The sequence below is a fragment of the Hemiscyllium ocellatum genome, chromosome 9, assembly GCF_020745735.1.
Source record: "Hemiscyllium ocellatum isolate sHemOce1 chromosome 9, sHemOce1.pat.X.cur, whole genome shotgun sequence".
In the NCBI taxonomy this organism is placed as follows: domain Eukaryota; kingdom Metazoa; phylum Chordata; class Chondrichthyes; order Orectolobiformes; family Hemiscylliidae; genus Hemiscyllium; species Hemiscyllium ocellatum.
Window position 1 is genome coordinate 91,543,067 of NC_083409.1, and position 144,179 is coordinate 91,687,245.

The following is a 144,179-nucleotide window of genomic DNA, read 5'->3' on the forward strand; positions in this document are numbered from 1 at the left end:
GTTAAATTCATTACTAAATGAGCAAAAAGCAGTTTCTTAATTAGGTCTTAGACTTGTCATACATGCTCTTACAAGAGCTACTACATACTACTGTAACATCCAAATACACTATACAGGTGCAAGTCTTAGCTGTGACTTGATTTCTAAGCCTCTGGAATGTAGTTGGGGCATTCTTTGATCCAAATGACAACAGTTGAAATTGATATGACACATTTAGTGTAACTAAAGCAGATATTTCTTTAGTCTTTGATATTAATGACACTTGCCAATACCCCTTCATTAGATGGATTTTAGAAAGGAATGAAGTAGTAAGGATATGGAATGCTTTGCCTGCAACGATAGTAGATTGGCCAACTTTAAGTATATTTAAGTCGTCATTGGACAAGCATATGGATGTACGTGGAATAGTGTAGGTTAGATGGGTTTCAGATTAATATGACAGGTCGGCGCAACATCGAAGGCCAAAGGGCCTGTACTGCGCAGTAATGTTCTATGTTCTATGTTCTACTGCTAACCCTGTCAATGTAGTGTTCCAACTGTGAAATTGGTACTAATCTGTCTGTGTGAAGGCATTCACTTTTCTAATACTTATCCAAAGTATAGTTGATCTATCTGGTTAAGGAACCAACAGTAATAGTGAATTCCAGTTGCTTTGACTATGGTTTCCTAGCATATACTAAATCTTTGTCTCAACTTGGGCTTGTTCTGGGCTCATTCTGACCTAATAAGGAAATTGTTTTATCAGTTCTGACTGTCCCACATCCACATTATGTCCAGCTAATCCAGAATATGTAGGCATATCTCTATGGATTGCCTTATACTTTCTCAGTAGTCTTTCAAGATCCTCACATTAACTCAGTGTCTGATTGCCCCAATACTTCTGTGTCAGCGAGTTGAGGAGGTTCGCTTCACGAAATCTCTAACTTTCTTTACTTCATTCTTATTATGTCTATCATCTTCTACTATTCCTCCCAGCTGACACACTGAGTCATGGAATCATAGAATTGTACAGCATGGGAACTGACCTTTGGTCCAACTTGTCCGTGCTGGCCAGAGATCCTATTCTGACCTAGTCCCATTTGCCAGCATTTGGCCCACAACCCTCTAAACCCTTCCTAGTCATATACATATCCAGATGCCTTTTAAACGCTGTAATTGTATCCGCTTCCAATACTTCCCCTGGCAGCTCATTCCATACATTCACTACCCTCTGTGTGAAAAAGTAACCCCTCAGGTTCTTTTTAAATCTTTTGCCATTCACCTTAAACCTATGCCCTCTAGTTTTGGGCTCCCCTACCCTGGCTGTTCACCCTATCCATGCCCTTCATAATTTCATAAACCTCCCCAAGGGCACCCCTCAGCTCCCAATGCTCCAGGGAAAAAAGCTCAAGCCTATCCAGTCTCTTCCTTTAACTAAAACACTCCAATCCAGCAACATCCTTGTAAATCTTTTCTGAACCCTTTCATATTTAATAACATCCTTCTTACAGAAAGGCCATCAGAACTGTCTTCTAAAAGTGGCTTCACTAATATCCTGAACAGCTGCAACACGGCATCCTAACTCCTATATTCAATTCTCTGACCAATGAAGGTAAGTGTGCCAAATGCCTTCTTCACACCCCCATGCCCACCTGTGACTCCACTTTCAAGGAACTATGCACCTGCATCCCTAGGTCTCTTTGTGATACTTGTTCCTCCTTATCCTCTTCCCCACGATAATATCTTTTCAACATGTATAAGTTACATACTCAATTATTTTTGTACAATTGGGAATATATATTAGATAAGTCACATTACTAACTCTCCTAATTACCTCTATGGACCATTGAAATTTGCTTTCTGAGGTTCATCTTGCAAAGACAACAATACCAATACTTCATCGTCTGCTTGCAACATTCTAGTTGCCGAATGTTTGTTTCCCCATTCTTTCATTTTTAATTGTAAAATATTTGAATATTCTAGTACTACCATATATACTTTTGTGTGTATTTCTAGAAACATGGACACATCATCCAACATTCCCAATTCATCTTTCTGCTTTAAAAACTTCTCCTTAATCAATTTTAATGGAATGTAATCTCATGACCGTAAACCAACTTAAATTGGCTAAATCCTGCAGATCCATTTGGCGAATCTCACATTGCAGATAACAAGAAACCTAACCCTTTATCCCAACCCTGTGGGTAACTCATCTCTTCACTCTCCAAACTCTGACCACCATCTGTAAATGTCAAGTCATGAGAGTGATGCAATACTGAAAACACTTGACTGAATGAGTGAAATTCTGATACTCAAAATATTCAATACCATCCGAGACAAAGCAGCTCATTTGATCATCATACTATTCACTTTAAACATCCACTCCCTTTGCCATTGGTGCACTATGTACCATTAGAAAGATGCAATTCCTTTCCAAATCTATGATCTCTCCTAATTAGAAGGTGAAGGGCAGCAGACATAAACAAGTATGACTACCTACCATGAAAAGCTTTCCTCAGCTTTTTGGTATTTTCTAAGTTAGTCACTTGGTAGTGTAGAACTTGTAGTACTGATGAAAAGGGGGCATGCTGTTAAAGGTTTGTGTCTTGGACTCATACGTATAGATCCAAGAATTCCACATTTCAAGAGGAGCAGCAATTTTTACTGAATGAGAAAAAATGGTGTTGGTTGCTTGGCAGGTTGACTCTGATTGGTTGAGGCATTGCCATTGAAAAATGCAGAAAAAACTATTGTCCCCAAACTTTTGTATAATTTAATAAAGGCACAACATCTGGATTTGTTTTCCCTGCAGAGGGTAAATCCCTGCATTTGAATAATTTAGCCTTTGACAAAAGTTAATGAATGACACAAGCTTGACTAATAATCTAATATTTGTTGTTAACGATGTCTAAGTACACCTGAGATTGTCGACAAAAGTGCTGTTCAATAATGAAATCACATCAAAACATTCAGTGTAATGTTTTGGGTGTTCCAAGCACAGGCTGGTGAATTTCCAAATCTGACATCACACCAGCATTGAAATTTATACACCACATTACTCATCCATGTAGTAGGCAGAATGCCTGTTAGTGGAAAATGCCACCACACATAATATTGCGACAGATTACAGAGTCAAGTCGCTATTTTCATCTGTTGTTCAAATGCTTGTTGCCTTACCCTTTGAGGTTGACTGGACAATTTACAGGTCTGAATATGGCAACCATAGTCACCTTTCTGAGAATGTGCAACAATGATTTGAACATCCCATAAGATAACTTTGATGCACCCAACTTTGATGTGAAGCTTATATGGTGAACAAATAGCTCAGGTTTTTATCCTTATAAAACTCAGAACTTAATGTCTAACATTAGAGGCAATTCCACAATTGAACAGCACTTGCACAACATGGTTGAGTATGCTAATAATTATGCATCAACAAATTTAGGTTAATTAGACAGACTTGCAAAGTGGCTTATGTGCATTTACAAGAAGACACATATATTCACATTCAGGGTTTTTTTTTGCAAGGAAAGGAAAAATTTCCAAGTATTGTGAGTATTTAAAATATAAGCAAAAACACGAAGGACAATAGTTCCCTGGTGCATTCTGCATGGCAATAGCTCAACCAGTCAGCATTGGCTTGCTGACAACTGAGTATCTTTATCTTATGCCATATAAATTATTGCTTCATTTAAAATTTGGTATTCTTAGAACTGCCGTGATGAGTGCAAGCAGTACCCATTTTCTTAAAACCACCACCAGCAATAAATTTCTTTTGATTATTCTCCTTCCCATTAACCATGCCAGGAGAAATCTCCCAGAATTCTTATTTGGCTGCAGGATGTGTTTCTTTGACTACAGAATGCTCCTGCCTGTATTCGTAATGGCCCTTGTGGAAGTAGAAGTGAACATCCTTCTGGAACTGTTGTATTTCCATGTGGTGTAGGTACACATGCAGGGCTGTTAGGGAGAAGTTTACAGGATTTTAGCCCAACAAAAGTGAAGGAATGATAAGTCAAAGCCAAGATGGTTCTTTACTTGGAGAGTAACTTGTACGAGATGGTGTTCACATGCATCTGCAACACTTGATCTTCGAAGTGGTAAATGTCCCAGGTTTGGAAGGTGTTATTGAAAGAGCCTTGGTAAGTTGCTGTAGAGCATCTTGTAGATGGTATGGACTATTATCGGTGCATTGGTCATGGTAGAGGGACTGAATGTTGAAGATGTTTGATGGAGTGCCAATCAAGTGGGTGTTTTATCCTGGATGGTATTGAGTGTCACGAATGTTTTGGAGATATATTCACCCAGTCATGAGGTGAGTGACCTGTTGCATAATTCCCAGCCTCGTGCTTGTTATTTTCACTACAGTATTTAAATGGCTGCTCCAGTTCAGTTTCCGGTCAATGTTCATCTCCAGTGTTGATATTGTGGGATTCAATAATGCTAATATCATTGAATGTCAATGGTCAGTAGTTTGATTCTGTCTTGTTAGTGATCATCATTGACTGGCATATCTGTGGCATGAATGTTATTTGACACCTACAAATCCAAATCAGTGTGTGGTCGAGTCTTTTGGACACAGAGTGCATCAATGACTGAGAATCACAAATGGTGTTGAATATCATGCAAGCATCAGAGAACATCACCACTTCTGCTCTTATGATAGAGAGAAGATCATTGATGAAGTAGCTGAAGTTTGTTGGGCCTTGGACCCTACCCTAAGAAATGTATGTAGCAATGTCCTGGAGTTGAAATAATTGACTTCCAACAACCGAAACCATGTTCCTTTGTGATAGACTTCGCTCTGACCAGCAAAGAGCTTCCCTCCAATTACCATTGACTCTAGTTCTGCTAGGGCTCTTCTATAGTATTCAATAATTTATAGGGAAGCCTGTACCATCTTCCTATTGGCAGTATAAAATAGATTCAATCAGTAACGATTCTATCTAGCTATCCTTGACTCCATATCTCTTTCATCTTGGAAATAAATGGACCATTTAAAGCACAAATGTTTATGGCCTAGTAACAAAAACATATTTCTGGAATTTTACAAGATTAGGAGTCGATTCTAAATTGCAAATTCTAAAACCACTGACATTTTCTTATAAAGGTGCATTCTTGTGCATTCTCAGTAAAATAATCTGAGGCTTCCTTTGATCTCTAATCATCAAACTGCCCATCTTTACTGTCAGGTAAACATCAAGGCAGGTGTTATGATCCCTTCATTTGGCCTCTAATTATAGCAACTTTCCCAAAACATAATCTTAGGAGCCTCATAACTGTAACTACATTAGCTAGATTTTTAGAATACTAAGACAGCAATCATATCACATTTCAACTTTGTCTTTTCCACACTCGATTCACACAATCATTCATCATAATACATATACCTCACCAATAATTCCAGTTGCCCTCATCGGCATCCTTTCAATAGCAGTAATGTAATTTTGTTGCACTGTTTTCAGTCCAGTAGAAGAACTGCATACAGTATTCTGAATGTAATCACACTAATGGTTATTGAAAGTTAACAAGAGTTAAAATCCTGAGCAAATTATGAACAACAGCTTGCTGATGGTATAATGAATTAATCTTTACAATCTATTATTAAAATAATTATTGTCAATGATTACAATTATTGTCATGTTTTCCAGCAGAGCATTTCGATAATTTTACATTTAATGATAAGACATGCGTCTTCCTCTTCTTAGGCCATCCTCCCGATCAAGGATGATTTACTACAGAGAGTCCATTGTGTTACCTACAGACTTAGTTACAGGATCAAGATAGAGGGTAGAATCTCTCCAGCCACTAAACAGAATGGGTATTGGTGAGCCAGTGGCAAAATATGGTGAGATTGGCAAAAACAAAATTCTTGATATCAAGACAAAGAAATCCAATTCTCTCACTGTATGGGGATCTTGCTAATGGGTGGCAAAAGGCATCCTTGCATGCATTAGCTTACCATTATTACTTAATGTCAGCTATGATTTGGAGATGCTGGTGCTGGACTGGGGTGTACAAAGTTAAAAATCACACAACACCAGGTTATAGTCCAACAGGTTTAATTGGAAGCACACTAGCTTTTGGAGCGTCACTCCTTCATCAGGTGGTAGTGGAGGGCTCAATCCTAACCCACAGACTTTATGCCAAAAATTTAGTGTGATGTAACTGAAATTATACTTTGAAAAATTGATTGTCTGTTTAGCCTTTCATCTGTTAGATTACCATGACAGTTTCACTTCTTTCATGTGTAAATCACAAACCTTTTTTTTAAAAAACTGCATTCTCAGGTTAGCTGTTAACAATGGTGATAGCTAGACAATATGTTGAAGATGTTAGCCCCCAGTGTTCTCTGTCTATGCTATGATGTTCAGATTGATTCTAATCTAAAAAGTGAGATAACGGAGTTTTACATAAATTCATGCAGTTTTTGAGCAAAGTACAATGTAACCCTGCAAGTACAAGTTCACACCAAAAATATGTGTGCATGTGGGTCTCTGTCTGTGTGCGTGTCTGTGTGTATGTGTGTCCATGTATATGTGTGTATAGGAGTGCTTGTGTGTGTGTGTAAGAGTATCTGTGTGTGTGTATTGTGCAGTGGTGGTCACCTGTAATGTGACATGAACCCAAGGTCCCAGTTGAGGCCCTCCCTGTGGGTACCGAACGTAGCTATCCATAGGGATCCATAGGCTCTCAGGACAACTCCATACAACCCTGTCACGGTAGGCGCTGCAAGACATGTCAGAATGTGGACATAGATACCACCATTACGTGTGGGAACACCTCCCACCTTGTATATGGCAGGTACTCATGTGACTTAGCCAACATTGTCTATCTTATACGTTGCAGGCATGGTACATTGGGGAAACCAAGTAAAGGCTACGACAACGGATGAATGGGTACCGCACAATAATCAACAGACAGGAGAGTTCCCTCCCAGTTGGGGAACACTTCAGTGGTCCAGGACATTTGACCTCGGACCTTCGGGTGACCATCCTCCAAGGCAGACTTCAGGACAAGCAGCAGAGGAAAGTGGCCGAGCAGGGGCTGATAGCTAAGTTTGGTACCCATAGGGAGGGCCTCAACCGGGACCTTGGGTTCATGTCACATTCCAGGTGACCACCATTGCACTATACACACACACAGATACTCTCACACACACACACTCTCACACACACACAGGCACTCCTATACACACATACACACGGACACACATATATACAGACACACACACAGACACCCACACACGCCCTTACAGACACACACGCTCTCACACTCATACATGCACCCCCTCACAGACTTAAGACACTCTGCACTCACTACACACACACATAATTGTACTTTGCTCAAAAACTGAATGAATTCATGTAAAACTCCGTTATCTCACTTTTTAGATTAGAATCAATCTAAACATCATGGCATACACAGAGAACACACGGGACTAACACCTTCAACATATTGTCTAGCTATCACCATCGTTAACAGCTAACCCGAGAATGCAACTTTTTAAAAAAAGGTTTTGTGATTTACACATGAAAGAAGTGGAATTATCACAGTATTCTAACAGATGAAAGGCTTAACTGGCAATCAATTTTTCAATGTATAATTTCAGTTACATCACACTGTAAATTTTTGCTATAAATTCTGTATGTTAGGATTGAGCCCTCCACTACCAACTGATGAAGGAGCGACACTCCGAAAGCTAGTGTGCTTCCAATTAAACCTGTTGGACTATAACCTGGTGTTGTGTGATTTTTAACTTAATGTCAGCTAGTTTATAAGCCATTTCCTACTCTCCCACCCATTGGATAGGAACTAGTCAGTGACAATTCTCTGCATGATAGAGTAGGTACCTAGAAACACCAGCTTGTTGCTTGTTCCTTCAGACAACTACCTTGGACAACTAACATCTCAGAGCATCCCCTATGGGCAGCAACTGAACACATCTTCTGTCCACAAACCTTGGCATTACACATGTAAAAGCCTCACCGTCCTCTAATGGCACATCTGCAATTATAGTTCAGTTCTGCCCTTCACTGCTGGACCATGGAGCAGACCAGCAACTTACATTGTAACATTGCAGTCAGGGACAGGAAGCCATCAAATGGATTGAATCAAGCTGGACCTCACAGTTCTTCACTTGCTATCTTAGCACTCACTCACTTTATGTTGACTTGGACACACACAGCATTTCTGCTTTACCTTGCTTTGTCCAGCTTTTTGGCACTTTGCTCATCCAGAGCCAGCAGTCTGACAGTTTTTCTGTCTTGTCTTGCTGTTTAGTGCAAACACAAAACCAGAAAGCTTTTTGTGGTTGTCAGCAGTGACCAGTTGAGGAGGTGGACACCTTGCAATGCGACACTAATGCCATACGAACTCGCAGCAGCAGAATGTGTGCCAGCAGTCTACATGACAAACACAATGCATTTGCATCAATCAGAAGACATGTCTCAACAGCTAAGAAAAGTGGTTTTCAGTCAGACTAAGGGAGACAGTCTCTTTGATGAGATACAGTTAACACTGTGGTCAAGTGCAACCAATCCGAGGAATCACGATAAGTCAGTTATAGTACCAGAAGTACGGTTATCAGTCAGTGGTCTTATCAATCATCATTTGGGGCTGTCCATCTGAGTTATCCAGGGATGTAGGCCACAATCAGATCTAGGAGTCTGCTCAATTAAAGTCAAGATGAGTTATTGGGGGCCACAGGTGTGGTTGGGATGCCTATTTTAAGGACTGGAGGCAACATGACGTGATGTAAAGGGAAAAATCATTGTGATTATAGGGTAGGAGATTATAGCACAGGGAGCAACATCAATGGTCACCACCACTCTCGCTTCAAAGGGGTAAAATGCAGCATGGTGATTGGAATCATTAAGCTTGAAGTCAGGACTCAGGGGTAATGCTGTCAGATGATGTCTTAATTTAAAAAGGTGTGTGGGAATGTGTGGAAGCTCAGTACTGATGGCTAAACATGGACTGGCAAAGAAGGGAGGAGCTTGGAGGTTCGATTTCTAGGCTGTGCCTACAGCTTACTGCACCAAGAGCAAGCTGCATTGCTGTCCACACTTGTGAGGTCATGAATGCACAAGGGAAATGGAAAATGACTGGTATGACATCCAGAGTGTTCAGTTTGTTTTTTTGCTCAAGCAAATGGACTGTACTTGTGAGCAAGGTGAGGCCCTTCAAGGATCAATCACATTAATCAGGCACTTACAACAGTGCGGCTTGAAAGCATCTGTATTCATAGCACCCTGCTTGTGAAAGGTATGGATTGACCAATTATGTGAGGTACAAATCATAGTCACAAGCAATCTTGACTATATGACTACAAATTGACCATAGACATTTCTGTGAAGCAAAGTAACCATAGGCAACTAAAAAGTGGCAAATGAAGGTCACCATTTACAAAGACTATCTGAGGTTTCATAGGCTGCAGAGGGCACAGAATTAATTCCTCTCACTTTGAACTTTAAATATTCACCAATATGTGTTTCCATGTAGTGCTGTTTTTCTTTGGTAATGTGCTGGGGGAGACAAGTGATCATGCAGCACTTACAATCTGCTACTGTAATCTGTAATCTGCAAATCTTGGTTTGCACTGTATTCATTGGAATGAGATCCCTCTGTCAAAGCTTTGTGTAGACTCATTCTATGGCCCTAATGGTCGAAGTCCTCCATGCCCGACAGAGAAGTATTCTAAACTATCAAGGGCTGGATGTCTTACAAGGATGGTTACTGGGATACAAAGATTACTCTCTCCAACCGTAATTGATTAAAATCTGGTACAGATATGATATTGCTCCTTCCATTTGGTTCTGGCTGTCACTCCGTTCTTCCTGAGCACCTCTCTATTCTTGGCCAGCAGGGCAGTGGGCCCTTTCATGAATGGACCATAAGCAGCAGCGAATACACAAAAGAATACACAAAAGAATAATTGCAGGTTGGCCTGTGCTTTCCCCACCCATCAGCTACCTCTATGTCTCAGATACTTTTGTTGGACATCAGGCTTCACCAATCCATAAAACTGGGCTACACTTTCAAATTCAGCAATGTCTTGTGCTTGTGGCTAGTAACTCCTGGATCTCCTGGCCATTCTCCGCAAAACCAGTCTTGGTGTTTCCTGCTTGATTGACTGAGCATCACTGTGCAGGTGATGATTATAGCAGCCTTGAAACAACCCAGATGCTATGCACACACTTTGTCTCTGGGTCACTGCTAGTTGTCAGGTTGGCAATGCGGTGCTGCCTACTCATTTTCTTATAATTCTTTCACAAGTTGTGAGTGTTGAAAACATTAAAATTTAAACAGATGTTTGATGACAAATGAGTCAAAGGTTGGGAAGTTTTGGTGGAGGGCAGAATTAGAAAATATGTGCAGCCTGACTTCAATCCGAGGTTTGAGCACGGCCTGTCTTTCTGCTCCTGGTGAGAGAGTTGGGGTTTGGGTTTGAGCGGACAAGGAGTGAGGGTCAAAGGGGATTAATGGTGGGAGTGCCTTCAAAGTTTACAGGGGATCTCTAAAGGACTGTCCATTCCTCTATTCCCTGACACCTTAAAGTTGTCAGGCTACACACTAGTGTGGGCTCCCGACACTGACAAAATAGCAGTAAAGGTGGTATGACATGTATAAGCACTCGACAAGTATGAAGGTGACCTGGTATTCCAGTATTTCCCCCACTATAAGATGGGAGACAGGATGGAATATTTGGGAAAACAGTGGGCAGGCTACAAGCTGCATTTTAAGACAACCTCCCACCTTCAAATGTGCTGGTGAGGGCTGTAAAATCGAGCTCATTAGGTTAAAGTACAACCAGATCAGCCATGTTTTTATTGAATGGCAGAGAAAGCTGGAGTGGAGTATAGGCATGATGGGCTGAATGGCCTCCTTCTGCAATGTAATAATTCAGAGTTAACTCACTCCTACTGGTTTTTCTTATGCTGTAGTGTTCTTACAGAAATTTGACCTCCGACACATTGCCAGGATTGCAAAGGCACTGTCCTGGTAAATTGGCATTGGCACTGTCAAACACAATTCTCAGAATAATTGTCATTTCACCGGTGTGCCCTTAAGTCCATAAGGTATAGGAGCCCATGGAGTATTTTCCACTGTTCGATCATGACTGATGTGTTTCTTAACTCCATTCTCCTGCACTCAATAACTTGGACTCCAAACCTTCTGCGGCAATGAGTTCCACAGATTCACCATCCTTGGCTGAAAAGAAATCCTTCTCACCTCAACAATAGAGTCATAGAGTCATAGAGATATACAGCATGGAAACAGACCCTTCGATCCAACCCATCCATGCCGACCAGATATCCCAACCCAATCTCGTCCCACCTGCCAGCACCCAGCCCATATCCCTCCAAACCATTCCTATTCATATACACATCCAAATGCCTCTTAAATGTTGCAATTGTACTAGCCTCCACCACATCCTCTGGCAGCTCGCTCCATACACGTACTACCCTCTGCGTGAAAAAGTTGCCCCTTAGGTCTCTTTTGTATCTTTCCCCTCTCACCCTAAACCTATGCCCTCTAGTTCTGGACTCCCCGATCGCAAGGAAAACTTTGTCTATTTATCCTATCCATGCCCCTCATAATTTTGTAAACTTCTGTAACGTCACCCCCCAGCCTCTGAACGCTCCAGGAAAACAGCACCAGCCTGTTCAACCTCTCCCTGTAGTTCAGATCCTCCAACCCTGGCAACATCCTTGTAAATCTTTTCTGAACCCTTTCAAATTTCACATCATCTTTCCAATAGGAAGGAGACCAGAATTGCATGCAATATTCCAACCAATGTCCTGTACAGCTGTTACATGACCTCCCAACTCCTGTACTCAATTCTCTGACCAATAAAGGAAAGCATACCAAACACCTTCTTCACCATCCTATCTACCTGTGACTCCACTTTCAAGAAGCTATGAACCTGAACTCCAAGGTCTATTTATTCAGCAACACTCCCTAGGACCTTACCATTAAGTGTATAACTCCTGCTAAGATTTGCTTTCCCACAATGCAGCACCTCGCATTTATGGGAATTAAACTCCATCTGCCACTTCTCAGCTCATTGGTCCATCTGGTCAAGATCCTGTTTGTAATCTGAGGTAACCCTCTTCGCTGTCCACTACACCTCCAATTTTGGTGTCATCTGCAAACTTACTAACTGTACCTCATATGCTCGCATCCAAATCATTTATGTAAATGATAAAAAGTAGAGGGCCCAGCACCGATCCTTGTGGCACTCTACTGGTCACAGGCCTCCAGTCTGAAAAACAACCCTTCACCACCACCCTCTGTCATCTACCTTTCAGCCAGTTCTGTATCCAAATGGCTAGTTCTCCCTGTATTCCATGAGATCTAATCTTGCTAATCAGTCTCCCATGGGGGACCTTGTCGAACGCCTTACTGAAGTCCATATAGATCACATCTACTGCTCTGCCCTCATCAATCTTCTTTGTTACTTCTTCAAAAAACTCAATCAAGTTTGTGAGACATGATTTCCCATGCACAAAGCCATGTTGACTATCCCAAATCAGTCCTTGCCTTTCCAAATACATGTACATCCTGTCCCTCAGGATTCCCTCCAACAAATAGGGCAGCATGGTGGCACAGTGGTTAGCACTGCTGCCTCACAGCGCCAGGGACCTGGGTTCAATTCCCGCCTCAGGCGACTGACTGTGTGGAGTTTGCACGTTCTCCCCGTGTCTGCGTGGGTTTCCTCCGGGTGCTCCGGTTTCCTCCCACAGTCCAAAGATGTGTGGGCCAGGTCAATTGGCCATGCTAAATTGCCCCTGGTGTTAGGTAAGGGGTATATGTAGGGGTATGGGTGGGTTGCGCTTCGGCGGGTCGGTGTGGACTTGTTGGGCCGAAGGGCCTGTTTCCACACTGTAAGTAATCTAAAAAAAACTTGCCCACCACCGAGGTCAGGTTCACCGGTCTATAGTTCCCTAGCCCTAAAGTGCTCCCCCACTGACACTTCAGTCACCTGCCCTGCCTTATTTCCCAAGAGTAGGTCTAGTTTTGCACCTTCTCTCATAGGCACATCCACATACTGAATCAGAAAATTGCTTTGTACACACTTAGGAAATTCCTCTCCATCTAAACCTTTAACATTATGGCAGTCCCAATCTATGCTTGGAAAGTTAAAATCCCCTACCATAACTACCCTATTATTCTTACAGACAGCTCAGATCCTTGCAAGTTTGTTTCTCAATTTCCCTCTGACTATTGGGGGTCTATCATACAATCCCAATAAGGTGATCATCCCTTTCTTATTTCTCAGTTCCACCCAAATAACTTCCCTGGATGTATTTCCAGGAATATCTTCCCTCAGCACATCTAAAGGGTCATCTCTCCACTCGGAGGCTGTGCTAGTTGAGTCCAAGTCTCTCCTGCTAGTGGAAATACCTTCCCCACTTCCATTCTATTCAGGCCTCAGTATTCTGTATAAAACAGAACCCCTTCATCCTTCTAAATTCCATTGAGTACAGGCCCAGAGTCCTCACAAACTCCTCATATGGCAAGTTCTTCAATGGTGACATTCTTGTAAACCTCCTCTGGATGCCCATTAACGCCAACACTTCCTTCTTTAGATTCAAGGCCCAAAACTGCTCACAATTTTCCAAATGAGGTCTGATATATCTTATACAGTTTCAGCTGTACATCTCTGCTATTGTATTCTAGCCCTCTTGAAATGATCACAGACATTGCATTTGCCTTTCTAACTGAACCTGCATGTTAACCTTGTGGAATCTTTGCTTTTGTTTGTCATCCCAGAATGCCACCTTGCAGGCTCTTCTACCAGTGCAAACTAAAGCTGGGCCTCCCAGGCTCAGAATTGCTCAGTGACTTCCTCCAAAGTCTTTCAGTGTCTCCTTCACTGAATAACAGCACCTTTCCACCAACCATGGTATAGTTACTGCTTAACTGTGGGGTAGCATTGCTGGGTCAGTGATTAAGTGATTGTTGAATCACAACAATGGTTAGTTGACATTTACAGGGAACATTGCACAGTTTAATATATAAATGTGGTTTAGAATACTTATTTTGTATTGGCTTTTACTTTTGCTTTGTAACTACGTGTAAGCTGTGATGGTCAGTAATGCAGGAAGAGTGAAGTTTAACACCAGGAGAAATCATTGAAGTCTTTCTCTCTATTCTCCCATTCTCTTTCCAAGGGTTAGACATAGATTTCCATTAAATTGGTCCAGGTTCACTGCAGTGGTTTGCCATTGTCCTCTTTAGGATGGTTGAGCAAAAGACTCTCCCACTTACTACCTGCCACTGGATATCTTGAAACGATGTACTGACTGACAATCAACCTGATCAATCCTGTTATAAACATGCCTTCCATGGTCTAAGGTGTAAACATCTGTTAAATTAAATTGAAATGTTAAACTTGAGAAGGAAGGGTTTTTGCAAACATCTGAATTCAGCTTATCATGTAAAGCTAGAAATTATGGGATGTATACATCAAAAACATCTTTGCTGTTGCATGTAAAAAGGCCAGTGCAGCTACAATTCTGGCCTTAATTTAACTGCATATAAGTCCTCTTATCTAGGAATGACTAAAAGAAATGCAGATGTCATAGATCACGTATTACTGGGCCTCTTGCTGAGATATTTGTATCTTTGATAGTCGCAGGTGAGGTGTCGGAAGACTGGAGGTTGGCTAACGTGGTACCACTATTTAAGAAAGGTGGTAAGGATAAGCCAGGAACTATAGAACAGTGAACCTGACGTCAGTGGTGGGCAAGTTGTTGGAGGGAATCCTGAGGGACAGGATTGTACATGTATTTGGAAAGGCAAGGATTGATTAGCAATAGTCAACATGGCTTTGCGCAGGGGAAATCATGTCTTACAAACTTGACTGAGTTTTTTGAAAAAGTAACAAAAAGGATTGATGTGGGCAGAGCGGTAGATGTGACCTAATTAGACTTCAGTAAGGTGTTCGACAAGGTTCCCCATGGGAGACTGATTAGCAAGGTTAGATCTCACAGAATACAGGGAGATTTAGATACATAACTGGCTCAAAGGTAGAAGACAGGGGGTGGTGGTGGGGGGTTGTTTTTCAGACTGGAGGCCTGTGACCAGTGGAGTGCCACAAGGATCGGTGCTGGATCCTCTACTTTTTGACATTTACGTAAATGATTTGGATGCAAGCATAAGAGGTACAGGTAGTAAGTTTGCAGATGACACCAGAATTGGAGGTGGACAGCAAAGAGGATTACCTCAGATTACAACAGGATCTTGACCAGATGGGCCAACGGGCTGAGAACTGGCAGATGGTGTTTAATTCAGATAAATGCGAGGTGCTAGATTTTGGGAAAGCAAATCTTAGCAGGACTTATACACTTAATGGTAAGGTCCTAGGGAGTGTTGCTGAACAAAGAGACCTTGGAGTGCAGGTTCATAGCTCCTTGAAAGTGGAGTTGTACTTAGATAGGATAGTGAAGAAGGCATTTGGTATGCTTTCCTTTATTGGTCAGAGTATTGAGTACAGGAGTTGAGAGATCATGTTGCGGTTGTACAGAACATTGGTTCAGCCACTGTTGGAATATTGCATGCAATTCTGGTCTCTCTCCCCAGGGTTGTATGATTTGAGCTATAGGGAGAGGCTGAACAGGCTGGGACTGTTTTCTCTGGAGTGTCGGAGGCTGAGGGGTGACCTTATAGAGGTTTACAAAATTATGAGGGGCATGGATAGGATAAATAGACAAAGTCATTTCCCTGGAGGCAGAGAGTCCAGAACTAGAAGACATATGTTTAGGGTGAGAGGGAAAAGATATAAAAGAGACCTAAGGGGCAACTTTTTCACACAAAGGGTGGTATGTGTATGGAATGAGCTACCAGAGGAAGTGGTGGAGGCTGGCACAATTGCAACATTTAAAGAGGCATTTGGATGTGTATATGAATAGGGAGGATTTGGAGGGATATGAGCCAGGTGTTGGGAGTTGGGGCTAGATTGGGTTGGGATATCTGGTCAGCATGGATGGGTTGGACCGAAGGGTTTGTTTCCATGCTGTATATCTCTATGACTCTATAAGAAAAAAAATCCACAAATTCTTGGATATTCTTTCACTCCTATGATGGATTGGGATTTCTAAATCATTAGTGACGAATGGTACCTGAGCTCGTATCTCCCAGGGTTTTCATAATAATGGTACATGCTTATCTTCTTCACCCACTAATTGGGCCAGATCAAGGCAGCAGAACATAGCAGTTTCATTCACAAATAGCTGGCTAGCGCTAAGTCCAGCAGAAAAAAAATTACAATTGGATCTCCAGTAAAGAATAAAGTTATCTCCAAATTTAAACCGGACACAAACATTCACATAGGTTTCATTCCTGCTGCAGAAATTTAATGCATTGTTAGCTAAGGCTCCCAGTACTAAAATGTGCCAGTATTGTGCATAAAGACAGTTACTGCCATTTACCTAGAACATTACATTTATTGTAATGTTGATCACTCAACCTTGAAGCCTTGATCCTTGAATTTTGTCTTATCTAAACCCAATATTGTTGGATTTACAGTTTGAAGGTAGTTGCAGCATTAAGTGTTTAGGAGGACAACTGGTTGAGATTTCATCCCCATTGTTTGAACCCATGCAACCCTCAGTTGACACTGACACTCAATGATCCTGGCAGAATTACAAGCTCCTCTTGCCCAAAAAAGTCAAAGAGATTCCACATTGCTACTTATCTATTGTTAATGGGATAAAACATGCCATCATCAAAGAGCTTGGATTTGATCCAGATGACCAGTATGTATCAATGCATATGCCAAATGATATCCACTTATGAGAGTTGCGCAGTGATGGACAATCACAGGTTAATTGAGGAGGAAAGAAAAAATTGATTTAGAGCAACTAAATTCTAATAAGAGTATCATTTCTGTCAGAATGGGCTTAATAGATCAGATAACTTTTTTCTCCTTGCACAATTTCTCAATCACATGATCTTCTAATGTCATTTTCAAACAGTAACTAGGTGGTTACTGACTAGCACTAGCTGTCCTGAAAATGAGATAGTTGGCTGCATCATTGAAATGTCACAGTCCATGTGCTGGTGTTCTCTGCAAGTGTGAGTAGGTAAAACATTTTTAAAAGCCTGTGATATTTTTAGTTTTGTAACTAGGTACAGATAGTTCAAATGTAAGGAAACAATACAAATCATCAGTCAAGTGACAGAGTTAAAATAACACATAATGAGGAAAAAGATTGGCATCAAGATGGAATGCTTTGCAGGAGGGTGTAGTTGAGGCAAAAGCATTGTTTCAAATCCAATTTCAAAAGATATAAAGGTATAAGATTCCAGGGCGTGATATGTGACAGTGGAAATGATTTAGACTTGCTGTGACAATGACCGAGCACAGATATGATATGCTACTGGATCTCACCATGCACTGCAATTAATTTAGACATTTTTAACTTTTTGTTAGGGAAAACTCAGTGATCTTGAGTTTCACTGATGAAGTTGTGACAATATGGGAATAATTATCTAAGAAGTGCAAAATATTGGACGAAAGTAGGAAATAAAATTAAACGGGTTTTGAGAAGATTTGTAGCTTAGATTGTACGACCCTTCCTGCTCAGTGAGCAATGTTACATCCATAAAATTAAACTTTAGGAATCTTGGATTTTGTTTGAATTATTGTTGCTGGATTGGAAGAAGAATGTCTTTTGTTTTTAGTTTGGTGTTATAATGAAAAGAAAACATGATTTACTTGTATTCACTGCACTTAAGAAACATTTATTTGGCAAATAACCAACACACTTGGGAAAGGTACAGTGTAGATGATATCTTTCAAATATGATAATAGAGCCAACAAATGCTTTTGAACAGAAATAAGTTCCAGTATTTTCCCTTGGTCACTTTTCACAAGACTTTTGAATACCACATTTTAAGAACTCGCACACAATAATGTTTTGCACACACTTACTGAACCAGTGCTCATTTTTAAAACACTTCTCAAAGAAATAGTTAACAGAACACTTTAAACACATTTTAAACACTATACACATCTGTGCATACCTTAGTTAAATGTTCTTCCCTTTTACATACAAATCACTCAAATATAATCTTACTGGGCAAATAAACAAACCTTCAATAAGATATCACAGTTTGTACCAATCAGTAATTATTTACAATTACAAAAGTGATGTCACCTGTTAAATAATTCACTAATAAATATTGAATGAAGGTATTGGTTGCAATGAAAATAAAGTTTAATTTTACCAGAGGTACTGTATAAAAAATACATGCAGGTGTTTGGATTTTCTTCCACAGTCCAATGTGGTACAGTCACTCTTTAGTAGCAGGAACACTACATCTATATCTATCCATCATATTACAACATAATTTGGCCAGAATGTGATGTAAAGGTTCTTAGTTGAATCAGTGGAATCATTCAAGCTAATAGTTCTTTGAAATTAAATGATTCCTTCAGAGGTTCCTGGCTTTTGTGTACCTAGGTATAAGCTGTATTCAAAAACACGAGTATAAACAAATAAAAACTACGTAGTCTTTTTTTTCTATCATATGGATGTAGGAATAAATGCCCAAACAATTTTGTTATTAACTTGAAAGGAAAGTACAAGGTTATATTTGGTACACCAATGCAGTTGGAAGGGGTCAGAGATAGAGGAGGAGGAAGAGAGGGCACTGTAGAAATGGCAGCAGAATTGTATTGGACACTTTCCTTTTTAACAATGTAGAAACAGCTTGGTACAAAGTCTGTAACTCATGATTAAAGGCATATTTTATATTTTAATAGTTTTGAAATACAGCCTTGTAAGCTTACAAAAAATGCTGTCTATATTACTTAAAAAACTTTCTTTAAAGGCATGATATCAATATGCTAAGGCTACAATAGGTATAAAAATCTAAGATATAAATAGTGATCAGTAATCAATTACCGTTCATTTTACATTCTGTGAGAAAATTTCTACTATTTGTAATGTACGTGGTGCACATTTGTACGTATTTCAATATAGTTTGCATGTAATTTCTATAAAAGCTACATGATTTTTTTCATCTATGTGATCCCCTTGAAGGAAGCTTTGTAACTAACTAAATCTTTGACTGATAGTTGACCAAGTAATCATTGCAACCCCAGATGATGCTTCACAAATAAAATTACATATAACCCCTCATCATTGTTGGATATATAAGCACTATTTAGAGCTCTAATTGAGAACAAAATTCTAAATTGGTCAGTATAGAAAGCAGCAGTACAGCCAAAGCTTTTAGAAAATAAATAAATAAATTGCTCAAAGCAGAGTGACGTGTTCAAAATGGGAGCAAATGCATTCACAGTTTATTGATATAGCAAATACATATTTCACAAGGCTCAGGCTTTGCCTGTGTGCTTTTGATTAGTATGCAAAAATATCCTATTCATGCAGCCATGTTTAAATATCATTAACTCTTCAATTAATAAACAACTGAATGGCACATTTAAAACGTTTCAATCTATTATCAGTATGTACTGGTATTCAGCATCTGTTTACAATGGATTGTCCTTCAGCAGCCTTCCACAACAAGGATTCATTCTTTGTAAGCTCTGGTGGGTGATGTTCCCTTGTAGAAGATATTTCTTGTGCTTTCTGGGCTGTTTCCTCTTTCTGGTATTAAAATGATGTTGGCTTTCCGCCTGAGGGTTGAATCTCGACTAGACGAAATCGAGAGCGTCTCAGAAGCAGCTTCACTTCCATCCACTGGTGTAACTCGTATGGTGGTAATTCCATGGTGATGATGTTCACTACTGTCTGGATTGGTTTTCTTTCTTTCAGCTGTAGCATAGCTATCTTTTACTGATTCACTGCTTTCAGAGTCCCTGTTAAGATCATTCAATTCAAATGCTTGGCGAATGCTTCCCTTCTCATGGGACTTCCATTTCCATGATCCACTGCCTTCACTGCCCGATGGTACTTGAACAAGAGGTCTGTTGTTTTCTGGATGAGCTTCCACTCTGACAATATTACTAGGCTCGTGGTCTGTTAGAGCTTTATACCTTATGGAACCTGTGCAGGATACTGTACTCCCATCGGTACTTTTTGGGCTGCTCTGTAGCATACCTTGCTGTTTGGACATAGCAATTACCTGCATGATTCTTGGTTGGGTGCTTACCCTACCAACACCACTTTTCTCAGCTACTTTAAGCCACTTTGATCTCGCTGAGCTTGCTTTTGGAGAAGTACTTATGTTCTCTTGGGTTTCTTCAGGTATATGGACCAGCTGTGATGATCCTGGGCGCGACTGCATGGAAACTCTTGCTCCTCCACCAATGTTACTGGTATTATTGGACACAGGAATAGTACTAGGTTGAATTTTTAGATACTGGTTGAGTTGTGCCTGTTGGTCTCCATTTATGCCTACTCCCACAGGTTCTGAACTGGATCTCATCTCCATGGACTTTGGAGGTGAGTGACCAGTTTCTGTCTCTATTACTTGTAGCGACAGTTTCCGACTTTCATTCTTCGATTTCCATTGCGACAAGAGCTGTTTAGAACGGGCAGAGTCCATAGAAGCATGAATCGTTGCATTCCTTCTGGCTGCTTCATCCATCGACGAGGTGTTGACACGTGGCAAGGTGTTGCTGAAGGTCACCATGTTCTCCTTTGCCATTGGACTGCGGGGAGTAATGATTTCAACGTCTGCACTTGTTCTTTTTAAGTTTGTAAGGGAGCCGGATTCTCTATGGTTTCGGTTCAGAATACTTTCAGAATGGTGGGATGAAATGCCATCTATGCTACTGCCAGTTTTTCCTTGAAGTTGCCTACTGCTTTCCTGGCTGAGGTCTGTCAGTGACCTCAAAGGTTCTCTGTGATGGGTCTGGTGGGTTATGCCATCATCACTCGGCTGGAAATTACTCACAGCATAAAGACCCTATATGTGAAACACAAAATAACAAGAAATCAAAACACTTGTCAAGAATTATGTATTCTATGGAATTATACAGGACCAAAAGACACCATTTGGACCACTTGCTTCTGATTTTATTTCAAAAGTGCCTAGTTGGCCTGTGACATCCTGAGGTTCTGAAAAGCGCTATATAAATGCAACTTCCTCATTTCTTTCTGGTCAACTCAGCCCACTCATTTATTCTTTTCCCAAAACCCTGTAAATCTGCACTTTATAAGGATATAAGCAATTCTCTTTTGAAAGTTTGAATTGAGCCTGCTTCCCCTATGCTATTTGGGTTCTGGATCACAACAACTTGCTACATAATTGTTTTAATCTTAAAAACACTTTTAACATAAAAAACTTACTGGCAGGTTTCTTCTTAATTGCATTTTTTTCTATTTAAATATAATGTGCTTTTATTTCTCATGTTTTTATTCAAGAAAGAAAATCACCATTTGAGTTTTGAGATTAATGTCCCTGTCAGTGCATCAGACGTCTCTCTGGGACCAGCTGAGTTGGAGGTATAATAGTGATTCTGCCTTTGTTCAGAAAATCACTTGTTGCAAAGAAAATTTGATTAGTCCTTCTGTTTACAGGAATTGGTAAGCTATGTATTGCTCATCCCACCTTCAGTGAAATTGGAACGTGTACTTAAACCTGTATCTGGATTTGCATCTTAAGCATTTCATAGACTGTAGTTCATGTGCTAAGTAGATTTTCTTCATTTCTGATCAAGTAATATTTCAGGACATCAGAAAATTATAGACAGAAATATTTGGAATTTGAAGTGCCTGGGGGACATACCACACACTGCATTTTAATATTCCCAGATTTTAAAGCATTTATATTATAAGGCATTTTGAAAGTGTAAAAGAAAGCTAACAATTATTTGGCACCTTTTGGCAGATCAGATTGTCATTTTGGAAGAGTTCATGTTAAATCTACATTAAGTGCACCCAATCTGAGGATTTCATATAATTTTTGGGTGAAAAAGGATCCTAATGGACATAGGTCATCTCTAGCTCTTGACAACCTTTGTAATTCTGCCAAAGTGAGGACTGCAGATGCTGGAGATTTAGAGTCGAGGGTGTGGTGCTGGAAAAGCACAGCAGGTCAGGCAGCATCTGAAGAACAGGAAAATTGACGTTTCAGGCAAAAGCCCTTCCTTTGGAATTATGCCAAACTAACCAATTTAATTTGTACAGTTTACTAGCATGCAATAAATGACATTTTGCTGTGTAAATGCCCCTTCTCAGCAATAGTGATTTATCCTCTATGGTGGATAATTAGATAGGATCATAGACTGAGCACAGAAATGAAGAATGATGACAGCACTCTACCACAACCAGAAGTCACCAACTATGGAACATAGTGATCAGTAGTGAGATTGTTACATAAGTAACACTTGTGAAAAAGAACCCATTTGACCCAGGGGGAAGAAAATTCAGAAGGCACATGACTTTATCATGTTAAGAACATCATCACTTCAAGACACTGTAACCAGTCAGCTGAAAGACAAGCCGTAGTCAGCAGTACCCATGATGCAGCAGTACCCATGATGCAGCAGCAAGGCAGAAGCAGCACTCCAGAAGAAAACCTTTACCTCAGGACTGATAAAAGGCAAAGGTGAAACAGTAAAGACAACAAAGTAAGTAAAACCAATCATATTGGGAGGTGACAGAGTCTTTATAGAAGAAGGACGTTTGGCAGCAATTCAAAGCTCCATGTGTAAACTGAGAAGTTGCTATTAGCTTTTTGGGAGAAAGAAACTTCAAAATAATGGAGCAAAGGAACAAGTTTAGATGGACGGAAAGTGAAAAAGAGTGCAGACCCTTCAAAATGAGTATCACGACCATCCTAAATTGTACTAATGAGATACAGTTGTGGTAGTCAGAGCAACGGCCAAAACATTAGTTCATACTGAGAATGCAATATTGGAAAGATCAGAGTATATTTGAGGCAATAAAAGGACAATTCACAAGATTCTGAACAGCAACACTAATGATCATAAAGAATTTTAAGATCGTGGAATGGGTTGGGGTGAGGAGTAGGTAGCAAATGTAAATTTAGTTATATTTCTGATATATTTAAATTTTAACTAAGGGAAGAAAGCTTGGGGGACAGTATTACTTAAGTAAGTTCTGAAAGAGTTAATATTGAAATTGCATTAAGTTCCACCCATCCTTGCATAGTGATTGGATGGAGAAGAAGCAATGGAGAATGAAGTCTTGGTGGAGATAAATACATATCTCTGGCTCCTGATAGACTTTATAATTATGCTCAGCTATGCAATGTAGATTACACCTTTGGTTGTCATACAATTAATTACACCTTGTTATATTTACCAAGGCCCATTTCATTAAGACTTAATACCACTATTAATTAGGTAGGCCCTCAGACTCAGCACAGAATGGGGATTGGATGTGGATGCCCCTTTTGGGGTTATGGCTGTACTTGGGGGTCCATTGAGAAGGAGAATGCAGTGTCTCCCGCCTTGAGAAAAGCTATTAGAGACCAATGGGCACTGCAGGGGCTGGAGTCTTGGACAACCTTATTTTGATTTACTAAGTTTTCATTCACATTTGTAAGTTTTCATTAACTGTTAGTCCGTATTTTTGTTACAGCACCCCATCAGATAAGAGTTTAACCTTATTTTAGGTTTATTTTGAAAAAGAGCAGAATGGGAGATAGGGGTTCTTGTGGTACGGTGGCAGTGTCTCTTCCTCGAAGCTAGGTGACACAGTTTCAAGCCCCACCTGCTCCAGAGGCATGTAACAACATTTCTGAACTAATTATGGAGTCATAGCATAATAATTGAGAAATATCTAGAATAGGGAGCAGGAACTCTTGTGGTGCAATGGTAATGCCCCTATCTCTGCGCTGGAAGACCAATGTTGACCAAAACAATTTTGAATCAGAATGTCCAGATTCATGTTCTACCTACCCCAGGCCTATTCCATAACATACCTGAAAAGGTTGATTAAAAGTATTTAGAATGGAGGATCTTGTGGTACCGATGTGCTGTCCCTACCTCCAGAAGGGTTCAAGTTCCATGTTCAAATCCTGCTTGTCCTAGAGCTGAGTTATAATATGTCTGAACAAGTTGATTTAAAAAGAGAATGATCCAGATCAGCACTCTACCCTAACAACAAATTGCCAGTCTTTGGTACCAAAACGTTTAGCAACTTTCACAACCTTCAGGATGTTCTAAATGATATTGGGTGGCACGGTGGCACAGTGGTTAGCACTGTTGTCTCACAGCACCAGAGACCGGGGTTCAATTCCCACATTCTCTCCGTGTCTGTGTGGATTTGCTCCAGTTTCCTCCCACAGTCTAAAACTGTGCAGGTTAGGTGAATTGGTCATGCTAAATTGCCCCTAGTGTTAGGTGAAGGGGTAAATGTAGGGGAATGGGTGTGGTGGGTTGCTCTTTGGAGGGTTGGTGTGGACTTGTTGGGTCGAAGGGCCTGTTTCCACACGCTAAGTAATCTAATCAAGACTCAAACGTGATTATGATTGGCTCATCTGCTTTCATCAAGGCATAAATATTGGGAAGGTCATCAGCAAGAACTCTATTTCACTCCTTTGAAAAAGTGCCTTGGCATTTTATAGACCACCTAGGAAAACAGGATAAGAACTTTAGCTTCTCGTATCTCATATGAAAAGCAGCCCCTTTAACAAATCAACAAATCAACACTGCACCTAGATTGTCAACCTAGATTGTTAGGTGCAAGCCGAAAATGTGTTGCTGGAAAAGCGCAGCAGGTCAGGCAGCATCCAAGGAACAGGAAATTCGACGTTTCGGGCATAAGCCCTTCTTCATGCCCGAAACGTCAAATCTCCTCTTCCTTGGATGCTGCCTGACCTGCTGCGCTTTTCCAGCAACACATTTTCAGCTCTGATCTCCAGGATCTGCAGTCCTCACTTTCTCCTGTCATGTGCAAGCTCCTTGAATAGGATCTTCAGATTCTGACAGTGAGCATGGTACCCAGCAAGCCACACATGGACAGGTAGATGCAGAACTAAAATGTATTTCGACTTCTTTTGGTACCTCCTGACATTCCATTATTTTTAATTTCAATCTCTTATGGGCCAGAAAGTATGACAGTTTTACTGCAGCGTTTCTAACAGCTTCACTGAACATAAAGGGCAGATCTCTGTCTTCAAAGATAAGTGCACTCGAGCTAGACCAACAAGCATAATAATGGTTAAGTTATCCCGGGATAGGATACTGTAGTACAAAGCAGAATATCAGAACGCAGTGTCAAATTCCTTGCTAAAGTATTAATGAGTCACTTTAACAAATTACATTTGATTTAATACATTGTCTGTGTGCCAGTTGGTTAGAACAAAAGCTTAACAAATAAAATGGTGAACGCAATTGTTTGAGTTAAGGAAGATGCCACAATATTGACATTGTTTTATGAGTTCAGTTGGACGTCTAAACATGTTAATTTTTGATGCATTTAAAAGAGGATGTTACCAGGACTTAAGGAGAGGCTGAGATTTTTCTCACTGGAGTGTAGGAGGTTGAGAGGTGACTTTGTATATGTTCATAAAATCATGAGGGGCACAAATAAGGGAAAATAGCAAAGGTCTTTTCGCGAGGATAGGGGAGTTCAAAACTAGGTGGCATATTTTTAAGGTGAGAGGGGAAAGATTTAAAAGGGACCTGAGTGGCAACTTTTTCACGCAGAGTGTGGTTCATATAGAGTCACATGTACAGCATGGAAACAGACCCTTCGGTCCAACCTGTCCATGCCGACCAGATATCTCAACCCAATCTCGTCCCACCTGCCAGCACTCAGACCATATCCCTCCAAACCCTCTCTAGTCATATACCCATCTAAATGCCTCTTAAATGTTGCAATTGTACCAGTCTCCACCACTTCCACTGGCAGTTCATTCCATACACGTACTACCCTCTGCATGAAAAAGTTGCCCCTTAGGTCTCTTTCCCCCTCACTCTAAACTTGTCCCCTCTAGTTCTGGACTCCCCGACCCCAGGGAAAAGACTTTGCCTATTTACCCTATCCATGCCCCTCATAATTTTGTAAACCTCTATAAGATCACCCCTCAGCCTCTGACGTTCCAGGGAAAACAATCCCAGCCTGCTCAGCCTCTCCCTATAGCTCAAATCTTCCAACCCTGGCAACATTCTTGCAAATCTTTCCTGAACCCTTTCAAGTTTCACAACATCTTTCCAATAGGAAGGAGACCAGAATTGCATGCAATATTCCAACAGTGGCCTAACCAATGTACACCTGCAACATGATCTACTGACTCCTGTACTCAATACTCTGGCCAATAAAGGAAAGCATGCCAAATGCCTGCTTCACTATCCGATCTACCTGCGACTCCACTTTCAAGAAGCTATGAACCTGTACTCTCAGGGCTCTTTGTTCAGCAACACTCTCTAGGACCAAGTCCTGCTAAGACTTGCTTTCCCAAAATGCAGCACCTCGCATTCATCTGAATTAAATTCCATCTGCCACTTCTCAGCCCATTGACCCATCTGGTCCAGATCCTGTTGTAATCTGAGGAAACCCTCTTCGCTGTCCACTACACCTCCAATTTTGGTGTCATCTGCAAACTTACTAACTGTACCTCTTATGCTCGCATCCAATCATTTATGTAAATGACAAAAAGTGGAGGACCCAGCACCGATCCTTGTGGCACTCCACTGGTCACAGGCCTCCAGTCTGAAAAACAACCCTCCACCACCACCCTCTGTCATCTACCTTTGAGCCAGTTCTGTATCCAAAAGGCTAGTTTTCCCTATATTCCATGAGATCTAACCTTGCTAATCAGTCTCCCATGGAGAACCTTGTCGAACGCCATGGTAGATGCAGGTAATATTACAACATTGAAAAGACATTTGGATAAATGCATGAATAGGAAAAGATTAGATGGGTATGGGCCAAACAGAGGCAAGTGGAACTAATTTAGTTCGGGAAACTTGACATGGATAATTTGGCCCAAAGGGTCTATTTCTGTGCTGGGTGACACTATTACTCTATAAGATATCACCTTAAATGCAGTTCAGTTAACATCAGCTGACAATAACCGGATTCAATTCTTGCATTTAGAGGAACATTTATTACAACTTTGGCCTCCCAGTTTCGCATAAATGAGTGTATCCGAAATTTGGCCACATATTACTCATAATTTTTCATTCCTTTAAATGGATGACTGGGATTTTGAATCAATTAGTATAAAAAACATTGGGCAATTGCCTCAGGTCCCTAATCCTGAAGATTAGTGCCTGTTTTATGATGCTTCTCCATCATCTAACAGAGATCCATCAACAATCCATCACTGATAAAGGTTTGAATCTTGAGCCTTTGGATGATACAGCTGAATGGATCAATGTATCCAAACGGATTTTCTGTACAGATGTCATCTAATTTACTACCACAACATTACCAGAAAATTACAGACCACCAGACTAACAGCATAAACAGTGAAAATAAGGTACTTGTTCAAAGTAATGAATACACAACATCTAAAATTACATTTTTGTAATGAATTCGAAGATATGAAACTTACCAAATAGATAGCAATTCCTCCTCCAATCATAAATCCACAGTACACATCAATCGGATGATTCTTGTACTGGATGATGCGTGTTAAACCAGAGATCACAGCACAAATGATAAAAGTGAAGACTAACAATGGCTTCAGGAGTTTGGAGGAGTCCGTCAGGGTTGCATTGAAATACATCTAAATGACATAAAATAAATGTGTGTTGAAATGAATGAAGCATATTATCTTATACCACTGATTCCCATTCAAACCTTTGTAAAAATCATTGAATTTTATTTCACCGAATGCTGAATTAATGAGCCAAATACTGGTTGTAGAATGTGTAGCAAATTCAGGCAATTGCATTGGTGCTATGTTTCCAACTTCAGCTATCCAATGCCCTGCCCTTTCCCCATATCATAGAGGGCTTTTGTCCGAAACATTGATTTTCCTGCTTCTCGGATGCTGCCTGATCTGCTGTGCTTTTCCAGCACAACTCTAATCTAGGCTCTGATCTTCCAGCATCTGCAGTCCTCCATAAGCCTTTCTCCATATCATGCCCATTCTTTTCAAATGTGTATGTAATCAGATTGTAAATGACTTATGGTCTCTTTCTCAATTGCTGATTTGTGGTAAAACAATCACTGTTTGTAAATGCTCCTCGATGCATGAAAATTTCTTCCAATATCCTCTGTATTCCTCTAATGATGGTGCTTAGCCATGTCTATTTATTATCAGTTGACCAACCATGATAAGCCTATCTTTCACTATTCATTCTTTCAAAACCATTGATAACTTTGAAAAGATCAGTGTTTAAGCTTCTCAATTCCACTTTAAAATATGAAATTTCCATCTTAACAAGAATAATTGCATTCCTGATATCAAGTTTGTGAATCTGCCCTGTGTCCTTTCTGTTGCTCTATATTCAGTTGATCATCTAGATTCCAGAATGCATGCTATTCCAATAATCAGGAATCCTTACTCTACCTTACTTATGGCATATTATAAACCAGCATGTTAACAATTTAGTGACATATATGTACTCCTTGACCTCTCTGTTCCTCCATTATTACCATTTAGAGTCTAATTCCTTGGTCCATTTTATATTTCTCTAATTTAATTTGCAGTCACTCTGCTAACCTGGTTTCTCTCAATTTTCTACATTGTCATTGGCATTTCCCTTAGTTTTCGATCCTTGGCAAACTTTGATTTTATTCATTTGGTGCTCACATTAGAATAATCTAAGTAAGTAGAAAAGTAGTCCCAGTGCATTTTCCATAGGTTTACATCTTGTCCATTTGAAAATTCCTTTGATCTTCCCAGCTATGTGGCTACATACCTTTTAGTCTCATATGCTTGCATTTCTTTCAACAATTGCATAATATTTGTCGCCAGTAATCTGGCACATTCCCATTTTCAAACACTTGTTTGGAAAATTCTGGTTAGTGCCTTTGTTAATCTCTTCCTTAGCCTTCTGGAGTAGATAGTATCTCAATGTGTGATTTCTCCAATTGCAATTAAATTGTAATTGACCATTTAATACTGTGTTTTTTACTTGACTAAATGTTTGAGTGCTATTCCTGCTACCCAAGTTTCATCTCCCTCTGCAAATACTGATATTAAACATTTTAAAATACCTAGTCATTGTGAAGTACAAATTGACCTGCAATATATTTACACAACGTTACAGCAATTCTGTTATACAAATATCCCTTAGTTCAATATGTTCCACCAGAAAAGTTTTTAGCATTTATGTAAAACTAGTTAAAAATCCTGCTCATCGGTTTATCTGAAGTTCCTCTCAATTCTAATCGAAGTGTCTGCATGTTTTCTGGACTCAAATTTACTGGTCAAACAATGCAGAGCAATAATTTGTTCTTATTCAGTAAACTGCGATGCAACTTGGAATTGAATAAATGATTATACAATACAATTGGCAAAATATATTAGGATGATAAGATTGCTGTTATGCTTAAATGATGTAGTTTTGTTGAATTTTTCTAATTATCTTTCGGTATAAAGTATAGTTTAAAGGTCACTCCCACAGATAACACAAAAGGGAGCCCAGTAACAACAAGATCTGAATGAGGATATACATACAATTTAAAAATTGCAGGGCAAGTTAAGAAGGCTATATAAGGCATGTACAATGTATAAATTGTAGCAGATCAGAAAAAAATACCCTAAATCATTAGAAATCCCAGTTTTTCTCAAGATGGAGCACTGAACGTCACCTTTTGGAACAACATCAAGGCTGCTGTGAGGGTGCAGAAGAGATTTATAAGAATGGTGCGAGGCATTCTGTTCCAATGATAGGTTGGAGAAGTTGGACACATTTTACTGAAGGTAAAACAAGGACAGCAGATGCTGGAAACCAGAGTCTAGATCAGAGTGGTGCTGGAAAAGCACAGTCGGTCAGGCAGCATCCGAGGAGCAGGAATATCGTCATACTGGGTTGACTGATCTTCTTAATGTTCCATGATTCTACAAAAAATTACAAAAGTGCTGCCTTTGGGGAGGATCAGTACTGTACGAACTATACGAAAGATGTCACCAAGTTCTCTCATTTTGCCAGAGAGCAGTGAGCCCTAGGATACACTGCTGGCTGCAGTGGTAGCCACCGTTCCCTATTGACCCTGTTTTATTTCTATCTTTCCTAGGAGGATACATGGCTGTGACCATGGGGGAATGACAAGTAGTTAATCTTGAGTGTTTGGTACAATAGACCAGCTGGTCCTTTCCTGCCCATCAATTTCATATGTTCATATTAAATTCTTTCTAATTTTCACACTGATCATTTCACCCACTAATGAGGGTTGCAGCTAATTAACATAACAGAGCAAGCTCTTACTCACAGTTAATAATTAATTGACAGATTTGACTCTGTACTAGTTATGACACAGTAGATCACACAAGGTAGTCCTGATTACTTACAGAAACATACACAGCTGCGAAGGCTGCAAGTGTAGCATGCTGGGATGGAAAGGATTTTCTGCAAAGAGGAAAACAAGAATTTAATTATGCTGTTGATGTTTTACTCATTTATTAAGGCTTTACTGTAGTGCAGAATAATTAAAATCCAAGCGATGGGTATAATCAACCAGAGTTATACCTCCCACAGAGCCCCATTCTGTAGCTACTGTGAATTTTACTAATTTGCCCGAGCACTTTATCTGCTATAAACAGTACTAAGACTGGACAATTAACCATTAAGCATGTTATATAATAAAACTGGACAATTTAATGTTCAATCTGCAGGGAGCAACACTTGCGAAAATGACTAGGTTTATTTTTTACAGCATTTTTCTTTGCATTAAATTTATACATTTATAATGGGTGTTATATGCTACATTTTATGTAAAGTACAATGTGGAATGTTCTCACTGTAGACACAAGCTACACCTCAAAGACACCATTTATGGTCCTTAAAATTCTATGTAATAAATTATTAATTCAAAGAAATCCTGCTACCAAGGAAAATGAATTATCCAAAACATATTTTACAGATGGTAATCATCATCTACATTTATATGATACTAAGTTAACTGTTTGGGAAATTGAAAAATGCTTTAATCTACAAAAAGTATTGTTAAGAATTTTAACAGGTAGACAGTTTTAAGGCAACATGTGAAATATTTTTAGGTAGTGAATAAGATAGTGAATACATTTATACCAGGAAATATGATATAGCAATTTAATAATAAGACATTTGCAGTCATTTCTCTCCTATTGAATTTTTCAGTCTCCTCCATCTTACAGAGATGTGAATGAGCAAACATTGTATCTTGCTGTCATCTTAAATAATATCTTATTCAATGACCTATTGGCTTTCTATGTGCCTGTCAAATTATTTGCATCAGGCATCACATAGTCATTTTCATGTTATTGAACTCTCTGTCTCTTCTCATTAAACATGAAATTTTGAATAACGACCAATATTTTTCATGTGTAATATTCTAAAAGGTTAGTGTTAAAATTTATCACTGCATTAAATTGCAGGGAATGATCACATGACAGCTCTAAATGTGAGCAAACAAATGATTTAGAAAGCATCTGTAAGCAGGTTTTAAACAGTGATCTCGATATAGTCTTCTTAAAAACACCTTTAATGACTCAAACAAAACTCTTTGGGTAATCAGTCATGAATATGTCAAGAAAGAACATTTTTCTATTTATCAAATTGAATGTACTTCCTGAATGTACTTCCACTGCGTCAATTTAGTCATGTTACAGAACACAAAAATTTGTACTTCCAATGTTAATGAAACAACATCAGCTGATTGATAGGACTTTCATGGGTGCTTAGGCTATTGCTCATCTTTCTACAGGCTTAGAAAAGCAAAGACTTCAGATGCTGAAGCACTGAAACATTTAGTGTCGTCTTTAGAACTTAGAAGTTCCTCAGTATTCTTATTTTCCGAATGGCTCCCCCACTCTTACCCCAACCCATCCAAATTGTTCCTGTGCATTACACTGGTGTCTTCCCAATAATGGGGATAATTGCCTTGGTACGTCCTGTACACAAAAAGCTGGAAAGAAACAGGACAAACACACCTCAGCCAATTACTGACCCATCAGTCTACTCTCATCACCAAAAAGCAGCATTTAGTCGACAATAATATGCTCACTGATGCTAGTTTGGGTTCCTGCAGAGCCACTCAGCTCCTGACCTCATTACAGTACTGGTTCAAACAAGGACAAAGCAGCTGAATTCCAGAGGTGAGGCGAGAGTGACAACCCTTGACATCGAAGCCACATTTGACCAAGTGTGGGGTCAAGGAGCCTGAGCAAACCTTGAAGTTTTGGGGCTACCTCTCTAGTGGTTGCAGTCATACCTGACACATAGGATGCTGGAGGTCAGCTCAGCTCCAGGACATCACTGCAGGAGTTCCTCAGTGTAGTGTCCTAGGCCCAACCATCAATGACCTTCCCTCCGTCATAAGGTTAGAAGTGAGTTTGTTCGCTGATGATTGCACAATATTCAGCACTATTCATGATTCACATGAAGCAGTCTATTTTCAAATGCAGCAAGGCCTGGACAAAATAATGATGGGCTGGCACATGGGAAATATGCCACACAAAGTCAAGGCAATGATCATCTCTAACAAGACAAAATCTAATCATCACCTCTTGACATTCAATGGCATTACTATTTCTGAATTCCTCACTGTGAACATCCTAAGGGTTATCATTGAAGATGAATTGGACTAGCCGTACAAATACTGTGGCTATGAGAGCAGGTCAGAGGCTAAGAATCCTGCAGCAAGTAGCTCAGCTCCTGATTCGCCAAGGATTGACCACCATATACAAGGTGCAAGTCAGATGTGTGATGGAATATTCCCCAGTTGCCTGAACAAAACTCAAGATGGTTGACATCATCTGGGTAAAGTAGCAAGCTTGATTGGCAACACATCTATAATTATTCACCCCCTCCACCACTGATACTCAGTGGCAGCAGTATATATAGTCAACAAGCTGCAAAAATTCACCAAAGCTCCTTAGGTAAAACCTTCCAAACCCATGACCATTTCCATCAAGAAAACAAAGGTACCAGGTGGCATGGGCTTACCATTACCTGCAAGTTCCCCTCCAAGCAACTCACAGAACTGACTTGGAAATATATCAGCACTGTTTCAGTCAAAATCATGGAACTCATTCCCTAACAACATTGTGAATCAACCTACAGCAAGTGGACTGAGCAATTCAGGAAGGCATCTCACCTTTGCCAGAGCAATTGGGGATGGGAAATAAATGCTGGCACAGCATGATCCCATAAATCATTTTTAAAAACCTTAAGTAAAGAAATAAGTATATTCTTGTGAACCAAGGGTGACCAATATTAAGAAATGAACCTTTTTTTTCCACTCTTGGAATCAGGGATATTCTTTCACACTGCACAATGGTCATTATGATTCCTTCTTCAATTGTTAAAATAGTGCTCTTATGCATAACTGAGCACCAAACTCAATTGTGCTATTACATTGACTTAGTTATCTTTAAATAGCCTAGACTAAAATAATTTGTAGGGCTCTAAGTGAAACAATGCCTAGGCAGCTAATGCCTTCAGGTGATTGGGGTAGCTTCAGTTCCACATAAGCCCCAAATTTATCCCTACAGAAGAAATGAACTGCTTGGTTGGCATACTACTTAGATTTTAGTTACCAAATGTTTTTCAAACTGAAAATTATTAATGAGTATCATTCAATGGCAAATTAGTCCACTTAGGACTTTGAAACATAGTGGATCAATAGAATATATGTGACTGCAGTTAGACCGTAGTGTGGGGGTAACTTTTTTAAAAAAAAGATTTAGAGTCTCCTCAGTAAAACAAAATATAACCAGATTTAGAATCTCCTCTGTTTCGAGGACTGACTCTATGAAAAAGAAAAGAAAAAGAATTAAAAAGTAGAATATATGTGATTTGGACTTTTCTGCGTTTTCACGAATTGCAAACCTCAGATGCTATAGGAAACATCTAAGTTGATTAAATAGTGCTTGGACCCCATAGTTGAAATAAAATATTTATTAGAGTACAATGGTTTTAAAATGGTGAAAGTGCTCTAATTTTGCAGGAATTGCACTGAATTGGCAGCAGGTAAATCCCATATCCAGCCTCAACTGAAAATAGATTCGATTCCCTACAGTGTGGAAACAGGCTCTTTGGTCCAACAAGTCCACACTGACCCTCCGAAGAGCAACCGTCCCAGATCCATTCCCGTATGTTTACCCCTGAGTAATGCACCTAACACTATGGGCAATTTAGCATGGTCAGTTCACCTAACCTGCACATCTTTAGACTGTGGGAGGAAACCAGAGCACTCGGAGGAAACCCACACAGACATGGGGAGAATGTGCAAACTCCACACAGACAGTTACCCTTGACCTCAGAATATCCCAAGTATTTGACAGCCAATGAATTATATTTGAAGTGCAGACATTATTGTGCAATAGGGAAACCCAGCAGCCAATTTCTGCCCAGCAAAAGCTGATAAACAACAATAAAGTAAAAGAGGAAATGATCTAGTTAGTGATGTTGGCTAAGACATAAACGCTGTTCAGAACATGAGAGCTCCACTGCTCTATTTCAAATAGTCTATAGAATTTTTTATATCCACTTATGAGAGCAAAATGGAGTCTCAGTTCAACATTTTTTCTGATTGTACGCTTATTCAATATCATACTGAAGTGGCAGCAGAAATTCCTGATGAAGGGCTTATGCCCGAAACGTCGAATTTCCTGTTCCTTGGATGCTGCCTAACCTGCTGTGCTTTAACCAGCAACACATTTTCAGCAGAAATTAAATAGTCAAGTTTTTGGAATGAGACTAAATTCCATAGCCTTTTGGCAATTACTGTCCCATCGGTCAACTCTCAATCATCAGAAAAGTATGGACGGTGTCATCAACAGTGCTATCATGTACGGCTGGCTCAGCAATAATCTGCTCACTGATGACCAGTTTGGATTCCGCCAGCTCCTGCCTTCATTACAATTTTGATTATAATATGGCCAAAAACGTTGAATTCCAGAAGTGAAGTGAGAGTGACTGCCCTTGACATCAAGGCTGCATTCTATTGAATGCAGCAAGAAGGAGCCCCAGAAAAACTGGAATCAATGGATATCAAGGGAAACTGTCTGCAGGTCAGAGTCATACTTTGCACAAAGCAAAATGGTTGTAGTTGTTAGAGTTCAGACATCTTAAATATACTTAAAGTTGTCATTGGACAAACATATGGGTGTACATGGAAAAGAGTAGGTTAGATGGGCTTCAGATTGTATGACAGGTCGGCGCAACATCGAGGGCCGAAGGGCCTGTACTGCGCTGTAATGTTCTATGTTCTATCATCTCAGCTCCAAGAATCTGCAGGAGGTCCTCAGAGTAACGTCCTAGGTCCAACTGTCCTCAGTTGCTTCAGCAATGACCTTTCCTCAAACAGAAGGTCAGAAGTGGGAATGTTCCCCAATGTTCAGCACAACTTACGACTCCTCAGATACTGAAGTAGTTCAAGTTCAAATGCAACAAGATCTGGACAACATCCAGATTTGAGCTGACAACTGTCAAGTGACATTCGTGCCACACAAATGCCAGGCAATGACCATCATCAATAAAAGATAAATCTAAACACCACTCCTTGTCATTCAATGGTGTTCCCATCACTGAATCCCCACAATCAACATCCAAGGGGTTACCATTTACCAGAAACTCAACTGGACTCTCCATATAAACACAATAGCTACAAGGAGAGGAATACTGCAGCAAGTAACTCACCTCCTGACTCCCCAAAACCTCAAGTTAGGACTATGATGGACTACTTCCCACTTGCATGGGTGAGTGCAGCTCCAACAAAACTCAAGACAGCATTCAAGATAAAGCAGCCTGCTTGACTGGCATGACATCCACAAGATGCACTGCAGAAATTCACCAAAGATCTTTAGACAGAATCTTCCAAGCCCATGACCACTTCCATCTAGAAATTCAAAGGTAGCAAATACATAGGAACACCACTATCTGTGAGTTCCCTTCCAAACCACTCACCACTCTGACTTGGAAATATATCACCATTCCTTCACTATCCTTGGGTCAAAGTTCTGGAATTGCTTCCCTATGCCCGACCTATACCATGCGTACTGCAGCAGTTCAAGAAGGCAGCTCACCATCATCTTCTCAAGGGTAACTAGGATGGTAAATAAATGCAGACTACCCAACAATGCCATATCAAACGACTGAAATAAAGTAGGTGCCATATCAACAGTTATTGCGGAAAGTGAAAGCTCATAGTCTAGAGGGCAACGTATTGGCCCGCATAGAAGATTGGCTAGTTAATAGAAAATAGTAGGTCTCAATCATCCATTTTGTGGTTGGCAAGATGGAATGAGAAATGTGCTACAGCGATCAGTGCTGCAGCCTCAATATTTATATAAGTGACTTGGATGAAGGGACCAAAGGTACATTTGCAAATGACATAAAAATAAGTAGGAAAGTAAATTGTGAAGAGAAAATTAGGAGGCTACAAAGGGATACAAGTAACAACCAAAAAAAGTGAGGAAGCTGTAAATCAGTAATAAAAACAGGGATTGCTGGAGAGGCACAGTGAATCTGGTGTATCTGTGGGGGGAGGGCTGATTTCAGTGAAAGGGATATCGGTAATTGTTGAGTGGATAAGGATTCGGCAAGGAGAGGAAAAAGGTAAAATCATCCATTTTGTCAGGACGAATAAAAAATAAGCCTGTTATCTAAATGGTGAGAGATTGAAGATTGCTGAGCTGCAGAGGGATCTGGATGCCTGAGTGCACGAATCACAAAAGGCACAGCAAGGGAACTAGAATACAAACATGGGGAGGTGTGGTAAAGGTTCATATGTTATAATTTGTAACTTGAGGTCTGATATTAATAGAACCACACATAGCTTTAAGTTTGTTTTTTATTTCTATATTGTGTGTATTAAGAAGGGGAGACATAAGATAGAATTTTCCCAGGCTTTTGATGACATGCAAGTCAGTTGGGAAAATATGTTGAGAATAGAAAAATGAGATTGCAAACATCGAGAAAAAAGTCAGACATTCCCCCTAAGATTTTAACAGTTAAGTAAGAATCTCACTATCGAGTGTCAGAAGCCTATTTACATGCATTAATATTTCATCATTTACCTCATCTCATATTGAATATAGGAGTTGGGATGTCATATTGTGGCTGTACAGGACATTGGTTGGGCTGCTTTCAATTCTGGTCTCCCTGCTATAGGAAAGATATTATTAAACTTGAAATCATTCAGAAAAGATTTGCAAGGATGTTGCTGGGGTTGGAAGATTTCAGCTATAGGGAGAGGTTGAATAGGCTAGGGCTATTTCCTCTGGAGCATTGGAGGATATGGGATGACCTTATAGAGGTTTATAAAATCATGAGGGACATAGATAGGGTGACTAGCCAAGGTTTTTTCCCCTGGGTAGGGGAGTCCAAAACTAGAGGGCATAGGTTAAAAGTGAGAAGGGAAAGACTTAAAAGGGACCTAAGGGACAACATTTTCACGCAGGGAGTGGTATGTGTATGGAATGAGCTGCTAGAAAAAGTAGTGGAGGCTGGTACGATTACAACATTTATTTGGCATCTGGATGAGTATTATGAATAGGAAGGTTTAGACAGATACAGCCCAAATGCTGGCAAATGGAACTAGATTAGGTTAGCGTATTTGGTTAGCATGGATAAGTTGGACTGAAGTTTCTGTGCTGTATAATTCTATGACTCAGATGTGGGAATCCTAAAATTTACTGAGATTGGTCAAGGCAGTATACTATCATGTTTCCCCATATCATTAGGCTCTCAATGGCCTGTATACCTTTTCCAGATTCCAACTGACATAAATTCATCTTTGCTCAAACTCTCTCTTGTCCTCATTCGTGCCGATCCATTGACTCCTTACAATGATGTATCGAGTTCAGAATATTCATACCCTTTTTTTACAAATCTATTTGCCTCACTCTGTCTCCTTAATTCCCACTATTCCCTAGCTCATAGCCTCGGATTCTTAAACCCCTGGCCATCTGTTCTCCTAGTACTTGTTAGTCGGATGCAATTCTCCAGAATCATTTCTGTATCTTGCAAGCCCTTATAAAGATCTATTTTTTTCAATTCTGGATTCAGTCACCTTTTTTTGAACCGCTGCTCAGTTCCTTTCTTTCTTATAAGAAATGCCTCAGAGTATAGTTTGTTACAGTAAAATCAGAAATGCAATTGGATATTATAATTTTGAAATATACTAAATATTTCAGAACAATCTAAACACAACAGAACCTATTTGCAACTTCACTGCTGGGAAATCTGTAATCAAATCATAGTCGATTATTTTTTTCCCATTGACTTCATTTTCTGACTCACGCACCTGAAATTTCAATTGCTGTTGCAGATGAGAAAGGGTGTGGGCACAATTTGAAAATTTATCCAGAAGGGGGCACTGGATACCACCATCTCTGTTTCAAGTGATGTGTCAGACTGCACACAAAGGCACTTACAGCAGAGATAGTAACTATGGCAAGCCAACCAGTACACAAGACAATTCTATATTTCCTGAACATTTCTCTTATCAAAAAAAAATGTACTCTCCTTTTGGTAATTGCGAGTCATGTAATACATGGCAACAAGGGAAATCATTCATGTGCAAATCAGTGTATTAACTATAGTCTTTTCCACTTCCGTCAGTCTCTGCACATGCACTGCATTTAGTTTTTCAATTGTACATGTTTCCTAATAGTACATATGCATGCTGTCTTTGGCTGTTGTTCTGACATCGGCTCGTTCGAAGGTGATGTTCCTTTCCAAGGGTGAATCATTTCTGTGGAGAGTGCTGTTAATTGTTAACTGTTGTTTCTGATCCATTTCCTGGGGAACAGCAGACTTCTGGTATTAATGGTCATTCTGTACTATGTGTAGATGATGAGATTACCTCTTGCTGATCTGCTGCCTGTAGCGAAAAAACAGCTCCTCTCATTCTATGTGCATGTCTGTATTTGCTACAGTAAATCTGGGTCATTCATCGCAATGACTGAGCTCTAAGTGTAATGTCTTTCACTTTGCTCTGAATGCAAACACAACTTGTTATCCTTTCTGCTAAAAGTATCTCCAAGTACTGGCCCAGTGATATCACGCTGCAAGGAGACTTCACCATTGGTATTGTAGTACCTCCCCAGTGACACTGGCATCACCCATTGTTTTGTTCTAGTTAAAGCTTTTGTTCTGTTATCACTGCACGTTCTTGACAGTGAGCTTGTGTAGAGTTCCCACTTCGTTGACAAATTAGGCAAGGGGCTTGCTAAGTGGTTCACAAGCTGAACAATTCATTGCATTGTTTTCACATCTGCTGGTCACTGCATCTCTGCTACAGCTCCTGCTTTGTCATGATCTGGGCAACATCCTTTTGATCTCGGTATTTGACTTCAAGCATCTTCAATTGTTTTTTATCCTTCTTCAATTTCAGGGTCATCCAACGAGCTCTTTCTAGCAGTTGTACTAGATTCTGATTATAGTCTCTGATACCTTCTTCCATTGAGTGTCCATATCCCTAGACTAGCAGAACATCAACAATTGCCTCTACTCCAGGATTATCACTGACTGCCTCTTGCTGTTTGCATTGATATTCTTCCAGTGCAGTAGAAACGCTCTAAAATGTCTATAAACTTATTGTGTTCAGCTCATTTGATGTATAAGTGGAAAATATAGTCAGTGAGGGGATAGATTTGAGTTGTTATTAAGTTGGTATAGGGATGATGAAAGTTTATGAGAGTTAGGTAGAGTGGCATTGGTTAACATAGAGGAAATAAGGAACTATAATAGGGTGAGAAGATGCACAGGGTGACATGAGACTATGAGGGGCCATGAAGATGGGCATAGGGCATAGCTTGGCTTTGGAGTATGATGGAATGGTTTGGCATGCATGGGCTGGTGTTGAGAGAATTGAGGTGTGATGGCTGGAAGGATGCATGATTCACTATTTCCAATTTTGGATACATTGCTGGATGCCTGAGGCAAGCCTTCCACCAGCCCGTTTCAGCATGCAGCCGATTCCTCAGCCCCAAAACCAAATGCAGTCTGTCCTCCCATCCACAATACCCCTCCACTTAATATCCAACACCTGGGCCGCAGGCTTAAAGATCAGATTTGGGAAATTGGGAATTCTCCCATTTCTACACACTCAACCCTGGAGTGAAAATCCAGGCCAGGGAGATAATACAATAGGACCATTAGAAATAAGAATAGGAGTTGGCTGTTCGGTCCTTCGTGCCTACTCTGCCATTCAATGAGATCATGCTGATCTGATCCTTCTCACATCCACTTCCCTGCATTGTCTCCATGTTCCTTTATTCCCCCATTAATTAAAAAACCTATTTATCTCAGCCCTAAATATACATATATACTCTGTTGCCACAGCTCTGTGGTAAGATGTTACAAAGACTCACAATCCTTACAGAGAAGAAATTCATCCTCATCTCAGTCTTAAATTGGTATTGCTTTATTCTGAGACTAGTCCCTCTGGGCCTAGACTCTCCTATGAGGGTGAAACATCGTAGTATTTACCCTATCATGCCCCTTAAGAATTCTATATGTTTCAATGAGATCACCTTTCATTATTCTAAACTCCAATGAGTAGAATCCCAATCAGTTTAGCCTTTGCTCATAAGACAATTCCTCCGTATCAGGGATCATCCTAGTGAATGTTCTTTGAACTGCCTCCAATGGAATCTGGTTGATTAGATTAGATTAGACTTACAGTGTGGAAACAGGCCCTTCGGCCCAACAAGTCCACACCGACCCGCCGAAGCGAAACCCACCCATACCCCTACATAACACTACGGGCAATTTAGCATGGCCAATTCACCTGACCCGCACATCTTTGGACTGTGGGAGGAAACCGGAGCACCCGGAGGAAACCCACGCAGACACGGGGAGAACGTGCAAACTCCACACAGTCTGTCGCCTGAGGCAGGAATTGAACCCAGGTCCCTGGCGCTGTGAGGCAGCAGTTGGACTCTCTGGTTGCTTGTTTTAAGCATGGAGGTTGCTTTTAGTCCCATTTTACCCCTGTTTTGGCCAGCATTTGACTGTTAAACTCTGTTGGTGTGTTGGCTTTCGGAAGTGGTGATACAGGAAGGAACCAGGCATTTTAGTTCAAACTTGAAGAGCATTAGGGACAGGTAGTGTTGAGGATTTGGGGAGGCTGCAGAAGGACTTTGACAGGGTAGTAGAGTGGGCAAAGAACTGGCAAATGGAATACAATGTGGATAAGTGTGAGGTTATGCACTTTGGTAGGAACAAGAGAGGAATAGACTATTTTCTAAATGGGGAAGGCTGGAAGATTCCCTTCGTCTTTAGATTAACAGTCTAGCAATAATGTCACTAAGCCGTCACCTCACATTTGCATATTGTAATGAGTGTTGGACCTCGTATCTATGTGCTGCCTCTAGAGGAAGTTCATATGAATGGCACCGTTAATGAAGGGCTTGTTGTATGAGGAGCGGTTGAGGTCTCTGGGTCTGTACTTCATGGAGTTTAGAAGAATGAGGGGCTTCTCATGAAACTTATAGAATACTGAAAGGCCTGGATAGAGTGGGTGTGGACAAGATGTAATGAAATGACTAGGACCCGAGAGCACAGTCTCTCAGTGTGAAGTGATAACCTTTTAGAATTGAGGTGACGAGGAATTTCTTCAGCCAGAGAGTAACGAATCTGGGGAAATCTTTGACCGCAGAAGGCCATAGAGGCATCTAAGACAAAAAGGTTGGTTTTCGATTAGTAAGGGAAAAGAAAAATATGGGGAAATGGCAAGAAAATGGGGTTGAGAAGCATGTCAGCCATGATCAAATGATAGAGCAGACTCAATACAATGAATGGCTTAATTCTGCTCTTATGTCTTATGGTCCTATAGCATGATGTAAGGTAACTCCATTTTAACAGGGAGGTAATGGCTGACACGTGTCACTTGTTGCAGGACATCTGGATTCTGGACCAAGGCATTCAGTTTACTGTGTTTAGCAGGAAGGGTCATTGTGGCTTTAAAGTTTTAAACCTGTCTTTTCTCAAGCTGCAACAATTTACATGAGTAACATCTAACTTTGAAATTTACTATAATAACAATCTGCTTTATTGTACAGAATTTAAATTTTACTCATACTAAATATATATTGCCACAGCTGCTCTTTTTTGTTTTGCACTTGTCAGGCAAGCATAACAAATTTCAAATAATCACAGATTATTTTGCAAGACAACTCTGATGACTGAGACACTGACATGGTGAAAGCAGCATGGAACTTCAGGTCCCTCTAACCTCCTGTGACAAGAAAGGTAGGGGGTTTGACTGTCAGTTTAATTCTTTGCCCACTCAGGATTATTTAGTGAAGGTTGTCCAATCATTAGATGTGATTCAATGTTGAGCGTTGTTGCGAGTTTTGCAGATGTGTCTGGTTGGGTACAGTCAATAGCTTGCTTGTTGTGAATAGCTGCATCAAGCAGCAAGTCCCTTCAATGTCCAATTAGTGCCAGGCAATGACAATCCCCAACAAGAAAGACCTATCAACTAACTATCTGTTCTTGACATTAATGGCATTAATATCGCTGACATCCCCACTATCAACATCTGTGGTAACAGGTAATTGGTAATGGGTTGAAGGCATATTGAGAGAAGGCAGGAAATTGGGGATGGTGAGCATATCAGCCATGGTTCAGTATGGCTGAGCAGATTCGATGACCAGACATCTAAATACTGTATGCTACAAGGTCTGTCCAAAGTTGGAAATTCTGTGGCGAGTAACTCACCTCCCAACTCCCTAAAACTTGTCACCATCTACAAAGCACAAGTTGCAAGTGTGATGGAATGTTCTCCACTTGCTTGGAAAAATGCAGGTCCTTCAATGCTCAAGACATTTAACCTCATTCAGGGCAAAGCAATCTGCTTCATCGACAATCCATCCGCCAACTTAAACATTCCCTCCTTACACTGCTAATGCACAATGGCAGTATTGTGTACCAACTACAAGGTGTGATACATTAAGTCATATACCTCAGTAGTGCCTTCCTAACCCACAGTCTCTGCCAGTGTGAATGGCAAGGGCAGACGATGCAGGGGAGCATCTTCCAAGATTTTGCCCATTCACTTAACCCATCTATGTCTCTTTGCAGACTCATCACTTGCCATTCTTTCTATTTTTGTTCATTGAACTAAGATACATATTAGTTTGCAGCATGTTATAAGAATGAAAATTGTGAAATTTCTTAGATTCATAGAGTCATAGAGATGTACAGCATGGAAACAGACGCCCCAGTCCAACCCGTCCATGCCGACCAGATATCCCAACCCAATCTAGTCCCACCTGCCAGCACCTGGCCCATATCTCTCCAAACCCTTCCTATTCATATACACATCCAAATGCCTGTTAAATGTTGCAATTGCACCAGCCTCCACCACATCCTCTAGCAGCTCATTACCACCCTCTGTGTGAAAAAGTTGCTCCTTAGGTCTCTTTTATATCTTTCCCCTCTCACCCTAAACCTATGCCCTCTAGTTCTGGACTCCCCGACCCCAGGGAAAAGACTTTGTCTATTTATCCTATCCATGCCCCTCGTAATTTTGTACACATCTATAAGGTCTCTCCTCAGCCTCCGACGCTCCAGGGAAAACAGCCCCAGCCTGTTCAGCCTCTCCCTGTAGCTCAAATCCTCCAACCATGGCAACATACCTGTAAATCTTTTCTGAACCCTTTCAAGTTTCACAACATCGTTCCCATAGGAAGGAGACCAGAATTGCACGCAATATTCGAACAATGGCCTAACCAATGTCCTGTACAGCTGCAACATGACCTCCCAACTCTTGTACTCAATTCTCTGACCAATAAAGGAAAGCATACCAGATACCTTCTTCATTATCCTATCTACCTGCGACTCCACTTTCAAGGAGCTATGAACCTACACTCCAAGGTCTCTTTGTTCAGCAACACTCCATAGAACCTTACCATTAAGTGTATAAGTCCTGCTAAGATTTGCTTTCACAAAATGCAGCACCTTGCATTTATCTGAATTAAACTCCATCTGCCACTTCTTAGCCCATTGGCCCATCTGGTCAAGATCCTGTTGTAATCTAAGGTAACCCTCTTCGCTATCCACTACACCTCCAATTTTGGTGTCATCTGCAAACTTACTAACTGTACCTCTTATGCTCGCATCCAAATCATTTATGTAAATGATAAAAAGTGGAGGGCCCAGCACCGATCCTTGTGGCACTCCACTGGTCACAGGCCTCCAGTCTGAAAAACAACCCTTCACCACCACCCTCTGTTGTCTACCTTTCAGCCAGTTCTGTATCCAAATGGCTAGTTCTCCCTGTATTCCATGAGATCTAACCTTGCTAATCAGTCTCCCATCGGGAACCTTGTCAAACACCTTGCTGAAGTCCACAGAGATCGGATCTACTGCTCTACCCTCAATCTTCTTTGTTACTTCTTCAAAAAACTCAATCAAGTTTGTGAGACATGATTTCCCATGCACAAAGCCATGTTGACTATCCCGAATCAGTCCTTGCCTTTCCAAATACATGTACATCCTGTCCCTCAGAATTCCCACCAACAACTTGCCCACCACTGAGGTCAATCTTACTGGTCTATAGTTCCCTGGCTTGTCTTTACCGCCCTTCTTAAACAGTGCCACACTTCCAATATACTGCCGAAAAATGGAAGCACTATAAAAGTTATGCCTTTGTTCAAAGTGGAAGAAAAGGATATATCTGACAATGGCAGGCCTGTCAGGTTTATGTCTGCAATGGGGAAACATTTGGTGACAGCAATTTAACACAAAAATTAATTGACAAGTGGAAAACTTTAGGTTAACAAATGAAAATCAATATGCATTAAAAGCAAATTATGTTTGTGTGTTCTTGGATGAAGGTTGAAAGGCTTGATGCAGGTAGCTGATGCTGTGGAATAGACTGTCAAATGGCATTTTATGTAACACTGCAAAACAGACTTTGGCAAAATAAAAACACATGGGACTGAAGAGACAGTGTCAGTTTGGACACAGAATTGGTTATGGGATGGAAAGCAGAGGGTAAGTTATGTTCCTCAAGGGCTGGTATTACGATCACTTTTCTTTTTGGTAATTGTTAACTGCCATGCTTCACTGCTCCGTGCACTAAGTGCTGGAGAGGCCACAAAGCCGCCATCTCTGGGTCATCAAGAAGGATTGCTGCATCAAGCACCAGATTTACTCAAGTGCCATGTAATGAACATCTCATTGAACCAGGAGCTGTGCCACAAAAGTCCTGCCCTTTTTGGACAATCAGAAGCAGCACAATCCCATGGCACACAGCCATGACCAGCTATACTGATGAGCAGGTTTTGTTTAGTGGGGCAGAGGGAAAGGGGTGTGTTTGTTTGTTTGTCTATTTGTTTAGGGAATTGTGGTGGTCATGGGAGAGGAATCTCAGGGGGGTTGGAGCAAGCGCAGGACGTGGTTTTCAGTACCAGCTACCCGGCCCCCTGTAGCCACACATTCAACACCAACATTCCAACCCACAAAGCAGGTTTCCCCGTGAGGCAAATAACCTTCCAAGAAGGCAAGTAAATTGAGTTGATGGCAGTCAGAGGTCCAATTAAGGCTTTAGTTGACCAGTTAAGGTCAATTAAATAGTGGTGGGTTGAGAAGGTCATCCACGGGATCTTATGTCCCTACCTCAGGGCCTGTTGAATCTGATCCAAGTCTCATCTGTGTTGTAGCATACATGAGCAGGTTGATTTTAAAAAATGAGAAGGTCACCATCGACTTTCTCACCCCGAACCTCATTGCTGAGATGACAGGACGGCTGTGGGAATTTGTCTGGAGCCGTGCCACCCAATTATTCGGCGATCCCATTATCTTTCTTGCCACAGAGAATGAAAAATTGTCTTCTATTGTTTTATAATGTTGGCATTATGAACAGAATAGCTTACCATTCATTGCTATCTGAAATGGGTAAATAGGATTTTCTGAAGAGTGAAATAAAATTCAAACTTTTCTTGTGTTTTGGAAACTTGGCTTTGAAGTGACGTTCTATTTGAAAAGTGTAAAATCGCCCAGAAAGCTAAGAACTGGATGGATACGGGTATTGTGTGTAAATATTTAATTGGCTACATGGCTTTTCTTTTTAAACTGGTAGTGGTTACTAGTTAAAAGCAAAAAAAATATTACATGGGTATATAGTTAAAGTCATAAAATAGAAAATAAGATTGACAATGCTGGATACGCCCAGCAGATTATGCAGTTGTCGTGATGAATGCTTAAGTTGATATTTTGGATGTGGACCCATTCATCTAACGTATTTTTATTTCCCGGCAAGAGATAGAGACAGTTAGAGAGGGAAGGATAGAACACATTAAGGAAGATAGGGATGGAAATTTGAAAAAACATTAATCCAATTCTATAAATCAGAGACAGAGCAGAGACAAACACGAATGGTCAACTCGGTAATGAAGAGTCCATCCCTGAAACATTAATATATTTGGTTTCTCCGCAAATCCCCCTGATTTGTTGTATTTCCAGCATTTGTGTTTTTGTTTCAGATTTCCAGAATGTCTAGTGTTTTGCTATTTTTTTAGCCACATACAGAGTATGGTGTCCAATATTTTAATTATAATTTTAAAAAGACTGGAGATAACAACAAGAATTCCAATTTGGTCAACAAAGGGTATTCTAGATTTTTTAATTAAAATAGATCTCAGTTCAGTTTCATTTCCAATTAGGTTTGGCTTGGTTAGATAATGTTTTCCTTATTATGGGATTAAAATAAACCAAGGGATTAATTACTGTCTCACCTTAACACCATGAAAGAGTAGCATCATGAAAAATTCTCTCCAATTTCTGAGATTGTGGGATCTGTCAATTAGCAAAAATATTGTGCGGGACAGTGCCAGACCAGAGGCATGGACTCTGCACACCAGTAGGTTTTTTTTTTAGATTACTTGCCACTTGCCACTTTGGAGCTCAAGCCTTAGATTAGATTACTTACAGTGTGGAAACAGGCCCTTCGGCCCAACAAGTCCACACCGACCCGCCGAAGCGCAACCCACCCATACCCCTACATATACCCCTTACCTAACACTAGGGGCAATTTAGCATGGCCAATTGACCTGACCCGCACATCTTTGGACTGTGGGAGGAAACCGGAGCACCCGGAGGAAACCCACGCAGACACGGGGAGAACGTGCAAACTCCACACAGTCAGTCGCCTGAGGCGGGAATTGAACCCAGGTCCCTGGCGCTGTGAGGCAGCAGTGCTAACCACTGTGCCACCGTGCCACCTGTGGGCAACATTACATTGGGTCAGTGGAGAGATTCAGCTGTCAGATGGCTGAAAGTGGGCCAGGTTGTTGGTTTTTCTCATTCGAAACTAGAGCCATTGAAATATGGCACACCAGTTAAGATCACCAGTAACAGGAGATGGAACGAGGGACTTATTGGATGAGCTTACTTACATTAATTGCATCAATTGTCCACGGTATTTATGCCTACTCAGTATAAGATGACACCAGCTGATTGACAGATTTTTATTCTATCATTTTTACGCATGTTACAGCATTGCTGTCTCACAGTGTCAGGGACCCAGGTTTGGTTTTAACCTTGGATGATTGTCTGTATGGAGTTTGCACGTTGTCCCTGTGTCCAAGTAGGTTTCTTTTGGGTACTCTGGTTCCTTCCACAGTTTAAAAATTTGCAGATTTGATGGATTGGTCATGTTAAATTGCTCACAGTGTCCATGGATTTGCAAGATAGGTGCATTGGCCATTGGAATTGCCAGGTTATGGAGGTGGTTCTGGATGTGATGCTCTTTCGAGGTGTGGGTTTAATGGCCTCTATCTGCACTCTAGAGATTCTATAGCAGAAATGGATTTCATTCTGACATCCTTATATTCAAAGATAAAATCAGAATATATGCAGATACATCTATCAGTGATAGTGATAGAGAAGGGATACCAGCATTGAGCAGTGGACTTAGCCTTCATGAACTGGCAGACCAAACCCTGCCATTGACTTGATCAGCACAAGCTGCCACAGTGATTTATAGTAAAGCAGATGCCTTGCTTTAAATCCTGAGGAGGAATTTAAAGAGTCAAAGCTCCCCGAATGCAGTGAGCAGAGTTGCATAAAGAAAAGAGTCTCTCCAGTAAGGTAATGCAGCTAGAATTTAATCTCATTCATACCTGGCAGAAATAATACAATTTATATTTGATTACATATTAAGAATGCTAACTGCATTCTGACAATTGCAGATTAAGATTTATAAACAAAAGAATGTTGCTATAATAATATAATAATTTACTTCAACTGTGCATATTATTCAACTCCTTGACTTCAGATTTTATAACAGCAGACAAGCAATATGGCATTGTTTACTTTCAATTTTGAAAATTATTATTTAAACTACATGTTTGCAGTGAAGTTTCTAACAACCTGAAGGACAATAAAATTGTCACTGTCCCTTTGGTTCTGATGTTGTTGCAAGTGGTAAAAGGAAATTTGCTGGGAATCTTTGAAAAAGCTGTACATAATTTTAATCGCCTATCTATGGACAAAATTCAAGTTGTGTTCAAATCAATTTTAACTTTATGTTTTTTTTAGATGCAATGACAAGAGATGCTCTCAGACTACCAGATATTTATGTCATGTGAGTAACTTAGGGCACATCTCAATAAGTCCACACATACTCCTTGCTACAACCTAGTCAATGCACTGGTTTTCAGCAAAACATACAGTTATCATTTGCAAGAGGGATCTGAAATGAAATTGATTTGTTCTCATAAAATGAGAGGAGGAAATGAATGAAAACAAGTCAGGAATACTAGAGTTTACAGCTTTTTTCAAAGTCCATTCATCCTACTTATTTCAAAACAATTTGAAATAAGGTGCCTATCTATTGGTGACTGAGTGCTCACAGTATAGAATTGATCCTGATTTGAATTTAAATATTCAAGTTATGTTGGAAGGGAAGCACTTTATGTGAAAAATGTTGATCTGAGATGAAGGTTGAAATCAGTTCTTAAGGTGAAGAGACGTCTGCAATTAATTCATCCATGCTTTCTGTCTTTGCTAAGCACAAGGTGAAAAATGCCCTGTTCTAGTCTGCCATTATCGAAAATGTTGCAGTGAAGTAATGGATTTATCAAACACACTCCCAAATTGAGCAAAGAATAAACAAGCATCTCTTTGTTATATACATAAAGTGAAATGTAAAGTCTAACCTGCCAGCGTTAATGAGAGCAGGATCCGATCCTGTGCAGATATCCTCCACAACATATGGATTTTCTTCACAGGAGGTATTTAACGACGTATAATTGGGCTTACACACTGTAAGAAAATATGGGGCATGGTACCCTGTTGACAGCTGAATAATGTCAGTGATGAGAGCGGTGGCACAAAGGCCAAACACATGAACTCCTAAAACACTCAAGAGAAATCAAAAATAATTAGCATAACAAATTTTATCTCCAGCTGCTAGTTCAGAATCATCTGGTACAAGTCTGTTAATCCCAAATAGTCACAAATTAATGCCAAAAATACCAAAGCTGCTAGAGAATACGAGTACCATTAAAGGAACATAATTAACTCAATCAGTATACCAGAGAGAATTTGAGAGTTTTGGACACATTGATGAACTGCGTTAAGTAGAACATACAGTTTTCATTAATATATTTCCACAGAATACTAATACTTCCAGCAAACAGTTCCATATGATTCTTATTAAAGGTAACAATTGAAATTGCAGTGCAATGTATAAACACAGCCTTCAAACTGAAATCATATTACTTGTAAATTTATTGTGATCTATATATTTTAAATAGCATGCAGCTAACCTTTTCATTTAACACTGGTTCAAACGCAGTCAAGGGGGTAGGAATTCACCTTGGGTCGTGGTGCAAAATGGGGGATATCAAAGCAGCTGCTTCTTCCAAGCAATCCTTGATATTTAATTTCTTTGAGTGCAGTGGAACTCTACATGAGGAGCTGTGTGTAATGGTCAGCCGATCTAATGCTGTCCATCTTACACCACCGTCCAAGATGAATTTCTAGTCCTAAGGCACAGAAGCATGCATCTGTAAGCTAAGCAGTTCGATACAATTAAGCAGATTTCCCACTTAAACACTAAAGTGGGAAGGAGACTTAATTTCTACACCACAAATGCATTTTAAAATACTATTTTTTAAATGCAAAAAGCAAAATTAAAATTGTATTTTCAAATTAAGATTGAACAAATAAAGTCAATTCTGTCAGTATTAATAGAATAACTAATAATTAGTGAAGTATCGATTGTATATACTCATGATATTTATGCACTTTTCAATTTGAAATGTTGTAATACACCATGAGACTTGAGTGGTGTTTTAACTGAACACGGGTAAGCCAAAAAAAATTGCTAAAACATTATGTGTGGTATTTAAGTAAGCATTCGGTAAACATTGTGATGACTGTAAATTATCATAACGTCTCATGTGAACGATGTACTGTGACACATTACTTTTGTCACAGGAATGTAAATTTAAACATGTTGCTTTTACATTCAGTAGAATTTCTAAATGTGACTAAACTTGTACTTTCAAGAAGAACTTTTTAACATCCACATTGAGCTCAAAACCCTCGACCTTATTTTGAAAGGCAATATTTCCAAACATCAAATGATAATTAATAATAGAATTAAATATTTTCTGTATTTCATCAGTTGTCAAATCTTGCTGCATTTGTTGATGAAATAATGCTTCCTGAAGTCTCATTCAGAGTTTCCAAAACAGTTTGGGAAGTAACTCATAGGTGTGACACAGAAAAATGTACATTTATATCATCACTAAGGTGGAGTATCATAGAATAGAATCCCTACAATGTGGAAACAGGCCATTTGGCTCACAGCAATCCTCCATAGAGTAACCCACCCAGACCCATTCCCCTCTATATTTCCCCTGACTAATTCCCCTACACATCCCTGAACACTATGGGTGAGTCAGCATGGTCAATTCAACTAACCTGCACATCTTTACACTGTGGGAGGAAACCGGAGCAAACCCACACAGTCACAGGGAGAATGTGTAAACTCCACACAGTCAGTCACCCGAGGCTGGAATCAAACCTGGGTCCTTGGCACTGAGGCAACAGTGCTAAACACTGAGCCACTGTGCCTGCCGTAATACATAGCTATTTTAAAATTAATTCAATTTACAATTTTTAATGCATTGATTCCACTTGCTGGCTGGTGATAGATTTCCTGATGTAACCTTTAACAGCATCAAAATATGAGAATATCCAAGATTTAAATGGAAAACCAATGTACCAGTTGTCTTGTAATTTGTAATAATTTTCATAACAGTTCATTGGAATGCAATAACAGCAATGCAAATGTACACAATTAATGCTATTCTTTTGGAAAAGATACTTCTTTTCAGTACAAAAAGGTGTTTACAATGTTAAAAAAAAAACAGATGGATCAAGAAGAGATGCCAGTGGAGCCTAATACCAGTTTTGGCATGTCTTTTGTACAGTGTGGGCTTTGTGCAATCAAGCCAATTTCAGCTGGTGTTGGACTGAAGAACATGCAAAAAGTTAATTCCTTTTTATTTCAGTGTGATAGAGATGACCAGGGGTGCACTCACCAGTTCCACAAAGCCAACTGTTGCTTTGGTTTCACTCCTACAACCCTCAGTCATTTGGGGCCACCAAACCTAGGCCTAGGGCGCTACCTTCCTTCAGATAGTGGATTATTCCCAAGACACTTGAATCTGAGCCACAGCCTTCTGGCCCAGGCTACATAAGGTGCATTTCAAATAATAGAGGAGGTTTCTAGGACAGACAGCAGATACATTCGTCCAGAGAATCACTCGAAACTGATCCACTGGAAACCACCTCACAGTCGCTACAGCCTTTGAAATGTAACTAGGAATCAAAACTTATTTAAATTGTTTTATCAATGAAGCACAAATTCATAAGCTTCATTCCTCATTGGCACCAAATCATGTTAGTTTGAAAATTTGGTTCATCTAATAGTCAGCCAAAGCCAAATATGTACAGCTCATACAGTGAACAAAATGGACACATTTCCTGAGTTATATCAGCTGATAACCATTTTAAAATCTAAAAACACTGTAATCTCAGCAAAAACATAAAAGGAAATTCATAAGTAACTACATTTGATAGTTTGAGTTTCTAACATTTTTCTATTCAGTGACATATAAACCGAAATGTCTTAAAGAGTATTTGGACCCACCAATAAATCTGACAGCTCGTCTGAGGAATGAGTTGAAGTTACAACCACCAGCATTGATGTTGGCCTCTGATCCTATTCCATTTTTTCTCTTAGTCAGACAGCAGTAAAGAATGCCTTCACCTATCATAATCTGAAATTACAAAAAGTATGGTTATGCATAAGGATAGCATATCAGAACTGAAAATTGAGGTGTCATTAGAACTATTCATATGAGTTCGCAAACCAATGTGTTGTCATCTTGTTACAAATGAGATTAAAATTATTCAGCAACACTTCCTCCTTTTCTCACATTAAGAAATTGGTGCAATTTCATTGATGGTAGGTACTCTCTGAAACATCAGCAAATAGCCATTAATCACGTATGAGCCAGGATATTCAATATTGGCAGATTATTCAATCTCAAGATTCAATTGCTTTCTTCCATCCTTCCCTGGAGTTCAAATACAAATCAAAGATAATTGGAAATTGGTTAATGGTAAGAATCTTTTACGATTTTTTTCAAGCTTACCCAAACTGTAACCTCCTTGGAATCTTCTTTAGCTGCATTAATTAGCAACCCATTCAGAGATAGTGGGCCGAATCTGCCCATATTTTGGCTAAGTTCCACATTCATTGGGTTTTGTGGAAGGCTTCTCTATGTGAGGCCTCAGGCATTTTCTTATGCAATGGTCCTTAACTTACATCATTAACTATCTACCACGTTCCATTATGCTTCTTATTCTGGTCGCCTCATTATCAAAAGAATGTGGATACTTTGGAGAAGGTGCAGAGAAGGTTCACCAGAATCTTGCCTGGTATGGAGGGTGCTAACTATGAACAGAGAATGAATAGATTAGGATTATTTTTACTAGAAATACAGAGGTTGAGGGGGGACCTGATTGAGGTCTACAAAATCATGAGAGATATAGACAGGGTAGATAGCAAGAAGTTTCTTCCCCCAGAGTGGGGGAATCAATTACTAGAGGTCACAAGTTCAAAGTGAGAGCGGAAAAGTTTAAGGGGAAGTTCTTTATGCAAAGGGTGGTGGGGGCCTGGAAAGTGTTGCCAGCGGAGGTGGTCAAAGCGGGCATGAATGGGCAGGCAGCAGAGGGATATAGACCCTTAGAAAATAGGTGACAGGTTTGTATAGTGGATCTGGATCGGTGCAGGCTTGGAGGGCCGAAGGGCTTGCTCCTGTGCTGTAATTTTCATTATGCTTTGGATCCATTGCTAGCCTAATCCAACCACCCACCATCAGAAGTATCCATCACTGGCACTGGCACCATCTTGAAAAGGCTGCTCTGCACCGTTCATGAAATTTTTCCTTGACATGGAAGGTGAGGGGTAATTAGCATACTACTTTTCAGACAGGGACCGGGAGGTCATGGTATGATGTAGTGGTGCAGAGGAGAACATTCCTCTTCTTCCAAGATCACAGTGGAGCTCACCCTGCTGCCTTAGTTTGAGTTGTCATCCAGGTCAGTGTGCTCTCAACCATCTGGTGGAACACATAACAGTGCCAGGGTAAGTGCCTCCACTGTCTTTCTGCTACCAAACATTCACTGTATCTCTGCTGTTGCACCCATATCCCACCATCTCATGTGCAGCTACGCTCATTATTCATAGAATTCCTACAGTGGTCCATCAAGTCCATACTGCTCCTCCAAACAGCATCCTACCAAGATCCAACCAGACTACCCGATCCCTGTAACTCTATATCTACCATGGTTAATCCACCTAGCCTGTACACCCCTGGACATTACGGGCAATTTAGCATGGCCAATCCATTTAAACTGCACAGCTTTGGATTGTGGGAAGACACCCATGCAGACACAGGGAGAACTTGCAAACTCCACACAGTCACCCGAGGATGGAATCAAACCCGGGTTCCTGGCGCTGTGAGGCAGCAGTGCTAACCACTGAGCCACCATACCACTCCTAGCCTGCTAATCTACCTGGTCTGTACATGCCTGGACACTATGTGAAATTTAGCATGGCCAATCTATTTAACATGCACAGCTTTGGATTTCCCCCAACTACCCCAATTTTATGCTAGTCTTGCTTCTAAGAAGGCAAGTACTTCTGCCTCCCCCATGGTGATATGGTGAGGGCCCTTATGTGTACATTAATTGCCTACTTAAAGGCATTAACCGCTCAATTAATTGACAGTGTGGGCTAAATTGGGATGGAGATAGGAAGGTGGCAAGATCCTCACGTACCTCGCTGCCACCTGATTAACTGTCCCCATGATTAAACTCGTTAAGGTGTACATACAAGATTCCTCACCAGATAGGAGCCTAAGATAAAGTTGTTATTCTCTGGGCCCTGGATTTCAAAGCAACCCACACAAATGTAAAGAAAAACATGCTCATTCTGGCAGCTCCAAAGCATCGAATGTTGGTCATTATCTAGCAGCACAACTTGGCAATCTTACTCAGTAAGGACATAATGCTGTTGAATATGTTCAATCGGGAGAAGTTGACATTGGCACACAAGGTAGTAACTTTTCCAAATTGGGAAGAAGAGACATTCTTGTGGAAGGATCAGAGAGATTACAGCGAAATCTATGCTGTTCACATCTTGGAAGTGCTTGAAATTGTTTGCTATCGAAGTTGAAAGTTGTTTCATCACTGATCAATTTAAGAAAAAAGTAAATTTGAAACAGTGCTGTGCAGAACAAAACTAAAGTAAATTCCTATTGAAATTATGAGAATGATTTCAGCATCTTTGGGAGTTAAGACAAACGGATCATGCAACTAACTTGATTTTTCCATCCACTTCATGTGAAATCTTCGCACTGTGTATAATAACTTAAATTTGCCCCATACTGAGGTAATTGTAGTGTGACAATCATAAGAAATCATGCAGAGCCTGATTTGAATTTAAATAGCAAGACTCAATTCTAATAATGTTCTGATGAATGGCGCTGTAAGCAATGCCAATAAGGAAATGTAACAGATGAAACACATAGAACAAGGAGATTCAGATAACTGAAGAACAATCAAAATGCTTGAGCATCCTGAATAAAAAAGAATGACTGACTACCTTTCCATAATGCATTATGGCTTACAAAGAATGAACCTACCTGCCACATAGTTTCAAGACTAACCAGAACAATGGCAATTTATATAACTTCACTCAAATTAAATAAGATCTTTTAAGCTTCAAATTGAAATTATCTGAAAGCTATTATTTGTACTGTACATGAGGGAACTTTATAGCAATTAAGTGTAAACCTGTAGTTTTAATATAGTTCTGATTTTCATATCACGACTTTCAAAATGCATGCTATCTCCTGTGGCATCCTCAGGAAAAAGATAAGTCCAAATAACTTACAGCTTTTGGGGCATGCTATCTCCTGTAGCATCCTCAGGGATAAAATAAAACATAAGTCTAAATAGTTTATAGTCATTGGGCTGGTTGGTTCAACTTTAAGTCAGTTATAAATGGTCAAGAACTGGTGCAAATTTCGACTGGTGGGTTGTAATTAAAAGGAAGCCACAAGGATCTTGCACTCCTTGGAGAGCTGACAAGTGCCCCAAGTCACCAGTTTTATGGTAAGCTGACTGAATTAAGTGGGCCTCCCACCAACTTGCCAATGCCTGGCTACAAGATCAGACAATGAGTGACTTTGAAGGAAGGCCCTCCCATGAGAGCAATACCTCACAATTCCTGACATGATGGGCCTCCACTTGCCAAGTTAATAGAGGTGCTGACTGGATAAATTGATATTAGGGCAGGCCGGCCATCGCCGGGAAGAAGGCAAGGTTAACCAGGGAAGTTAAGTATAATTTAAAATTGAAGGAAGAAAGCATACAACATGTAAAGATTATTGGCCAACTAGAGAATTGAGAAACAAACAAAAGGTGATCAAGAAACAAGAGAGAGGGCAAAAGTAAACTGAGGTTAAACTGGCAAATAATGTAAAAATAGACAATAAGCGCTTCTTCAACATATACTATAAAAAGATAAAAATCACACTACACCAGGTTATAGTCCAACAGGTTTAATTGGAAGCACACTAGCTTTCGGAGCGACGCTCCTTCATCAGGTGATTGCGTCGCTCCGAAAGCTAGTATGTTTCCAATTAAACCTGTTGGACTATAACCTGGTGTTGTGTGATTTTTAACTTTGTACACCCCAGTCCAACACCAGCATTTCCAAAATATAAAAAGATAGAGAGAGGCCAAAATGAGCATTGGCCCCTTTGAGAATAAGGCTAGAAAAATAATAACTGGGAACCAGGAAATAGCATTGGAGTTGCATAAATGCCCTGTCTTCACAGTAGAGGGCATTAATAGAATTTCAAAAATAAGGAACAAGAGGCAAAAGGTGGGAAGGAAAAAAATGCAAAAACTATCATTGGAGAAAGGTGCCAAGCAAACTAATGAGGCTGAAGGCTGATAGTTGTCTGGACTTCATATGTTGCATTCTAGGATACTCAAGGAAGTAGCTACAGAGATAATGGTTAGACTGATAAGAATTTTCCAAGAATCCTTATATTCTGAAAATGTTAAAGAAGATTGGAAAACAGATAATGTAACATTTTTTTAAAAGGGAGAGAGATAGAAAAAACAAATAATTAAGGGTCAGTTAGCTTAATATTGTCATTGGGAAAAATGTTAGAATCTTTTATAAAATGCAATGGCAGAGCATTTAGAAACACACGTTATAATCGAGTAGAATCAGCACAGCTTCATGAAGAGCAAATCATGGCTGGCAAGTTTATTAGAATTATTGGAGGAGGACCAAGCAGGATAAATAAAGAGTAGATGTAATATATTTAGCTTTCCAAAAAACATTAAGACTACTTAAAAAGACAAGAGTCCAGGATATTGAGAGTACTACATGAGCAGGAATTGAAGATTTTCTAATTAATAGAAGACATGGGATAAAGGAAGCATTTTCAGGTTGACACCCGGAGTACCACAGTGATCAGTGCTGGGACAACAATTATTTACAATGTATATTAATGACTTGGTTAAGGAAAGTGATTATAATATTGGCAAGTTTGTGGATGACATAAAAGTAAGTGAGAAGGTAAGTGGTGAGGATGACACTAATAGTCTACAGAGTGATACAGATAGGTTGCAACAGTGAGCAAAAACTTAGCAGATGGAATATCATGTGATATTTGTGAGATTATGCACTTGCTTGAAGAATAGAGAATCTGTGTATTACTTAAATGCAGGATGCATAGCACAGAGATTTGCAAGTCTTCATGGATAAATCACAAAAAGCTAACAAACAGTTCCAGTGGGTAACAGGGGAGGGAAATGGCATATTATCCTTTATTTCAAAATGAATGGAGTTTTAAGAACAGGAAGATCTTGCTAAAACTAAACAAGATGCCAATGAGAACTCACCGAGAATACAGTGCACAATTTTGGTCCCTTTAGCCAAGGAAAGATATACTGGCACTGAAGGCAGCCCAGAGAAGCTTCACTAGGTTGATCCTGGGTAAGAAGATTTTCTTATTTGGAAAGTGTTTAAATACTTCGGCCTGTAATTATTCGAATTTGGAAGAATCAGAGGTGACCTTATTGAAACATAACAATATTCTTAGGCAGCTTGACAAATGTGGAGATGTTTTTGCCCCTTAAAGGAAAGTTTAGGACCAGAGGGCATAATCTCAGATTGAGGATTTGTTAAATTGAATGCAGATTAGGAGGAATTTCTCCTCTCAGAGAGTAGATTCTAGCCTTCTTCAAATAAATGCTAACTTTGAATTTGCCTTCCTAACTGTCAAGTAAGCCTGCATGTTAACCTTAAAAGAATGCTGAACTAGGACTCCTAAGTCCCTTTTTTGCTTCAGATTCTTCATTCAGAAAATAGTTTATGCCTCTGTTCTTCCTACCAAAGTGCAAAATCTAATACTTCCCCACATTGTATTCCTTGTTTTTTTTAAAACTCATTTGTGGAATGTGGGTATCATGGGCTGGCCAGCAATTACTGTCCATGAAAAGAGTTTGTAGCAATTGGTATAAATGCCTCATTCAGAAGACAATTGAGAGTTAACCACATTGCTATGGATCTGGAGGCACATGTAGGCCAGACCAGGTGAGGGTGGCAGATTTCCTTCCCTGAAGAACATTAGTGAACCAAATGTGTTTTTCCAACAATATTTTCATGATCATCAATTGATTCTTAATTCCAGTTTCTTGTTTTCCTGCCATGGTGGGATTTGAACTCAGGTCCTCAGAACATTAGCTGAGTTGCTGTATTATTAGTCTAGTGATAATACTATGACAGTGTCACCTCCCCTGTCACATCTACCACATCCTTGCCAACACTCTTGGCATGTCTAAGTCTTTTTACAGCTTCCCACCCTCCTCACCACTACCTGTCCCTTCACCTATCTTCATGTCATCTGCAAACTTAGCAACAGTACTCTCAGTTCCTTCGTATATATCGTTAATATATAATGTGAATACTTGTGGTCCCTGCAGAACATCACTAAACACCTGCTGCCATCCTGAAAAAGCCCCCCTTATATCTAACCTCTGCCTTCTGCCAGTCAGCCAATCCTCTATCCATGCCAGTACCTTGCTCCTAACACCAGGGGCTCTTATCTTAGTTAGCAGCTTCCTGTGTGGCACCTTGGCAAAGACCTTCTTGAAATCCAAGTAGATCACCATGCCTCCTGGCTTTCCTTTATCTAACGTGCTCAATACCTCCTCAAAGAATTCTAACAGATTGTCAGGCATAACCTTCCCTTGATGAAGTCTTGCAGAATCAGCACTTTTTTACCATGCACTTTCAAGTACTCTGTAATTTCATCCTTACTAATGGGCTCTAAAATCTTATCAATAGCCAAGTTCAAGCTAACCGACCGACAGTTTCCTGTCTTCTGCCTCCCTCCCCTCTTATACAGGGATGAGGCATGAGCTATTTTTCAGTCCCTAGGGCCCTCCCTGACTCCAGTTATTCCTGAAAGATCACAACCAATGCCTCCACAACCTCCTCAGCTATCTCCTTCAGAAAGGGGGGGTATAGTCCATCTTGGACAGGTGATCTTTCTGCCTTCAGACCTTTCAGCTTCCCCAGCACCTTCTCTTTGGGATGACCACTATGCTTACCTCTGTTCCCTGACTCTCTTGAAGAGAGTATGCTATCAGTGTCTTCCACTATGAAGACTGCTGCAAAGTACCTATTCAGTTCCTCCACCATTTCTTTGGTCCCTATTAATACTTTTGAAACCTCATTATCCAGTAGTCCAATGTCCACTCTTGCTGTTCTCTTATCCTTTCATATATCTTAAAAAAGCTCTTGTTATCTTAGAATCATCAAGTCATACAGCACGGAAATGGACCCTTCGGTCCAACTAGTCCATGCCGACCGTAATCCCAAACTAATGTCGTCCCACCTGCCTGCACTTGGCCCATATCCCTTCAAACATTTCTTATTCATGTACTTATCCAAATGTCTTTTAAACATTTATAACTGTACCAGCATCCACTACTTCCTCTGGAAGTTCATTCCACGGACGAACCATTTTCTTTTTAAAATCCTTCTCCTCTCAATATGCCCCCTGGTCTTGAAATCCCCCAACACTAGGGAAAAGACACATGTCATTCACCTTATCTATACTCCTCATTATTTTATAAACCTCTATAAGGTCATCTCTCAACCTTCTACACTCCAATGAAAGAAGTCCCAGCCGATCCAGCCTTGTCTTATAACTTAACCCTTCATTTTTGGCAACATCCTGGTAAATCTCTTCTGAACCCTCTCGGCTTAATAATATCTTTCCTAGAACGGAAGCCCAGAACTGGACACAGTACTCCTGAAGAGGCCTCACTAACGTCCTGTAAAACCTCAACATTATCTTTAAATTACTAGCTAGCTTATTCTCATATTTCATCTTCTCCCACCAAATTGCTTTTCAGTTGTCCTCTGCTGAGTTTAAATGCTTCCCAATTCTCTAGCTTCTCATTAACCTTAATCACATTGTATGCTGTTTATTTTGTTTTTATGCTGTCCTTAATTTCTTTATAAGTCATGAATGCTTCATCCTGTGTTTCTTCTTCCTTAGGATGAATTTCTGCTGTGCCTCCTGAATTACCCCAGAAACACCTGCCATTGCTGCTCCACCATCTGCCCTTCCAATCAACTCTGGCCAGCTCCTCCCTCAGGTCTTTGCAGTTACCTTTACTCAATTGTAATTTTCCCGGTCTGCCTGCATTTAGAGACCCCCATGATTACTGTAGTAATGCCTTTCTTACATACCTTTTCTAGCTCCTGATTTATTTTCTTCTCCACATTCTGACTAGTGCTAGGATGCCTGTATCTAGCTCGCATCAGGGTTTTTTCACTTTTGCTGTTCTTAAAGTCTACCAACACAGATTTTACACCTTCCGGACCTACATTGCTTCTTCCTATTGATTTAATTTTATTTCTTCCAATAAGGAAACTCCATGCCCTCTTCTCATGTCCTTTCAATAGCACATATATCTTTGGATATAGAGTTCTCAGCCCTGATACCTCTGCAGCCATGTCTCTGTGATGCCCATACCATCATACCCGCCAGTTTCAATCTGCGCTCCGAGCTCATTTAACTTGTTTCAGTTGTTCTTGTATCTGCTGTGCCTGAAGTTAGATTATTGACCCTTTCCATACTCTCTGTCCTATTACCTGTTCAAGAAATTTTAATAACCTCTGCTGAGCCATCCCCACCTTTAACTAGTTTAAAATTCTTGTGACCTCAATTTACCTCGATTGAGGCTACAACATAGTTTGTCTACTATATTTTGAATGATTTGTGTATTCAGAACTAAAGCCTTCACGTTTGTTCTATTATCAACTTTACTTTCCTCCTTTTATGGTTCCTTGGATCAATGTGACATTAACACACTATGTCCTTTCCTTCTATTTTCAGGTGACAATCAACCCAGTCGCTAACCTGCAATCTTGCCGTCTCCTTTATCTTTGATTTTGTAATTTTCCATACAACTGAATCCCTCTACCCTCTGTACCCCATACATGCTATTTAGTTTAAAGTCCAATCCACAGCCCCAGTAACTGGAACATCACCCTCCTTCCACAGACTGCTGCCAATGTCCCATGTATTTAAACCCATTTCTCCCATACAAATCTTTGAGCCATGCATTTACCTCATTAATCTTGTTGACCTTGTGCCAATTAGCTCATGGCTCAAGTGGCAATCCATAGATGATTACCTTTTTTGGTTCTGCTTTCTAATTTAGCCCCCAGTTGCTCATATTCCCTCAGCAGAACCTCTCTCCTCTTTCTATCTATATCATTGGCACCTACATGGACAACTGGATCTCTCCTCTCCCTCTCTAAGTTCCTCTGCAGCCCAGATCCTGAACCCAGACACCAGGCAGGAAAAAAAACCTTTGGGTTTCTCGATCCTGTCCACAGAGAACAGTATCTGTTTCCCTGACTATACTCTCCCCAATTACAACCATATCTCCCTTTACTCCTCTCTCTTCACTGGCTCCCTGTACCATAATGCGATGGTCAGTCGGGTTCACTAGCTCTACAGCCCCCACTCATACAGTCATAGAGATGTACAGTATGGAAACAGAGTCTTCAATCCAACTCGCCCATGCCGACCAGATATCCCAACCTAATCTAGTCCCACTTGCCAGCACCTGGCCCATATCCCTCCAAATCTTTCCTATTCACATACCCATCCAAACGGCTTTTAAATGTTGCAATTGTACCAGCCTCTGGCAGCTCATTCCATCACGTACCACCCTCTGTGTGAAAAGGTTGCCCCTTAGGTCTCTTTTATATCTTTCCCCTCTCACTCTAAAACTATGCCCTCTAGTTCTGGACTCCCCCACCCCAAGGAAAAGACTTTGTCTACTTATAAACCCCTATAAGGTCACCCCTCAGCCTCCGACACTCCAGGGAAAACAGCCCCAAACTGTTCAGCCTCTCCCTATAGCTCAAATCCTCCAACCCAGGCAACATCCTTGTAAATCTTTTCTGAACCCTTTCAGGTTTCACAACCTCCTTCTGATAGGAAGGAGACCAGAATTGCATGCGACATTACAAAAGTGTCCTAACTAATATCCTGTTTAGCTGCAACATGACCTGTACTCAATACTCTGACCAATAAAGACTCATCCATACACAGAACAATAAACTCAAACCTGTTAGACAAGCTCAAGGGCTGAGTCTCCTTCAGCACTACCTCCTAGCTCCCCTTATATCTGCTTCACTCATAGTCACACCCTCCTGTCCCTGACCACTGACCAAATTTGAGGTAGTTAACCTAAGGGGTGTGACTGTTTTCTGAAACACACTGTCCAGGTAACTCCCCCTCCCTGATGTGTCACAGTGTTCAAACTCAGGCTCCAGATCATCAATTCTGAATGGAGTTCTTTAAGCAACCAACAACCAACACTGAGTTTCTCGAGCATTTTTTAAAATGAGGTGCAAGTCAAATTTAAGGAGTGTTTATGATTATGTTGGAACGGTGACATGATGCAGATGCTAAAATATATCATATTGTTTAGCAGAAACAATTGTAGTCTGCATACATACCAGAGCTGCCTCTACAATTATTTTACTGCCAATAACACTAAGGAGAAATTAGCAAAAACATGTCCAAAAAAACCAAATATTTCAAAGATTCTCATCTCAGATTTTTTAAAAAATGAGCCACTATAATAAGGCACAATGATATTGAGTGCCCTTTGATTGATTATGAATTTTGCCTTCTGTTCCTTTTGCTGAACATATTTGCTGCCATTTTAAGTTCCTTCAATTGCTAGCTCAATGGGCTTTTAATTTTATTCAGTGTTTTTACATACCTTCCTGTGGTGTGACCTGTGCAATCTCTGGCTAACCCCCAAATATGCAACTGTTGGAAGGGATCGTTCCAAGTCTTGCTGCAGTACAGTTGCTAAATTATTTCAATTATTTCTAACTTATCAGTAATTCTGACAATTTTTAAAATAGAATCTCTACAGTGGAAACAGGCCCTTCGGCTCAACAAGTCCAAACTGACCCTTTGAAGAGTATCCCACTCAGACCCATTGCCCGACATTTAACTCCTGGCAAATGCACCCAACCTGCACATTGCTGAACACTGAACAGTTTAGCATGGCCAACTTACCTGCACATATTTGGATTGTGGGAGGAAACCCATGCAGACACGGGGAGAATGTGCAAACTCCATGCAGACACTCGCTCAAGGCTAGAATCAAACCCAGGCTTCTGGCACTGTGAGGCAGCATTGCTAACCACTGTGCCACCATGCCAGCAATAAGCAAATTCAAAAATTTCATTAGAAACTATCAATTTGTATCATGCTACCTAAACACCTTAATTACTTACAAAAGTAGTTGTCAAAACTATTTGAACTCTAACTGTAACTGGTTTTATTAGATGCATGGTAGCACATTAATAAAAACAACCAGTGTAATGATCTGGAAATACAAATTCAAATTCCACAATGGCAGCACGAGAATTTAAGTTCAATTAACTCATTAAAATCTAGGTATAAAAAGCTGGTATCATTTATAGTGACCACAAGTCTTCTGCAAACTCCACAGGATTCAATTAATGGCCTTTCGGGAAAGAAATCATCCATCTTTATGGAGTATGAGTCACATTTAAGTCAGGCACAAGAAATGTGGTTGACTCTTAACTGCCCACTGTAATGACTTAGAAAGCCATGCATCTGTCTTCAAGAAAATGCTCACCGTCATCTTCTTAAGGGCAATTTGAGATAGCCAGTAAAGTTGGCCTTATTAGTAAAGCTCATATCCTTTAAACTAAGAAAAACATAAAATTCTGACATACAATGACCAGTTGGTATACAATGTATTTTTATAAATGCTTCATCAATAGCAAGCTATGTTAAATCCCAACCCTACCTTTTCATTCGAAAATAAATTAGCATGGTTAATAAAATCAGCATCGTGGTATATTTAAATGGCTATTGTTCATTTTTATATAGTAATGAAACTACTATATTAAACTAGCCATAACAGCCTAATGTAGCAAATGTATCTGCTGTGATTTTGTTGTGGAGTTTAATGCTACACCTTCAGGCTGTAGATTTAATTTCTCCACAATACAGTTTGATTTAGTCCGTGACTGTGTAAACAACTCTGGCTTCCAGAGAATTAAATAGCTTGAAGTACTCAGTTGTGAATCTGATTTGGTGCCTGTGAAGAATTTTGGCTTCACTTTTCACAATTTAATATTAATAATAGAATCTCTGTTTTTCTGTTTATAGAACATAGAACATAGAACACAGAACAGTACAGGCCCTTCAGACCACAATGTTGTGCCGAGCCTTTATCTTAGTCTAAGATCAACCGAACCTACACACCCCTCAATTTACTGTCAGCCATGTGCTTGTCCAGCAGTTGCTTAAATATCCTGAAAGTATCTGACTCTACTATCACCCCTTGCAGTGCATTCCATGTATCCACCACTCTCTGTATAAAGAACCCACCTCTGACATTTCCCTTATACCTTCCTCCAATCACCTGAAAATTATGACCTCTCGTGACAGCCACTTCTGCCATGGGGAAATGTCTCAGGCTATCCATGCCTCTCATTACCTTGTACACCTCTATCAAGTCCCCTCTCTTCCTTCTTCTTTCCAATGTGAAAACCCCAAGCTCACTCAACCGCTCTTTATAAGACATGCCCTCCAATCGAGGCAGTATCCTCGTAAATCTCCTCTGTATCCTCTCTAAAGCATCTACATCCTTCCTATAATAAGGTGACCAGAACTGGACAAAATATTCCAAGTGTGGTCTAACTAAGGTTTTATACAGCTGCAGCAAAACCTCATGGCTCTTAAATTCAATCCCCTGTTAATGAAAGCCAAAGCACCATACAACTTCTTAACAATCCTATCAACTTGGGTGGCACCTTGGAGGAATCTATGTATATGAATCCAAGATCCTGCTGTTCCTTGACACTGCCAAGAATCCTGTCTTTAACCCTGTATTCAGCATTCAAATTCGACCTTCCAAAATGAATCACTTCACATTTATCCATAGTTGAACTCCATCTGCAACCTCAGTCCAACTCTGCATCCTGTCAATGTCAAGTTGGAGCCTGCAACAGCCCTCGACACTGTCTACAACACCACCAACCTTTGTGTCATTGGCAATCTTACTAACCCACCCTTCTACTTCTTCATCCAACTCATTTATAAAAACTACAAAGAACAGAGCCATAAATACAGAACCCTGCAGGACACCACTGGTCACCGACCTCCAGGCAGAATTACTTTCCATCCACTACCACTTGCTGCCTTCTTTTGGCCAGCCAATTCTGTATCCAGACAGTCAAGTTTCCCTGTATCCCATGCTTCTAATTTTCTGAATGATCCTACCATGTGGAACCTTATCAAATGCCTTACTGAAATTCATACACACCATATCCACTGCTTGACTTTCATCAACTTATCTTGTCATGTCCTCAAAGAACTCAATAAGGCTTGTGAGACATGACCTGTCCCTGACAAAGCCATGCTGACTACCTTTATTCAAACTTTGTTTTTCCAAATAGTCATAAATCCTAGAATCCTTTCTAGTACCTTGCTTACCACAGATGTAAGACTGACTGTTTATGGTAAGTCAGTGTGTAAATGCAGATGTTTCATGAGGTGATTGTTTTGAGAACAGTTATAGACTAATTTCTTTGTTGTAGTTCTGTTCACCGAGCTGGGAGTTTTTCTTGCAAACGTTTCGTCCCCTTTCTAGGTGACATCTTCAGTGCTTGGGAGCCTCCTGTGAAATGCTTCTATGCTGATTCCTCCGGCATTTATACTGGTTTGAATCTGCCGCTTCCGGTTGTCAGTAGCTGTCTGCTGCAGTGGCTGGTATATAGGGTCTATGTCGATGTGTTTGTTGATCGAATTCGTGGATGAGTGCCATTCCTCCAGGAATTCCCTGGCTGTTCTCTGTTTAGCCTGTCCTATAATGGTGGTGTTGTCCCAATCGAATTCATGTTGTTTGTCATCTGAGAGTATGGCTACTAGGGATAGCTGGTCATGTCGTTTCGTGGCCAGTTGGTGTTCATGGATGCGGGTTAGCTGTCTTCCTGTTTGTCCTATGTAGTGTTTTGTGCAGTCCTTGCGTGGGATTTTGTATAAATGCCGGAGGAATCAGCACAGAAGTGCTTCACAGGAGGCTCCCAAGCACTGAAGATGTCACCTAGAAAGGGGACAAAACGTTTGCAAGGAAAACTCTCAGCTCGGCGAACAGAACTACAACAACGAGCACCCGAGCTACAAATCTTCTCACAAACTTTGAACTAATTTCTTTCTTTGAAGATGCTTCTTTTGATTGATTTTTCTCAATTTACTCAGGTTTAAGGTGCTGGGTTATAAAGTGAAATGCACATACCACTCACTGGATACTATATGAAGCACCGTGACACTGATTCTCATATGCCTGGGAAGGGGGAATATTCATCATGGGGAGTCCCCATTCTGAGCTCATAATCCTTGGCATTGTTGGATATGTAGGAGCCAAGCATGGTCCCTCCCCTTGTAACCTTTATTAGAAGTCTCTGATAGGAACATGCTGTAAATGAGATATTCCTCTGGATCCCTTTACAGAACATAAAAAATAGATCAGTACAGGCTCTTCAGGCCTCGATGCTGTGATGACCTTTTATCCTACTCTAAGATCAAACAAACCTACATACTCTTCATTTTACTATTATCCATGTGCTTATCCAAGTGTTGTTTAAATGTCCCTAATGTATCTGACTCTACTACCACTGCTGGTAGTGCATTCCACGCACCTACCACTTTCCCCTAAAACTTCCTCCAGTCATCTTAAAACTGTGATAGCCTGAGACAAAGTCTCTGGCTATCCATTCTATCTCTGCCTCTCAGCTTCTTGTACACCTCTGTCAAGTCACAGGAAGCTGTCAGGAAGCAAATAGTAGTAATAAATGGGTCCCTTTCGGAATGGCAGGAGGTGACCAGTGGGGTGCCACAAGGTGCGGTGCTGGGACCGCAGCTGTTTACGATATACATTAATGATATAAATTAAGTTATTAAAAGTAATATTAGCAAATTTACTGATGACACAAAACTGGGTGGCAGGGTGAAATGTGAGGAGGATGTTATAAGAATACAGGGTGACTTGGACAGGCCAGGTGAGTGGACGGATGCATGGCAGATGCAGTTTAATGTGGATAAATGTGTAGTTATCCACTTTGGTGGCAAAAACAGGAAGGCAGATTACTATCCAAATGGAGTCAAGTTAGGTAAAGGGGAAATGTGAACAGTTCTGTAAAGGGGAAGTAAAAGTAAAGGGGAAGTACAAGAAGATCTAGGTGTTCTTGTACATCAGTTAATGAAAGCAAGCATGCAGGTACAGCAGGTAGTGAAGAAAGCTCATGGCATGCTGGCCTTCTTAACAAGAGGAATTCAGTATAGAAGAAAGAGGCCCTTCTGCAGCTGGACAGGGCCCTGGTGAGTCCGCATCCGGAGTATTGTGTGCAGTTTTGGTCTCCAAATTTGAGGATGGACATTCTGGCTATTGAGGGAACATAGGTTCACGAGGTCAATTTCTGGAATGACAGGACTATCATATGTTGAAAGCTTGGAGCGACTGGGCTTGAATACTCTTGTGTTTAGAAGGATGAGAGGGGATCTGATTGAGACGTATAAGATTATTAAAGAATTGGACACTGGAGGCAGGAAACATGTTTACGCTGATGGGTGAGTCCAGAACCAAAGGACACAGTTTAAAAATAAGGGGTAGCCCATTTAGAACAGAGTTGAAGAGAAACTTCTTCACCCAGAGAGGGGTGGGTGTATGGAATGCTCTGCCCTAGAATGCAGTGGAGGCTAAGTCTCTGGATACTTTCAAGAAAGAGATGGATTGAGCTCTTAAAGGTAGTGGAATCAAGCATTATGGGGATAAGGCAGGAACAGGATACTGATTGTGGATGATCAGCCATGATCATAATGAATAGTGGTGCTGGCTCAAAGGGCCAAATGGCCTATTCCTGACCTATTGTTTATTATCTCTCAGCCTTCTTCGCTCAAATGAGAAAAGCCCTAACTCCCTCAAGCTTTCTTCATAAGCCCTGCCCTCCAGTCCAGGCAGCATCCTGATAAATATCCTCTGCACCCTCTCTAAAGCTTCCACATCTTTCCTATAATGAGGCAACCAGAACTGAACACAATATTCCAAATGTGGTATAACCAGGCTTTATAGACCTGCAGCATAATCTTGCAGCTTTTAAACTCAATTCCCCTGCTAACGAAAGCCAAGTCCTGCCGAAGTATGGGAGTAATGACACAACCTTGCTTGACCTAGTCTAGATGTTGAATGTACCAGATTCAGGTCTCCTAGTCAAAATGATCACGGTCATATCATCTTGAAACAAGTACAGGATTGCTGTGCAAGTGTGATGGTGGAGTCCTGGCTGAGTTCCTGAGGAACTCTGAGGATGTAACTATATTATTGTGTGTGGATTTTTGAGAAGAACATGGGTTGTGTGGACAACAAAATGTTAGTCTTTAACTTCTATGGCTAGGATTCAAAAAGTCTCTCTGGTCGCAATTGGGCATGTGTGAAATTGATTTTACTTATTCTTAATCCAGTTGTAATGGTCTTGGTCAAAACTACATACTTTGATGCCATCACTCTCTATCACTAGAAAATCTGGTGTCTGATTTGTAAAATGGAAAATTATCACATTATTTCAATGTAAGATGTTCTCTTGTGACTAGAATTGAGGGCCAGAGTGTCAGGACAGTGTATAAATTGAGCTTCATCCTTCAGGTGCTAGAGCTGATATAAGATATTGTAACAATGTTCAAGATGGAGGTTGATCATGCTATGTTAACTGTCGTGGTATTTTCCTTTTATCTATGGCAGGGAAATGCATTCTCCTCCTTTGCCTGCTTCCAATGTCTGATGAAATCCCTCCAGAGACATGGTACGGCCATAAACCTTTCAAAGGAACAGTGGTGCCAGAAGGTTGTTGAGAACAATGCAAAGATCTACACAGACATAAGTTCAGATTCAGCAAGTTATGAGGATTTGTTGATTGTGCTCCAAAGATCTGGAGATTCAGGAAACTTTGTCACAATCCTGCACTTGCTTCAAGATGGTATGATCATGATCATCTCAACTGGGAGATCCGAATCTGGCATATTCAAAATCTAGACTATGTCAAGCAAGGTTGTGTCATTACTCCCATACTATTTATATTCTACTCAAAAGTATCTACTTATCTCAAAGATAAACTGCAAATATTAAATACTGTCTAGATGAAAACCTTTTTTAACATTTCATTTGCCTCTGTGTCAAAATGAAATGGACTACTATAGACATGTATGATTCACAGTTTGCAGAGAATTGCTGGGTTGTTGCCTATTCTACCCTAGAACTGCTGGCTTCTTTCAATCTTTTCAGTTCTGCATAGAAGAGATTCAACATGTCCTCGAATGTTGCCAAAACACGACTCATATCAATCCACATCTGGCCAGCAGGATATTCAACCCAACATATATGTTGTCAGCCAGACTCTGAAATATGTTGAGCACTTTCCATAGCTTGGAAGCCTGTCAAATGGCCACCATTGAAGATATAATCCAGAACTGGATTGCTACACTGGTTCAACCTTCTACAAACTATGGAAGTGAGTGTTTGAAAACAATGTCAACAATAGCAAGTCAACAAAAGCCCCAGTGGAAAGATTAAATGTTGTCACCACACTCCTCTACTGCCATGAGACCTGGACTGTGTATTAGCAACACATAACAACATAAAGGAAATGATGTCAGCAATACTCCTGCCACAACCTCCAATTTAATTGGATGGCAATGCAAAAGTCCTTCTTGAAGCCAGGTGTATTAGCATTCATTAAAATCCTGCGCACTCAACTTTGACGGACTGGGCATTGTGTCCAGTTAACCTAAAACACTTCTGTCAATCAATCCTGTTCTCTCAACTCTCAAATGGCCTATGTTTCAGGGTGGACAAGGAAAGCATTTCAAAGAAATTCTGATGCTCTCCTTGAACTGTAATGGTTGTCCCAATGACAAAATATATGGACTATTGATCTTTGAATTCCATTACCCAATTTATTGCCTGAGACCTCGTGGGCGGCACGGTGGCACAGTGGTTAGCACTGCTGCCTCACAGCACCTGAGACCCGGGTTCAATTCCCGACTCAGGTGACTGACTGTGTGGAGTTTGCACGTTCTCCCCGTGTCTGCGTGGGTTTCCTCCGGGTGCTCCGGTTTCCTCCCACAGTCCAAAGATGTGCGGGTCAGGTGAATTGGCCATGCTAAATTGCCCGTAGTGTTAGGTAAGGGATAAATGTAGGGGTATGGGTGGGTTTCGCTTCGGCGGGTCGGTGTGGACTTGTTGGGCCGAAGGGCCTGTTTCCACACTAAGTCTAATCTAATCTAGTCTAATCTAAAACCTTCATGGATTGAAATGGCTTTAAAACAAGGCTGACATATAAATGACCACAGGGATCAACTAATCCACCCAGGTTGGCTATATTTCATGAAACTGACATGGATTTGACCCAACAGCAATGAAACTGATCAGCAAGACCCTGTGGGAGGCCTGGAAAGGTCCTCAGCTCTTATTTGATTGACACTATTATGACAACCTTCACATATTGGAGATGATACATTGCCTGTAATCTCGAAGCTTGAAAAAAAAATGTAAACTTCACCAAATAGAATATACAACCAGCACATACCTCAAATAAAACCAAGAATTGTGGCGAATTCTGGACATCTGAAACAACAACAGAAATTGTTGGAGAAACTCAGCAGGTCTGGCAGCATCTATGGGGAGAAATCAGAGTTAACGTTTTGAGTCTGGTGACTCTTCAAGGTACTAAAGATACAGAACAGAACACAGACTAAGATGTTCTAAAGAAGGGTCACAGAACGCAAAATGTTAACTCTGATTTCTCTCCATAGATGCTGGCAGACCTGCTGAGTTTTACCAGCAATTTCTGTTTTTGTTTCAAAGTTCCTCTCTCTCTAAAACAATCTAGCCCAGACTCTAGGATAGGCTTATCAGAAAGTTCAGAATTTTAAGATAAATGCAAATTTTGCTTCTGCTGACTGCACTGAAGAAACCAGTGAATCCACCTCAGCCTCAGGTTCAAAGCTTCAAAGACAATCAATAAACCATTTCTTATATCTTCAACACTAACCCTTTTTTAAACTTTGTATATATACACACATGAGAAGTGTCTGCACTAAGGCCATATTCATGATGTCGCATCTTTACTATTTTCGTTGGGGTGAACAGATAAGAAAATTGCTCTTTCTTTTACTCAGGAAAATCTTGTAATTGGCTCCCAGATAAGGTTAAGTATAGATAATTCGAGAAAGGTGCAGCCTCACGTTTAAAAAAACTTAAACATTTGTTCTAACCTACAGAGACAGTTAATCTCATCGCACCTGGATGTAATATAACATCGATCTTAATGAATGGGAACAGCTTGCTAACAATCATTCAGAAGGGTTACAATTGTCTATCCAACTGTATCGTCCTTTGAATCCCAAACATTTTAATGGGAGCACAACAGTGACTGAGAAGAGATAAGGAAGCAAACCTTGCACTCTGAAACCAGCGTCGCACGACTCAGTTTCTCTCCTGACTCAGTACCCAAAAGTATGTGGGCCAAGAATCCCATCATAGGAAGACCCATATCTGAACCTTGTGTAGCTATCATCCTCAAATTTAAAGTTAACAACCTGATGCAAGTGTGTTTGAGATTGGTATTAGGTTGTGAAATGAAAGCAGGCTTGGACGGCCGAAGAGCATGTTCCTGTGCTGTTTGTTCTTTGTTCCCCATCTCAGCAAGTTAACTTGCTCAACCAGTATAAACTGACTGTCTGCCGACCTAGACTAATTCCAGCAGTAACTCCAAAAATTCATCAACTGATAATGAAATACATCAGATTCAATTACTAATCAAAGAAGGTATTTCCACAGTGGCCAATTTTTTTTTAAATTGAATCGAAAGCTAGTCAAAAGTGGGTCACAATGACCTTTTTGCACTACTGAAGCTACCATGCTGACATTCAATAGCTGAACTCCACAATACAAACACAAAAAATTTTTATAAATTCATTCCTGGATTGACTAATGTTCCAGTGATGCCAGAGAACTATACTCAAGTGAGGAAGTGTGGCAAACGCGCTCTCCATGGTAGAAACGATGTACTAACAAATCCTGTACACAATCTAATGCTGTTACACAATCTCCCCTCACCGCAACATCCACCTGCCCAAACCTGGCCATAATGCAGTTTGGGAAGTTGCAGTGATGGTAGCCATTTGACTGACAGCAAGGTTTAAAATACATTAGGGGAGGGGGCATTGGGCAAATACAGTCATAAGCTTGACCACTGACTTTTGCCATTGTCAGGATTTGTGCCATTGCTGAGGGTCAGGACATTTATCATGGTCTATGCCCTTGATTGTCTCCGTTTGTGGACTGTACAAGGGAATTGGGGAAGGAGGAGGCTGTTAGGGCAATGGGGGTACCAGTAAACTGCAAAAAGGTTGTAGGACAAAGAAGAAGATTCGTGGGATTTGAATGGAAGAGAGTTGCATCAGCTTGTGGGGGATGGGGGAGGGAGTGGAAGGGGGTGGAGAAGTTGGAAAAATGAGCAGAGGCAAGCCTGTAAGAAAGGTGACCCTGAGTAAGCAGCTTCAAGAAAGTTGCAGGGAGGAAGGATGTAAAGGAAATAAACAGATTTAAACCCAATCAATAAAAAAAACTCAATTAACTAGGAGCCAGAAAACCTTGCAATCAATTAGGTACCGAATGCCTTGCAGATGAAAGTGAAATCTCTAGTTTAAAGCTGCATAATATCAGGAGTTACTATATGGGGAAATAATGTAGCATTTACTATTGCAATGAATACCATGTCAATTGCTAAAATTGGAGAGATAGTAAAAAAGGTAGAAACTACAATATTCCAGCCCTTGTGTACATGGGGTTGAAATCCATTAAGGTATTTTTAGGGTGGTAGCATTTTGTGAGAAATGTAATTCAGATATTCTCAAAAAATATTTGTGCATTGTTGGATGATGGAGGGTGGTGAGTCTTCATTTCCCTCTGACTAAGTTCACAGCAGAAATGTGAGCAGCCTTTCCACCAGAGGCCAGTCCCTTGTCAGTGAACTTACAAGGGACTCACTCTGCCAGCACTGGATTTAGCCAGCAACAATTGTGAATTATTTTGGCAGTTTTGTGTGGGTAGACCTGAGATCTGATTTGGGTGAGATTGGTTGGGAGTGGTTCAGGGAAACATAGTAAATAAGAGCAGGTGGAGGCCAATCAGCCCTTCAAACATGCCCTGCCATTCAATATCATGGTTGATCATCCAACTTAGTACCTTGTTCCCACTATCTCCTCATACCTTTTGAACTCTACAGCCAAAAGAACTATATCTAATTCCCTTCTTGACTGTTTTCTGAATTCCACAGGCTCACCACAAACTCTCACACTCTCTGTACTCGATAGAGGTGCCCAACAGTAGGAAGAGAGATGTCTGAATTAAGAAACCCTTCTGCCTTTCAAAATTAATCCCATTGCATCAAGTCTGTCTCTAGCAAATTTGCCCCACTCACCTGTTTCCTAACGTTCTACAGACAATCCATGGTGTAGGGTGCATTGAATTATTGGCAGTGGCAACCACTCCCAGTGCTGCTGCTGCTGGTACTGAGATGCTAGTAATTACTTTGTTGGTCTCTGAGGTTGGCAGCTCTCAGAACATTTGTTCTGCTCCAGAATTTAATTCCGGCAGCAAATAGGTATGTACCTGATTGGGACTTAAATTCCATTGAGTCTCCCAGGAGTGGCCATTTGGGTGACACTAGTTTCCTAATGTTCTAACATTAACAGTGCTTTCTCTCTAGATGATGCCAGAACTATTCAGTTTTTGGTTTTCCAGTCATGGGATTGGTTCCTACCATGACCCCTGTTATCACCATTAAATTCCATCTCCTCTGATCTACAATATGCAATAGCGAATACAGAATAAAAGGCAATGGGTAAAGCAGAAGTTTGGCTTTTTCTGATAAGGATGGTGACAATTAGACAGTGATATTGTGAAAGATAAGTGTCTTACGTGTTCTTGAATCCATTAACTTGCTCTATCTCTCTCAGGTGTATTAGACTGTGGCAGAATGCTGAAAAAAGCCTCGAAAGAAAGCATGGATAAATCACATTCTGCTACAAGCTATTTAACATTATTTTAAATCAGAACTAACCCTTAAAATATTCATGTGCAACATCTTAGTGTCATGTGCAATGGATTTCTAAATCAAGCCTGCAGAATAACACAAAATTATGCACGGTGTAAAAGATGTTCACTGATTTGTTTCACACATGAATATGAAGGTGAGGAGCACAGGACTTTAAAATCAATCACATAATTAAGTGTCATACTTCAGGTGGAAGGTGAATCTCATAGTATTAAAGAACATTAAACAAAATACGCACCATGGCTGCAGGTCCAGCAAATGCCAAGCTAAGCAACATGAGGAAGGGGATGATTTCCTGAGTTGGTTCAATATACGGCATGCTGAGTGTCCTGTCATGGCAGTTAAAGCCTGAGCGAACTGGTTTGAAGACATCCGTGAGCTCCAGGAAGTAAAGGCTGACAATTGACGAGGCCAATATAGGTAACTGAGAAGAGAAAATGAGAAACGTGAGCTAGATCACAACTTATCTACACTCGCCACTAAAATAATCATTATTCCAGAAATTAATCTAAAGCTGATTAAATTATGTAAACTAAATTATTCACACAATCCATGTCACAAACAATATTTTAAGGTTTAGTTAATTTTTACTGTTATGGAAAGGATCAGGAAAAAAAGGAGAATATATATAAAATATATATATATATATACACACACACACACACTCATGCAAATACTTGCATTTTTATACTTTTAACTACATGCTACTACTTAAAGACTATTTGGAGAACTTATATGTTATATAGTAATTAAGCTACAGTATACTGAGGAATAGTAATGAGAATGGGAGTACAGTATTGATTACATGGTACATGTGAAATAAGTTGCATTAAAATACAATCAAGTGAATGTGATTATATGACTGTTATGAGAGAAACCTTTGGAATTGTTTTATTCATTCACAACATGTGAATGCACTGATAAGGCTAACATTTATTGCCAATCCATAATTCCCATTGAGGAAGTAGTGTGAGCCATTTTGTTGGAATTGGTGAAGCCCTTTATTGTAGGGGTTCAGGAGATTAGTTCAGCCATTTTAGTGGGTGGTTAAGAATCAGCCATATTTGGTGGGTCTAGAGTCATATTTATGCCCTGATGAAGGGCTTTTGCCTGAAATCAACTAGGAGAAAGTGAGGACTGCAGATGCTGAAGATCAGAGCTGAAAAATGTGTTGCTGGAAAAGCACAGCAGGTCAGGCAGCATCCAAGGAGCAGGAGAATCGACATTTCGGGCATAAGCCCTTCTTTTGCCTGAAATGTCAATTTTCCGTCTCCTCAGATGATGCCTGAACTGGTCTAACCTTTATGCATATTTATGTCAATCCAGACACTACAACTGCTTGTTTAAAAATATAATTAGGCAATGTTTTGGTTATTTTGAGTCTTTTCTGGACCTGCAATGGTTTATTGAAAGATTTAAATTCAAAAACTTTGATTTCTGTAGAAGATTTTCTGCCGATATAATTGATTCATTATCGAATTAATTTCAACTGAGCAGATAAGCTCATTCTAACCTGGTCATTTTAACTTCTCCCAGTAGAGAAAGAATGAATTCATGTTAATGATGTCTGAGATATAAGCAATAGCAAATCCTTTAAAAGGAAAAGTTGTGAAAGATATCGATCCCTTTTTTTTCACAGCAGAGAATATCAATCACTCATTGCAAAAATACTGATGTTTTATCTTAGCTTTCCAGTAATGCACCTATCAGACCTCCACCCACTTCAAAGCTCAAAGAACACACAGGCAACAAATATCCCAACATTAACAATCTGTTATTTTGGGGTTAATTAGTCAGCTTGTAATGATTCAAATGTTCAATAAACAAGTGATTCTCCTGCTAGCTGATACAAGATTAGAGTAATCGCCACTCTAAAACTTTGAGAGAACAAAAACAGTTATATTTTCTTTAACATGACTGGAAAGATGGTGTTTATGATAAATGTTCACAATAGGGACAGCATGGTATCTCATGGTGGCTCATAGTGGCTGCACATAGTGGTGGCACAGTGAATCAGAGGGGCGGCACAGTGGCTTAGGGCAGCATGGTGGCCGAGTGGTTAGCAGTGTTGCCTCACAGCACCAGGGACCCGGGTTTGATTCCACTTTTGGGCTCCTGTCTGTGTGGAGTTTGTATGTTCTCCCTGTGTGAGGGTGGATGTCCTCAAGTGCCGTGATTTCCTCCCAAAGTCCAAAGATGTGCAGGTTAGATGCATTGGCCATGCTAAATTGCCCCATAGTGTACAGAAATGTACAGGTGGATTAGCCATGGGAAATGCAGGGTTACAGGGACAGGGTTGAGGGGTGAATCTGGGTGGGATATTCTTCGGATGATCGGTGCAGATTCAATGGGTCGAATGGCCTGCTTCCAAACTGTAGGGATTCTGCGATGTATTCTATGATGAAGAAAGGGATGGGAAGCACCATGTGATTAATATACATTTTCCACCCGATCCCAACAGCTCTTATTGATTCAGTCAGGAAACTGAGTCAACTTTGTTCCTCATGTCATCAATGACCTTGCAGCTGTCATTAAAATTGATGTTGTTTATTTTGATGATCAAGCTATTGCCTACAGATGGTGAAAATAAAATTGGGGACAGCAGCCAGTAAAATGATGTATTAACTGAGAAAATCAAGTCAATAAATCTGTCCAGAACGATTGACAATGGTGCTGGCTACCCATGCTAAATCTAAAGATGAAAGCCATCTTCAATTACAGATTTGCAGTTCCTAAATTGGGGAATTGTATTTGGTTGCACAAATCCAAACAGGTGATTGATTTAGTTTGAAATATTAGAGTACTTCTAGTAGACAATAATGCTTTTGGTGACATAAGTGATATTTGTAACAAGCAAAGCTTATATCCAAAGAACCACAGAAAGTTTCCAACACAGAAGCAAGTCAATCAGTCTGTCAAGTCCCCAACAGCTCTCTCGCAATGCAACTCAGCTCGTGCTACTTCCCCCACTGTAATTTTTTTGGGAAAACCTCAAATGCTTAAACAATTCTTCTTTGAACTCCACAGCAGGATCTGCTTCCATCAGACATCATTCGTAAAAGCTTTTCCACCAGCATGGTTAAACAGACTGCTTTACAGTTGCTGCATTTATCCTTCAAACCTTTTTGAATAAGGAAGTGAGATTTGCAATTGGAGTCACAGAATCATGGAGTTGTACTGACTCTTCAGTCCAAATCATCTATGCCGACCAGACATCCTAAATTAATCTCGTCCCATTTGCCAGCACTTGGCCCATATCCCCCTTTACCCATCTAGATGCCTTTTAAATGCTGTAATTGTACCAGCCTCCACCACCTCCTCTGGCAGCTCATTCCATGCATGCACCACCCTCTGTGTGACAAAGTTGCCATTCCAGTCCCTTTTAAATCTTTCCCCTCCCAATTTAAGCCTATGTCCTCTAGTCTTGGACTCTTCGACACTGAGGGAAGGATTCTCCAATCCCCTGATATGATGCCCATATCAAAGGACATTTAGAAGGTTTTGTTCACCATTATTTCCCTCAGTGTGATCAAATTGACTAAATGTGCAGACATGTAGCTCTCTACTATAACCTCTAAAAAATATATTAACGTTTTACACTTGTACCCAGTACAGTTCAAAACAATGCATTTTGTGGATTTTCATGCGTGAAGGACAGGATCTTGGCAACCAAACCTCCACATCTTTTGTAATTGCTAGCAGATCACTGAAGGGATCACAAAATCACAAAATTGTTACAGTGCAGAAGAGGCCATTAGGCCTATTGTGCCTGCACCGGCTGTTCAAATGAGTTCTTCGAATGAGAGATCAACAGTTAAGAGGGTTCATCTCTGCCAGTGAAACTCTCTCCTGAAATACTGCGCTGAAGTCTTTGTCTTTGTGTAGTAATTTTCAACAAGCATTCTACATTCTGGTTGGTGAGTCATGCATTTGAGCTCAAGTCTCCAGGGAAAACCAATGTTGCACACCGTATGATGCATTGGTCAAGTAAGATCTGGTGCAATATGTTTCCGATGACACCAGCAGCAACTACGTTCGCCTCTCCAACACTGAAGCATAATACATAGGAGCAGAGAAATAGGAGGAGGAAATTGAACCCATCAAGCCTGCCATGCCACGCTAGATCATAACTAACCATCACTTCAACGCCAGTTTCTTGCACTCTCTCATATGCCTTAACATCATTAGTCTCCAGAAAAAGAAATTCTATCTGATGATCGGGGTATACTACCAGCCTGGTAATTGGCTTAGATATGTCTTTTTTGTGGACAATTTTCTACATTGACAGGCAGATGCCAGTATGATAGCTGTACTAAAATTGTTCAGGGACATGGCTTGTTCTGGAGCACAAGTCAAACACAGGGCCTGTATCCAATGCCTTCAGTTATTGCTTGATATCCTGAGGAATGAATTGAATTTGCTGAAGATTGACATCTGTGATCGCTGACACTTCTGGCTGAAGGAAACAGTGAATGCTTTCATTGTTACTTTTGGACTATTGTACTACACTCATTGAAGATGGGAAACTTTTTGGAGCCTCTTTCTCCATTTAGTTTTTAATTGTCCACCACCGTTCACCATTGTATGTGGCAGACTGCAGAGCCTACACCTGATCCATTGTTTCACTTGGCTATTTCGTGCTAATTTTATGGGTTGGCATGCACGCTATGCTGTGACATAGCTTCACCAAGTTGACACTTCATTATTAGGTATGCATGCTGCTCCTCTTGGCATGCTTCCAGCATTCTTCATTGAATCCAGCTTGATCTTCTACTGTGATGGTTTTGGAGTGGGAAATTGAAGACCCGTGAAGTTAGAAATTACAGATGATACAATTCTTGCTGCTGATGGCCTACACAGCCTCATGGACTTCCAGCTATAAGGTGCTATATCATTGAGATCTATCCATTTAGCATGGTAGTAGTGCCACACATGCTGGAGGGTATCCTCAATGTGAAAGCGGGACTTCATTTTAACATGGGCAACAGTCACACCTACCAATACTATATGAACAGAGAGACTGTTGAGGATGAGATCAAGGTGGTTTTTCTTCAACATGGAACATAGAAATATCGAATCTAGGAGGAGTAGGCAGTTTGGTGCTTCTGACCTGGTCTATATGATTATGGTTGATTATCTAATTCTGTCCTCTGTTACTACTTTCTCCCCATAACTATTAGGCCTAAGAGCTATATGTACAACTTGCTTGAAAGTTTTCAATATTTTGACCTTAACAGTTTCCTGTGGCAGAGAATTCCACAGGATCCACATTCTCTGTGTGAAGAAATTTCTCCTCATCTCTATCCTAAAAGGGCTACCCCTTATCCTTAGACTGGATTCTCCAGTCATTGTGAATTTTCTTCCTGCAACTACCCTGTAAAATACTATTAGATTTTTAAAAGGTGCCCATGAAGTCCCCTTTATTCTTCTAAATTCCATATAATGAATATAGTCCTAAGTGAACCAGTCTCTCCATATATGTCAGTCCCACCATCCCAAGTATCAGCTTTGTAAATGCTTTTTGCACTCTCTCAATAGCCAGAACATTCTTCCACAGATAAGGAGAATAAAATTGAATGCAATACTCCAGGTTTACCAGTGCCCTGTACAGTTGCAACATGACATCCCTACTATGTACTCAAACCTCTCTCTATGAAGGCTAATCATTTGCCTTCTTCAGCTCCTGCTGCACCTGCCAGCTTACTTTAAGTGACTGATGTATAAGGACACTGAGGTCGCATTGCACCCCTCCCTTTCCACACAGGCATCCCCATTCAGGTAATGATCTGCTTTCCTGTTTTTGATAACTGTGTGGATAACCTCACTTACCCATGTTATACTGTATCTGCCATGTATATCCCCATGTAGTTAACTTGTCAAAGTTGTGCAGATGCTTCTCTGCATCCTCCTCACATTGTACCCTCCCACTCAACTTTGTGTCATCTACCAATTTAGCGACAACACAGTTTCCACATTCAAATCATTAATATATATTGTGAATAGCTGGGGTCTAAGCACGAATCCCCATGGTACTCATTTGGTCACTGTCTGCCACATGGAAAAAGATCCCTTTATTTTATTTGTTTCCTGTCTGCCAACCTGTCCTCAATCCATTTCAGTACACGACCACAAATCCTATGCGCTTTAATTTTACATGTTAATCTCTTCTGTGTCAAAATCCTTTTGAAAATCCAAGTAAATCGCATCTACTAGTTTCCCGTTGTCTACTTTACCATTACATCTTCAAAATCTTACAGCAGGTTTGTCAAGCACAAAATCCATACTGAATCTGTCCAAACATTTCACTATCTGTTAAGGGCTCTATTATAACTTGCTTAATAATGGACACAAGCATTTCTTTTTCACTAGCAATACCCAGCTAATTGGTCTATAATTCACTGTCTGTTCTCCATCTCCCTTTTCAAATAATAGGGTTATATTAGCTGATTTTCGATCCATAGGAACATTCCAGATACTCTAGAATTGTGGAAGACAATCACTAACATATCTGCTATATCTAGGGCTAATTCCTTTAGTAATCTGGGAAGATGTTTATCAGACTCTGGGCATATATCTGTCTTTATCCCCAAAACCATTTTCCTACTGATTCAGTTCCTGCTTTCCATCAGACCCTGAGGAACCCTATATTTTTAGGATGTCACTTATGTCTTCCCTTGTGATTTTTTTATGCATTTAATTGGTTTCGTCATCTTTTTGTTCTCCATTATAAATTTCTTGTTTCTGACTGTAGGTGACCTATATATGTCTTTACTAATCTTGTTGGCTCCTTCACCACTGGCTGCAGGATTTATGTTTTTTGTAGCGGATTGCTATAAGTATTTATATACTGAGCACAGAATAATCAACAATAACAATGTTATAATATAATAGTGAGTGAAAGATTGCAATAGTAGGGTTGCACTGATACAATGACCTAAAATAGAAATAAAAGACAGGATTTTCTATCCTGCTTCATACATGTCTTTTGGCTGTGCTGCTAAAAACAACCAATCTCCTGGGTTAAGCTCATTTTAGCGGAGCCATGTGGGAGTCCCACATTTGATAAGGAGGTCATTTCAGAGTTAGCTGGAGGAAAAGGCTAAAGCAGACTATAGGCACTACCGATGCATCTTAAAAAGAAACATCTAGGTTTGGCCATAATGAACATTTCAAAATAAAACTCTACTAACTACCTGGATTTAATTTTGATACCCTTGGTTCCCTTAGTAACAGTGAGTGCCAGGAGGACACTGCTGTTCTGAGAATGCACCATTCCGTTGAGCTTAACACGAGAGGTCGCATGGTTACAAAACACATTCTTCTGCATTAAGACAGAAAATACTGGTAAAACTCAGTAATATGCCAGCATCTGTGAAGAGATTCTCCAGCATTTTCTCTTTATAGTTCAGATTTCCAGAATCCATAATATTTTACTTTTATGTCCGTCTGCATATTACTGCATAATAAATTGCTTTCTTTCTTGTAATATAGTGGGAAATTAATTTCATTAATGATGATGCTACTGTGACATTGAGACTGATCGAGACTCAGGACCAGAAGAAAAATACTTTATTATTATTATTAATCATGAATAATAATGGGGAACCAGGAAATGGCAGGGTCATTAAATTAATCCTTTGAAATAGCTTTCACAGTAGAAGACACACTAATTCTGTCTGGATTTATAATTGGCTGGCTGACAGAAGGCAGAGAGTGTTTGTAGATGGAAAGTATTCTGTCTGGAGGTCAATGTTGAGTGGTGTCCCGCAGGGCTCTGTTCTTGGGCTTCTGCTCTTTGTAGTTTTTACAAATGACTTGGATGAGGAGGTTGAGAGGTGGGTTAGTAAATTTGCAGATGACACAAAGGTTGGAGGTGCCGTTGATAATATCAAGGGTTCTTGCAGGCTGCAGCACATCATAGACAGGTTGCAGAGCTGGGCTGAGAAATGGCAGATGGAGTTCAAACTGGATAAATGCGAAGTGATTCGTTTTGCAAGGTTGAACTCGAATGCTGAATATAGGATTAAAGACAGGATTCTTGGCAGTGTGGAGGAACAGAGGTGTTGCCTTATGAAGAGAGCTTGACTAAGCTCGGACTTTTCTGTCTGGAGAGAAGGAGGAAGAGAGGTGACCTGATCGAGGATAACAAGGTAATGAGAGGCATGAATAGAGTCAACAGCCAGAGACTTTTCCCCAGGCACGATTGACTGGCATGAAGGGTTACAGTTTTAAGATATTAGGAGAAAGGTATTGAGGGGATGTCAGAGGTAGGTTCCTTATGCAGAGAGTTGTGAATGCATGGAATGCGTTGCCGGCAGTGGTGGTGGAAGCAGAGTCATTTAAGTGACTGCTGGAAATGCACATGGGCAGCAGTGAATTGAGGGGTACACAGGTTAGGATATTTTATTTTAAATTAGGATTAATTCTTGGCACAACACTGTGTGCCGTAGGGCCTGTTCTATGCTGTACGTTTCTATGTTCTATGTTCTATCTTCTATCTTCCAGCATGATCTGGACAGGATGGGTAAGTGGGCAAATCAATGGCAGAAGCAGGCTAATTAGAATAAATGTGAGGTTATTCACTTTGGAAGCAAAAACAAGGACAGATTACTACCTGAATGTTTGTTAATTGGGAGGTGGAAGTGTGCAACGGGACCTGGGTGTCCATGTGTATCAGTCGCTGAGGGTAGGTATGCAGGTGCAGCAAGCGGTGAAGGCAGCAAATAGTATGTTGGCCTTCATTTCAAGAGTAAAAAGTGAGGTCTGCAGATGCTGGAGATCAGAGCTGAAAATGTGTTGCTGGTTAAAGCGCAGCAGGTCAGGCAGCATCCAAGGAACAGGAAATTCGATGTTTCATTTCAAGAGCTTTCAAGTACAGGAGCAGGGATGTGTTGTTGCAGTTATACAGGGCCTTGGTGAGGCCACATCTTGAATAGTGTGTGCAGTTTTGGTCTCCTTTTCTGAGAAAGATGCTCTTGATCTTGAGGGAGTGTGGTGAAGGCTTACCAGGCTGATTCTGGGGATAGCAGGACTGATGTATGAGGAGAGATTGACTAGGTTAGGATCATTTTCACCGGAGTTCAGATGAATGAGAGGAGATCCCATAAAGACATATAAAATTCTAACAGGACTAGATAGGCTAGATGCAGAGGGGATGCACCCAATTGTGGGTGTGTCCAGAACCAGAGGTCATAGTCTGAGTATTAGGATAGAGACATTTCTTCACTCAGAGTGGTGGGTCTGTGGAATTCATTACCACAAAACATTGAATGCGTTCAAGAGGTAGCTAGATATAGCACTTGGGGCAAATAGTTGGACAATCAGCCACGATCGAGATAAATAGCAGAGCAGGCTTAAAGGGCTGAATGGCCTCCTCCTGCTCCTATCTTCTATGTTTCTATGTTTTCATACCACAGCTGGACTACTGTAAACAGTTTTGAGCCCCTTATATAAGAGAAGATATACCGGTATTGGAGGCAATCCAGAGAAGGTTCACGAGATTGATCTCAGGTTTGGGGCAATTTTCTTTAGCAAATAGAGGTTGTGTAGGTTGGGTCGGTACTCATTGAAATTTAGAAGAATGAAAGGCAACCATATTAAAACATATAAAACTCATACAGGATGTGACAAAATTGATGCAGAAAGTTTGTTATCCCTGGTGCCAGAGTCTAGGACCAAATAGCATAATCTCAAAGTAGAATTCATCCATTTTAGATAGAGTTGAGGGGGATTTTTTTCTCAGAGAGTAGTGAACATATGGCCTTCTTTACTACAGTGAGATGCCAACACTGAGTCATTAAGTATATTAAGATAGACAGATTTTTAATCAGTAAAGGAATCAAGGATGATGGGGAAAATGCAGAAGAGTGGAGTTGAGTATAATTAGATCAGCCATCCTCTCACTGAATGGCAGAACAGACTAGATGAGCTGAATGGTCTACTTTTACTCCTACGTCTTATGGTTTTATTGTCCTGAGAGTTCAGGATATATACTATAGCGTAAACAAAGAGTTTACAATTAGTGTTGCTGAACAAAGAGACCTTGGATTGCAGGTTCATAGCTCCTTGAAAGTGGAGTCGCAGGTAGACAGGATAGTGAAGAAGGTGTTTGGTATGCTTTCCTTTATTGGTCAGAGTATTGAGTACAGCAGTTGGGAGGTCACGTTGCGGCTGTACAGAACATTGGTTAGGCCACTTTTGGAATACTGCATGCAATTCTAGTCTCCTTCCTATTGGAGAGGTGTTGTGAAATTTGAAAGGGTTCAGAAAAGATTTACAAGGATGTTGCCAGGGTTGGAGGATTTGAGCTATAGGGAGAGGCTGAACAGGCTGGGGCTGTTTTCCCTGGAACATCGAAGGCTATGGGGTGACCTTATAGAGGTTAACAAAATTATGAGGGACATTGAAAGGATAAATGGACAAAGTCTTTTCCCTGGGATCAGGGAGTCCAGAACTAGAGGGCATAGTTTTAGAGTGAGAGGGAAAGATATAAAAGAGACCTAAGGGGCAACTTTTTCACACAGAGGGTGGTACGTATATGGAATGAGCTGTCAGAGGAAGTGGTGGAGGCTGGTACAATTGTAATATTTAAAAGGCATTTGGATGGGTATATGAATAGGAAGGGTTTGGAAGGATATGGGCCAGGTGCTGTCAGGTGGGATTAGATTGGGTTGGAATATCTGGTTGGCATGAATGGGTTGAACCGAAGGGTCTGTTTCCATGCTGTACATTTCTATGACTCGAAGGGAGAAGTATTGATAGTTAAGGACAAGCTAACCATGGAAGGAACTCAGAGCAGAATCAATCTATCAAGACACTGCAGTTTTTAAAAGAGTACCACGTAGACACCCAATGCCCAGGAGAAACCAGAGTTTGCAGAATTCATGAAGGGACAGCAACAAAGTTCTGAATCTATGGCAGAAGCTCAATTCAGACATAACTGCAGCAGCCCAAAGCATGATTATAGCAGAGTTCTCTCACAGCATTCAAATTCAATAATAGCTTTTAACAAACCTTGTTTGTTTGTGTTACACAAACCAACAGAGTAAAAGTTGGCAACCACAAGTTGGTGGTAACAGAAGATAAGAACATCGATGTGAAAACACTAAATAAAAATGCCAAAATTAAACTTACATTCTGACTCCCTGATGAAGTAAATTCTCAGGCTAAGCTGTTTACTTGAGATTAATTCTCACAATGTGGAACATTGCCTGAACATTGCATTCTGCTTTAGTTTTGTATCACACTGTGTAGAACATTTACCACTGAGATGTAATGCCTAACTCTTGCTTAAAATACTTTGAAAATTGTTTTTGAGTTTCTTCTTCAGTTTTTTTTTGTGGCATCTCATCTCTGTAATAACTAAAAGACATAATAATTACCTTAATTTGTAATGATGTTTACAGTAAATGCTTATTCCCTTAGCAGTGACACTAACAATGGATGGTTTAATTAAATGTTCACAACAGGAATCATATATGTACATGAAGAAATGCAATTGTAAAAAACTATCTAGGTTTTTTTCATTTTGTCCAGACTTGACCACTGACCACAACTGATCAGAAACTTACAAATGTTAAATTTTTACATCTTGTTTTTCCCTTTGAATTTGTATTCTTGCAAAACATCCTGAAAAGTGCATTTTTTAAACAATATATGTGTCTTTTTTTCAGCAATACTCAAACTTTGAAATGCTGGCTACACTGCAGGAATTCTGACCCATTATTTCCTGTAGTAATGGAAGGATATAAATGCAAATGGAATAACTAGCAATATGCAATCCTTTGCCCCTACATTGTGCACATCCATTCTGTCAGCAATAGGAATTATTTGTTTAGAACTTACAATCACTTCCACCTAGAAGGTCAAGAGTGAAAGATGCACGAGAACATGACCAGCTGCAAGTTCCCCTCCAAGCCACTCATCATCCTGATTTTCAAATCTAACACCATTCCTTCAATGAAATTGGGTGAAAATCCTAGAATTCCCTCCCTAATACATTGTGGGTTGACCTGCAGCACATGGACTGCAGCAGTTCAAGAAGATAGATCACTACTATCTTCTCAAGTACAAGTGGGGATGGCCAATAAATAGTGACAGCCATATCCCATGAGTAAATAAAAAAGAAGTTCCTTTCCAGTAATATAATGACTGCCTTCTTCAGTCATAAAAATATGCAATCACTTACATTTAGAGTCAGAGAGTCATAAAGTAATACAGCATGGAAACAGGCCCTTCAGCCCAAACTGGTCCATGTTGACCATGGTGTACTCAACTAGATCCAACTGTCCAAGTTTGGTCCATATCCCTCTAAACCTTTCACATCCATGTACCTATCCAAATGTTTTTTAAATGTTGCTATTGTACCTGTCTCAACTACTTTCTCTGGCATCCCAGTTCACATACGCACGACTCTGTGTGAAGAAGTTGCCCCTTGGGTCCTTCTTAAATCCTTCCCCTCTCACCTTAAGCCTATGCCCTCTAGTTTTCAATTTCCCCATCCCTGGGGAAAAAAAAAGATGTCTTCATCCTATCTATGCCCCTCATGATTTTATCCACCTCAATAACGTCATCCCTCATTCTCCTACATACCAAGGAATAAAGTGCTATTCTGGCCAAACTCTCTCTATAACTTAGGCCCACTAGACCTGGCAAGATCCTCATAACTCTTCTTTGCACTCTTTTCAGCTTAACTATGTCTTTCCTATAATAGAGTGAGTAAAACCGAAGGCTGATTTGGAGACGCTGGTGTTGGACTGAGCTGTACAAAGTTAAAAAGTAAAAATTTTGGACTATAACCTGGTGTTGTGATTTTTAACTCAAAACTGAAGACAATTCTCCAAGTGCGGCCTCACCAATGACTTATACAGCTCTAACATAATGTCCCAACTCTTATACTCAATGCGTTGACCAAGGAAGGCAAGCATGCTGAATGCCTTATTCACCACCCTGTCTATCTGTGATACTGTTTTGAAAGAACCTTGTACTTGTACTCGTAGGTCCCTCTGTTCCACAACACTCCTCAGAACCTTACCATTTACTGTGTAAGTCTTACCTTGGTTTGACTTTCCAAAGTGAAATAACTTACACTTATCCATATTGAATTGCATTTGCCAATCCTCAGCCCACTTCCCCATCTGAACAAAATCCCTCTGGAATTTTAGATAACCTTCCGTGTGATTAACAATACCTCCTAATTTTATTTCATCTGCAAACTTACTAATTATACCTTATACATTCACATCTAGATCATTTATGTAAATAAAAAAAAAATCCCAACCCCCATTCCTCTGGCACATCACAAGTCACAGGCTTCCAGTCCGAGAAATAACCTTAAACCATTATCGAGTAAAAAATGAGGTCTGTAGATGCTGGAGATCACAGCTGAAAATGTGTTGCTGGTCAAAGCACAGCAGGCCAGGCAGCATCTCAGGAATAGAGAATTCGACGTTTCGAGCATAAGGCTGATGAAGGGCTTATGCTCGAAACGTCGAATTCTCTATTCCTGAGATGCTGCCTGGCCTGCTGTGCTTTGACCAGCAACACATTTTCAGCTTAAACCATTATCCTCTACTTCCTACCATCAAGTCAATTTTGAATGCAATTAGCGAGCTCCTTGCATGAATTCAGGAAAGCTCAAAGTATTTTACAGGCAATCACTTGGTTTTGAAGACTAGTCACCTTTGCAATGTAGCAGCTAAGTTATGTACACCAAGGTTCCATAACAACAATGACATGAAGACAAGATAATCCGTTTTATTCGTACCATTGATTGAGGGATAAAATTTGAGCAGGATTCAGGGGAAAACTCCATGGATGTTCTTTTCCATCTACCTAAGATGGCAGGTGAGACTTAGTCTATTATCTCACCTGTAAGACAATAAACTAAGCAGTGCGTTCACTGAGTGCCAATCTACATTTTGAGGCTAGACCTCTGGGGTGGAATGTGAACTCATAACTTTCTAACTCAGAGTTGACAAAACTGCGACTGAGTCAAGGAAGTAGGGTGTAGTTCAGAGAAACATACAAAAGACACAGTGTAATCTTCGAGATTTTGTTACCTATTAATTGCCAATCCTGATCAAAGTTAAGGAAATAAAGGGATTCTGAGAAATACAATGTGCACATTAATTGAAGCATTCAAACTTGTGTGTCAATTCAGTGGAGTATCATTCTCTTTAAACATCAGTAAATCAAGCATAATTTGCCATTTGATTATTTTAAGAAGGAAACAAGTGAATCGCCCATTGTTCAAAACTCCTTTTGGAGATAATGGCCAAATACTGATGGTGGAGAGGAGACAGCTGTCAGGCTGCATATAAAGTTGGTCTTTTTTAAAAATTCATTCATAGGACAAGGACATTGCTGGCTAGGCATACATTTATTGCTCGTCCCTAATTGCCAAGACAGCAGTTCAGAGTCACCCACATTGATGTGGGTCTGTAGTCACATGTAGGTCAAACCAGGTAAGAGTCCTTTTTTTCCCTAAAGGACATTAGTGATTCAGATAGATTTTTCCAACAATTGGCAATGGATTTATGGTCACCTTAATTCCAGATATGTCTTGAATTTAAATTCCACCATCTGCCACAGTGGTTTTTGAATACAGGTCCCCAGAACATTGCCTGGGTCTCTAGATTAACAGTTCAGTGATAATACCACCAGGCTGCTACCTCTCCATTTACACTGCCGCACCACTTTAGACAATTTACAGTAACAACAGACCAAGCACTGAGGAGGACTAGAGGTGTATAATGCAGTTATTAAGCAACAGAATATTTCTGTGCCAAAACCAATTTTGAGCAATAAATTTATCTATTGAATGATGCAATACTTGTAAAAATTACAGTGAAATTTAGACACGAAATAATGTTCTATCTAACTAATGTTATTTACCAGTAAACCCAAGACTTTTCTAGCAGTGAATCTGCAATTGGTTCAGCATCATAAGTAACCAGCCAAGAATAAAATGGTAGAAAGGTTCAAGTAAAAACTGTCCTTTTTTGTTAAAAATTTACCATACTAGCATTTTAAAGGATCCGCTAGTGGTGCAAATTTAGCACAAGGTCACTACCTCATCTTCAGAAAGATCAATATTGTGGCAGTCAGAGATTTCATCCAAGCCCAAGTGGGAAGCTCACATATGCGCCTCATGCAGCCAATATACCCTGATAAGAGCCCACCAGACTAGTTCCAATTTGTGCTCAAGTGAAGAAGTGGTTACTTCCAGTCATTATAGCAATTATAGAGATCTTTAGCTTCTCTAAGGGAAATCTGTTGGAATGAGGAAAGGGAGGGGCTTTAGGAAACGTGGCATGACAGTCACATGAATTTTGAACCTCAAACACTTTCAAATGTAATATATTTGCTTCTATAGGTTTTGTATACATATTGCATGTTGTTTTGAAGACCTGTGTTTTTTAAACTGATGTTCATACCCAACTCCTTAAAGGGGTGCTACTGCAAACCCTTCACAATTACCCAATTTTCTGTCTCCAGACTAATGACCTGCCAAATGGTGAATGCTGGCATGAGCAGGTTATGACCATATTATTGATAAGAACCTGGGACAAAAATTCCTCCAGTTTCCTGTTGACCATTCTGAGCAACTCCCATGCAGCTATTCTCAAATGCATATCATAAAAAGATCCCTAATGTGATTAGTTCCATCACAAAAAGACTCAGTTATAAACGAGACCACAGTTGCCAAAGGCAGGGAACGCACTGAATTTGAAAGATCCTTTAGTGTATGAACTCATTGTGACACAAAACTTCTGATGACTAGATATGACAGCTAAGATAATTTGGAAATATCATACCTTATGATTTAATTTCATATTAGCTATATAAATGTTGCGTACACAGAAATTAATATCACTATGTTCAATTATTTTTAAATACTTGTGTCAGAAATACTGGGGGAATATTTTACTTATAACTGCCGTTATAAATTAATGAATGTTCTATATACAACTGAAAAGCTACTTTACACATGTCCCTGATGTCTGCTTTGAACTGGGTCATGATCTACTGTCAAGGACAGTCAAAATCATGATTTTCTATAATTGTCCCCTGTGATTCAGTAACTAGAAACAGAGTGCAATTACTTGCAATCCACTTATTATAACTCATTGTTTCAATTGTTTTTCTTGCATATATTAATGAAAGAATGGCTGTTCTACAAAATGTCTTGATTTAAATTACTACAGCTTTCTCCTGGATCATGCAAATCTGCAGATTAATAATCTGATTGCTTTTATGAAATGCTGCTCTCGCATGTAATGTCGGATAGCTCTGGTTGTTTGATATCTTTTAGGAAGATTGCCATAATGTGAATTTCAATTTGGATTTCACTTATTTTAAAATGTTTTTGCATCTTCCATTATTTTATAATGCAATTGACATGCTGCAAGATTAATGAGCTGAGTGCTGGGAAGGAGTGGCACTGTTGTCACTTGCTGTGAAATCCAATGTTGAGTTTAGTCTGTGTTGGAACCTCAGATAATTGACAGCATATCCAAAAGAAATTGAACTTTTTTGAACGGACCCTTATTATTCTTCCCTTCTATGATGTAACTGCATGTCACTGAATTGATGTCTGCATATTCAATGGTGAACACATCTCCCTTTTTCTGTTATTTCTTAAATCAAGATTATAATTGGGCCCCTTTCCTTCTTATCTCAGTTTACTGACTAAACTTCAAAACATGGAGAAGATGTGAGGTGAATATTAACTCTATCTAAATCTGGAAATTAAAGATGTGATGTAATTGGACTATTTTAAATTTGAGGATGTAAATTTCATATCGTCAGAGCATTTTGAGCACATCCATTAAATATTGCAATTAAACGCATAAAACATATGAAAATTTATATCATTTGTTTAAAATATGCATTCTTTTAATATATTTATAAAGTAAACATTTAACATTAATTGATAAAATAAAACAAAGAACTGTGAATGCTGGAGTTCTGAAGCAAAAGCAAAAATTGCTGGTGGAATTCAGCAGGTCTGGCAGCACCTATGAGAAGAAAGTAGAGTTAATGTTTTGAGTCTGGTGACCTTTGAATCAGTTATCACTAGATTAAAAATGTTAACTCTGCTTTCTCTCCACAGATGTTGCCAGACCTGCTGAGTTTTTGTAACTTTGTTAAATTTAATACTTTTCTGCCAGTACTAAACTTCTCCTTACAGAATATCAGTGCATTGTACAGCATTATTCTTAAATTTAGCTTGATGAGTTATCCATGTTAGAGAGCAAAATGCTTTTTAAATATGAATAAAGATACACATAACTAGATGTTAATCTGGTTTGATAGAGTGAAAAAGGAGACTTGTATGAATATACAATATTAATAAAAATATCTTGCCTGACCACAGCATCTCTAAAGCATTGTATAACTAATGAAATATAGTTACTCCTGCAATGTGGGAAATGCAGCAGTCAATTTGTACTGAATCATCGCCCAAAAGAAACAAGTCTTACAAGGATCAGACAATCTGTTTCTTATAGCAATGCTGACTGAGGGATAAATATTGGCAGGATATTAGGGCTAACTCTCAGGTCTTTTCTCATAATATCATGCCATATTTTACACCCAACTAAGAGGGCACAAAGAGCTTCAATTTAACTTCTCATCCAAAATATAATCTCTTAAGAGTGCAGCATTCCTTCAATATTGCTCCAGTTTCAGGCTAGATTCTTGTTCTCAGGTCATGCAATGGGACCTATTCTTCTCCTACAGATTCAAGAGTGTAACCAACTAAGATAAAGCTGATATTCAAGCATGGTGGGAGGAGACTCGTATAGGTCTGATGGTCCAAATAACCATTTCTAAACTCTAATTCCTATATAATTCTCTACATTAAATTATTCACTCATTTAAATCAATATAACTGTGCTGTGTCCATTCATCACCTGTTTTCCAGTGTTTGTCAGTACTATTGTGCAAGCTAGGGCTCTTGTAGAGCAATGGTCGCATCTTGCCCCTAGACTAAGAGACCTGGGTTCAATTCCCCTTGCTCCAAAAGGTGTGTAATGGCATCTCTGAACAGATTGATTAGAAAATAGGTTAGTCCTCAAAACTCAATGGGTGAGCTGCACTGCTGTCCTTTAACACAATAATTCAGACTCAGAAACACAGATCAATCACAACAATGGACAATTGTCATATTTGAAGAGTGGGAGGAAACAGTTAGTAAAAGAAAACATAAAAGACTTGTTTAAGATGTTAGCATAGATGTTTTCTTTAACAAGTGGGAGGCAATGACTTGTATAGAGCAGAATGGAAGACTGGTGCAATTAATAAGAAATGAGCTGAAAACTGCTAACCATTACAAACATTTAGGGTCATGAAAACAACAAGTTCATATTGATTTGTATAAAGTTTCTCTTTGGGAATTTGAGATAAGGATCTATGGTGCGTAATGTTGACTTACAAATTGAATATGAAAAGTTGTGAGCCTTCCTGACATCTATGTTTAGTTTTTATACTCTTCTTAAAATTTGGCCTTTAACTAAGAAGCCAGAGATTTTCTTGTGTCAGGAAGTAATATGTGCCCAAATATGTCTGTGGACAAAATTTAATGCTCATGTTGTTAGTAATTTTGGAAATGGGGACCATTTAATTCAGCAGAGGGTGTGTGTTGGGAACCCTGCTGCTTTTCCATCTCTGACCCCATCAATCCTAGGAAGTGAAGGCTCATGAACAATCTTCCCAGCCCGATATCAACTGAGACTCTTAAGTAGGCAATTACTGTTCAGTCAATGGACATTGGTATCAAAGTGACAGTAGATAGGGTTATGACCATATAGAGAACCCAAAGACACCCTTGGGGGGGGGGGGGGGGGTACAAAGTTTGGGAGAAGATTTGCTGAGCTGGGAATTTGTGTTGCAGACGTTTCACAGGAGGCTCCCAAGCACTGAGGATGTCACCTAGACAGGGGACGAAACGTCTGCAACACAAATTCCCAGCTCGGCAAACATAACCATCCCTTGGGGGGTGGTGGAGGGGGTGCATCACTGCTTGATGGAAGGAGCTAATATAGGAAATGAGGTGGGGGATGGAGGGGGTGTTATGACATGCCATGAGTCACATCCTATTCCTCATCACTATGGCACTTTACACAACGCCATGAAAAAAACTTCACATTCCTGACTTCATAGATTCTGGTGGCCCTTTGAAAGTTTAGTAACTACAGGACACAGGCATTTAAAGCAGTACATTTTATGGCTTTCTACTGCTCTATCTTTACACAGACACAATGTAACAAACAACTGTCTTTTGTACAACATGTTTCTGTCAAAATTAACCAAATTTAATATGAATAAAAGGCATCAAGTTCAAGAGCTGAATTTAACTTCCATGTGTTAATTCTTTGTAATATTCTTAACAGCATGCAATTCTAAGTATTTTCGTTTAAATGATTTTGCACTATGTTTTCAAATTCTTTTGAAAACTGGCAAGAACAGTACAATTTGTTTAAAAATTAAAATCAGAATGTCAACATAATGTGCTCTCCAGAATGTTTTCTCAACTTTTTTTTTAAAGTACTAAATTTCATTTGTGAAATAGTGCACTTAGATTATTGCAAGATTATATTTAATTTTGCAGGCACACAGAGAAACACGTTTGTGTTGTTAGGGAACTAGAGCTAGAGCTGGATGAACTGCAATTCATCCAGGAAGCTGAGGGGTAAATTGAGAGGATGTGCAGGGAGGTGGTCACTCCTCAGACACAGGATAAGGACAGCTGGGTTACAGTCAGGGGGAGGAAAGGGAACTGACAGACAGAGCAGGGATCCCTTGTGGCCATTCCCTTCAGCATAAGTATACCATTTTGGATACTGCTGGTGGGGACAACCTACCAGGGAAAAGCAATAGTTGTCAGGTCTGTGGCACTGAGACTCAGAAGGAAGGGGGGAGAATAGAAAAGTGCTAGTGGTAGGGAACTCAATAGTTAGACGGATTGACAGGAGATTTTGTGGTCAGAAACAGGACTCCCGGAAGGTATGTTTCCTCCCAGGTGCCAGGGTCTGACATGTCACTGATCGGGTTTACAAGGTTCCGACAGGGGAGGGTGAGCAGCCAGAAATTGTGGTACATATTGGCACCAAAGGCATAGCCAGGAAAGGGGCTGAGGATCGGAAAAGTGACTACAGAGAGCTAGGTTGGAAGCTAAAGAGCAGGACGAGTCGAGTCATGTGCTCAGGTTTGCTACCGGTGCCACGAGATGATGAGGTGAGGAACAGGCAACGAGTGCAGCTTAACACGTGGCTGTGAGGCTAGTGCAGGAGGGAGGGCTTCAGATATTTAGACCATTGGGATGCCTTCTGTGGAAGGTGGGATCTGTACATGAAGGATGGGTTACACCTGAACTGGAGGGGCACAAACGTCGTGGGTGGAAGATTTACTCGTGCGATTCTGGAGGGTCGGAACCAGAACTATGTACCTGAGAAGGGGTGGTTGTAGATCGGGCAGTGACAGGATGTAGTGAATCTATCAGAAGGTTTTTCATGTGATGAAACAAAGGGATCAGTTAAAGTGTGAGAAAGTGAGGACTGCAGATACTGGAGATCAGAGCTGAAAAATGTGTTGCTGGAAAAGCGCAGCAGGTCAGGCAGCATCCAAGCAGCAGGAGCAGGAGCAGGATTTCCTGAAGAAGGGCTTATGTCCGAAACGTCGATTCTCCTGATCCTTGTATGCTGCCTGATCAGTTAAAGTGTGTCTGCTTTAATGCAAGGAATGTCAGAAATAAGAGTGATGAACTTAGAGCATAGATCAGTACTTGGGACTATGATGTTGTGACCATAATGGAGACATGGGTTTCACAGGGGCAGGAATGGTTGATAGATGTTCCATGGTTTAGAACATCAAAAAAGAAAAGCGGGGGGGTGGGGAGCAGGTGTAGCATTGCTAATTAGAATGAGTGTCACACCTACAGAAACAAAGGTTGTCGAGGAAGGTTTGTCTGATGAGTCAGTATGTGGGGAAGTTAGAAACAGAAAGGGAGCAGCCACCTCATTAGGGGTTTTCTACAGACACCCTAACAGCAGTAGGGAGACCGAAGTACTCTTAGGCCAGCAGATTTTGGAAAAGTGCAGATAGAGTCATAGAGTCAGAGATGTACAGCACGGAAACAGACTCTTCAGTCCAACCTGTCCATGCTGACCAGATATCCCAACCCAATCTAGTCCCACCTGCCAGCACCTGGCCCATATCTCTCCAAACCCTTCTTATTCATATACACATCTAGATGCCTTTTAAAATGTTGCAATTGTACCAGCCTTTACCACTTCCTCTGGCAGCTCATACCATATTTGTACCACCTTCTGTGTGAAAAAGTTGCCCCTTAGGTCTCTTTTATATCTTTTCCCTCTCACTTTAAACGTACGCCCTTTACTGCTGGACTCCCCCACACCAGGGGAAAGACTTTGCCTATTTATCCTATCCATGCCCCTCATGATTTTATAAACTTCTATAAGGTCACCCCTCAGCCTCCGACGCTCCAGGGAAAACAGCCCCAGCCTCTTTAACCTCTCCCTATAGCTCAAATCCTCCAACCCTGGCAACATGCTTGTAAATCTTTTCTGAACCCTTTCAAGTTTCACAACAACTTTTCGATTGGAAGGACACCAGATTTTCAGCAAGGTTGTTGTTATGGGTGACTTCAACTTATCCAATGTTGACTGGAACCTCCTTAGTGCAGATGGTTTGGATGGAGCCATTTTTGTCAGGTGTGCTCAGGAGGGTTTCCTTACTCAGTATGTAGACAGGCCAGCGAGGAGAGAGGCCATTTTGTACTTGGTGCTCAGCAATGAGCCCAGGACACATGTCAGATCTTGCAGTGGGAGAACAGTTCGATGACAGTGACCACAACTGCCTCACATTTACCAAAGCCATGGAGAGGGAAAGGAGCCATTACCATGGCAAGATATTTAATTGAGGAAAAGCAAATTATGACACTATCAGACAGGAGTTGTGAAGTACAGGTTGGGAGCAATTGTTCCACAGAAAGGGGACAACACACATAGAAACTGTTTAAGAAACAGTTGTTGCTAGTGATGCATAAATTTGTTCCTCTGAGACAGGTAAGAAGGGGTAAGATTAAGGAATCTTGGATGACGATAACAGAGGAACTTCTCGCTAAAAGGAAAAAGGTAGCATACGTAAGGTGGAGGAAGCAACTATACCACACAGCTTTAGACGATTACAGGCTTACTAGAAAGGAGCTCAAAAATGGAATGAGGAGGGCCAGGAGGGGCCTTGAAAAGACTGAGAGGGAAGGATAAGGGAGAACCTAAAGGCATTTTACTCATACGTGAAGAATAAGAGAATGATCAGGGAGAAGGTAGGGCCAGTCAGCGATAGCGTAGGGAATGTGTGTGTGGAGTCTGAGCAGATAGAGGAAGCCCTAAATGAGTTTTTTGCTTCGGTGTTCACTAAGGAACGGGACCTTGTTGTGAATGAGAACTTTGAGAAGCTGGGAAACAGGCTTGAACAGATCGAGATTCAGGAAGTTGATGTGCTGGAAATTTTGGCAAACATTAAGATTTATAAGTCCCCTGGGCCAGACCAGATTTATCCTAGGTTGCTCTGGCAAGTGAGAAAGGTGGTTGGAAAGCCACTGGTGAGGATATTTGCCTCCTTACTCTCCACAGGAGTCGTACCGTAGGATTGGAGGGAGGTGAATGTTGTTTCTCTTTTCAAGAAGGGTAATAGGGAAATTCCTGGCAATTACAGACCAGTCAGTCTTACGTCTGTGGTCAGCAAAATTTTGGAAAGAATTCTGAGGGATAGGATTTATGACTATTTGGAAAATCATAGCGTGATTAAAAGCAGTCAGCATGGCATTGTGAGGGGCAGGTCATGCCTCACAAATCTTATTGAGTTCTTTGAGGAGGTGATGAGACAGATTGACGAAGGTCAGGCAGTGGTTGAGGTGTATATGGACTTCAGCAAGGCATTTGATAAGGTTCCCCATGGTAGACTCATTCATAAATTCAGGACGAATGGGATACAGGGAGACTTGGCTCTCTGGATTCAGAATTGGTTGCCTGACAGAAAGCAGAGAGAGGTTGTAGACGGAAGGTATTCTGTGTGGAGGACAGTGGTGACTGGTGTCCCACAAGGCTCTGTTCTAGGGCCTCTGCTGTTTGTAGGTTTTATAAATGACTTGGATGAGGAGGTGGGTTAGTAAATTTGCCGATGACACAAAGGTTGGAGGTGCCGTTGATAGTGTCAAAGGCTGTTGCAGGCTGCAGCGCAACATTGACAGGCTACAGAGCTGGGCTGAGAAATGGCAGATGAAGTTCAACCTGGATAAATACGAAGTGATGCATTTTGGAAGGTCAAACCTGAATGCTGAATATTGGATTAAAGACAGGATTCTTAGCAGTGTGGAGGAACAGCGGGATCTTGGTGTTCAAGTGCACAGACCCCTCAATGTTGCCACCTAGTGGATAGGGTTGTTAAGAAAGCATGTGGTGTTTTGGCTTTCATTAACAGGGGATTGTGTTTAAGAGCCATGCGCTTTTGCTGCAGCTCTACAAAATCCTGGTGAGACCACAATTGGAATATTGTGTCCAGTTCTGGTTGTCCTATTATAGGAAAGATGCGGAGATTTTGGAGAGGGTGCAAAGAAGGTTTACCAGGATGCTGCCTGGACTGGAGGGCTTGTCTTACGAAGAGAGGTTGACTAAGCTCAGACATTTCTCTCTGGAGAGATGGAGGAAGAGAGATGACCTGATCGAGATACAAGGTAATGAGAGGCATGGATAGAGTCAATAGCCAAAGACGTTTCCCCAGGGCAGGATTGACTGCCACACGAGATCGTAGTTTTAAGGGTTTAAGTAGAAGGTATAGAGGAGACGTGAGAGTTAGGTTCTTTACGCAGAGAGTTTTGAATGCATGGATTGCATTGCCAGCAATGGTGGTGAAAACAGAGCCATTAGGGACATTTAAGCATGATCTATATGGACCTCAGTAAAGCGTTCGACAAGGTTCCCATGGGAGACTGATTAGCAAGGTTAGATCTCAAGGAATACAGGGAGAACCAGCCATTTGGATACAGAACTGGCTCAAAGGTAGAAGACAGAGGGTGGTGGTGGAGGGCTGTTTTTCAGACTGGAGGCCTGTGACCAGTGGAATGCCACAAGGATCGGTGCTGGGTCCTCCACTTTTTGTCATTTACATAAATAATTTGGATGAGAGCATAAGCGGTACAGTTAGTATGTTTGTAGATGACACCAAAATTGGAGGTGTAGTGGACAGCGAAGAGGGTTACCTCAGATTACAACAGGATCTGGACCAGATGGGCCAATGGACTGAGAAGTGGCAGATGGAGTTTAATTCAGATAAATGTGAGGTGCTGCATTTTGAAAAACAAATCTTAGCAGGACTTATACACTTAATGGTAAGGTCCTAGGGAGTGTTGCTGAACAAAGAGACCTTGGAGTGCAGGTTCATAGCTCCTTGAAAGTGGAATCACAGGTAGATAGGATAGTGAAGAAGGCGTTTGGTATGCTTTCTTTTATTGGTCAGATAATTAAGTACAGGATATTGGTTAGGTCACTGTTAGAATACTGTGTGCAATTCTGGTCTCCTTCCTTTCGGAAAGATTTTGTGAAACTTGAAGGGGTTCAGAAAAGATTTACAAGGATGTTGCCAGGGTTGGAGGATCTAAGCTACAGGGAGAGGCACAAAAGGCTGTGAGTATTTTTCCTGGAGCGTCGGAGGCTGAGAGGTGACCTTATAGTGGTTTACAAAATTATGAGGGGCATGGATAGGATAAATAGGTAAAGTCTTTTCCCTGGTGACTTTATGACTCTATGACTGCTGGACATGCACATGTACATCAGTGAATTGAGGGGTCCGTAGGTTAGGTTATTTTATTTTAGATTAGGATTAATCCTTTGCACAATATCATAGACTGAAGTACTTTTCTACGTTCGATCTAGTGAGGAATTTTATATTCCAAAGCCAACAGGTTTTCAGGAGAATGAGAGTGCCTGCCAGTTTTTCATGGCAGATGTCCTTTGCTCTGCAATTTACTGGAGGAATCAGGCAAGGTCTAGTACAATCAGCAGTTCCTCACCCAACCTGAGGTCCTTAAGTGGTCAATTATTAGCCACTTCAAGGCTGCTTACCATTGGCCATGATCTTTTAGATGCTGGGAAGAGTTCAGGGATGTAGGTTTGAGCAGCCCAGAAAATTATCCTGCGTGAGCCTTGTGGGGATAAAGGTACAGAAATTTTCCAGTACAGGCCCTTTCTCCAAATCGGTTTCCCTTTCACTCCAGGTCTACAACCGACCCTGTCACCCAGCTGAGTACACCCTCCCCACATAGCCTCACCATCACACTACTAGTTCCCTCCCACCACCATCCCCTGGCATTCCCTCCTGACCTTGCTACAAAAACTTGCACCTACTGAGTCCTGGAGCTCTGGTACTTAAGACTGTTGAGCTGTTTGCAATCCCAACAGTGGACACTGCTGATGGTGGCGCTACTAGGACGGATTAGCCAGCAGCTCTCGGAGACAGGTCTTGAGTGTGGAGCAACAATCCCACTTCCTGAGAATTAACACATCTCTAGCCCATGGTATCTGGAGGAAGTTTTCTTTCAATGTAATTCTTACACTGTATTTGCGAGGCAGTATAAATGTACCACTAAGTCCCGAGATAGTTGGATGGTACTTGGAGATGTGAAGCACAGTAAGACCCTTCTGCCTCAGATAAAGCTGAAATTTGTCAGATGACATACAGAATTGCAGATGTTTAAGACAGCTCATTCAGAAAGTTCAGGGTAAGCAAGTTAATTTGTTTAAAATTATCAAAAGGATCTTCTAGGTAAAAAAGATTCCATTTCCCCTTAATGGGGAGTCCAGAAAACGCGCAGGCATTCAGGAAATTAGAGTGCAACCATTCAGTGTGAAATCAGGTTGCATTTTTCACACAAATCACAGCATAAATCTGGAGCTTACTTCAACCAAAGGCTGCATTAAAATTGTCAAGACTGAGAGCAATAGATATATTTTGGGTCAAGGCATCATGGGAGTAGCAGTAAAAGTGAGATAATGAAGCTACGGTACAGGGTAGCCATGATCAAATTGAAAGGCTCAACATGCCTGAGGGGTTAAAAGGCCTGCTTCTTCTCCAATGGTCCCAAGTTACAAAGGATGCTACTGCTCATAATGTATGGCAAGAATTAACAAGACACTAAGTCTGACAGAGTGAAACTGTCACTGTAAACTTCAAGTAAAATGTCAGAACATAGGCACAAAAGATTTTCAAAGCAGCATTTTTAAAATGCATTCATGAGATGTCAGTGTTATGGGCTATTCCCCATCACTAATTGTCCAGAGGGCAGTTAACAGTCAACAACATTGCTATAGATCTGGAGTCACATGCAGGCCAGACCAGGCAAGGACAGCAAATTTCCTTTCCTAAAGGGTATTAATGCACCAGATGGATTTTAGACTAGCTTTTTATTTCAGATTTTTGACTGAATTCAAATGTCACCATCTACTGTGGGAGACAATCCCATGTCCCCTGGTTAACCTACTAGACTAGAGATGTTATCACTGTGCTACCTCCTGCCCTAAGGCTTTGAGTGACCTAAGAAGTTGTTTTACAACAGATTTAAGCCATTATGTACCACTCCTGCTACTGATCAATAGCAATAGACAACTGACAAATGTATGTTCTGTATCAACTTCTAATCAGGCCACACTACAATTCCTTCTGCATTCAGACTTCCACTCAGTATATCCCCATCCCCCATCCCCACCCCCTGGTTATCTGCTATATTTAAAGATGATCAAATTAAACATGTACATGTTCCAGATTAGTCTGGCTGCAGTTATAGTAAAGCAGGTGCAATGCTGGAGTGATGTGCAATTACTTCCCAGAAGTGGCCCACACCTGATTGAAAATAATTTCAGAATAGAAATCAACATCTAAGTGGCAGCATCATTCAAAGAACCTCCAGGAGCTGCCACACACTGGCTTCAGCTTCCAACTGTTATATAACTCAAAGTGCACTTCAGTTGATTTCACACTCAAATTGTACCACACAGTTTATGATGATTAGAAACTCCTACTGTTTTGCACCAATGCAAGTTCTGTATTTATAATAGTATTTGGATAGAGAAAATAGATGCAAACTTTGTACTCTATGCCATGTATGATACTTCTCAGGTTGTTCTGTTACTTTTATTGAGGTCAGGATGGTGGAGAATTTGTTGTCGTGGGGTGAGTTTAGTGGTGAATTGAAGCTATTGGTCTGAAATAGTCCCCCCCAGTTTGGGTGAATTATATTTTCATTCAATACTTCCAATCATAGCTAAACAATCACTTTCAGTGGCTTTTTTTTTGCTCCTGCACCGTCACTTCCAGCATCTACAAGGATCTTCCTTGGCCTCTTCCATTTCTCATCTACCTGCTGGGAGGACTCGTTGTTTTTGGTCCTTGCTCTAAACTGTGTTCGCTAGCTGACTAACCCTCACCCCTGCACTCCTCTCTCACACAACAGTCTACATTAAGACAGTCTAATCACAGCTTTGGTGTCATATTTGATCTCTCAATGAGTTTCCAAATGCATATTTGTGCTATTACAAAGACCAATATTACCACCTTCTTAGTACACTCCTATCTCAGCTCATCATCTGCTGTTGGAACCATTATTTATGCTTTAATTATCTCTAGATGCAACTGTACAACAGGCTGCTGGCAGATCTGTCATAACCTAGCTCTCAAAACTTGAGGCCATTCAAAATTCTGCTTCCTGCTTTTTAACTGGAAGGAAACATATTCCCGTGTCTGCCTTGTACTTGACAACTTACATCCTTGGTTTTAAATCCCTCCACAATCTTGTCCTCTCTAACTTCGTACTCTAGTCCAGCTCCACAGCCTCAAACAATATCTCTGCTCCTCTGATACTAGCCTCCATTGCATTCCGCATTATAATTATGCCATCATTCATTACCATGCCTTCAGCTGCCAAATCCCTATGTTCTGTCATATCATTTTTTCCATCTCTCTAATCTACCCGGAATTCTTGCATGAAAGATATTCCTTAAAATCTTTCTCTGTGACTAAACTTTTGCTTGTATGACTTAATGTCTTCTTACGTGGCTCAGTATTGCTTTGTTTTATAATGCTGCATGGAAGTGCCTTAGGATGTTTCACTACATTTATGCAGCATCTTTATTGTAAGTTGGTGTTGCTTACTGCTTGGTAGGAACTATAGTAGACTTGTCAGGAGAGAGCTATGGACTTGCTTATCCATAAAATGTGGGCATAGCTCACTCTCAACAGTCATGAAATTAAATATTTATAAAAGGGGAGGGGAACACCTGAGCTCATGTAATATAATGGGGTGGAGGAACCTGTATACGTGGGAAATAGGGTTCATTAGACTCCTTGAGCACTTTTACAAAGTGAATTGACATGACATTGAATTTATATTCTATGCTGCATTAAACTGATGTAGTGCAACAACTACCTCAAGGGATGGAGTCTTCCATTCAGTCAATGGATGAGTATCAGATTCTATGGGTTCACTGATGGGAGAACAGTCAACTTAATCAATGCACATACATCAGAAGCCCAATATATTGTCAAGCATCTGGCAACTAAGTTTTACAACACCTCTGCCTCTAAATATGTCCAAAAGGATCTAGCATGGGTAATGCCATGATGGAATGCTGATGGCCATTTTATCCCAGCTAATTCTTTACTCAAGGATAGTCAATGTTGTCCAATTTCTGAAAACTAAAATAATTCACTTGAGTTGTGAGAACCACCGTGGAATTTCACTTTCATCACTGATAGGTAAAGTCCTAATATACATCAGGACTTACCCTCTGGAGGAAGAGTTTGCTCACCCAGAAATTCAAGGCAAATTTCATCTTCTTTGTGGAATGTCCAACTTGGATTTTTTAGTCTGTCAAATCTAGAAAATGCACACTGCATTAGACCCTTCGAATGGGTCTCAAATTTGGCACTGACACAAAACTGAAATTGTTTTGTGACATTACCACACCTACAGTCATGATGTGGAGGTGCCGGTGTTGGACTGGGGTGGGCAAAGTTAAAAGTCACACAACACCAGGTTATAGTCCAGCAGGTTTATTTGGAAGTAGTGCTCCAAAAGCTTGTATATCCAAATAAAACTATTGGACTATAACCTGGTTTGTGATTTTTAACTTTGTACACATGTAATGGAAGTAGTGAGGAGAACATTGAAAGTGACTGCCAATATAATTGACTGGAAGAACTTAAGTATAACAGCAAAGAAATGGATGGACTCACGCAGCATTGTATAATTGGTTGATTAGCTCAGTTGATTTGTTTGCAGTGCAGAGCTGTGCCAACTACACAGGCTCAATTCCCACACTGGCTGACATTATCATGAGGGATTTTCTTAACCTCTCCCATTGCCTGAGGTGTCATTCCCCTCAGATTAAACCATCACCAGTTGTCTTTTCTCTAATGACAAAATTACTCTATGGTTGAGTAGGATTGTTGCAGTTTCACTTTTTATAACTGAAAGTGAAATACCTTGATATTAAACATTAAAGTTGGGATATTTCCACACAGTACATCATCATTGGAATATCTCCAATCTTTAGCAAATTCTATTGTTAAGAATTTAACACCATTGGAGACATGTCTCAGAACAGAATTGAAAATTGAAAGGCTATTTCTGCTCTTTCACAAAAAAAATCCTAGTGAGAGCATCAACTTCTTTGTCCCATCACTATCAGGTACTCATCTGTGATGGGAAGATATCAAAAGCTGAGGCACACAATGAAGGGAAGTTTCTGTGACTCACTTGTTTTAATCGATGCAAAGGGTTGAGAATGTTCTTTTAACTGGAATGAAATAATTTGGGTGCTCTTGTTGATCATATGGTATCCTTGTTACTCACCACACTGGGAATACTAACTCACATTCATGGCATCTTTTACGAGGATGGCCCAGGAATGGGTGGAGGGCCACACCTCAGGATGTCTGCTGAGAACTGGATTTTCCTTCACCCTTCAGAGTGGATTGTTTTATTGCCTCAAATTACTGGATATTGGAGTTGAACATGATGCAGAGATGTCAATAGACATTTTGATCCTTAGGTTCATTTCCTCAACCATAAAGAATTTAACTGAGCAAACAATACAAGAGGAAGTCCAATCAATTGGGGTCAGTTTGACGAAGTTCAATGAAAAGTAAGGATGAGGAAAGAGAGATAATGATGAATACAGATTTTTTTTAAAACAGTGGGAAAACGTCCAGTTGTATAACATTTAGGAACAACTGACTACATCCATTAGGTTAGACCATTATTCCTTTTCTGAGCCTCTAAGTTCGAGTGGAACTGCAGGACATCGGCAGGGTCCTTCGGACCCGAACTGTCAGCACTTCAAGGCATTGACGAGCTTCGCTCGTATTGACGGCGGAAATACAGCAATTGCACGATGCACAACGCCAAGGGAGGGCCAGGGCAAAGCACCCAGCAATTTGTGGCGAACCTGACCTTCTATGCAAATTTCTGGACTTTTAATGAACCAACAAGGACAGGTGTCCAGAGATACCCATCACTTTCCCATCCATTCTGGGCTATAATGGGTTTATCATACACAGCCAATCCAGTTCCACTCTATTATTCACAATATGACATAAAAGCAATGTATATTGGGCTGCCTCTCACGCTCACAATCGTTCCTGGAGATTTGCTGGTTTATTGAATTTGAAGGAGGGCAGGTTTAGTTCTAATATTGCAATATGACGCCCAATGGTGAGTTTTCATTTTTATTAAATAAATCTAACCCAGGACGGTGTTAGGAGCAGGGAGACAACAGTGTCACGTTGCAGTGTTCACAAGTCAATCGTTCAGTATGCAAATATTAATCTGGCGTGACCGTGCATTTTGTTTTCACAACTGTCACTCATCAACCCAACAATTGCAACATTTGTGGGAACAACTGGAAGGAGAAAGCTGTAAATATTGTGCCGTGGCTCCCTTTCTTGGACGCTCGCCCTCGATGAGTCGATTCAGCCGGCTGGCTGGATACACTTCCCACCCCAGTGGACGTGATTCCCATACACGATTTAACGTTGAGGAATACACTTGGCTTTACCCATTTGATGGGGTTGTGGGGGGTTTCTGGGGGGGAACCGGAGACCGAGCATCCTTGACTGAATTAACACGGGGCTGGCAATGCCACTGTTTGGAAGTTCCAGCAGGTGGGGAACGGTCTTACCTGGGCGTTCACTTACCTCCACGAAGTAAAAACAGGGCAGCAGCGTCACGCTGTCCTTGGTCAGCCTCCCTTTCTGCCTCTCCTTCGAAGACATGTTGGATCTTCGAGTCCTCTCCCGACACAAGCTTGGCACAATCGCCCAGGGAAGCTCAGGCTGCCTGGCTGCCTTCCATTCCCTCCCTCGGCTGATGCCTCCAACAAGTCTCACCCCTCTCAGTCACGCTGCGCAGATCCACGGGCAGAGAGGAACAGCAGCAATGTGCTCTGATAGGCTCGACCGCACATTGCCAGCTTCCCCAGACTCGCCCCGTTTCTTTGCCTGCCGCTGATTCTGTGTGTGTGTGTGTGGTGGGGCTTTTTTTTTGCCCCTCCTGCTGGTTAAGACGCTCCAATTATTGAACCGTGCATATTAAATCCCAGAAGTTAGCACACAGGGGAACGGCGCGTCACCAAAAGCTGCCCCACACCGCGGCTCTGACCGCTTGGAAAGGCGCAGAGTGACTCCCAGCAGGCACCAACGCTACAGGAATGTGTCGCCCTGTTGGCTCATGTCAAGCCACCCCGACTTGCCTTTATGTGGCGCCTTTCACGTCCGTTACAGGGTGGGGGCGGAACACAAGAAAGCATCACAGCAACGTGACCAGATCTAACAAGGCTACCTTCATGAGCCTAGGAGGCAGACTCACGTGACAGTGTATCCTCAATAGTCAGGTTTAGGAATTTATATATTTTTTAAAAAAGTGGGATTTCAAAGAATACACAGCAGTCCCCAAATCCCTTGAAACAGTTCCGCCCCGCAGTTTCCGATCTTGGCATCCCGCAGTGTTTCCTTCAGAGGCAGGCACGCTGAGCAGGTACAGGAGTTATATGCTACATCCAAGTGAGTCCTGTGCCACTTGGTCGTGTACTTCAAACCCAAGTGGGGCCCACAGAAGTTTATTTACCATTTCGCTACCTCGATATTGTTTTTCTGACACACACACACACGGACCCCAGGTGAAGCAGGAGCAGCTAAATTGTTTCAGTTACAACGCCAGTCCACTGAAAACATTTAATGTCGGCAGGCGGTAATTACTCGGTAAAAACAATGACTGCAGATGCTGGAAACCAGATTCTGGATCAGTGGTGCTGGAAGAGCACAGCAGTTCAGGCAGCATCCAAATTGCAGCGAAGTCGACGTTTCGGGAGGAGCTTTTACCCGAAACGTCAATTTCGCTGCACTTTGGATGCTGCCTGAACTGCTGTGCTATTCCAGCACCACTAATCCAGAATCTGATTTCCAGCATCTGCAGTCATTGTTTTTACCTCCAAGATTGAACTCAGGCCTCCTGGCTCAGAGTTAAGGATATTACCACGGCGCCGCAAAAAGCCACTTATCTTGTGATGAATCCATCTGTCCAGACATGCTTTGCTGGAGTTGCTGGAGAAACTCAGCAAGTCTGGCAGCATATATGGAGAGAAAGTGAGGACTGCAGATGCTGGAGATCAGAGCTGAAAAATGTGTTGCTGGAAAAGCGCAGCAGGTCAGGCAGCATCAAAGGAGTAGGAGAATTGACATTTCGGGCATAAGCCCTTCTTCAGGAATGGGAGGGTGTGCCAAGCAAGCTAAGATAAAAGGTAGGGAGGAGGGACTTGGGGAGGGGCGTTGGGAATGCGATAGGTGGAAGGAGGTTAAGGTGAGAGTGATAGGCTGGAGAGGGGTTGGGGGTGGAGGGGTTGGGAAGAAGATTGCAGGTCAAGAAGGTGGTGCTGAGTCCAAGGGTTGGGACTGAGAAAAGGTGGGGGGAGGGGAAATCAGGAAGGTGGAGAAATCTGCATTCATCCCATGCAGTTGGAGGGTTCCTAAGCGGAAGATGAGGTGCTCTTCCTCCAGGCATCGTGTTGTCATGGTCTGGTGATGGAGGCCAAGGACCTACATGTCCTTGGCGGAGTGAGAGGGGGAGTTAAAGTATTCAGGCATGGGGCGGTTGGGTTGGTTAGTGGGGGTGTCCCAGAGGTGTTTTCTGAAGCATTCTGCAAGTAGGCGGCCTGTCTCCCCAATGTAGTGGAGGCCACATCGATTGCAGCTGACGCAGTAAATGATGTGTGTGGAGGTGCAAGTGAATTTGTGATGGATATGGAAGGATCCCTTGGGCCTTGGAAGGAAGTGAGGGGGGGAGATGTGGGCGCAAGTTTTGCATTTCTTGCGGTTGAAGGGGAAGGTGCTGGGAGTGGAGGTTGGGTTGGTGGGGTGTGTGGACCTGACGAGCGAGTCGCGGAGGGAGTGGTCTTTCCGGAATGCTGATAGGGGAAGGGAGGGAAATATATCCTTGGTGGTGGGGTCTGTTTGGAGGTGGCGGAAATGACGAAGGATGATTGGTGGAGTGGTAGGTGAGGACCAGTTGGGTTCTGTCCTGGTGGCGATTGGAGGGGCGGGGTTCAAGGGCGGAGGAGCGAGAAGTGGAGGAGATGCAGTGGAGAGCATCGTCAACCATGTCTGAGGGGAAATTGTGGTCTTTGAAGAAGGAGGCCATCGGGGTTGTTCGGTGTTGGAATTGGTCCTCCTGGGAGCAGATGCAGCGGATAGGAAAGGAATTGGGAATATGGGATGGCGTTTTTACAGGGGCAGGGTGGGAGGAGGTGTAATCTAGGTAGCTGTGGGAGTCAGTCGGTTTATAATAAACGTTCATGTTGAGTCGGTCGTCCGAGATAGAAATGGAGAGGTCTAGGAAGGGGAGGGAGGAGTCTGAGATGGTCCAGGTAAATTATCCCTATTAGCATTCCGGAAAGACCACTCCCTCCGCGACTCGCTCATCAGGTCCACACCCCCCACCAACCCAACCTCCACTCCTGGACCTTCCCCTGCAACTGCAAGAAATGCAAAACTTGCGCCCACACCTCCCCCTCACTTCCCTCCAAGGTCCCAAGGGATCCTTCCATTTTCATCACAAATTCACCTGCACCTCCACACACATCATTTACTGCATCCACTGCACCTGATGTGGCCTCCTATACATTGGGGAGACAGGCCGCCTACTTGCTGAATGTTTCAGAGAACACCTCTGTAACACCTGCACCAAACAACCCAACTGCCCCGTAGCTGAACACTTTAACTCCCCCTCCCACTCTGCCAAGGACATGTAGGTCCTTAGCCTCCTCCATCGCCAGACCATGGCAACAGATGCCTGGAGGAAGAGTGCCTCATCTTCTGCCTAGGAACCCTCCAACCACAAGGGATGAATGCAGATTTCTCCACCTTCCTCATTTCACCTTCCCCTACCTTTTCTCAGTCCCAACCCTTGGACTCAGCACCACCTTCTTGACCTGCAATCTTCTTCCCGACCTCTCTGCCCCCAACCCCCTCTCCAGCCTATCACCCTCACCTTAACCTCCTTCCACCTATTGTATTCCCAATGCCCCTCCCCCAAGTCCCTCTTCCTTACCTTTTATCTTAGCCTGCTTGGCACACCCTCCTCATCCCTGAAGAAGGGCTTATGCCTGAAACTTCGATTCTCCTGCTCCTTTGATGCTGCCTGACCTGCTGCGCTTTTCCAGCAACACATTTTTCAGCTCTATATGGAGAGAAAGCAGAGTCAACGTGTTGAGTCCAGTGACCCTTTTTATTGTTCCATATTTTATTTTCTGCTACCCCACTGGAGCAGGTGGGACTTGGCCCCTACAGGTAAAGAGCTGAAAAAAAAAGTTCCTTGGATGCTGCCTGACCTGCTGCGCTTTTCCAGCAACACATTTTCAGCTCTGATCTCCAGCATCTGCAGTCCTCACTTTTTCCCTACAGGTAAAGTCACTACCACTGCGCCAGAAGAGCCCTACTCGTCCCCACGTTGCAGCATTGTCCAATCAGGTGTGGCATTGTTTGTTGCTCGGGCAAAGTACATAAAAACGAAGCATACTCCAGATTTTAACTCAAAACTCATCCACTCACAATGTTAAATTCGGGCGGGGATCTGACTTACTTTGAGCAAACACTTCTCAGTCCTTACAGCAAAGGGCTGAAGATGTGATTGGTTGGAGACCAGCGTCTGCTTGCTTTAAAAAAGCAACCTACACAAAGTCGAGCGGAAGATAATCACAGATTCACTGTGGGCTACCCTGACCGCATTGTCTCATGTTCAAAACATTCCTCTTCCTCCAGTATCTGGACGGAAATCCCAATCGGTGTCTTTGGGATGTCGCTATATCCTGGATACACCTACCAATGTAAGGTAGCCCCAGACCTTGAAAATGCCAGATGTTGAAGACTTGAACTGAAATCAAACTCGCCTCCCTTTGTGTGTTGGGGAACTTTTGCATGGAGCAATTTACCAACGGAGACGCTCACATCTCTTCAAAGCAGAAAGGGCGTTGACAGAATTACTTACATCACCACTTATAGAAGCAAAACGTAATGTGTATGTGTAAATCTCAAAGCTTCTGAAATTCCATTTTTAAGAGCGTCGAAAACTGGCTCGTTTTAATATCCTACTGGGAAAACACCTGCACATAGATCACGGACTGTTTTGAACCGTCTGAATTCTAAGGTTATACAGTGTGGTCCCGAAGATTTTATTCAAAACACAGACGCACACACATACAGTTTATTCCTGTGGGAATCTGATCCCTGCACAATGAGAAGTCCCGTCCATCATCACTCAGGGATACACACACTTTGCTTTTTGAGGATAGTGTTTGCTCGAATTTAATTATTAAATTACTTACAAATACAAACTGCTCATGGGAGGTCGCTGGGCATTATTAACATGTATGAAATTGGACAGAAACTGACTGGCACAACACCAAAATTTTAACATTATAAACACTTCTTTGTTGATGGTGTTATTTAATATTGATCCCTGTTGGGGAGAGGCGATACATTTTTTTTAAGATTAGATTATTTACAGTCTGGAAACAGGCCTTTTGGCCCAACAAGATGGGAATTGAACCTAGGTGTCTGGCACTGTAAGGCAGCAGTGCTAGCCACTATGCCACTTCTGTTAGGAAATCATGTGGAGTCTTGTAATATATGAGTCCTGGCTCATAAGAAGGAAATATAGTTTTATAACCAATAGCTAGAAGATGAAGGGGCAACATATATGTTCTTAATGAAAGTAAGGTGATATTGCTACATCAGGTAACAATATAAAGGACAGACCTCTCGTTGGAGAGTCACCACACCTCAGGCAACAGGCAAATCATGAGGAGAATCCCTCATACTAACTTCAATTGATTTAGGAATGAAACCTTTGCTGTTAGAATTACTCTCCAATGACAGAGCAGCCATTCAGTCAATTGAGCTAACCTTCAAGTACTAATGCAGCTTGGCATTGTACTTAGGTGTGAAGTGGGGATAGTGTCATTGTTATGTTTTACATGCTCACCACTCTGTTCCTCAATAGTAGCTCCTTTTAATGTTCTTAACTTCCTGCTCTCTTTATGCACTTTCATAATTCCAGTTCTTTCATTTGTGCACTTTGGAAAAAAAATGGAACTTTTGGGGATCAGGATTTGTCTTACACTCCACATTATGTTTTTATGAATTTTTTAAAAAATTCTGATCAGTTATTACCTCCATCATGCAACATTCTGCCTCCAAAAAGGTTAAATGTTTTCTTTTAGTTGACAATTCGTAGCAAATACCCAATATAACTTCACTGCCAGGCCCTCTATGCTACCAATGGTCCCTTTAAAATTAGTTAGAAGCATTATATTTGACATACAAGCCAAGTTTAGCTCTTTAGAATGATTTGAAGAATTTTTTTTCACAGGGCTGCTGAGTGCAAAAATAACATGAACAGATTCTGGGAGCTTTGGATGGAGGAAATCTGCCCAGTATACCATAGTCAGCCAGGGAATATTTATAAACTACAAACTTATTCTTTATTGTAAACATTTGTACACTATTCAGAGAGTCACAGTTGGACAGGACTGACTGGAACCAGTCTAACTCTTAGCAAAATTCTATTAACTCCATATACTATTATACCTCCCCCCCCCCCCAACCCCCCACAACTTCATTCCACCCATAAAGTATTTCAGAAGTAGGCTGTTCAGCCTGCTCCAACATACTAAACCATGGCTGATCATCTACATCAAAACCATATTCATTCTATTCCTAAAAGTAGGTCTTTTTCTCTGAAGATAACAATCTCCCGCAGTGTTCTTGGCTCTCTGGGCATGGATAGATAGTGTACATGCATTCCATTATCTTCTTCTTGGAGGGTCAACACATTGTCGCAGTGAGAACCACACTTCAGAACAGCTTCTTACAACACTGGCAGTTTCTCCTGCCTTTTCCCCCAAATCCTTGCAGATTGAATATTTATTCAAATAACCATCCAATGCCCTTTTGAAAGCTTCAATTGACTCTGCTGCCAAAACACATCGAGGCAGTACATTTTGCCCTGAAACACTCAAAAGTGCAAAAAAAAACTTTTTACACATCACATTTGCTCTGTTTACAAATCACATTAAATTTGCCCATTCTAATTCTAAATCTTTTTATGAGTGAGAACAATTTCTCCCTCTCTGATGTTACAATGATCCATCAGGGCCCTTAAATAGCATGGGTGCTTTTAGCTCTTAATTCCAAAATGTAATTTTTTGTTTTATAAAGCACTGCTACAGAGACAAGATAACTGCAGGAGTACATACTTGATGAGATGTAATGCCTAAACATGTCAAAGAAACTTCACAAAAGATTTGGCTGTAATTGCTTTTGGCCACAAAAATAATAAGAAGCTGAAGAGCCTTCAACAGTACATGTGGAATTAAGAATCCACCGATGACCATGAAACCATTATCGATTGTTGGAAAAACCCATTTAGTTCAGGGAAGGAAATCTACCATCCTCACTTGGTCTGGCCTGCATGTGACTCTAGACCCACAGAACTGTGGCTGACTCTCAAATCATCTCTGAAATGGCCTAGCAAGTCGCATAGTTGCTATGAAGTCTCAAACAAGAAATAAATCTGAATGGATTATCTTCCATTAACCTAGGCACCAGAATACAAATACAAAAAGCCCTGTTGTCCCTGCAAAGTCCACCTTACTAACACCTGGGGGTTAATGCCAAAAGTATAAGAGCTGTTGCACAAAGTGGTTAAACAACAGCCTGAGATAGTCATATCCACAGAATCATGCCTGACAGACAATGCCCTAAGATACGACTATCACCATCCCTGGATATGTCATATATACTGTATATGTCCAAATATATTAGGAGAGGCTCAGCTAAAGTAATATAATAATGGTATACAATCAGGAGTTCCCCTGGGAGTCCTCAACATTGACTCTGGAACCCATAAATTCTCATATCTTCAGGTTAAACATTGTCAAAGAAAACTCTTATTGATTACCATATGCCAACCTCTCTCAGCTGATGTATTGGTACCCTTCCCTGTTGAACAACACTTAGAGTAAGCACTGAGGTTGGCAATGATGCAAAATTATTCTGGTGGGGGAATTTCAATGTTCATGATCAAGTGTGTCTCAGCAGCAGCACTACTGAGAGAGCTCTGGATTAGTAGTGCTGGAAGAGCACAACAGTTCAGGCAGCATCCAAGGAGCAGCGAGATTGACGTTTTGGGCAAAAGCCCTTCATCAGGAGCCAGGTTGACCTCGGGTGGACAGTCCTTTGACCCGACGCCAGGTTGACCTCCAGGTTGGGGGGGGCAGCACGGGCACCAGTCAGCCGGTGGACAGTCCTTTGGATTCCTGATGAAGGGCTTTTGCCCGAAACGTCGATTTCGCTGCTCCTTGGATGCTGGCTGAACTGCTGTGCTCTTCCAGCACCACTAATCCAGAATCTGGTTTCCAACATTTGCAGTCATTGTTTTTACCTTACTAATTGAGCTCGTCAGGTCCCAAAGGACATAGCTGCTAAACTGGGTCTGCAGCAGGTTATGAGAGAACTAACAGATTGATAAATATATGTCATCATTACCAATTGACTAGCTGCAGATACATCTGTTAATGATAGTATTGGCAAGAGAGACCACAATACAATCCTCATGCAGACAAAGATTTGCCTTCACAATGAGAATAACCCCCATCATATTTTGTGGCACTGTTACTCTGCTAATTAGAACAGATTTTAACCAGATCTAGCAACTCATGACTGGACATCCATCAACAATGGCTGAATTGTACTCCAACACAATCTGCAACCTCATGGCCTGACATATCCCTACTAAACTACCACAATCAAGCCAGGGATCAACCCTGGTTCAAAGGAAGGTACAGGATGGCATGCCAGGTGCAGCACCAAGCATATCTAAAAATGAGGTATTGACCTGATGAAGCTCCCAAACAGGACTACTTGCATACCAAGCAGAATAAGCAGCAAGTGATAGACAGAGCTCAAGAATCACAACCAATGGATCACATCTAAGACTTCAAATCTTGCCACATCCAGTTTGAATGGTGGTGGACAATTAGCCAATTCATAAGAGGAGGAGGCTCTAAAACTATCCCCATCATCAATGATGGAAGAACACAACACGTAAGTGCAAAAGATAAAACTGAAGCATTCGCAGCAATCTTCAGCAAGAAATATCAAGTGGGTAATCCAGCTTGGCCTCCTCCAGTTATCCTAACATTACAAATGCCAGTTTTGGACATTGGGAGGCATGATGGCTTAGTGGTTAGCACTGCTGCCTCACAACACAAGGGGCACAGGTTGGATTCCAGCCTTTGGCAACTATCTGTGCAGAGTTTGCACATTCTCTCCCTATCTGCGTGGGGTTCCTTTGGATGCTCTGTTTTCCTCTCCTAGTCCAAAGATGTGCAGGTTAAGTGGATTGGTTGTGCTAAATTGCCCATAGTGACCAGGGATGTGCCAATGAGGGATAGGCTGGGTCTGGGTGGAATGGTCTCTAAAGGGGCATGTGGACTTGATGGACTGAATGGTCTACTTCATGACTGCAGTAATTCGATGTTACAGCAATATTGATTCACTCCTGTTATGAACAGACCAAACACCCTCAAAATATACTAAGGAGATAGCCTAGAGTTTTATTTAAAGGCACTGTGTTCCTGCTGTGATTTAATTGGTCAACTACCGGGCTTTCAGCAAAACACACTTTATTCTTACACTATAGATAAAATGCAAATAACCAAAGAAGAATTGAAACAACTTTAACTCTATCAAAATATTTAACAAAATAACATATTACTTAACTACTACTCATTAACTGTTTCAATATAGTCGCATCCCATAAACATACCCCTGACAAAGGCAAATTCAGCAAAATGGATTTTCCACACTTGTTACCTTTTCCAGTCCAGGAGAAGGAACACCAACAGAATGAATTTAGCAGCAAAGAGAGAACTCAAACTTTTTGCAGCAGCAGAGAGAGAGCAGCTTCAACTCCAGAAACCCAACTTCAAAAATCCTGGGTATGTGTGAGCCTGACTCCATCCACACATGCTTCTTTTGTCTAAAAAATCTCAAAGCTATTTACTCTGCTTTTCATGAAGCAGACATTTTGGTATCAACCCACTTCAAGAGAAACAGGGAAGAAAAAAGTTCCCCCTCACATTCCAATGGATGTCAAAAAGCACTGGATGTTGCAAAGGCTGTCGGTCCTGACAACATTCTGGTAATTGTATGATTACTGCAATTAGTGTTTGTCTTAAATGTTCCACCCAGCCAATGGTCTTTCACATTCCCAGCATCAGCACCATTAAGATTGCATGTAAGTGATTCATAGCTTGTATAACACCATTGTTACCAATATTAAATATTACAAGCAGATTCTGGGACCTTTTAGAAGATAAGGACTGAACATCCCATTAGTGGAAAACATGGGATTTATGTTAATTATTTACATGATGTACAGAGGTATGGTTGAGTAGGACTTCCTAGAATCCTCTTAACTGAGGTCCCAGTCCCATGTGACCAAGTATGTTGGTCCATGTTCAAAAGGATAATTCAAATATAAACATAAACATATTTGGATGGTCTGGGCCTTTGTTGCCTAGATGACATTACATTTTCATAATAAAGAATTGCCAGAGAGGAGCACATCATCCGTTCTCTTTAGATGTGGCTTCGTTCCAAGTTATAAGTAAAAGTTCCCCAGGACTAGATAGGGTGACAGAAGCAGAAGTTCCAGTTCCAGTTTACAATTTACCCTGAGTGCAGCCTCCCACCATCTTTACCATCTGCCCTTTTGATGATATTGGGCACTCCATCTCCAGCATTTCTACAACTTCTAAATCCCTAGATTAATTATTTCCTTATGGTGCAGTTAATGACTTGAATCATTCAATGGTGATATGGTAGGTTGAGCAATCAGTAAGAGATGATTTCTGCATATGTTCACAAACAGCTTTTCATATTATGAATCAGCTATCTATGAGTTCCACACTTTTGATTTTTAATAACTTGCTGTTCATCTGATTAGTAACTAACTTGGCACAAAATGGTCCTGGTGTGTTTTTCTGGCATGTTGTTGGAATGAGTATTAGGAATTCATGACTTGATTTTAATTGTCTTTTTGTCTTTTTAACATTGTCATTTTAATTGTCTGCAAACCATTTTTTTTCTCTGTAAATTTCAGACAATGATGTTAAAATTGTGCAATAATTCCCTGTTATCCCATTTAGTTTAATAATAAGCCAAGCATTTCACTCCAGGCATGACCTATCCATACTCCAAAAGGAATAATTTGCAATGTTGGTTGGCAGATGAAGAACAAAAAGCATGATTTATTGAACATAGAATATATCTGCATTCATGTACAAGAAAAGCTTTCAATTTTAATTTTCACAATGACCTACCGATATTGGGTTTCTGAGACTTTTCAGTAATAGGTCCATGTAACAATTTTTTTTCCCCAAAATGTAAGGTTGGAAATGTCAGCCACCTTATTCATATAATACATTTCAATGAACTCCAATTATTATTTGAGAAATTATAATTTTTTGTTACAATTAACTCTGAAAATGTTGCTTAAATTTACAGACTCTGATTTGCCAGTATGATTTACCAGTCAGTAGAGAGTGTAGAATGAATTGAAGTTTGCCACATTTGTTATCCCATAACTCACTCAATTTAGAATGCCTTTAAAGGTAATAATTTACCTATGAATCTGTACAATGTGAACTCTTTTATAGAAGGTCTAATATTTCAAAAATAACTTTATAAAACTATTTTGTATTGAAACACACTAGTCCTAAAAAAATCTTATAAACAAGTAACTAGTTTCATATTATACATTGATTTCAATTTGTTGACCTCCAAAACCTGTTGGTGTAAATTCATTACAAACAAAGGGAGAGCTGGGGGAGAAGTCAATGGAGCTCTTGTGACATTATAGCTACAACAACTTGTATTTGTATAGAACTTGCAATGTAATGAAACATCCTACATTGCTTCTCAGGAGCATTATAGTACAATTTATGACACTAAGTCATCTTAGCTCAAATGGCAATAAGCTCAGTAAAATGGATAAGACTTGATTTTTCTGGGAGTGACAATCTTATGTTGTTTGCCACTCCACCTCTTTTTTATGAAATGAGAGAGAGCTCTGCACTTCTGTCAAGAGATTCTAAACAGGGCGCCTTCAGAAATGCAGATCTGTACATACATTCTGACAGTTTTCTTATATTGTAAACAGTAAGCAAAGGCAAACTACATCCTCCTTTTTCACAGCAGTCAGCTGGCAACTCTGAAATTTAAAGATCTCGAGTCACAGTCACTTTGACAGCTGCTATCAAGTGGTAAGTACATAAGGTAAGTGTGAGGTTAGGATATCAAAAAGATACAGTGCCCGCCGGTTGGATAAGCGTGTACCATGTGGGATAGGGTGCCAAGTGGATAGGAGGTGAGGTACAAGTGGGGAACGTTCAGGTTAGTAGGATGTCAGGTTTTTAGGTGCTATGGGAGGGTGCAACATTCCGTCTCGACTGTGCAAGCACACAGCTACTTCAAGCATTCACACATGGTGATCAGTGATTGGCATACCAACAGTGTTCACAGCATTGATCTCCAGTTCCAAAATTTGATGCAATGCACCATCATCTATATGGTTATCTTCAATGAAAGTAAGGAAAATGCCAACTGATCCAGGCTGGTTGCAGTCTGTGCTGCTAGCAATCGCAGGAATCGACATGAGTAATGAATTTCCCCTTAAATGTTTTCTGGAAGTGGAACCAGAGCTAAGAACTTTGCGCATTGAATGCTCCTATTCCCTGGCATAACAGCCTACAGATTGGTAATAGCAGAATGCAATGTCCTGGTACTGGAAACTCACTCAGGCTGAGGCCGAGCATCAGAGCTGTGAATAATAGAGTTGAAAGATGAATGCAGGTCTTCACAGAAATTCAGCTATCAGTTTCAGTCCCCCAACAGATTGCTGTGCTCATTGGATCTACAGTAGGGTGTGCCAAACCCAGAGGGCTTGGGTGGAAAGGTTACCTCCACCCTTACTAATACTCTCCCTTTTCCTCCTCCTCTACCATTGTTGTCTCCCCTCCTTCCTGTCTTCTTTCTCCACCTCTTCTGCTGATCAACATTGATCTAGCTTCCTGCAATAGTGACTATACTTCAAAAACACTTCACAGGCTATAGGATATCTGTTGGTCATGAAAGTCCAATATAACAGCATTTCTTTCTTTTTATTATGTGATAAAAGCTGTGCCCTCATGATGCTAAAGTACAGTAGATTATAACATATCTTGACATATCTTTGGTGAAGATATCAGGGTTACTCCACAGAGCATACTAATTGTCAGTGGTGACATTTTGTGTGGAAACATGCGTCTTATGATATCTGTGCTGGACACATGTTAGATTGTGCACTGGACCCTTAAGCTAGATAGTCAGCAGATAGCAATCTCTGGTTTGGTATGTTGGCTGATGGTACCGTAGAGTGATGTAGAGTTAAGCCAATATGACAGCAGCCAGGATATGAGGCAGTCATTTGCATATGTTGCACTGAGCATGGCTGCACACCAACTATACATTGTGATCGCAAGTAAGTTATCCTCTAAATTTGTTTTGGAATGCAGGGCCATTGTTTAAGTTTCTGGGGCCTTTTAAATTCTTCAGTACAGCCTTATATAGTAAGGGATGACAGGAAGCACCTTGCACGGGCACTTCTGCGTTGGGCTGTGGCTGTGCAGCTCAGAGGGAACATCGAGTGCAGAGTATATCTGAACTTGCATGTGGTGTCTGCAAATCCATGGCGGATTGGTCTAAAATGTGGTTGGGGGATGGGTGCCGCAAGACACTGGCCCATTGTTGAGGCCCTTGCTGCCTGACTAAATTCAACCCAAAGTGTGCACAAGCAGCAGAGATGCTATTTTGCACCCAAAACAATGCCTCCAGTATTGAAAATATAGGTACTAAGCAGCTGAATTTTGTACTCAAACTTTCAAAGAAGCTTTGTCAGATAATGAACTGCAACTGGATAAGCAGCTGTTCAGAAAAAAAATCTATTATTCATCCTTCTCACAGTTGACCTGACAAATCTGCTTTGAGGATCCTAATGCCCAAAATCAACTCTCTTCCCCAAGATTTACTACCAGCTCTCCTCATACAGTATCAATATCATTTGCTGCTTTAAACTGTTATTTCTACTTAGATCATCATTTGTTCTGTCCTTAGGAACAAAAGAAGGAGGTACTATCACCCCAAGGTTAAAGGTATCCTCCATAGCACTAAAAGAAAACAAGCTGCATTATTATGAGTCTGAATTCCTGCTGTGCTTTACTAATTAAGTATCTCTATAGTTCTCCCATGGATTTAATACAATTTCGGCACTACTTGTATGGAACGATTTTAGTTATTTAACAGAGGGGTAAAAATGTGCATCACATGAGCCATTCAAAAAGGTTTTGTAATATCATAATTGCTATCTGCTGCAAATTTACTTCCATATGATTTATTTGATATATCTTCATGTACAGAGAGCCAATCATTTCATAAGCTACTTTTGCTTTCGGAGTCAGCTTTAATGACTGCAGTATGAGCACTTGAAGCCTACCAAAAAATTTATTCAGTCTAGCAACCATTTTCCTAAAGATCAACGTTTCTTTTTTGAGATTATGCAGCATATGGAAACATCCCACATAAGAATTACAGCATGTTGCATTAAATAACCAAATGCGATTTGTAATCAGTAAGTGTTACAGATTTAACTTCATGCAGCTTTTATATCTCACAATATCTCATCTGCCTTACAGTGAAATAAGGGATATATAAAATAAATTATTGCTATATAGTAAATTAAATAATTTAAATTAAGTGCAGCTTTGTATTGCCTGTTGCTCAATTTTGATTCCCATAAATAACCTTTAATACTCAGGGCTGAATTTTTCCATATTTTGGCTAAGTGTCTTTCTGTTGAGTTTCATGGAGGGGCTCTCTCTGCATTCATAACCTCCATTCATATGCCCTTTTCCATTTGTTAGTGGGAATCTTGTTTTGATGTCTTGGACTTGGTTGAAAAATGCAATATGTTACTCAGCATTGAAAAAGGCCTTGCTGGACATCTCTCTGTCAGTCATTCAGCTTACCTCAATATCTATCCCTAACATGCACCAGTAGTCACAGCTACATAGATCTCACTCAATCCCTCCCATTCATTATGTGAGAAAACAGGCCACAGGCATGTCTGACATTGGCCTCCCAACCTTTCATGGAGGAGATCTTGACCCTGACTGCCATAAGTGACTAACTGACCAAACCCAAATCCTTGATTGACAATGGAGCCTGCCCTTGACACACCTGATGAATTGGCTTTCTCCCTTGACTTGACTGAGAACTACTTCTTTTATGCTTTGAGGCACAGACGTCAGGTTGCAACACAATGTGTTTTCTGTGTACACGTCTGGCACATGACGCATCAGTGAGATTGATGTACCCCTGTGCTGCAACACGCCCTTGACTAATGAAGCTGATAAGCTTGAAAGCTGCCTTGTCTGAGCTAAAGAGGCTAGATGTTACAACACAAGGGAAGACAAGGCAAGTGTTCTGTGAGCATCCAGTCAGGGCAAATTGAGTGAGCTTAAGAGAGCAAGCAAGGACCCCTGAGATTTGGTCTAAACCAATCAGTAAGTTGGGTGACTGCCCTTGTACACATAGTGACCTTGCAGCAGCATTACGATGAAAGATGTTGGCGCGCTTTAAAGTGCATTATTAAAGTGCAGATCAGAGATGTATCATGATAAATCTTGATCTTAGAGGGTTTGTGATCATAGTTATTTAATATCAGCAGTTGATTGTTTATAGTAATTTTCTAATAGTTTATTGTGAAGCAGCTATTTAGATATGGTACAATACTTAATTGGGTGAAGAAAGGAAATAACAGGATGAGATGCTTTGTTGATCCCAGAGCTGTTCTGCAGAATGGAAGTGCAGAGACAGTGCACTTCCACTTCCCTGCATTCTATGCTCTTTTGTGGTGGTCTCTGGGAGTCTTTGATGGCCTCAGTCATCCCAGTCTTTGTCCTTCCCTCAGGCTAATATAGGGGAACTTCTCGTCTTCCCGAGGGATATGGTTTGGTTGATCTTCCTAGATCCTCTTGCCACTTGCTCCCTTCCTGTCCCTATTAATATTCCTTATTGTAGGGGCTGGCCATCAATGTGATGTCAATCCCCTGTCTAACCCCGCTGAGCTAATGGTCATAGGACAGTTACTCATGAATTACCAGATACTGACTCTGATTTTCATGTTGGGAATTTGTGGCATCTAGTTTCTGTGTGTGGGAGAATGAGTGCCTTAATTAGTATATTGATGAGGCAAGATTAGGTAGCAATGAGGATAATAATGTCTGACAATCCCCATTTGTAGACCCCTTTCCATTCATTAGTGAGAGCCTTGTCTCAATGTCTGGAATTTGGTTGAAAAATGCAACTTTTCAGTCTCAACTTTGAGAAAGATCTCACTGGAATCTCACTCATTTCTCCCACATTTCACACTATATTCCACATCAACCAGGTCATGGCAAAATTTCATCCAAAGTTTCTATGTCTGTCCATTATCTTGCAAGTATCTTCAATCCCCAGTAGAGTTAATTTGGTATGTTCAAATGATGCAATAAAGCAATGAATTCCTGGTTATCATATATTAGCCACCTGGTTGATTTCAAATGGGCAGAATATAAATCTGCTGAGGTTAGTCTTTTATAATCATATGTGACGTATGATATCACTGCATTAGCTCGTATGGGAAATGAAACTTTGCTGAACATTAATATCCAATTTATATTTCAAAAGGCTGCATTGCCATCTGAACAACATTTGAAATTGTCTCCTGAAAAAAGGAAAAGTGAATACTCTACTCAAAGAACAAAGACAGTATAGCATAGGAACAGGCCCTTCGGCCCACCAAGACTGTGCTGACACATGACGCCTTTCTAAACTGATAATCTTTTGCCAGTATGCAGTCTGTATTTCTTTATTCCCTATCTTCATATACTTGTCAGAAAGCCTTTTAAATGTTTCAATTATATCCGCCTCCACAACCTCCTCTGGCAGCGCATTACAGGCACTTACCATTCTCTGTGTAAAAAACACACCTCTTATATCTCCTTTAAACTCACCTCCTTTTATCTTTAACTTATGTCCTTTAGTAATTGACGTTTCTACCATGGGAAAGAAAAGACTGATTATCCAGTCCATCCATGCCTCTCACAATTGTGTAAACTTTGATCAGGTCACCCCTCATCCTTCGCATTTCGAATGAAAACAAACTAAATTTGTCTGATCTCTCCTCATAGCTAATACCCTTGAAACCAGGCAACATCCTGGTAAACCATTTCCGTACTCCCTCCAAAACCTCCACATCTTTCTGGCGATGAAACTATACAGCATATTCCCAATGTGGCCTAACTAAAGATCTTTAGATCTGCAAAATGATTTGCCAATTTTTCTCCTATATACTCTGACTGATGAAGGCAAGCATGCCATATGTCCTCTTGACCACATTATTTACTTGTGTCGCCACTTTCAGGGAATTCTGGACATGTATGCCTCTGTATGTTGATACTATTAAGGGTTCTGCCATTTACTGTGTACTTATCTCCCAAAATGCATCACCTTGCATTTGTCTGGATTAAATTCCATCTGCATTTCTCAGTCCAAGTCTCTAGCTTATCTATATTCTGCTGTATCCTCTGGCAATCCTCCTCACTATCTGCAGCTCTCCCAATCTTTGTGTTTCCCGCAAACTTAGTAATCAGGCCACCTACATTCTCCTCCAAATCATTTATATACATTACAAACAACATGAGTCCCAGCATTGATTCCTGTGGAATACCATGGATCACAGATCTCCAGTCAGAAAAATACACTTCCATCATCACTCTCTCCCTTCTATGACTAAGTCAGTTGAGTATCCATCTTTCTAGCTCACCACAGATGCCATGTGACTTCACCTTTTGAATCAGCCAGACCTTGTTGAAGGCCTTGCTAAAGTCCAGGTAGACAACATCTGTCACTCTGCCCATCAATCAACTTTGTCACTTCCTCACAAAATTCAATCAAATTTGTGAGACACCACCTTCCCTGCACAAAATCATGCTGCCTACTGCTGAAAGGTTCATATTTTTCTACATTTGAGTAAATCTTATCCCTTAGAGTCTTCTCCGATAATTTCCCTACCACTGATGTAAGGCTCACTGGCCTGTAATTTCCAAGATTATCCCAGTTGCCCTTCTTAAACAAACAAGTAACTTTGGTTATTCTTCACTCCTCTGGGAACCCTCCTATGGTACCAGGTCCCACCAATTTCCTCACCTGCCTCCCTTAACATTCTTGGATAGATCCCATCAGGTTATGGGGAGTTGTCTACATTAATGCTTTTTCAAACCCCCAACACCTCCTCCTTTTATAGATGGACATAACTTAGAATGTCAACATACCCCTCCTGAGACTCACCATCCATCATATCTTTCTCCTTTGTAAATACCGATGCTAAGTATTCATTAAGAACCTCAACCAGTTCCATGTATAAATTCCCTCGTTGTCCTTGAGTGAACTTACCCTTTCCCTAGCTACTCTCTAGCTCCTTGTGCATATGTGTAAAACACCTTGGGATTTTCCTTACTCATTTCCCAAAAACATTTCATCTCCCCTTTTAGCACATCCTAAGTCTTTGCTGGTGTTCTTTCCTACTGTCTTTATATCCTTCGAGGGCTCTATCTGTCTTCAGTTATCTAAACCTTACATTTTCTTTTTGACTAAGCTCTCAATTTCACTTTTCAAATAAGGTTCCTGAATCTTGTTATCATTATCCTTTATTTAAACAGGAACATGTTAGTCCTGAACTCTGATTGACTAGCCTTTAAAAGAATCCCAAAAGAATCCCAAAAGTTTACCGCTAATGGAGTCAGGTGTTACTAGGGGACATAGCTTTAAATTAAGGGGTGGTAGGTATAGGACAGATGTTAGGGGTAGATTCTTCACACAGCGGGTTGTGAGTTCATGGAATGCCCTGCCCGTATCAGTGGTGAACTCTCCTTCTTTATGGTCATTTAAGCGGGCATTGGATAGGCATTTGGAAGTTATTGGGCTAGTATAGGTTAGGTAGGATTCGGTCGGCGCAACATCGAGGGCCGAAGGGCCTGTACTGTGCTGTATCCTTCTATGTTCTATGTTCTACAGGTGTGGATTTACCTCAAACAACTGCTCCAAGTCTACATTCCCCAATTCCTAACTAATATTGTGGTAAATAGTCTTTTCCTAATTTAATGCTTTCACCAGAGGACTGCTCTTGTCCTTATCCCTCAGTACCTTAAAATTTTCGGAATTATGGTCACTGTTCCCGAAATGCTCCTCCACTCAAACTTTGACCACCAGGCTGTGCTCATTTCCCAATACCAGGTCAAGCATGGCCCCTTCCCTAGTTGGATTATTTACAAATTGTTTCAAAAGACATTCTTGATACATCTAAAAATTCCCTGTCATTCAGGCCCCTGGCACTAAGCAAGCCTCTGTCTGTATAAAGTTAAAAATCACACAACACCAGGTTATAGTCCAACAGGTTTAATTGGAAGCACACTAGCTTTCAGAGTGCCACTCCTTCATCAGGTGATAGTGTCCATCTGTATAGGGGAAGTTAAAATTACTCACTGCAACAGCTGTGTAGTTTTTACATTCGTCCATGATCTGTCCACATACAGTCAGTTCCAATATAGCGTAATAGTTCCATTCTTGTGTTATAAGAAAATCTCATAATAGCCATGCCAGACCCACAATATATCCAATATAGGTAAGAAAAGTTTGCATTCTACAATTAATGGTCTAAATTCTTCAATCACATTAAAGCCAATTTGCATCGAAGAAACTCACATTGTAGCAGAACAGACTGTATCTGTTCCTTTATAACCCACTGGCTGCTGGAAGACCTGTAGCACAATCCTATCAAAGTGGTTGCACTGTTCCTATTTCTGAGCTTCATTTATATTGACTCACTGGATAAGCCCTCTAAATTTTCTCCCTCAGTACAACTGTGATATTCTGCCTTATCAGTAACACAACTCCCACACCTCTTTTACATCCCTCTCTATCTCACCTGAAATATCTAAATCCCTGGAAGATTAAGCTGCCAGTTTTGTCCCTCTCTCAACCAAGTCTCTGTAAAAGCTGAAACATCACAGTTACATGAATTAATCCAAGCACAACGTTCATTTGCCTTATCTTTCATACTCATCACATTAAAACAAATACACCTCAGATCACCAGGCCTGTCAGGATCAGTAACCTCTTCCTAACTGTTCTTCCTGAAAATGTGTTGCTGGTTAAAGCGCAGCAGGTCAGGCAGCATCCAAGGAACAGGAAATTCGACATTTCGGGCATAAGCCCTTCATCAGGAATCATAATTCCTAACTGTTCTTCCACTTGGCTTGCAGGCCTTAGTCTCTGACACCTCTTCAGTTTTTACTTGCTGACCCAATGCTCTTGTTCCCGTGCCCGCCACAGTAGTTTAAGTCTTTCTGAGTGACACTAGCAAATCTCCCTGACAGTATATTGGAGCACCTCCACCTTCTTATACAAGTCCCACCTGCTCTAGAAGACATCCCAGTGATCCATATATCTGAAGCCCTCACTCCTACTCCAGCCTTTTAGCTATATATTTAACTGCACTACTTTCTAATCTTAGGTTTAGTGGCACTAGGCACAGGAAGTATTATTACCTGGGAGCCTCCTGCTTTTCTACTTCCTAACCTTCTCCCTGAACCCCCTTTGACTATCCCTAAAAGATATGTTAAAATACAATGAACTATTGCAGTTCATTCCAAAAGGTTTAATCATAATTCCAAATGTTCTTGTTGATATTCTTAGAACAAACTGGTATTGAGAAAAATAAAGCAGCTCTAGATTCCTTCTAACTTATTGTTGTTCATTCTAAAGTCCAAACAACAGTTCAGCCAAATAAATATTGCAGATAATACCTGAGTTGGCACAAAATAAAAGCTGTTCATTCAATGCATAGCATTGCCAGAGCTTCTGAATGTTGAAAATTGTACATACTGCACTTATCCAATATTATATAAATGCATTCTTGTTTATTTCATCCAGCACGACATAGCTGGGAAAGAAGTATTCATCATAACATGGTGTCCAAGCATGTATTTTATTTAGGTGCCATTTGGGGTCTAGACTTCATCCATTCCTATTACGCTGACAAAAGATTAATGTCAGGAATGGAGTTTGTACTGTCTGTACCTACACCAGATACAAGTTCCAAGGTAAAAGGAGATTTTACAGTAATGTTGGAAAACTTGGGCTTAACTCTACATGGTCAAAGTCATTCTCTTCAAATTTTCTAAGGGATAAACGTAGCTGCATGGAATGATAACAAATAGAATAAACGATATTCAAACTTATTTCTCTGCTCTGGTTGTTTAAAGAAATATTTAAATGGTCTCTTTCCTCATAGCCTTGTATTTTTTCCCCCCTTTAAGTAGTGGTCCTTATTTAGATTTATTACTAACCTGGCAATGCATGCCAGAGCATAACAAGTCATTGCATTTTTACACCTCAGGTCAACCCGAGTGTGTTTTCCAACCATCTTAAAACTGCTTTCAGTTAAAGGAAAATGTTTCTCTTTACTACGCTCTCCTTAGCCATGTGTGTTTTAAGAAAGTAACTCAGTTTCGCTAGTATCTCCATGTGGATCACATTTTTCACCCCTGACCTTGACGTCCTTGATAATGTGAAATGTGAAACCCTGAAGATTCTCCAGTGTCCAAGAATGGTGGATGAGTGAATTTAATCAGGTGAAATGTGAGAAAATCAGATTCTTGCTGCAAGATGAACTTCAGTGATTAAGTTCTCCCCCTTCAGGTAGCGGGCTAAGTATGTCACCAGCAGGTGATGAGAGACCTATCTGCAATATAAATTAAAAGTACAACTTGGATTTAATTTCTGTTACCCAATTGAGAAACTTGACATATAAGAAGCCTGACAATAAGAAATTGTTATAAATCTGGCAATAATGTCATGCTGACAAGCATGACAAACTGCCACACTTCATGTCTATGCTAAACTACAAGGCAAGACAGAAGTACTGTGAGCTTTTAAAGTAGGAGTCAAGAGGCAAAATTCTGAATTCAAGACCTCTTGAATATGCAGTAATCAATGCAGCAAGGGAGGTAAATGTTAAGCTATTAGCTAATCTGAGTCGCAGAACCCAGCTATCACATGCATTGCATGTCCTGGCTGGATGCCACTGCCACACAGGGAGGATGGGTGGCAAAAGCTGGGGCTTAGGATGGGCTATGATGAAGCTGCTCCTTATTCTGTCCTTGGAGGTAAAGGCAGAGGTACTGAAATTTCTGAAATTGGCTACTTTAATAATGGCTAACAAATGCTGCCTAAGTCTACAATCAACAAAAGCTTTCAGGTTTTTTTTAAAATACACCTACAACGAAAGAGGAGTGTCCAGTTCTCTCAGTTCGGGGTATTTTCTAGTTTTGGGTTAGTTTTAGCTGGGGATCCATAGAAACCGTTCCATGCTGACTCTCTCTCTCTCTGTGGCGTCTCCCTGCGGTAAGAACCTGCGTTTGAATTTACCTTTTAGCCAAGACGTGTGTTTTTTTTGGATGTTGCTGGAAAATGGAACAGCTCTTTGTTAAGTTGTGTTTTAGTGTTGGTTGGGTTTTCAAATAGTTATGCTAATCTAAATTTGGTTTTCTTTTGTCCGTATGTAAATAAATTCTGTTTTGTTTAAAACCGAGTGATTTGACCAGCTACGTTGCTCCTGGAATATCCACCTTAGACCTGCTTAAAACAACTAGAAAGGTTAGGGCCTGGGCCACCTTCTTGAAATGCTTTGAGGGGTAGAGACCCAATCCAAAACAGGGGTGTTAGTTTCTGAAAGCACCATCACGTTGGTGTACCAGAGGAAGATCATTAAGAAAATGCTGACAAATGGGTGAAACCCAACAAGGTCTCCAAGAATGGTTAGACCAAAGAAAAGAAAGAACGAAAACGGACAGTGACTATGACCGTTTTATATTTACAATTGTGCAGGTGAGTAAATGTCACATGCAACCATCTCAATAACAAAACCAAAAGTGGCAGAAGTGTACCCTGCCACTGACAATAAGGGGGAATCCGATTAGGGAGGTTTAGAAGAAGAAGTGACTTAAGTGAATGATTGTTCCTCATGTGATGACATCCTCACAACTCCCCTGCCACAGCACTACCATGTGAGGAAAAATGAATCCCCATGACCATAACAATGAAGAAAACATATCATAAAAGAAGGAAACCTAAGGGTGAAGGGGATTACCATGGCACATGATTTGGATTAGAGAATTTTATAGCATGATTGATTAAGAAATGTAAATTGCTGAAAATCAGATAAAAGTTTCATATCCCCCAGCATCTATACAAATGTTTGAATGAATGAATAGGTCATTAAAGAGAACATTAGCTAAAGCTATTTAAGATACAGGGCAGAGATAAGCTGATCTGTTGTTGAGAATCCTAATGGGACTCTGGGTAACACTCAATAGAGCAACTGGATTACCTCTGTGCGAATGAATGACAGGAAGGGTGTGTCATTGCTAGGAACCTTGTTGGTGAGGAAGTAGGACCATGAGAGAGAGTGAGTTAAATATTTGTGAGAGAGCTGTGCAAGTAGCTGTGTAGACTGAGACAAAAGTTAGGGATCAGTAAATAATTCAGGACATTGAAGTAGAGGCAGGAATGGAGCAGGCTGAATTACCCAGTGTAGGAGATAAGGTAATGATGAAGGTTAAACCCAAAAACTCAGTTGATAGGACTTTATGAGGAAATAATGATTTATGATACTTACACATATATTGGTAAGAAAGGGAAAGGGTGCTAGAAGCATTGGTATAATCAAAGCATGCCACTAGCTGCTTTATGTTTTGTAGAATAATTTATCACAGAAGTAACTGAACTGTGTTAATCAAGGAATTGTCATGTGTCGTGGTGATACTAACAGCCTCCCCAGTGATTCTGGAGAATAGCTAATTTACGTTGGAACAGCTCACTGCCTGGAACTTGACGTTATGACGATCCACCCTGCTGTGCAGGCTTTGCAATGGTTTTTTTTAACACTGTACAACTTGAAACAGAAGGATTGAGTAAAGAACTCATTGTCTTATGCTTAAAGTTTGCTAACTATACTATAGTAGCACTTGAATCCTCTTTGGGAAGACAAACAATGGTGACGTTGACAAGTGATTGTGTGCAGTTTGCCTGCACTTACATCACACTCATCTATAACTGGGCAGAAACATTTCAACATCAACCCCCAGCATAGACTGATGCCAAAGTAGTTGAATGATAGGGTCATCAAAATTAGGAACATAAATGGGAGGTTGGTGAATATTCCTATAGGGTGACAAAGCTACCACTTTGGATATGAACGTAGGAGGTATGGTTAGTAAGTTTGCAGATGAAACCAAAATTGGTGGTGCAGTGGACAGTGAAGAAGGCTACCTCAGAATACAACTGGATTTGGTCACATGGGCCAATGGGCTGAGGAGGACATTTGCAACAACTGTCACTCGACACACAGGGGACAGTGAACGAGAGGTCTAAAGAAGTGTCCCATTTTCTCTGGTGTGAAGCCCAGGCCCAAAAAAATTAACTAAACTTGGCAAAGGATGATAAAATTTTAAATAATAACGTATGGATATTTTTAATTAACCTGCTCACATGTGATACACCTTCAGGGTTGCTGGGCCTTGAGTCTAAACCTTCTGATCCTAAAGCAGGAACACTACCACTGCATCACAAGTGCCTTAGTAATACTGTCTTCCAGTTTCAAACCAGGAAACTCTTAGATGCAAGGTGAATATGATTATCACTACACTAGGCAAACACACCTGAAGCACTTTGGATCAACCCATTCAGACCTGTTGTCACACGTCTTTGTGGCAGGTAGGACTTAAACCTGTCTCTTCTGATCCACAGGCAAGGACATTGTCAATGAACCAGAAGAGTCCCCTAAAGACAAAACAAGGTGTGAGTTCATTCAAGATTTGAAACCAGAGACCTCTCACATTATGCTACATATCCCAAAGCAAGAATCATACCCCTAGACAAATAAGCTGTAAATCATTAATTCCTCATAAGATCCTATCAACAGAACTTTTGGGTTTATTCTTCATTATTACTTTCTGTCCAACACTAGGTACTTCGGCTTGCTTAAAACAAAATGACAAAGTACACGATGAATTGATACCCATCATTCTAATCATCCCCAATATTGGCCTGCCTGAGTGGTGCTCGTTTCAGACCCAAGTCTTGTGAGGAGCTTTGGTACACTGAGTGATAACGCAGGGAGTGTGATCTAATAGTGGATTGCAGCCAAAGTCCTCATTCCTGTACAATGAAAGGTTGACTAAAATGCAGCCTAGTTAATGATGTCTCGATAACATTTAAGCACAGGGATATCAGTGGTAACTTCAGATGATTTGGCTACAGTTGACCATAAGTTCCCAACTTAAGAAAATTCTGAGAAGAAACAAGAGATCAGGTTAGACCAGGTTAGACATTTTGCTTTGGACCAAGGCCTGGCATAAGGAATTCAGAAACTGACCATTGTAGTAAAGACTGATGCATGGACCAATGATAGTCTGCTCATGTGAAGAAAAATCTCTCAGATGATGTGATAAAAGCAAATTACTGCAGATACTGGAATCTGAAACCAAAAGGGCTTTGACAAAGCCTCAGTTAGACTTGAAACATCAGCTCTTTTCTCTCCTTACAGATGCTTCCAGACCTGCTGAGATTTTCCAGCATTTTCTCTTTTGGTCTCAGATGTTGTGGTCAGGAATGATACCTGCAGCACCTATGGATCGTGGGTGATTGACTAGAGCATTTTTTAACCTATCAAGGCACAAGAAGTATGGCCTTATCTGTTGCCAGCTCAGGGGTTTAACATATGTATATAAAACTGATGCAGAATGTTTAATAATATTAATTGGCAGTGTATTGGCAACCTCAATCATTCTGGAGTCAACATCCATTAAAACAATATAGAGAGAAGATATTGGGGTAATTAGGGTAAATAACAATGTAAGCTATCCAAATGTGCCACCATTTGTGGTGGAGAGAGAGGGTCATATGCTAAGCCCCACTTTATATCGGTGCAATGTGGAAATCTCTTCAGTAGTGTTTCCGTATCCATTTTATGAGACAGAAGAAGTGCTGTGCAGGTTTAATGCAATAGTTATATGTATGACAGAAACAGTACGGGCTGCAGTAGAACCAATCAATGTTGGAGACCTGGATGCAGGATGATATAGCATCACCACATCAAAAAAAGTACCCAGTTCAGGAACAATTGATCTTGTCCTATAACTAGTCATACAATATATTTATTTCTACAGGTACCAGATAGGGTGGGTGCGATGGAAGTTAACATAAGAAAATAAGAATTAGTAGGAGGATCAGATCATTCTGTCTTTCAAGCCTGCCTTGCTAGTCAATAAAATATTTCCCAAATGCCTTAGTTCTCAATTCCTCTTTCTGCCAGCTACTATTAGCCCTTATTGACAGAAACAATAAACAGGTGAAGGAAGACATTAAGGAAAATCTGAAACAGTATCTGATCTGGGTCTCCTGTGAAATCTCACAGTTACCTAAACACATTATAGTTCTTCAAGATGATGCCCAGCAATTGCATAGAACCTACTACATAGTACAGCAGCAAGCTGAGCCATTGGCTGATGAAATCAAACAAATGAGAGCACCATTTGAATTGAGGATTGAATTGCAGGTACATCTATGGATTAGGATCATCTCCCATATTTTGGTTATTATCCAGTTGCCCTTTGTTCTGTATTTAACATACATGGTTTACTGCACTAGAAGACATGCAAGAGATCCTGAGGTTCTAAATGATAAGATAATGCAGAGACTTGACAGAGGAGACAAGAACTGAAAATGTGTTGCTGGAAAAGCGCAGCAGGTCAGGCAGCATCCAAGGAACAGGAGAATCGACGTTTCGGGCATAAGCCCTTCTTCAGACATGAGAAAAGTGTCATTCCTGACACTTTCCTCATTCCTGAAGAAGGGCTTATGCCCGAAACATCAATTCTCCTGTTCCTTGGATGCTGCCTGACCTGCTGCGCTTTTCCAGCAGCACATTTTCAGCTCTGATCTCCAGCATCTGCAGTCCTCACTTCCTCCTCAAAGATTTTAACCTACCATGAATCCTCTTGCAAGAATGCCTTCCTTGAAGAAGCTTTCTTCCTCCCTCTATAAGGATTTCAGTGAGTCCCTCTTTCACGGCACACCCCAGGTCATCATACTTCCCTCATTCCTGAAGAAGGGCTTATGCCTAAAACGTAGATTCTCCTGTTCCTTGGATGCTGCCTGACCTGCTGCGCTTTTCCAGCAACACATTTCAGCTCTGATCTCCAACATCTGCAGTCCTCACTTTCTCCTAGAGGAGACAAGAAGCCCGTATTTCAGACTTTATTTGTACAGATGGTATAACCAAGTATCTTTACAAACTTAAGGTCAATACATTTTCAGTTTCCCTCAGAGCAAGCTCTCAGAGTGAACAGGATGTCTGATGCTCCTGTTCTTATCTGTCAGCTAGGGCTCCCTTATTCGACCAGATTAACTGCTCTAATCAGGAAACTCGTATTCTGTGATGTCCACCTGGCTGACCTCATTCCAATCACTATAGTGACATGGACTGAGACACAGTGAAAAATATTGTTTTACATGTGATCCTCACATAAGTACATCAGGGTAATATAACAGAATGCAGAATATAGTGTTATAGAGAAGGTGCAAAGAAAGATCAACTCTAATATGTGAGCGGTCCATTCATAAGTCTGACAACAGCAGGGAAGAAGCTATTCTTGAATTTATTGGTAAGTAGAGCAGAGCATAAAGGATAAAGGTAAATGCTACTAAGTTGGTTACTTTGGACCAGGTCAAGAGCCAAAAGGGTGAAACTGAAAAGATTAAACCCTTTTAGTTGGAAGTATGTTTTAGTCAAAGATGATGTAAGCAGTAAAGAGCAGAACAGAAGATTAGCAGGTGTACTCTAGACAGATCAGGAATGAGAATGACTCAGGCTCAGGCCAAAGAGTAGGTGATAGAAATAAAATGCAAAGCTAGGCTACACAATCAGTCAGGGCTGCAGATGCTGATCTCCAGCATCTGCAGTCCTCACTTTCTCCTAGAAGATTTTAACCTACTGTGAATCCTCTTGCAAGGATGCCTTCCTTGAAGAAGCTCTCTTCCTCCCTCTACAATTCCTGAAGAAGGGCTCATGCCCAAAATGTTGATTCTCCTGCTCCTTGGATACTGCCTGACCTGCTGCGCTTTTCCAGCAACACATTTTCAGTACATAATCAGTCAGAAAAGGGCAACTTTGGATCAATAAAAAACTGATATATGTACTGTGGGAACAAGGAACTAGACAGAGGTATCTGTTTATCATGAGATTGTAATTTATAGAATCCAGTGATGGTACATGTACAGGACTAAAATGATCTATAATGAATGAACACTTGTGCCTTTTGAGAATATTGTCTTAGACAATCTAAGACCACTACTTCCTGTGTACGCTTGAATAAATAATTGTGACCTATACTCAAATCACTTGGTAGTTTGTGAAGTCACATCAAAATAGAATTGAGGAATTTCTTTCCTCAGAGAGATATCATCTTTTGGAATTCTCTTTCCTAAAAAGCTGTAACATTAATGACATTCTTCAAATTCTTGAAATTTAGGTGAATCAAGAGGTCTGGGAACAGGTAGGAGAGTTGAAACCAAAATCCAATCATCCATGATGCCATTCCATGGTGGAACCGGCTTGAGGGAATGTATGGACTATTTCCGTTCCTAATTCCTTCCTTATTATTTTAAGCCAAACTATCCGACACTAATTTTAAACTGAGACCTGGAAGGTAAAATTTTCCAGTCAAGGGTACATCTTCCTGTTAGAAAAATGCAATCCGATACACAAAGTTACATAGCAATACACTGAACTCAATGAGGCTTGAAATAGCATTCTCACTAATCTTTGTGTGCTGGAGAATAGAAGGAAACCAAAGGATTTATTGCAGTGCTGCAGTGATTGCATTCATTTGGAAAGCTTGATTGAAGTGGATTTCTGCTACCACAGTTTTTGCTAAGCCTAATAATCCATTCTATACTCTACAATGTCAAAGACAATCATAGTCAAAGTGAGTGATTTGATGTGAACACAATCCCACATGGCAAATCCTGAAAACTTACCCAGTTGATCATATAGCATGACTTACATCCTGAATATTGCAATTCTTTTTGAGAACCTCCTATTACTTAATCATAAGAAGTATAAATGTTTCGACTGTTGTTCTGTAGAAAATGAATAAATAATAAGATGAAATTGTATCTAATTGGACAGGAATTTTCCCATTCAAGGTGGGAATTCACAAATTGGGTCATTTTCCAGAGTTACAATCCCATCTCCTGAGTAGCAGTGGCCATCAATGTTATGTTTTCAGCTGGATTATGATAATAGGCTAAAGTTGGGGACAAAACTTCCCTAAGCAGGGGAAGGGGGTTGGAGCTGGGCCAATGTCAAACGAGCAGGTTAGAAGGCTTGGCGTCTTCAATGGGACATTGGTCCTCTTCTCACATACTGTAGCCCTCACCTCTCATCCTCAATAAACACAACTCATCCATCATGCCCTGCTTATATTCATTTATGACCCTTCATCTCCCCAACATCACTTCATAGCCCCTATGCACATACTATCCATCATAGGCACTCTCATATCTTTCCATGTCATTTCCATACACCTGTTGCCATTGGGTCATTTGGAACTCAGCTAAGTTTTTCTAATGATATTACATTGCAATGTTATGTCTCCAGGGCTGAATGCACTTAAAACCTTGAAATATTGCAAGAGATGGCCAACTGTTCTATTACTTCAAAGGCTCAACAGATAGCTGGACTGTCAGTCAAATTATTTGTTCATGTATTTTTAAGATGTCTGGTTGTGAATCATGGTAAAGTTTAAAGCACAGGATCCAATTCCTTGTATTAAATTCTGAAAATTCTCAAAACAGTTGAATGCAAAAGTATACTTAATCCAGTAGATAATGTATTTTAATGCATTTAAGCACTTTCACAATACTCATCAATTTAATGGTCACTTAATTTTTAAGAACTTGTCATCAATCATTGCATTAAAGGGCGGCACGGTGGCACAGTGGTTAGCACTGCTGCCTCACAGCGCCTGTAGACCCGGGTTGAATTCCCGACTCAGGCGACTGACTGTGTGGAGTTTGCACGTTCTCCCCGTGTCTGCGTGGGTTTCCTCCGGGTGCTCCGGTTTCCTCCCACAGTCCAAAGATGTGCGGGTCAGGTGAATTGGCCAAGCTAAATTGCCCGTAGTGTTAGGTAAGGGATAAATGTAGGGGCATGGGTGGGTTGCACTTCGGCGGGTCGGTGTGGACTTGTTGGGCCGAAGGGCCTGTTTCCACACTGTAAGTCTAAGTCTAAAATATATTGAAATTATGCAGAATCTAATCAAGACATGTGAGATAGCGAAAGGAGTTTACGCTATCAACATTCCAGGAAATATCATTAATCAGAAACTGAAGGGGACTAGCCATATAAATGCTATGTTTACAAGAGGAGGTCAGAGGCTAGGAATCTTTTTCAAGGGATTAGCAGTCAACTTTTCTAGTGTCTGTCCACCATCTACAAGGCAGAAATCTGGTGGACAAGGGAAAGCTGTCCCCCTTACTTGGATAAGTGCCACGACATAAACATTCAAGAAGTTTGACACCATCCAAGATAAAGTATCCCACTTTATTGGTACCCCATCCACAAACATCCATTCCTTTTAGCAGCCATGTGCACCATCTGCAAGATGCACTGCAGAAATTCAACAAGTTTCCTTAGACTGTGTCTTCTAAGCCCACAACTCTTATCATCTAGGACAAGAGCAGGAGATGCATGGGAACGTTCATCACTTACAAGTTTCTCTCCTGTCCTGAAAATATATTGTCTTTCCTTCGGTGTTATTGAGTTAATCTTCAAACTCGTTCTCTAACACCATTGTGTGTGTTCTTACACTCCAAGAGCTATAGTGGTTTATAGGCAACTCAGCAACTACAGAAAGGAAATTAAGGATGGGCCATAAACACTGCCAAACTAGCAATGTTTGATCAATGATTTACAATATCTACCTATCTAAAAGTTGCAAACTCAAAAACAGGTTTCCCCAATGATTTCCAAGTCATCTGACCTGACATCTTTTACTCAAGTTTCAGGTATGTATTCCCCTCGCTGAAGATTTCAAACTCCATGAAGTACAAAATTGAGATAGGTCTCGAAGTTTCATGCACATTTGTCAGAATGGTGGCTGGAAGGACTCAGACTGTAGTTGCAGAAATCCAGCCTCACAGCCTCTTTTTCAACGTATCTGATTTGAATTTGCCCCATGCCAGGATGGAAAATCCATGCCCCACATTTTAATACAATTCCTGCTGAATTAATAATTATTTATTGGATATCCAGGATCTAAGTAAACAAGGCAAGTGACTATTCCACTATTTTGTCTGAGTAGTTGGAACCCTGAGGAAAAAGCTAAGGGTACTGTCAAAATGGAGACTTGTCATCGGTCAGCATGTTCCAAAAAGGAGGTGCACCCCACCCACAAGCCCAGAGGGAGACTGTCAGAGTTCACCAAGTCATCTTCTCTCATTCACTGCAGGGTCCCACCACTTCAGGTAAGCAGCAACGTTATTGCCTGCTTATGGTGGTTCAATTGACATCTGTTTAGGAAGACTGACTTCCACGTACTCTGTTGCTGGTAAAACCATGGACCTATCACTCGATGGGCACTCTATCTGCTGCCCTCCCTTCATCATTTTACAGCCAACTCCCAGGCAGAGCCTAGACTAATGGGAAAATTAACAACAACTAAGCTTTTAACCACCTGAGTTAAAATCTCTTTCTGCATTTTGATGTGTTTTTCAAATATTGGTAATGCTTGATAACCTAGAGATACATTGAAGGAAATATAGAAGTGCAAGTTGATGCTCTGCAAGAATTTTGATTTTTGACTGGATTTGATTTATTGTAGTCACATGTACCTAAGTACAGTGAAACGCTTTGTTTTATGAGCAGTATAGGCAGATTTTACATTACTGGGGCTGTGCCAATTAGTTTTAAGAAGTGAATAAACTGTAAGCTATTGAAAAGATCAATTATACCTAACTATGAGAAGTCAGCATGGTTAAAAGTATTCTTGAGCTGAACAGAAACATTAGCCTTTTACTTGTCTTGTACATTATCTAGTTTTATTTGGAATACAAGAACTGGGGTGGACCATCAGCCTCTCAAGGTTGTTCCATTCAAATTTATTGGAACTGATTATTAGACAAGTGTAGAACTTTGAGCTTTCACACGATGCAAATTAATAATCTAGTATAAAAATTACGATCACGACTGAATGTCAGTTCATGTAAATTATGTTTATATTTGCTAATATGTATCAACTTTAATGTTAACTTAAGTTGGGAAATAAAACTATTATAATAGGTGCTTATTACTTAACTCAAAGTTCAAATGTTTGCATGCAGTGCTGATCTGAAGTAAGTCCACAGAAGCCAACATCCCATCATCAAGTTCCCCTTTATTTATACAATAACAGTCCTCGACTGTAGTACTGCCTGAAACAGAGTCAGGTAGCAGAGTAACAGGCTCTCTACTCAATCTTTTTGTATAACAGCCAGGGCTCCCAGACTGGACCAGATTAACAGCCTCTGATCAGGGAATGCACATTCTATGATGTTCAGCTGGCTGACCTCATTACAATCATTACAGATCAATCAGACAAAATTCTGCATATTGTGTTACATCAACTGGAATAAAATTTATACCCACCTTGTTTACCTTAATCGCTCAATGGGACAATACAAAAAAATCTGTAAAATTCATAATTTTTTAAATGATGCTATTTGTTTAACTTGATGACTACTTAAATATTTCTATTTCTATCAAATTAAAATGAAATGACTAATTATGTTTATAATTGAAAAATAATTAGATTCTTGAACATTACAGAGTTGAAAGGCTCAGGAGACCTGATTTTTGAAAGAAAAGGCAATATTTTTGTGGTGGAGACAGGTTCATTGCTGAGTCATAAATCTATGCCTGATGGGAATGTTGATATTTATTGGGCTAAATCTTGCTGTATTTTGGCAAGGTGTCATTTGCGTTGGGTTTCATGAGTGATTTCTCTCTGCAGGTGCGAACATGTTTTCTCATGCTATTGTCCAAAACTTAGCTCATTAACCACCCAGCATGTCCCTATGGCACCCACTTGTCGAGTGCTAGACCAATTCTCCCACTCATTGCAGATGGAAGAGCTCAACACTGCTGAAACATCCTGGGATCCCTGGTGCCAGTGCAACTTTAAAAGGCTGCTGTGTACCTACTCAAGCACTGTCAGTCTGGAGCTGCCGTGCATTGTTTGTAACATTTGTCTTCTATTTGACCCTCTTGATGACAATCAATGTGGACAGGAACCTCGAGATCCTGGTTGATGGGATGGTGCACAATAGAAATATCTTTTCCACAGGATCAGCTGCAGAGGCCATGCTGCCCGATCCTGTCAGACTGCTCCAAGGCTGCTACCCCAATCAGACAGCTGGAGCAATATGCTGCAGTGTATGAAGAATGTCAATTACCTTGTCCATTTCACCAGGGTAAGTACCTCCACCCTCTTTCAGCTACCTCATACTCTATCGCTACAACTGCAACTAGCTCCCACCATGACTCATGCTCTACTATTCTCACGATTGCATGCAACATTTTCCCTCACTCAGTCTCATCCACCTAAACCCTCCCTCATGGCTAACCTCTCTGTGCTGCCTACCCACTTGTTTCGAAGGCCTCACCACCTTATTTACACCTGCATCAGCACTAATAGCTGTGCCAGACACTTTCATCTCATTTAACACAATTGCAGAGAAAGCAAAGATGAGGGGCAGCCTGCCTGATATATAGCTCCTCATCCCTCTGAGGAGAAGTGTCTGACTCTGACCACTCCAAGTGGTTGACTGAATGTGCTCCTACTCCTGCACTGATATCAAAGGCTGCCCTCAACTTACTGTGCTGGGAAGTCCTGACCAAGAGTGTTTCTTAACTGGGGAGTAGCCTTCTTAGACTTTGTGATATGACAATTTGGTTGAAGCACATTCAGTGTGTTTGTGACATAAGCTGTTGGCTCATGTTGCAGGTGTGAAATAGAGGTAGCATGATGCCATACAGCAATATGTCTATTTGTTTATCTGGTCACTGATGACAACCATGGCAATCTGCCTCGCTTGATTCTGAGCTAAACAGCAAGGCAAGATAGAAGTTGTGTGTACCTGTGAGCACTGGCTGGGGGGAGCAAGGCATAATAAAGGAAGGCAAAGCAAGACAAGAACTCTGTGCCTGTCCAAGTAGGTTCAACGTGAGTGAATGCTAAGACAGCAAGCAAACAGACCTGTGATACAAGCCGAAAGAATTGTGGATGCTATAAATCAGAAACAATAACAGAAGTTCCTGGAAAAGCTCAGCAGATCTGGCAGCATCTGTGAAGAGAAATCAGAGTTAGCACTCCTCATTCAGAATTGAGGAAGGGTCACCGGATCCAAAACATTAATTTTGATTTCTCTTCACAGATGTTGCCTGGCCTGATGAGCTTTTTCAGCAACTTCCATTTATTGTTAGCTCTGGGATACAGCCTGGTCCAATCCATAAGCTGGGTGCATGCTCAATCATGTGGAATGTCCTTGCAACAATCAAAGGTGCTGAGGCACCCAAAGTGCAACATTCAAGTGGAGAAGCATACTGTAAGTTAGATGGCGATATGATGTTAGAGTGCTGGTGAAGCTGGGATATATTGAATGCCAATGTCTGTTGAATATGAAGTCCATGTTGCCACTATCCACAGAGTGTGCCCTAAAACATTGCTGACCTGTGTCTAAGCTGGAAGTTTGGATGACCATGCAGCAAGTTGGAGTTGCCAGGTTCCCACTTTGACCTTCATGTCATGAATTCTTGGTGTCTAGTTTCTCTCTCATGCTGGCATGAAAGGAGAGTGCATGTGAATGAGATGAGATTGAGTAATAATATGCAAGGATTCTCACAGCTCCCCAGCGAGAACCTCATCTAGGATTCTGAAAAATGCCAGACTTGTCAGACTCAAAATCAAGAAAGACTTCATTCTACTTCTCACCAAATTCTCCCAAATTTCTCACCATAGCCCATGTCATTCTAGGTCTGGGAGGAATCTGCCTATTGATAGTTTGGTGGAGGTAATCTGTCATTTGGGTCAGGGACAGTTTTGCTAGCCAATTTGTGGCCAGTGGTTACAATGCAGGACTGTTGGAAATGCAGGCCATGTTCCAATTCACTTTGGCAACCATTGTTGTAACTGTCAGTTAAAACTGAGGTGTGAAATCAAAAAAAAAACATGCAGATTGTCTACTTGAGGCCAGGTGGATCGGTGGAACCCAGAACTGGGCAGGAATGAGAACTGATAAAGTTTTTTCAACTTTTCCTGTGATAAGGTAAGTCCCTTCTTCTCTGTTAAGTCTTCTCACTTCCCTTCATAAACTAACCCTTTCCTGTCAAATTACAGGTGATCCTATCCTTTCTGGAAGGAGAAAGTGAGGTCTGCAGATGCTGGAGATCAGAGCTGAAAATGTGTTGCTGGAAAAAAGCAGCAGGTCAGGCAGCATCCAAGGAACAGGAAATTCGACGTTTCGGGCATAAGTTCCTGATGAAGGGCTTATGCCAGAAACATCGAATTTCCTGTTCCTTGGATGCTGCCTGGCCCGCTGCGCTTTTCCAGCAACACATTTTCAGATCCTATCCTCTCTGCCTACTGAGCCAGTCTATATTGGACAGATCTTGAAGGCCATGAAAGCTTGCAAAGATTCAAAGGCATGGCAATGAGTTCATTAAGTGTGATTGCCGGGCTGAACAGTGCTGTTGGTGAGAATGAGAGCCTGCTGTCCCCCTGCTTTGCTCACACCCTCACAGAAACGACTTGGGTCAGCAGCTAAACGAGCAAACTAGCTCGCAGGGCACTGGTGCTATTGGAACATATATACACCACAACTCATTCTGGCAATGAAAATCTGCCTGCAAATCTTACTGACCTCTGCATTGCATTTTAAAAATGTATTTAAAAGATTACACAACAGAACTCGTGCTCACAATATTAAAGCTCTTTGCTAAGCATCAAGGAGATAGATGAAAACTGACTGCAGCAGGCAGTGAGAGACAACAGTGACCTGAGCAGCATGGAGCATGTTGGCTGCAATTGTACATATTGCAATGATATAATTGAAGTGAGGTGTCACATATCTCATACTGAGACATTAAATGGATTGTTTTTAAATTGACCCTGAAGTATAAAGTATCTTGCGTGTATAGCAAGCAAATGACCAGCACAACTTGAAAGCATTCTGAATAAACCACAAGGCATGACTGTTTCAATAGGACTCAGAGATGGAATTGTGATGACACACTATAAAAGAGATGTCCAAGCAAATACTGAAGATGATTTCGGTTGATTGTCTGGAATCTTTTGCCATCTGGTGGAAAGCTTGTGCTATCACAGGTACATCAAAAGAAGTCCGGCAATGCTGTGTGGCCTCGTTCCAACTTCTGTGAGATCAGATTGGATGGTGCATAGATTATGTCTGAGTCTACTGGGAACAAAAAAAATTGAAAAGACTCTGCATCTATCAAAGTCCACTGTATAAGTCAATTGGGCCAATGGGCTGAAGAGTAGCAGATGGAGTTTAATTTAAATAAATGTTGGGTGTCACATTTTGGTAAGGCAAACCAGGGCAGGACTTAGACACTTGGGTGGTGTAGTCAAACAAATAGATCTAGGGACACAGGTTCATAGCTCCTTGAAAGTGGACTCGCAAGTAGACAGAGTGCCAGTGCATTACCTGTAGAAGTTGGGATGTCATGTTGCAGCTGGTAAGAACATTGGTGAGATTAGAGTGGTGCTGGAAAAGCACAGCAGGCCAAGCAGCATCCGAGGAGCAGGAAAACTGACGTTTCAGGCAAAAGCCCTTTTCCTGCTCCTCAGATGCTACCTGACCTTCGTGTGTCACACCACTGATAGCAAGTCAGTTGACAGAAAATAACACAGGTTGCTGGGATCGGAAAAGCATTGAAGGTGTCAAACCCCAAAGGTTAGTGCAAGCTCCACTTTTGTTACTGGCATAAATACAGTACTGGTGATTTTGACTTAGGTGTATAGTTCAATATTAAAATTTGCTGATGACAGCAAAATAAGGATTTAGAGGAATTTTGCAAAAGACTACATGAGTACAAAGCTAAACAGTGGACTGTACACTAATAATTTAGGATGAGACAATGGGATTGATTTTCAATGTAGCCTCTAGGCATAAACTTGGCTTGTTGAGTTGGTTTATATCAATCTCTGGACGTACAGGTCAATGTACTAATGCAAAGTGGCATCTGGCATTTTATTAGCTGAGTCATTGAATACAAAACAAAGAAGTAATGGCACATTTGTACCAAGTGTTTGTTAGATTTCAGTTAGAATATTTTGTGAAATTGCAGATGTACTGTAAAAAAGAAGCATTAGATGCATCGAAAGGATACTGTACAGGTTCATTAATTTGGTTCTCAGGATGGAAAATAAGTTTAAGAGGAAAGATTTCTGTAAGATTTCAAGATGATGAGGAGTTTTGATAAAGTAAGCAGAAAAAAGAATATTGCATTTATTGAGTTGATCAATAATTGAAGAGAACAAAGAAAATTTACAGCCCAGGACCAGGCCCTTTGGCCCTCCAAGCCTGAGCCGATCCAAATCCACTGTCTAAACCTGTCGTTCAATTCCTAAGCGTCTGTAACCCTCTGTTCCCCACCTTCTCATGCATCTATCCCTGACGCATCTTAAATGAATCTACCGTGCCTGCCTCTACCACCTCTGCTGGCAATGCATTCCAGACGCCCACCACCCTCTGTGTGAAGTACTTGCCGCGTGTATCCCCCTTAAACTTTCCACCTCTCCCCTTGAAAGCATGACCTCTCATTACTGAATCCTTCCCCTTGGAAAAAAGCTTGTCTCTATCCACCCTGTCTATACCCTTCATGATTTTGTAAACCTCAATCAGGTCCCCCCTCAATCTCCTTTTTTCTAATGAAAATAAACCTAACCTACTCAACCTCCCTTCATAGCTAGCACCTTCCATGCCAAGCAACATCCTCGTAAACCTTCTCTGCACCCTCTCCAAAGCAGCGAAACTGTCTTATACAACATGACTTGCCAGCTACTATACTCAATAACCCATTCAATAAAGGCAAGCATACTATATGCTATCTTGACCACTCTATCCACCTGTGCAGCAACCTTCAGGGTACAATGGACCTGCGCTCCCAGATCTCTCTGCCCATCAACTTTTCCCAAGGCTCTTCCATTCATTGTATAATTCACTCTAGAATTAGTCTTGCCTAAATGCATCACCTCACATTTGTCTGGATTGAAATCCATCTGTCACCTTTCAGATCCAACTCTCTAGTCTATCTATATCCTTCTGTATTCACTGACAGTCCCTTATTCTTTCTGCTACTCCCACAATTTTTGTATCATCTGCAAACTTGCTGATCATACCAACAGTGCCGTCTTCCAGATCATTTATGTATATCATGAACAACAGTGGCCCCAACACTGACCCCTGTGGAATACCACTGGTCACCTTTCTCCATCTTGAGAAACTCAACTACTACATTCTGTTTCCTGTTGCTCAACCAGTTCTTTATCCACCTTGCTAGGACACCCTGCACACCATGTGACTTCACTTTCTCTATTAGTCTACCATAGGGAACCTTATCAAATGCCTTACTAAAGTCCATGTATATGACATCAACAGCCCTTCCTTCACCTATCAACTTGGTCACTTCCTCGAAGAACTCTATTAAGTTGGTAAGGCACGATCTCCCCTGCACAAAACCATGTTGCCTATCACTGATAAGCCCATTCTTTTCTAAATATAAATAGATCCTATCCCTTAATACCATCTCCAGCAACTTTCCCACCACCGATGTCAGACTCACTGGTCTGT

At 40.8% G+C, this 144,179-nt stretch overlaps 1 protein-coding gene across 2 annotated transcripts; it reads right to left on the minus strand.

Annotated features, from left to right (window-relative positions):
- Positions 1-19,457: 19,457 nt before the first annotated feature.
- On the minus strand, positions 19,458-105,725 carry LOC132818822 (phospholipid phosphatase-related protein type 4-like). 2 transcript variants are annotated; one of them, XM_060829938.1, is made up of 7 exons: positions 105,648-105,725; positions 74,611-74,796; positions 52,167-52,296; positions 49,159-49,354; positions 30,349-30,406; positions 27,439-27,612; positions 19,458-20,871 (listed from the first exon to the last, which is right to left on the minus strand). In XM_060829938.1, exons 1-7 carry the CDS (start codon positions 105,723-105,725, stop codon positions 19,531-19,533), a joined length of 2,163 nt encoding a protein of 720 aa, XP_060685921.1. In that variant the 3' UTR covers positions 19,458-19,530. The 2 variants fall into 2 exon arrangements, with proteins under 2 accessions (XP_060685921.1, XP_060685922.1); XM_060829939.1 differs by lacking the exon at positions 27,439-27,612.
- Positions 105,726-144,179: the final 38,454 nt, after the last annotated feature.

Bases quoted from the DNA above. Each gene is read 5' to 3' on its own strand.
- LOC132818822 (XM_060829938.1), bottom strand. From the start codon at position 105,725: ATGTCTTCGAAGGAGAGGCAGAAAGGGAGGCTGACCAAGGACAGCGTG. The intron at 49,355-52,166 runs GTGGGTCCAAAT...TGAGTGTTTTAG, and splicing joins ACGAGCTGTCAGATTTATTG to GAGTTCATGTGTTTGGCCTT. The intron at 30,407-49,158 runs GTTAGACTTTAC...TCCTCTTTGCAG, and splicing joins GCTCTCATTAACGCTGGCAG to AAAATCCTTTCCATCCCAGC.